Below are 144,179 nucleotides of genomic sequence, written 5' to 3'. Positions count from 1 at the left end.
GTGGATTAACCTCCCTTGTACTGGGTTGTTCTGGCAGTGTCTGGGTAGTAAGATTTAAAAAAAAAAGCTTCCAAAGAATGAAACTTTTGAGTTACTTGGAAACATCAAAGCTTTCATGCCTCTGTCATTCTTCAAAATCACTGAAGAATGATGAAGTCAAAAGCACTGACTTTCCTCTGATGTCCATAACCCCCATTTCTTATCTGTCATAAAACTGGGGAACTGTTACCGTGAGAAAAGAGATCCGTGGGGAAAAAGAAGAAAAGAAAGTGTTTAGAGAAAGATGTAGACAAATGTTCTTCAATGGCAGCCTTATTCGATAAAAAGGAGTACAAGAAAACACTTTGAAAAGATCTTTTGTGCATACATTTTGAACAATATGCAGAGCAAAAGCATGGAGCTCTACATCCAATTTACTCTTGGCATCTTCCCACACACAGAAATTCTGCTGTCATTTTTATTTTTTTGAAACGGCTTTCTCCTGGGGAAGTGCTGTACTGAGTATTTCCATTTCACCTCTGTTCTTAAAGGAATGAATTTGAGCTAATCATTACCCTAAATAGGGCAATTTAACATTTTTCAACAATGTTTTCAGCTGTTGATTATTTAAAAAGCCCTAGAAAACGTGTTGAATTCCAGCTCTGGAGCACTGGAAATTTCTAATTATTAATTTATTGGTTGATTTATTTATATGTTAATTGACTAGCTCATTGAACAATTGATTCAACTTGGAAATCTGCTGCGCTAGTGGGTAGTATTGTATTTTCATCCGTACTCATGATGATGCTGTGCATTCAGCTCAGGATAGCAATTGGCTAAATTATATGATCTTTTACTGTATTAAAAGATGGATATTTGTTATCCACTAAATGAAAAGCAATTGGTCAGAATAATATGGATCCTGTAAGAGAAGCAAAAAATGCTAATAGTGTGAGGGTTGTGATAGCACTTTTAATTGCTTGGTCACATCTATTGTTTCATATTCCCCATTAAATTCCTGTCACTTAAAATTTCATTTTTGAACATATCAATCCCAAAATGTTAAAATATTTTAAAAAGAATATACATTAAAAAATCTTAGAAACAAAAATGAACTCAGAATGCCCTTACTGGAAAGAAATGTTAAAATATCTGAGAATGTATGGCATTGTAGTGTTTTCATGGCATAGTACATAATTTAAAAATATGAATAAAATGTACAGAATTATTTCTGATTGTAATGATATTTAATTTTTTGTTGTGAAAATTAACTTAATGGAAGTAGTAATATACACTATATATATATAAAACTAACAAGCAGAGCAGTGGCACTGTGGCTGAGGATCTGCACCTGTGGCTGGAAGGTTACTGGTTCAAATCCCATGGTTGGCAAAGAAATCTGACTCCACTAGGCCCCTGAGCAAGGCCCTTAACCCCAACTGCTCCATGGGTGCTGCACAATGGCTGACCCTATGCTTTGATCCCAAGCTGCTCTCCCTGTCTGTGTGTCTCATGGAGAGCAAGTTGGGGTATGTGAAAAGATGAATTCCTAATGTAAGAAATTGTATATTGGTAATAAAGTGATCCTATCTTAATTCCACTCATTTTTGTTTCTTCTAAAATGATTTGAAATATCAAACTAATCCAAATCAGCTACCAAGATATGACAATACTCATAATATTGTAAACATGCCGTAGGAGTGAAACAAAAACAATATTTTCCTATGCAACTAAAACAATTTTAACTTCTTGAAAATACGTTTTTAGATTCCCTCTCTTATGGGTCAAAGTTATTATTTAACACGGTCCTTTTGTGCCACCTAGTGTCCTTTTCTTGTAAACAAACACATGTACATACAGTATGTCTTTTTATAGTGGATTGTCAGGTAAATAGATCAAGTTCAATGAAAAGCCTGATTTGTTAACTTTTAAAAATCTGCTTGAAAGGAAAACTAAAGCAGTTTTGGACAGGAACATAATGTTCAATATAGACACAGGATAATGTTGGCTTTGTTTCTGATTTTAGAAAAGCTGAGAGGGACCCAGACTCCTACCAAAAAATACAGTATTTGACTCATGGCTATTTAATACAGATTATAGGACAGAAAATGGAAAACAAGACTGACCACACAATAGGAAATATGCACAGAACATTAATTCAAGCACAATCCAAGCACAAAACCTTTCCCTATCCTCTCTGCAAATGTGATTATGAGAGCTCTTTCTATATTTTCTTCCAGCAACAGGCAATACTGGCAATACCTACAGTATATGTAGCCTAGGAAGAGAAATTAGTTTTACAGTCTTTGACTCATGCTATGTTACACAATTATTGGGCTCTACTGCTATGCCAGTATTGTAGTGGGTAAGAATATTGACTTATAACTGGTGAGGTTGCAGGTTCAAGTCTCCACTGCAGACATTCCTAAAGTATCTTGAGTGAGGTACTTTACTCCAGTTGCTCTGGCACTGGGGGACCAATATTGCTGGGGCCAGGCTCTGTGGTGGACTGGTGTCCTATCCAGTGAGGGGAGTCATCTGCTTTCTGTTCATTTAAAACCATTTCACTAGGAACTACAACATAATAATATTTTCAGTTAGTTACAGTTTTAAGCAATACTTTTCATCTCTATGTTATCTTTATACTGAATCATTAAATATATATCATAGTAGATAGAGAATCATAGTAGATGGAAGATGTACACTTTTATTTCTGCTCTTCAGAGCTTAATACTAGGCGATTTTTAATTTCTGGATTCTAGCAACAATTTCTGCGCGCCTTCGGAATCGAAAATTGGTCCTTAGAGAGCGAAGACCTGCTGAGCACGCGTTTGTGGCGAACTCCAACATAACTTTGGATAATCAGGCTGAATATGTTTCCATCTGTATTGCACTTCTGCCTTTGTATTTATTAAGTTATAAAATTAGTTATTTAACGGGATTACATCGTTAACGATTATGGATCAATGCTGCGATACTACAACGTTTTATGTACAGTACCAGCAATGATATGTACTGTACCTCAGAGCATATGCTGTATAATGTTGTCACAGAATATAAGTACAGAATTAAACATTGATTCAATCAGTTGTTACTATACAATACCCAGTATTGTGTGGGCAACATTCACTCCCCTCAACCTTCGATAACTACTGTTTGTATCTCTAAAATTAGTACAAATATCACTTTCTTTGTTCCATTGTGTGCTTCTTGTTAGGTGTAAAAAAATACCACTGGCCAGCCAACAGGAACTGTAGTGTGGGGTACATTTCACGTTGCAAATATAATTAAAACCACCAATCGCTGAAGAGAACCAAGAGTACATCAAACACAGGATCAGCTGCTAACGGTTTATTATGGACTTTGATGGCCACCGTCAATCTCTCAATACTGCTATTCTTAAAAATCACTTACGCAGTTTTGCTTTTTTATATCGACTTTCGAATCCGTTTAATTCATCAGTTTTTAATCTGCGTAAAAAAAAATATTCGTTGTTAGAGGATAAATGAAGTTTACAATGTAGCACTTTCCTCGGCAAAGAGGTGGAAAACTTGGAATCTTCTGTATTTTGTTTTAAATTGGAAGTACATTGTTTTATTTCCTACGTTTAATTTTGATTGATACGAAACGTGTTTTAAATCATTTGGCATTTTTACGTTAAAGACGTTCAGGTAGTGTTGGCGACCACGATTTCATTTGTGACTTCGTTATTAGGATCTTCTCTGCTTTGTTCTTCGGAATACAAAGGAGAGTCATTGACATCTTGAACACTGCGAATGATGCTTAATTTTATCCCGGGCTCGGTTTTCGATGCTGGGAAGGAGTTTTTTCAGGGGTCGGGGTTTTCGGACTTCAGTCAACAGCTCACCCGTTCCCATTTTTTAACGCTGGTGTCTTTGCTGCTGGGGGGTGTGGTTTTCTTTGTTATTGTTTTCCTGAGAAAAAGAGGCCAGCGTGGACCTTTGACCACCTCACCCGGAGACTACAGCACGGGCTTCTCTTTAGACCTGGTCTTGCACAGAAAACCTGTCTCTGGCCTGAACACCAAGAAGAACAGACCTCATGAGGACCTCGCAAAGAAAAAAAGAAGAGATAAAGATAAGGTATGTTGGAAGTTCCTATCCTTACATTTACTATTGTTATTGTTTTTATTATTAGTTGGGGTTTTTTAGGTTTATGGCGATATTCTTCATGCAATTGAATGCTTTTGCTTACTGATAAATAAGTGTTTAGAAGTCTGCTTCTTCGGATGTGAGCGGAGGTGAAAACGGAAAGTCCTGCAGGTTTGAAGAGCTTCATTGTCTGAACTGGCGTTGATGACTTAACGAGCTGTCTAGGAGGGGAATGCCGACAAATTAATGTGTTTTATGTCAGACGAACGCAGGGACATGTTTCGCAAATAAATTGATGGAGAGATTTGTTTTTTCGAATTTCGTTAAATGCACATGTTGGTGTGTGTTCAAGAGATATTAGAATGAGAGCTTAAACAAAGTGCACCCATTGTCACTCTTGTGCAAAAGTGTCTCACACATGCTACAGTACAACCAGACGGAAAGGGCCAGCTTGTAGTGATGAAAACGTCCACTGTGATCACCCACATACTTAAATTAGATATTTTATTTGGCCTATTTTTACAAAAGTGCATGTTTAGCGGTGAAAAATGACTTTCTCAGTGGATTGTAGTGTCATATAATTTGCTTTCAGAGTCGGTGTAGTTCCTTGAATTTATATAGTATTTTACATCCTAAAGGATCCAAAGTGCTTTAGATAATTGTGGGGTTCTATTTCATCTACTGTTGAAGTGCAGCACCCCATGTGGCAGCCATTGTGCATTCATATTCCCAGGTCACAGCAGATCAGATGGAGAAATTAAACTTCGCTTCACAAGTTTAATTGAGCGAGCTTCAGGGAAAGAATTTAGCCTGGACACTGGGGTTGACATCCATGCTTGATCTTAAGTGATCAGAACCCCAGTTTAGCACCTCTGACACCTCCTAGAGTAAGCCATGTCTGGTCACCATTTTGGGACTTTGGCATACTGTGAAACTTTGGTCCAGAGGCAAGAGCACCACCTACTGGTCTACAAACACCACTTACATCAGCAACATACTTTTTTCCTTGGAGGTCTCCTATCCCATATTAATTTTAATATGACAATAATACAGAGACACCTTTTCCCATATAGACACACACTTTATCCAATGCCTTTAGTAATTGGAAGAGCCATTCAGCCCAAACCTTTAATTTGTTGCTAGACTTTATGCAGTTATTTGTCAAGAATCACTGTGAATTAGTTTTCACAGTTTAGCTAAATAATTTGTATACACACTGAAAGCTGCTTCGAAAGGAAGACATTCTCATTCTCAGTGCTTCCCTTTCATTATATCCTTTTGTCTCTGGTCATGTGGTTTGGAGTGAACGTACAGTAACAATGCATAATAATGCATTAAATGAGTTACATATGAGAGGAGGCCTTTTGGCATGACGAGCCCGTTTGGTAGTTAATTGCTAATTGCTCCATTTCTTTAAAGAAACTAGAGGTTGGGTTCAACATGTTTGGGTACCTTGTTTCATGCTTCCACAATCCTTTGTGTAAAGGAGTGCATCCTGTTCTAAGATTTAAACACACTTCTGCGTTTTCCAATTCTGACTCCTCCCACATGTTACACTGATGATACTGAACCAGATTACTGGGTGGACACTGTCAGTGCTTTTGAGGATGGTAAATATTTAGATCAGTAGTCTTCTCTGTTTAACAAATAAAAATGTATCTGGCTGCTCATCTCTGCATTGATCTTTTTTTGTAATATGGTGGCAGAAACGGTTCATAGTATTTTTAATGAGGCTTTAATATTGTGTTATAAGCCTACAATGTTAACATAACTACATTATCCTAATGTTCTGTTTGCCTTTTTATTTCTGTCCCACATTGTCCAGAAGTAAAATGTTGACTAGGGATTTGATTTGAATAGTCAGTAGATCTCAATCAGTAGGTCAGCTGTAAGCTTTTAGAGTTATGCCCACCAGTGTAAAAAATCAACATCCTCACACAGTATATCTCTTCTGAAAAAGGATTACAGTGGATCTGCAATTAATCTCTAAACACATACATATAAACTCAGAATTACTGTCCATTTGACCTTCCACCACCCCACCAGTCATTACTGATGATACTCATCACTGATAAGGACAGAAGGGTGATTTTGATATTGTTTTAAAGTTTATGAAAAGTGCTGTCAAACTATTTTAGAGTTCCTTGGATGTTTATCATTTTCACGTATATTATGGATTAGACTTTCTTTGCATCCGTTGATGGTTTTATGTTGTCTGCCAACAGAAACTTGAATAAAAGGTGTTGGGTCAGGTGTATCTTTCTGTCGAGCAGTTCCTGTGAATGCGAGATGCACTTTTTAACCTGCTGCTTTTCTTTGTAGCCACTGTTTCAGACAGGGTTACAGTACATTGTAATTAACATGACTTTATTTTTTAAAGCTATTGTGTATGGGAACCATTGTATCGTACCTAAATGGCAGCATATTATATGGAAGATTTTAGTAATAGTAATGTCAGAATTGTGAAATGGATCTGAGACTCTGAATGCATCAGCCATGCCACCAAATGACATGTGAATTACACTGGATTTAAGTTTACAGGACACCTGGAGTGTAATGTACTGACTATTTCAATAAAATATGCAACTAAAACCCTTTTTCCCCCAATATAAATCTCCTGCTGTTGTCAAGGGACATTAAGGCTTAAGCCTTTTGCTCTAATAGTTCTCAGACGGCGCTCCAAGTAGTATGACATCACAATGTCAGATAATCTTGCTTTCACACTGGTAGTGTATAGCAAGAGTGTACATTCATTTTCAGAGGCAATTACTTTGTCATTATGAAAAGAAGACAAAATAATGGGATACTAACATTAGACGAATGAAGTTAAATGGTTCAAATTTAGGTGTATCTTTTATCATTTATTGTTGTATCTGTTATTAGTAATCTTGTGAGTTGGTGTATGAATGTGCAGGTTGGTGATTTTTTTTATTCTTCATTTTGTGACTATAGAGGTGTGACTCAAATAGACAACCTATGCAGGTTAGACCATATGCACATCCCAGCAGAGTGGAGACCAGATTGCTCCTCAGACTACCAGGCTGGAAATTTTACAATTTAGCTCCATTTCTAATTTCAGATGAAGACCAGCAGCTCATATAGTATACTAAAAATGTTTATCTAAATTAAAAAGAGAAAAAGAAACATACATTAGCAGAATAGTTAGATGGTGAGAGTGACGAGCATTTTTACAACCAACTGTGTTATCCATGCTTGATCTCAGCACATACACATCAGGGTTACAATGCAGTTTACCAAGTATGCATAGTTTTTACAGGTTTCTCAGAAGAAAAAGCTTAAGCCAGGTGATAACCTCCCACAGGTGACACAATGAGGGATGTTAAATTTAGCCTTCCACCTAGCTATCTAACAGCTAGATTACTGATTACTGTACTAGTGTATAAGATGACTTTGTTATCTTATTATTGTAATAAGATATTATCCTCAACAAGACATTATTTGACTACAACTAGTTTGATTATATAGGATTAATCAAAGCTGTAGGCTACCCATGGTGCTGCCTGAGGAAGAGCTTTGCTATTTGCTCTTTTCTGTCCGCATCAAGCCATCTTTGTGTTCTTTTTGCTATTGAGGTTCTGTTTGTTATTTTGTGCTCATTGAGGACATGTCTTTTTCTACTTTGAAAGTGAAGTGGCTTCCATTCCCCATATTTTTCTTTAGAAATGATGTTTCTCAGCAACTTTTGTAAACAATAAAGGGACAGAGGATTTGTCTGTGACCCAGTTAATCGGTAGCAAGGAAATACTGTGTTTTTTCTACGTGAATTTCTAACATACAGTAGCTCTCAAGGGTTCAAAACCCTAATATCTGAGCTTTTCTATCCAAAATTGCAAATGCATACAATTTGTATTGAAGGTTTCATTTATTCACATACAAAACACATTGGTTAATTAATGGAATCGTGAGTCTTTGCAACAATTTCAAAATTTTAGTTTGTTCATTAATTTTTCAATTCAACATCAGCTTGATGCCAATACCATTTACCTGAGACTTGAGACCTATGTGATTATACAGCAATGCAGCTGCTGGATGGCAATTGATCTGCGAAACAGTATTTCTGTCTGGGTTCCTGTGTACAGTTTGTCTGCATTCATGCATTTGTTTGGCCAGGGTGCTCCAATTTTTAGCCAAATGTGGGCCACCAGGCCTGTATACAACTTGATGAAACTGTGTGGTTTCCGCTACCTTATTTATAAGCCTGTTTGTTCTGAGGACGATCCACCGTGTGTTTTCTGTACTGTCTCTCTCTAACACATTAAAGAGTATCTTTTATAATGTCTAGGAACCAGCAAATGGACAGCCGCCAGTTTCCCCTGAAAGCAGAGCTTCTGGCAATGATGGCACACAGGCACCGACCACTTTAGACAAGAAGCAGCTGAAGGTACAGTAATTAAAGTCACAGAGAAAAAGGCTTCTGCTTTTGTCATTGATCACTTTCAGCCCTGCTGCATCGTGTGACAGATTCAAACCAGTGACAATAAAATTATAGATCTAAGAGATAAATTGACATTTGTTGAGTAAATTTCCTTGCTGTCTACGCATTAAATCACAAAACCTGTTACTAGCAAAAGAAGGTAACACTTAGTAAGGAGGCTAGAAATTTATTTATAAACCCCCTATAACTCACGTTCCATGAAAACGGAAACACGGTGTGAGTAACCTAGTAATAAGAAACATCTTAACTATAGTTTATGTAGGTAGCTGCGTCAGCATGCATAGACTGCAAAGGAACAGGTAAAAGTTTATTCCCTGATGAAAAGAAAAGTAACACAATGTTTTGGCTGTGGAGTCTTCATCAGGTGTGGCTCCTGATGTCAGTATAGTGCTCTATAAACATGTGATCTATGTTACAAAATTCTTGCAAGCTCATGTCTAACCTTGTTGGTTTACATTCCCTTCCTCATTGATGATATTGGCTAACACTTTTTTTTATACAGTAATGCTATTTATGAGGTAAGAAATCTAATCTAAAATTCAGTATATTGCTAAAAAGCAAGTTAGCAGTTTTCAGATCGTGCTAATATTTAAAACTTGAACACTAAATGTCTTAATTCGGTACATGTATGTCTTCCTTTTTTTAGTTTCCGGTAATTCTAATGCAAAACAATACGTTTTCTCACCTTGTAGCCTCATCTTCAGCAGTGAGATTTCACTAGTTTAACAAGGCTGGGTCTGGTTAGTACTGGAATGGCACACCTTTAAGGAATACTTGCAGCAGAAACATGGTTTTGTAGGTAGACTAGCAGTTGACACTCTTCCCACTGGACCAGAGTTTACAAGCTACTGCCCTAATGGGGAGACTGGGCATCTTGTGAATTCAGAATAAGATATTAAACTGAGGTCTTGACTACATGGTCTTGTTAACCTAGATTAATATAGTGTTAGGTATGCGTTTTCACTAAATTCATTGTGGACTCCCTAACGTTCCATCTTCCTTTCACTGCTGTAGCAGTGTCTCACTTCTCCACCTAATCTACTGTGTAGTGGGGCTGCTGGCACATAATAGCTGCTGCCCATCACCCAGATGGGTGCTGCCCTTGAGTGCTGAATGAGGTGGGTCTCCTCCTATATGTGAAGCTTTTTAAGAGTGAAAAGTTCTGGAACAAGTCAAGTACTGGAACTATTAAAAAAACATAATTTGGTGTCACGTAACTGGAACATGTCAGGCATGGTGGCACAGTGGTCAGCATTGCTGCGTTGTAGTGCTGGGGCCCTGGGCTCAGTTCTGGTCCTGGGGGTGCTATCTGCTTGGACTGTATGTTCTTCCTGTGTTCACAAGGGTTTCCTCCAGCTCTGGTTTCCTTCCAAACACATGCTAGTAGATAACCTGGCTTCTGGGAAAATTGACACTGTGTAAGTGTGTGTTCTGCGATGGACTGGCTTTCCATCCCGTTGCTTGCTGGGATAGGCTCCAGCTCTCCTCCAATCCTGAACTGGATGAAGCAGTTAGAAGATGGATGGATGGTTAACTGGAACATATGTGCATATGAAAATTTATTGCAGATTTTCCTAACTCTGCCACCTGAACATTGTGCTTTCATTGTGTTATCAACTCTTATCAACTTTCTAGTTGTTCTGTTGTATTTTCACACACCACTATGCTTTCACTAACTGTGCTCACTGGAATATCTGACTTTACTTCTAGCTTCTGTCGAATGCTTTTCATTTCAGTTGCTAGGTCGTGTCAAGTGTTTTTCTTTTCATTTTCTAGCTTTTGTTGATTCTTATCCATTTAATTTGCTAGCTCTTGCTGAGAGCTTCTCATTTCAGACAGCTAATCAACTACAGTATATGAGGGTACTCATCTCGCCCTGTCTTCCAGTCATCCCTGACACTTGTTGTACAGCTACAAGGGATTGCTTTACTTCTTGTAAGGATACTTTACTGACCTGATATTAATTTATTGCATCTGCCTCTTTGATCTCTTTACCTACATGGACCTCACAGGTGGCTGTCAGAGAAATCTGCTCTGACAACAGTTGTTGGAAAATAACATGGTCAGGAAATTAAAATTTGAACGCAAGTTCTTTTTGTTCTTTGGCATGATTTGTGTAAGAGAACAATAAATCAAAGCCAGATATGTACATGAAAAGCAAGTATTAATAATGAGCAACACCGAATTTTTCACATATACATGTACTGTATGTACAGATCTCTGCTTTCCGGAGGCCTGTGTCCTACAGACTTGGAAAATCCAGTATTCCAATACTGTAACTAAAAACATTATGCAATACTTAAATGGGTCTAAAAAAACTAACAACTGCGTCCTATGGAAAGGGCCCTAAACAAAACAAAATCTCTATTCTACAATATGGATGCCCAAAGGTAATGAGAATCAATCTCTATTCTGAAAATGCACGTTTTTAGTCTGAGGAATCCACAATAAGGGAAATCAGAATTTTTAAGCCCACATACTGTCAAACATGATGTTCAGATTACTTGTATCTGGTCTCCAGGACTGATCAGAACAAGAGCCTTTCACATGGCACAAGCTTTGAAGAAGAGGGGGACAATGGTGATGTTCCTTTTTCTCTTTAAAGCTTCTCTTTTTCTTTCTTCCTCTCTCCCCTTTTCTCCTCTTTATTCATTTGCTTCTGTGTTTATGCTGCTCTCTATAGCTGTTGAATACTTATCCTTTATTATGGGTTTAATGATTTGCCATCGTAAACCCTCTTTGATCATCTGTGTTTATCTACCGTACTTCTCAGCCCACCTGCACTAGGCAAATGCCTCATGCCGTTCCCATTGTTTCAGGCTTTCCAAGTAAGGCCTTGAAAAGTGCAATCAAGATTGGAGCTGCACACGACATCCACTCCTGGATCATAACACAAGATTTATTTTATTGTTCTAAAAACAATATATGTTATCTAGGTATATGTCCTTAACAGTCTTTCACATATTCATACTTTTGTGACAGTGTAAGGAAATGTTGAAGGTTAATGATAATCCAGGCAATAGTGACATGGACAGGTGTTTTTCTTAGTGAGCTTCTTTGTACTTTCAAGGATACCCCCTCCCCCAGCATAATAAAATATGAATTGCTATCTGTTTAATTTTTAATTATTCAGCTTTTAATGTACATAAATTAAACTTTTCTGAAGATCAGATTAAAATATTGAGTTTGCAAAAGCTTTTTTTTGCATTTATTCAAAATTGTGTGCTACATTATAGTTTCCACTCTGTCAACATAATCTTTTTTTTTGTGTTTTTTTATTCCAAGAATATAGCAATCATAGTACAGGTGACAAAGGCATAGCATCACTAAGTGTTAGCCAATATTGTGGAGTAGTGTTTTAGGCTCTGTACCTATAGCCATACAGTTCAGAATTCAAATCCTGAGTGGGGTACCATTGTTGCCAAAATGTGTTGCTGCTTTACCTGTTTTGTGGCAGGTTTCAAAGACGTGCGTGTCTTTGATGTGCAAAAGTCTTCACATTTGATTAACGCTTTATTTGAGGAGTCTTTCATGGGTAATGATTGGTATGGCAGTGCTATGGCTTGGGTAGCTTTAGATACTGCCCTGTGTTAGCTGCAGGAAGGAACTCTGCATGACCACAAGACTTTGCAAGTGCACAGCTCTTGGTTTTCTCTTTTGCACCTTTGGTTAATACACATTATATGTGCAGGTTACAAGTAGGGGTTTAGTTGTTATTCAAAACCATACACAAAAAAGGGACTAAGAAAATATTCATATTGCAACTCATTGTTTTCCAACATAAAAGTTTTAGCACTGTTGTTGCAGTTGCCATGTTGAAGATTGTCCAACTACTATAGTATCAGACTTCAAAGAGAAATTTCAGTTTTTTTCTCCTGTTAAAGGTGTCCTTTGAGATGTTTTCTATTTTCTGTGTTCTGGATTGTTTTGGTGCTGACATTATTTGCCAACTGATTGTTGTTTTGCCTAACTAGCTACATCAAAGGAAGGGGGAAAAGTATTTAAGGAAGACACTTCTGGTGAAATTTGATGTAGGCAATAAGTACTGTATCTTGCAGAGTACAAGATAAGGTACAGCATCATGTGCAATACTGTTATGCAATTCAGATGTAAAGGCATGAAACGCAGCAGAAATCAACCATGAAGGAAAAGCAGATTCTTGCTTTTTTTAACAAATAACTAAAATTCGGTAATAACAGATTAAATTCATTGTATAGCGAGTCCAGTGCATTAAGATTGATTAAAAAGTAACTTGAGCATGTAAAAGCTTCATTTTGATAAGAGAACTCACAGGATTTTGTTTCAGGGGAGTTCTACAGCTCAGTGTAAAATAGAACTTCAGTTCAATCTGCACAAATGATAATGTTGGTTTAAGAGGCAAGAAAACATTCACACCGAAGCCACATTCATAGCTACCACCACACAGTTCTCTCTCGCATAGCAACTGAAACTATTTTTTTGTCTAGTGTTATTTGAAAGGGTTATTTGGCAAGTGTTTGCCTGCTGGTTGAAGTTAGCATTTGTTGGGATTGAGGGTCCAGCTCCAACTGAACAATTTCTCACCAACCAGGGTGTTAAAATGAAATATTATTTTAGAAATAAAACCAGCTTTGTCCAAACGGATTCAACAGCTTTACATTGCATGCTAATTAGGGTGCCTGGTGGGTTCAGAGGGTATCCATCAACTTCAGTACTCTCTCACTTACTTGGAAGCTTTAGCAAATAGAACTTTCAAGTTAACTTTTAATAACTAAATACATGAGCTGCATGGACCAAAGATTCAGTTCTTTTGATTTCGCTGATCTTGTCAGTTGCTGGAAGTAATGACAACATGTCAGATAAAACGTATAATATAAAAAGTTTACAGGTATAAAACTGTATTAAAAAATTAAGTATGATAATGTTTTGTTTGTAATGCTAATTTGGTCTATGTCTCTTTTTAAAGCATCAGAATTTCTGTGATGATTTAGATATCTCTATGATGGTCAGTGTTTTTATATGGCCTGAAACACCCTTTCTAGGGTATTGTTGTTTGCTGATTTCTAACGATTTCCTCCAAAGATTTTCCTCAAAAATCAATGTCCTATAGATACACTGCCTTCTTCTCCTGATGCAGGAAAAAGTAGGAATGAGATCTGAGACTACACCTCAGTTAAAATGGCATTGATTTCAAATGTCTGTAATTAACTAATAGATTTTGGAAAACTTATAAAGATGAGGTCTCTAATCATCATCTTTTTTTAGCCTAAGAAGAAGAAGAGAAAGATTGACATTGTGGAAGAGAGGCTTTCAAAGGATATCTTTCCTGGCAAAGAGAAGAGTGAAGAAGAGGAAACGGGTGAGTGAATTGATTGGATAGCACCAACCACCACTGCGGGTAAAACCTGGAAATGGACATGTAAACAAACATACTGCTTATAATCGTAGTAAATTCACAGTATGTCTTAGAACACTGACCTTTTTTTTTGTAACAGGTGCAACTACATTTTATTGAACAGCATAAAGTTATGTTTCAAGAAGTGGATTATTTTTAATTGCTTTTAGTTGGCTGATACTGATATTCATCCGAAGTAACTTACATTTGCACTCATCTATTACATCTGGGTATTTTGCTGTAACAATTTGAATGAAAACGTGCCTTTGCTCAACAAGTGTACAACAGCAGGGTCTCACCTGGGATTTGAACCCGTATCTTTCAAAGTACAAATCTAGAACCTTGACCAAGACTCCACACTGCTGGCTGTTGTGAAAATCACAGGCACGTGTGGTTGCTGTTGGGAGCATTGCAAGTTGTACTAGACTCGTGCTTTGCACTCTTGTAAAGTCTGGACATGTCTGATTTGTTCACTAGTCTCTGAGCTCTTAATGCCACATGTCATCCCTGCTCATGCTGCAAATGTTCAAAAGGGCTCACGTTTGGGGATTTGGCAAACACTCAGAATTCATATACTTTATTTTTTTTATAAAAGCATGCATGCATGCATAAATACTGTAGTTTAATATGCTTCTTTTGATGCTCTGTAGATATCTATGACTTATTTTCCAAAACCCAGAACAGGTTAACCAGTGTAAAAATGCACAGAGCAGGTAAACCAGTGCTTAGTTGTCAAACTTTTATATTAACTTTAACCTTAAACCTGATCTTAACTAAACTTAACCCTGACCATTGGTCTGAAAATTATTAATCAAATAAGTATCAGGGTTAAGTATTAGTTTTAATGGTAAATATGGTTTCAAGGTTAATGATAAGGTTAAGAGACAGAAATAGGTTTAGGTTGAAGATTAAAGTTTGGGTTGGTGTTAGGATTACATTTAAGGAGAAGGAGGTAGGACTATGTTAAGGAGTAAGTAATTGCAAGCACTCCAGTAAAGAGGGCAGTTTTAGGTAACTTTTAACATCTTCACATGTACAAAGGATGTCTGCAGCTTACTGAATATTTAATGACCTGCTTCTCCTTTTCTTGAAGAAATAAGACATAAAGTATGCTTCTGCATTTTGAGTCATGACTAATACATTTTTGCTACAGGTACGCAGGTGTAATACGATGTGATTTGTCACTAATTAAGTGGGGAATGGAGTAGACGTGTTAGGGCTCTTGGCACATAATGGACATTGTGGCTTTATGCCTGAGTAAGATACTTTACTCCAGACCACCCAGCAGCACAAGAGGATACCAGTATCCCTGGGGGTCACTCTGGAAACAATTAGTGTGTTAGCCAGTAGGGAGTCATGGACAGTAAATGAACACTACTGTAAATAGAATAAGTTCTGACCAGAAGACCTCAAGTATTTACTTTACTACTAATTACATAGTGAAATGACTGAAATGTAATTGTATATTAACAACCCATCAAATCCATTGTTTTATCTTATAGCTCTGCTGTGTGTATAGTTTTAATTATAGCTGACTATGGTTATCTACAAGTGGAACAAAAAGAGGAAGTGTGGATATTGTGAAGATTCCACATGCAGTATATACTGTAGCTTCTTTCATCATATTGTCTTAAGCATACAGTGACCCTGCTATACAGTAATTCACATTTTGTTTATTTTTTAATTGCTTTAATTATTTCACCCCAAACTCATATCATGGTGGTGTGTTGCAAAGCAGGTTGGTCCCATTTATAATTTAAGTCGTTCCTTAAGAATGATAAATTAAACCATGTACCTACAGTATCACAAACCCTCAAAGGTGAAACAATTGATCTCTCTTGTCCACCTGCTCTGTGTATGGGGGCTGCTGATGCAGAATGGGTGCCACATCCCACCCAGGTGAAGTGGGTAGGCTCCTATTTATATATAAAAGCACTCTGGGAGTGGAAACTGTGATGTGAATGCATGCAGTTAATCAACAAATTTCGTTGTGTCCCAGGTATTTGGGTGACAAAAATCAGCAGTCGAGAGAAGAGACAGCTCAGGAGGGAGCGGATGAAACAGAAGGGTAAATAGCGCTTGATGCACTGTCAACCTTTCAGCTGCACTGGATATCTCCACTGGGCTGTTGACGAGTGTGTCTGCTTATCCTTAGGCTGCACTCCTGCACAAGTTCTAACATTACCAAGCACTGCATCAGCTCTGTCCGTATCTCCCATTGTCTTTGAGTGGCCTTTGCTCTAACCAGGCTTTGACGTTTGTGTCCATAATGACAAATTACATTTTATATGACCAGTGGGGCTTGACAAATGTTATTCATTGTGTTTGTCAATCTGAAACCCGCCCTGCATTTCTAATAGTCGACTGGTTCTCTTCCTCGGTAGAGACTGTGAGCAGGAGCTCTCCGCACCCCCCTGTTGATGAAGGATCCAGCCTCTGGAGTGAAAGAGCTGACAAGGAGACTGGTTGGCGAGCTCCTCTTCAGGGGGAAAGCCCTGCAGGATGGGGAGCTCCGGAGGCCAAACTGTCAGCTGGCCCGTGGCAGGAGTCTCTGCCACAGGCCGTGGGCAAGGCAAACCGGAGACCAGTGGAATGGGTGCCACCAGGGAAACTGGAAGAGGATATTTTCTCCCATGTAGGTGAGTTTTGCATGGCACTGCAGAGGAGCGATGGGTGGAGCTTGGGCTCATTGTTGTGTTCAAGTCACACAGCTCAGGAATCTGGAGCAAAACACAGCGCACGTGAAAATACTGTTGGAACACCCTGAGTGCTTGTTTAACTATCAGCGCTGAACAAAGAAGAGCGCATGCTCTCTGTGTTTAGCTCCATGTCAGTGTCTTCTGTTCTGTCAGGCTCTTGACCTTTTTTCCTACACAGTAAAAAAAATCAAACAAAGGAAATGCATTTTTACAAATACTTTTCATGCCTAGACCTGTGGGCTTCGTGTTTTGTTTAGGAACTTGGAGTATGAAGGCCATGAAAACAAAGCCTGTGACCTTTGGGACTGTTTCTGACTTCCCTTCAGAATTTGGTGAGAGATTGACTGCTTCTTGACTTGGATAAGAAAAGTTGTGAATGCAGTGAAAGTAAGAAGGAGGTTAAAATGGATGGCTGATTTCCTAATTATGGCTATTTGGCTGTTAATGCTATTTTATAGAAATTAATTTTTAGAAAAATAAAGTTATATAGTATACAAAATCATTCCCTTCTTTCTGTTTGTCTTTCTATTTATGCATTTCTCAAATTCCAGATAACCCAGATGGTACAACGCCACAGAGTAGCCCATCTCACAGCCAGCGCAAAGCTCACATGTCCTCTCTGGGAGTGGACGCAGCTTGGCTAGGACTAGGTAAGAGCTCTGCAGGAATGGAGTCGCTGTTCATTCCATGTGCTGTTTCAGACTAACATAGGCCTTTCCACTGAGGAGTTCATGCAACATTGATTTCATTTTTTTTTCAGCTTGTTGTGAATAAAAGAATCCTGCAAAAGAACAGGGTATGAATGTGTGTGTGAGCTCTGCCTTCTGAAGCTAAGCCATGAGCCTGACAAATATAGACCTAGGGCTTTTCAGTCTGTCCTCTCTTCTAAGACAGGGAGCTCAAACTGTGTTTTGGGACGGTAATCTGCTTTTCATGCCAGCTCATTTGTTGTGCTCCACTTGATCAATACACTAGTAAGTGAAGGCTTGGATGGAACAAGAGAACAAGAGGCTTTGTGGACATTCAGGGACTGCGTGGCTCGGGAGAGTGTGCACTACTTGTCAGCTACACCAGGTGTCAGCTAAGAGCAGAATGCTCACTTTGAATACAGAGGCCCCTGTCAAATGATATGTAGTGGACTAATATTATACATGTGCAATCATGTATCTGTCTGATATCTACAATATTTCCTATTTATATGTACAAAATATGTAAACTTCCCCATTTATACCCAAGTGTTAAATAATAGAAACATCAGAAAATATTACCATAGTTTGAACTAGCACTCTGTGTGAATTCTTGAGTTCACACAACTTGCTTTAAGAAATTCAGCAACTGTTATGACAGCAACTGTCACTAAATGCCACATGTAAATAGTATTATAATCAGTCTACTGCTTTTTTTAAACAGTCAATTAAAATGTCTTTCTTTTGAAGTTCCCGTTTATCAATTGACAAAGGTAGTCTGTTTTTTGCTAGTTTTCCTGCAGTATTGAGCTGTGTGTCAGTAAGCATTGAATTGTTATTGTATTCCCCTGAAGTGCTATATTGCCATCCGTGTGGAATCACCTAGAATTAAAATGTCTTTATATTGTGTTGGGGACTCAAAATGTGTGATGTGGTGTTCTCGAGAGACCTGAAGCCTGAGGATGTTTAGCAGTGCACCCTGTGTGTACCTTTTCCTGGCTGGAGTTGGGACAGGCTTGTCTCTTTATAGTTTTGTCCAGCGTTCACATGAGCTCCTAGTCACAAAGAGCATATAAGCATTATGGTTTGTATTGCAAATGCTTCTCTCTTTGGGTGTGACATTTTTAGTGAAAGAAAGCTGGAGGTGTCCCTTTTTTTCTTTTTCTGTGAGATTTCTGACCCCTGCTCTTCATTTACTAACTCTGCTCCCTGTCTCTCCCATGATTTGCGGATCTATAGGCTATATCTATAGCAAGAGGACAGAGCACCACAGCTTGCCACACACACTCATGCTGGGGACCTAAACAATGGGCATCAAGGCCTGAGAACAAGAATAATGTGCCTCTCAAATATGCAGTTAAAATTTGAAATTTGACTGCCTATTTCTTTTACAGTATTCTTCCTTAGTTAAGTGGCTTGTTTGCTCTTTTGACTGCACACATCTGCACATAATCTTGTTTTCAGAACATAAAGCTTACCAATGAGAAGGGACCATCTAACCCTTTTAATGGTTAGTAGCAAGTTGATCCAAGGACCTCATCCAGGCATTTCTTGAAAGAAGCCATAGTGTCACTGTGACAGACCTACCTCTTAGTCAGCAGGGGGCTCATGAGGCCTGAGCTCATGGAAAAATCACAATGCAAAGCAAAATACTGTACAAAGAGTATTTAGCCAAAAATTTGTGTTCACAAATATTGACTACCTCTAAACTAACCCAATACCAACTACCACCATGAGTCCCTATATCTACCTAATTATTCTACATTAAATCCATTTGAGAATATGACTCTCAGCCCTTCACCGGTTATCAAATTAATTAATAATGCACAACATCTGAGCCTGTTCACACACAATAGTGGCCCTGAATTACCTACCCTTATTAATGCTGGGCTGCTTCAACAACATGATTGGTAGCCCTGTTCCATACTCTCGCCAAACTCTGTGTAAAGAAGTGAATCCTGTTCTCAGTGTTAAATGCACTTCCAGTTAGTTTCCACTCTCATTCGTGTTTCGCTGTTCATTATATTCATTTTTCCCTACTTAAAGCAAAAGTTCTCAGAAATCTCAAAAATGTAATTTCATTACACCATGATACAAGTCTGTTGAGAAAGTCAGGCATTTTGCTTTCAGCATGAAATGCAAGTGTATCTAAGGCTTCAAAACTAGATTTTTTTTTTATAAACAGGATTTTGTTTTTTTAACCTTTTTTTATTACCAGATGTCCTTTAGGTGTGTAAACTTGCAAGGTATGGTATTTTAAACACTTATTGAGGTATATATTTAATTTTGTGTTTATCCACACTTGACCCAGTAATGATGTAAAGCTGTCAGGAGTGCCTCTTAGAATGTGCAATCTTTAGTATTCTTTGAAACGTGAGTTTTTATGTTTAACACAAAAGGAAAGCTGGTAATAAATGGGGCAGAACTGCTGGTTGTGGTTGTCTGAATAGATTGCTCTGAATTTTATCTGAGCTAAATAAATAGCTCAGCATGCACTTTGAAGTGCTTTTCCGGTATACTTCATTTAGACAAATGTCTCAGGAATAAATTAACAGAGCTAAGAAAGGCAATGCTACAAAGAGTTTTTTGTTTTCTTCATCTTTAGAGGTGTCCTTTTGAAACTTATTTTGAAAGGATTATTGCTCAGTAAGGTACAGTATCTCATCCAACACACACTCACCATGAAAGCTACACTATTTCACAAAAGTAATTGTTTTTTTTTTCCTTATCTTATCAGAAGATCCTTTTGATGCTGACCAGACTTCAGACTGGAATGCCCCCACTGAAGAGTGGGGCAACTGGTGTGGAGAGACCCCTCCACTGGTGCAGCCAGAGATACAGCCTATCATGAACAGACAGGTAGATGCTGAGCTGTGGTGAACCTCAAGAGAGTTTTTACATTGCCTCCGTTAAGACTGCACTGTACTATTGTACTCCATTTGGTACTAGCGTGCCAGTGCCTGGAGTGCAAGGAACTGAATTTTAAAAAAATAACATTAGCATGATAAATGACAATTTTACTATTTTATTTTCATTAAATTCATCCATATTTTCTTAAAAGAGCAACACTTGTAAAGGACTGCTGACAAAACGAATGGCAACAGTCTGTTCTGTTTTTCATTTTCTAGGTAAATTGGCTGAAGAACAGCTTTCAACATTTACGTACTGTAACATTTACTAGTTTTTGTGGTTTTAATAAAAAAGTAGTCTCTGCCTTCAGCGCATAAGGAATTGGAGTATAAGGTTCCTCAGGATTTGAAATATAAGGTTCTTGAATTTCAGGGCTTTCTCAGAATCCTTTGACGTCTGGTCTCCTTCTGAATTATTAAATAATTGAATGCTGTCCCTGCTTGATTTAAACTGCTCTGACTTGGACCTGTGGGTGTCTGCAGCCAGCGTGGAGATTATTCTGGGTGCTTATTTGAAATAAAGTAAAATAAATGACACTGAAACAACACGCACAAATATAAAATAAGTGACTCCTTTGGGAACAATTCAATTAGAGCAGAGGTTTTGTTTTTGCCCCATGTCCTTACTTTCAAAGGCTTATTTATTGAGGCTTTCTTTAAGTGCTTAGTGTTTTCAGTTTTTCTAGGCTCAGCTCCTTACAAGTGTTTCCTGTCAAAAATGGAAGTCGTCTTTCACATAGAGGTGATACACTGTGTATGAGAAGCTATTTCTGTATTACTATATTACGTGTGTGTGATGCCTGTTAGTATTTCCTGTCCAAAGCTGGTAGCTAACAGTAGTTAACAATAATGGGACCACTCATTTTGTTGGTGCTTTATTTCAGCAGGGCCAGGGACCGGGGAGGAGAGGGAAGGAGGAAGGAAGCACATCGGCACAGGGGCCCCAGCGGCCTGCGGATAGCATGGAGGTGAAGAGCCCGAGTGGCACGGCATCGGCCGACGGTGAGCAGCGGTCCTCTGCGTCTTCCAGCCGGGCGGAGGTCTAGAATATAGGGACAGTGACAAACGAGCGGAGGCCACCCCCCCCATCAGACCCCATTAATAGCTAGTTAATTGGTCCGAGGATCCTGAGAGAAGCTCTGGTTCTGCGGAGTCAGGGTGGGAAGGGATAGGGAAGTAAAGTGGCAGGGAGAGTGAGCTTCTGATGCTGCCATTTTTTATGGCCTGCTTTTTTACAATATAATAGGGCTGCTTCACCTCACCGGAGGTTTTGTTGCCTCGTTCTGCATCGCACAATATGGCGCTGCACATAGCTTGAAGTTTAATCTATTCTTATGTAAAATGGAGGTTTTTCAAGTTACTGTGCACATTTAACTTTTATTATGGTTCTAAATGCACTCATCAATGCTGATCCTAACTGTGAAATGTAAAAGTAGCATTGCGGTTCCCCTTTAAAAGTAAGTGCACTGAACATGTCTCGAGGCAATTAACTTGGACCTTATTTCCTGAATAAAAGTTATACAAAATATACACAGGAATATTATTTGCAGTTTTCCAAAAAGGGAAATCTGCATGATCTTTAACGCGTACACTCCTGTACATAGATTTCTTAAATATCGCTTGCGGATCATCCTTATATGAGATGAGATCACGAGATTTGTTGCAGCTTTCCAGAATGTGCAAACACGTATTCAGTGACTGCAATATATGAAATCACATCTGGAGTGCTGCCAATTAAAAACAGAAATCAGAAGGAGATGTTTCTCAACTTGGCCTGAAACATGCCAGCTTTATAATCCCTCCTTTGTAAGAAGCGTCTTTCAAAAGAACCATTTTACGGCATATTTAGAAATTTGGGATGTTTCTTTATTGTTTTGGAAAATAGAGTAAAGTTGCTTTTCTATATATTTATCCATATTTTCACAGTCTCTTTTCTTGATGAAAATACACAACCTAAACAGAGAATGAAAATCTGCTTCTGAATCTTACCAAAATGTCATTTTAAATGACTTTAATGATTTGCAGTATGTTAACAGTAGCATCTTAATATTGGCTTGGAGGAATTACCGTTTGCTGCATTATCATTGTCAAGTGTTGTTGTTGGTTATTTCTCATTTTGTTTTTACCTCTCTTACACCTCTTTCTTAAGAATCTCATTCAGTTTGGACCACACCTTGGTGTCCCAAGGCAAGGGTTGCTTAAAATGTTCTGGAGGTTTAAGAATGTCACACTGCTGTTTTTTCAAAGGCTATTTCCTTGGATAGAGAGAAGTACTCCCTTAGTACTACGAGATTTTTCCTTAGTTATGTGAGAGAGAATATTTTATTCACCCCAAACGCCACTTTTTAAACTTTATTTTTGTTCTCAATAATTCTTTTTTAATATGTTTTACTCAATTTGGATTCTCAAATAGTTTTATGAGGCTTGGCTTTTCTTTGATGCCTCCCCTACCACTCAGAAGTAATGGGGACTCCCCTCCACCACCACCAATGTGCAGCATCCACCTGGATGATGCGATGGCAGCCATAATGCGCCAGAACGCTCACCACACATCAGCTATCAGTAGGGTGGGGAGGAGAGCAGAGTAATGTAGCCAGTTCATAGAGGGAGATTATTAGGAGGCCATGATTGGTAAGGGCCAATGGGAAATTTGGCCAGGACGCCGGGGTTACACCCCTACTCTTTTTCAAGAAACGCCCTGGGATTTTTAATGACAACAGAGAGTCAGGACCTTGGTTTTACGTCTCATCCGAAGGACGGCGCCTGTTGTACAGTATAGTGTCCCCGTCACTATACTGGGGCATTAGGACCCACATGGACCGCAGGGTGAGCACCCCTTGCTGGCCCCACTAACACCTCTTCGAGCAGCAACCTTAGTTTTTCCCAGGAGGTCTCCCATCCAGGTACTGACCAGGCTCACACCTGCTTAGCTTCAGTGGGTTGCCAGTTGTGAGTTGCAGGGTGATATGGCTGCTGGCTATTGGCTGTTTGATGTATTTTTTATTAAAATTAATTAAAATGTAAGTGTATTAATTACATTTGACCATCATATCACAACACAATAGTACAGTACATAATTTACACTCTCCTGTTCATTTTGGTTCTTGAAATAGTTGTTTTCTCAGAGATGCTCCATAGTGTTTCTGCCTGTTCACGGGGAGGCACTAATATACCCAAGTGTTATGCCAACTCTAGCAAATGGGAAATGCATATCCCCATATGGGCCATCTTTTCCCCTTTATTCATCCAAGAATTAAAAATGCTCAAAGGTATTGACAAAAACAACACAGTGGCATTCTGCAAAATGAATAGTGAAACATGAACCAGAGGATAGAATTGATAACTACTGTATACGAAGGTATATTTAAAATTGAGAAAAGGAAAAACTTCTTCACCCAAAGCCTTGTGGGATTGTGAAACCAGCTATCCAGCCATGTTGTTGAAGTTCATAGCTGGGTTTGTATTAAAAAAAAGTCTGTAAATGATACTTGCATCAATTAACTATTAACTACAAAAGAGCTGATTGTCCTCTCATTTGTAAACTGTCTTATGTTATTTTTATTGTTCCAGTTATTGGAGGTGGCTCTAGAGATGTCTCAAGAATCTAGAGACAATGGTCAACATTACCAGTTTTCATTCTGGTCTTCCTGTAGTAGTTTTGTCAGAAATGCTCCATGGTGTTTCTGCCTGTTCAAGATGAAGCACTAATTTACCCAAAGACTTTCATTTGCAGTTCTCTGGGGCTTCAAAGCAAGAAAGGAACTGAGAGGAGATGAAGTTGTAGGGTGTCTGAGACACACTGATCAAATGAATCATCTGGTTTACCTTGGTTAATTAAGTTCTTGGAAAATCATTAAGGATCATCAACAGTCCAGGAAAAGGGAATAAAAGGATATAGAAAGAGCAAAAGTGAGAGAAGACGGAAGACAGAAAAGGGAAATACTAGAGGCAAGTGGCCTTTGTCAGATCAATCTTAAGGACCAGGTTCTAGTCAAGTATTTGAACTTTATTAAGAGAGCTTGCCATTGTCTTGTCTTAGGACAATCATTTCCTTTATAAATAATCACTAGGTTAACAACAGTCTCTCCTGGTTAGTGGATGCATTTTTTAGAATAGGGATTGGATCCCATTCACTTTGTAGCATTTGGATTGATAGAGAGGTTTAACTCTAGGTTGCATTCTGTTTAGTTTAGAAGGCAGGTTTATCTGTCTTGTTGGCCTGTGTAAGCATCATATTCATGAATACTTGGTAGCAGTCACGGGTCTTTTTCTGGTTGGTCCGGACTTAGGCCTCTAAGATAACTTGTTTGTAAATAGAGTAACTTGTTTTTTTTTGTTATTTATTTTGTGAAGTCATTATTAATAAACATTGGTTTAATCTAATGTAGTCTTTTCATCAAAGCTGTGCCAAAGATCAAAGGTCTGAAGTGTCTGTTATTATACCAACTGCTCTGGTATATTTTTGGCATATCTTTACAATTTGGGGGTATTTTAATATTTTAATTAATGGAACAAGTAATAGGTTTATTCCATGCTGAAAAGAGAAGAAAGAAAATACAACGTTTTGGCTGTGGAGCCTTTCTTTCTTCTCTTTTCAGCGTGCAATAAACTTATTACTTGTTCCTTTGCAGCTACACATGCTGACGCAGCTACTGTACCCACCTGAACTATTTTAATTAATGATTACCTTCTCAGTCTATTTTTGGTATTTCACTATTTTTGTAACCCCTTATTTGTTTCATTATTATGAAATAAAGTAATCTGCTGCTCTTCATAAGGTGTATGTAAGAGTGCAAAGGAACGGGTAACGGGTTTATTCCATGCTGAAAAGAGAAGAAAGGAAACAGAACGTTTAGGCTGTGGAGCCTTCTTCTGGTGTGAGCATAAACCTTTACTTGTTCCTTTGCAGCCTGCGCATGCTGACGCAGTTACTGTACCTACTTGAACTATATGCATGAGTGTTCGCATCCAATCTAAGCTGCTACATTCACGCCGAAAAATACTTTTCCAGTTAATTAAGTGTACCATGTTGCTGTGTTTTGTAGTACTTTATAATACAGACAAAATCACATGCAGGTGGGTCATTTCAGTCTTAATTAGTGGTGCAGGTTAGGATTACAGGGAGAAGCCACCTCTTGTCTCATGATCGACTGTCTCTTTCAGACCCTGATACGAAGAAGGACAGGAAGAAGAAGAAGAAAATGAGGAAAGAAACCTGACGGTTCAGTCCTTGCCAGCTGAGGGGAGCAAACCCAGAGTACGCGATCGCTACATTAGCTGCAAAGGCTCTGCTTTAGGAGGTGCTGAGCACAGCCCTGTCCCATGTGCAGATTGCCAGAGAGAGAAAGAGAGAGAGACTGGAGTGAGAGCGAGTGAGGTGATGAGGCTGACGATCTCAGGTGCACAGATAAAACTAGCTCTAAAGCTCCATTCATCTGGTGGGAGGTGGGTTTTATTTTTTAACCATCAGGTTCGATTAGAGCTGTCCTACTCTGCTACAGTATGTCCGGTGCTGTGCTGTGCTGTGCTGTGCTGCGCTGCGGATCACATCCTGTGTGCCACAAGCCTGAACTGTGTGTGTGAAAGTTAAAGCTGGACTGGAGACCAGTAACCAATGACAATTGGATTGGTCCTCAGATTGGGTGCTTCTGAATGTGGATGGGTGTGTGAAGTGACATGTGGGATCTAAAATTTGATCATAATCTCGCATTTTTTACATGTTCTTGCAATACCCCATACTGATTTAAATTGTTCCATTTTGAACTTATTTTTTCTTCATACACAGTTTAAAATGTTGTTATCAATATAACATAACAGAGCAAAACAAAAAGGAAGACCATGAAGCTAAATTATGTACATCACACAGGACTCAATCTTCATCATCTGATGAGAGTTAAAGAGCAGATCACAGTCTCCGGTATGTCAGATATTACATGGTGTAAAATGGTATTCAATTTCAATAAAAAGCTAAAAATATATTTTAATTTAAGCTATATGTACAGTATATTCAGTTTTTAAGTGAAGTTCTATCATTGGTAACATTAATAAGAGAATAAAGTTTGTGTTTGTAGGTAAATTTTATTTAAAAAGTGCTTATTTCCTGAACTATTTAATTTGATTTACATATGTTTATTTAAAATAATAATATCATTATAAATTAAGGCAAATGTAGGGGTAAAAAGTACCTGACTACCTCCCAAAACCCAGTTCTAGTTATGAACATTTTTGTATTGGATACACTTTTAAAATACATTTCTGCTGTTAAAAATCAATATGTAACCTCTAAGAACAGGGTTCCACAGCCCCATGTTGAGACTGGGGATGTCCAGACAGCAATGGTTCAGATAGCAATGGCTGCTCTTGCGTTGCATTCAGTATATATACCGCGTACCGCAGGGCCTAAGGTTGTTCCTTAATCAATGTGTAGACTTCACTGAATCATTCCTGGAACTGCGGTGGAGAAAACCAATATTATGCCTACTGGCATGTCTCAGATATCTTAGGCTAACGGAGGACTGAAGAGTGCATCGATTTCATGCTGGTTATGACCAATTTGGGTATTAATGGTTAAATAATTTCTAGATTTACACAACCCCAAAAAGCATAATTCAGACATTGAAAGCAATGCATCACAAGCTCAGAAACATGAATATGTTCTGTCTCAGTGCTCTTAGTTTGTGCTAGGTTTCAGACTATAATCTCTTGTAAGTCAAATCAAATCCATTTTGAGCAGCGCATGACGATGGCAGGCCACTGACAGGTCAGAGGGATTTCAGAATAGTTCACTTTCACAGATGTTTAAAACAGTCAGATATTCACTTCAAACAGGAGCAGAACCTGCTAAGAAAAACGTCTTAATGGCGACATGAGCTCCACCGTCTTTCTTTCATTTTGTTCTGCATCATAGGCTATATGTTGAAAAGTATCAACCCACATTGGGCATTTTCATTTTTAAATAAGGATGAGAGATGTAAAGTAATTCTTGGATGTGAATCAAGATTTCTGATTATAATGTGGGAGATTTAATCCTGATTGTGTTCTTCTTTTGTGATCCAATGAAATAGTCACTTTTTATGTAAAGTCATCTTGAATGGTGACTACACACATAATGGACTTTGAGACTCTGATGTTTGAAGTTAATCTCTTCTTAAAATATAATGCCTATGTACATAAAAGAGCCTGCTAGCACAATGTTGGGGGACCTTATTGCTGAAACGATTCAGTAAAGATATGCACCTTCAAAATCCACAGCAAAGCCTGATTGTTTCTGACTGTCAGTGGACTATTTTCTGACTATTGACATTTTATTTTGAAAAAGAAATGGCAGTTGTGTATAGATGGTGAATGTGAAGGCTGGTTGCTGGATCTTGCAATTAAGGAGCTTTTGACAGCTACCCCCTATCCTACAACATATCTTTTTTCAGTGATATCTAAATGTAAAAGAGGGGATGTTTTTAAACGCCAATTGATACACCACCCCTGTCTGTCTTCAACAGTATAATTTCAAGCCTGTTCATGAACTGAGGCTTCAATAAGATACAGTGTCCCTCCCTGATGTTTGAAACTTTTTTTGTATATTTTCCATAAATATTACCTCGTGTATTGTCTGCAAATACAGACGGTAGAACTTCAGATTTCTGTCTGCAGGTATTGCCAAGGAGTTGAACCAAACAATGCCGGTGGTTACGTCAGAGGTCAGCAATCAAATTACAATGTCATACATTACTACAGTATATCTGCATAAGTGATTTCAAAGTCCTATCATAAATAAATTACATTTTTAACATTTTATCCCATTTTACTACAGGGAAGGAGGTGTCTTCTCTGCACTTGAATTGTCATTAATCCCTAGTCAGATATTTTACCTGGGGTGACTAAATGAGATAATTTTGTAATTTGAAAAGAACACATTTGTAAATATAAATTCTGCATAGTTGGGTTAACCACAAAACGATGCAACCATTTCCAGTTTGTAAAAAAAAATACTTTAGTCTCTGTAACAAACTCTTTAAATTGGTGTAAAAACATATGTGAGCAAACTGCTATTAAGATATTTATTAATGTTATTTAAATATGTATTAATTTAATACAGTACTGGATCTGTAGCTGTTGTGTAAGAGTTCAGTTGTTCTGCATGTGTTGTTGGACGTAAACGTTTCTTAAAAGTGTGCCTTTACTTACTGTACAATTTGCAAGTGATCAACACTATAATGACAGGGTTGCATTTCAATAACTGCCTTTTAAATAAGGCAATCTTTCTTAATGTTCCCCTCCTGAAAGCTTGTGTGTCCATTTTCCTTTTCAATAGCCTGCCTTTTATATAAAAAGCAAAAAACAATTACAGAAATCTGAAAACTCCTTTTAATAATCTTTTTGTATGATGATTTGCAAATATTTTTAATAGTCAGAAATGAGATTTTTTTTTGTATTTACCTATGTAAATACTTTATTTTCCATTATTTAAAAGAACCTCATAAAATGGAATTGTATCATGTTTGTGAATGGAAAGAAACTGCAGGAAACATAATCCCATCTTGTAAAGTTTTGGAACTGGTTTAAAGCATATTTGTATTTAGAATGCTGAGGAGAAAGTACTGAGAAAATTGGCGATAATTTAAAGGCTTTCAGTTCTTGACCCCTGCTATTTTCTTAATGAAAAGAAGTAAATTGATAGTTTTTAGTGTTTCTTGTATCACCCGTTTGCCTGTGGCCAGTTCTGTTTCCTAGTTAAAACACTGAAAGTCTGCAAATTATGATTGAAAACATCTCACCAATGCTTGTTTTCCTGCAAGCAAAATTACAGGTGATGCTAATCTCTTATCCCACAATCCATTTAAACTAAATTTCAGTCCTACACTTGACCATCTGAGGTATGTGTTTATGCCAGTTTGCAATGATGTTGAGAGGCAGATCTGTCACTGTTCTTTTTAACAGAAGAGAGAGAAATGATACCTTTAAAAACTATTCAGATTCTTCCTGTGGTGCCCCTAATGTTTTTGTGAAATTACAAAGTGATGCATACACATTTTTAAATGTAATATTTTATTGAATGTGTATGTTGTGATGGACATGCTTCCCATCCAGCGTGTATCCCGCCTTGTGCTCATTGCCAAGTATCCCCCGCAACCCTGTGTTGGATGAAGTGGTTAGAAGATGGATGGATGTATATTTTATTCAAAACCTGGCTGCTCAGACTGAAGACTTTTAAGGGTAACCTAAGGTGTATTCATTATCAGCAAAACCGAAAGAGACAAGCATTACTGCTGCAAGTCATTTTGGGAAGGTCTCTCTTGACTTTGCATATTGCTTGATGCAAGTTATGCCCATTTTTCTTGGCAGATCTGCTGAATCTTTGTCAAGTTGTTTGGGGATCACTAATGGACAGCAGTTCTAAAGTCTTTTCACAGATTTACTCTCTTATTCTTGAGTCACTCTTGTGTAGCTGATACAAATGATAAATTAAGCATCTTGGTTGGTTTGCTAAACAAATCTTTTAAGTATATGATGTGACAGGCTCACCAACTGTTCTGTTTGAACATTTGGAAGGAAAAAAATGAGAGTGCATTACGACACTTCTCCTCTTATAATATTGAGATAGTGTTTTATATTATGCATCTACATACTTCCTTGGGATGCCTTAAAAAAACTTGCACAGTGTGTAAGTTGTCTAGATAATTATTTGCTGAAATATACATGTAATTGTAGAAGGGATTCAGAGTCTTAAAGCATGCAAGTGCAGTTTGACTTGGTTTGGTGTTGTTAGTGCTGGTGTGTTGATTGCTGCTTACAGGGGCTTAATTCTGACATGCAGTCATGTTTCATCAGTGCCAGGCTCTATCCTGTAATAAGGTCACATGCACAGGGAGTGGTAACTGTGTGGAAAGATATTGGGGATTACTATCACATTAAAGAAAGCAATTATGCTCCTGTTGAGCAAGACTCAAAAGTTGCCACAGTTAGTTTAGTGTGAGGAGCTGTGGCTACCAAGGAAGAAGTAAAAGTTAATACCACCCTATAATCTAGAAAGACAAAACAATGTTTTAGCTCTTGCTCCTTCTCCGGGTATATGGGAGAGAGAGGAGGGGAGCTGAGATATAAAGCACTGGAGAACAGAGGACAGAATGAGTAGGAATGGATTCACAGGTGAGAGAGTGTATCTGGGGGAAAGGTGGAAAAAGCTGAAATCTGTAAAAATTCTCAGTTAAGGCTTTATTTCCTCAGTGGAATTAAAGGTTCATGGGTTAGTTTTTTCTAATAACGTCTCTACTAAAGCACAACAGCATGGAACACTTTCTCTCACTTTGTAATGTTATATTGGAACCCCCAGGTCTCCTTGGTAACGGCACCTGACATTAATTTGTAGTACCAATGCATTATTTTACCCGCAAACATCCATTACTTTCTATGGTTCTACAAGTTACATTAGGTTAAAAAAAATCAGGTAAATGTGCTGGGAAACCCTCCAGCTGTAAATGTAGAAAAAAATAGCATTTTACAAGAACATGTATATATTTTCAGTTAGACTTGCCGTCACCCTGAGAAAATAGTCTAGTCAAAACATGTTGGTGTTTTCTTAATGATTCTCTATACATTCAAGTCTTCATTATAAATCAAAATGTTGTTTAATCCATGTAGAACAATGCGATTATCCAGTTGCTCAACACAAAGCATAATCAAAGGCTTTTTAACATATCTAAGATTTATAATGCTTATTAGCGTTATTACAGTACCTCTCTGTTTGAAGTAGTGCCATCCCTGTCAATCTAAACCCTTTCCTATTGCCTCAAGGGTTCAGTGAAATAGGTTTCTACTTGTGGGATCAAACATGGTGCTTGTGAGTCACTGTTGTCCAAGGTATAGTAATGTAAAGGGTTTAGTTCCTTCTTAAAAATCTTAGACAAGAATCTAGCATGAACAACAAAGAAAGAGGTGATATTTTCTTAAATATTTTATGTGCATGGTATCCAGTGCTGCATGTTTTCTTTTGTGTGTAATTTATAATCTAGTGTTGGCACTCTGTAAATACTGTATGTCAAGACTCATCATGTTCAAATAAAATTTGTACTGAAAGCAATTGTTTCCTTTTGTATATTTGAATGTGGTAACTTGGGAATCTGACATAGCTTGTTACCATAGTTCTCCTCTCTTAGAAGTATACTGTATTGTGCATTCATGGTAGAGGGGGAGCCGGAGCCTATCCTGGAGAGCAATGGTCGCAGGACAGGTAAACCAGTCCATCACAAGACCCAGACGGACACGAGCACACACTCGCACATGGGTCAGTTTTACAGAAGCCAATTAACCCACCAGTATGTCTTTAGACTGTGGAAGGAAAGTGGCACCTAGAGGAAATGTGAACACTGGGAGAACATACAGACTCCATGCCATGCAGGCAGCACCCCAGAAATTGAATCAGCACTAAACACATTGCTGGGTGCTTGATACAGTGCTATTCCCTTCTGTTTGCTCATCATCAATTGAATACAAGAGCTGTTGAGTTAGAAGTAAAGGGGCAAATTCAAACTGACAATTTGTAGAGATGGGTGGATGTTTGCCCGTTATGTCTTCGAGCATGTAGGGGCAGCAGCATCCTGTTGGTGTTACCGTGACAGTTTTTTTACAGGACGGGGTTGTTAGCCTTGTGCCCAACCTGCAACATGGAGGACCTGGCGCCCAACATGGGACACGAACCCACTACCCTGAGATTTTGAGTCTCACGCTCTACCAACAGAGCTAGTTGGGGCCTCAATTTGTAGAGAGACTGCATAATATTTGTCATTCTAATATTGTTGAAAGTTATGTAATTTAATTATTTTTCAAAACCATGGACTTGGAGCAGAAAAACGTATAAACCAGCAAGAAGACCAGTTAATGGTACAGTAGCAGTTGGCAAAGGCACTGCAGAACCATGACTGAGGACTAACTGATTTAGGCCAAATGCTGACAGTGCCTAGGATCACGTGTTTTCTAGTGACTACATGCTCCCTGCATTCAAAAACACACATATAAACCCCATTTCAAATAATGTAACTAATAATATAATTGCATACGTGTCGATAGTTCAAGGCTTATTTAATACAGAACAAGCCTACCCCACGTGACACTGAAAATCAAGCAAGGCAAAAGGCGTAAGAAAATGACGGGGATGATAAAGTGGTTTGTGGAAAAGGAAAACTGATGGCACGGTGACGAAGTAGTGGCGAGAAAGTTCCCGGTCGGTCCTGGCTAAGGGCTACGTCACACTACCGGCTGACAATCGGTGGCGCAAGACGCCGTCTCGCCGAAGTCCGGCCGAACAGACCAGCTCAGGCTCAGCCTTTGTCAGCCCACGCTCGTCTCCATGGCCGTCAGTCTCCAGTGAGCCAGCCTGGCCTGGCCTGGCCTGCTGGGGCACCCTTAGTAGCCATTGGCCACTCATGCTGGCTATCAAATCTAAGGACGTACCGGGGTTTGTTTTGGTTTTCATACGTCATCGCCTGCGTGCGGAGGCTTTTATTTCAGCCGCTGGGGTTGAGAGAGGCAGTGTGGATTTTGCCTCTTGCTAAAGGCTTTCCCCCGCAATGTTTCTCCCGAAAATGGAGGATAATGTGAATTTCAAACCGAGTCGGGACAGGTTTTACAGTACGCGGTGCTGCGGCTGCTGCCATGTCAGAACCGGAACCATTATCCTGGGGACGTGGTACATGGTAGGTGAAAGCTGATACTGGCTTTTCTGCTGCTGCCTCTGATGATCATCTGTGTGGCTTTTTCTTTGCCATTTTCCCTTCCCCGAGACAGCGCATGAGCAAAATACAGTGAATACCGATGATTACAGTATTGCAGGGCAGTGCGGGACGTGTGAATAATAACGTCTCTCCTGCGTGTTTTTTTTAAATAAACGAATTATATAAAACGCTTGTTTTTGCAGCCTGCTGTATCCATCTCGATTCGCAAGACCCGTGTTTTTGTTTAGTCTCTCCCCCCTGCGGTCTCTGTAAATTAAACTCTAAATGCTTTGCTACCGAACTAGATCAGGACCATTTTGGTTTCACCGATTTGTCCTTTTTCGAGGTTCTGTAATGGCAGTTCTTTCCCGGCTACGTTCAGTTTTAGAAAACGACGGTGAATTCATATATCGGTGGTGGGATGTTGTCATTTTACCTTCATCTGCATTTTTTTTTTACCCAAACCATGGTCTGCTCTTCGGCTACGTGACATTACTGTGCCCATACATTGTAAAAGTAAATGTTGGTTCACTTAAAAAATCCAAATGCGATTTTTTTACATGGCTTACATATATTTTAAAGACACTAAGATGGCGTGAATTTTCCACGCACAAAATATTTTTTGAGAAGATTCCGAGGTTTCTGTTGACGGATTTCATGACGATTAACCCGATTTTACCATTATCTTAGATTCAGCTCTGTATATTTTGGGAGAGTCAGAGATCGGTGAGGTTTTGCGTGGCGTTGCTAATATTAACAGGTCTGGTAAAACTGCCTCTTCCGTAACTTGGCGACTCAGACGCCTTTAACACTCGACTTCAAAGTTATTTTCATTTCCGTAATGGAAACTCTCTGTTCTTGAAAATTACTTAAAATTCAGCCTGCGTTTCGAATTCAGGTCCGCTATTTCCACGAATAACCTTTTTTTTTGTCAATACAGTATATTAGACGAAAGAGAATCAGAACTTCTAAAGTTTAGGGGGTCTCAACTCTGAACCTGGAGAGTTTTTTTTTAAGATTTAAAACCTACCGATGAATCAAGCAAGTGTATCTTGAGGGAGTATTGGCTATTTAAATGGTGAATTTGCAGGATCAGAGTTAAGAACCCGGGTTGAATTTCGCGTTGAATAATCGGCGGAACTGCTCTCAAAGTACAAGGAGTGTAAAGAAAACTTGCCTGTACACTACACTCTTAAACAGTGCTACTGCAGCATTAGAAGTGTTGGGCCTCTCCGGACCTCTGATGGGATAACCAGTGTGATTTGCAGTCCAATACAGTAGTAGAATACAAGGGTTGTTTGAGGGTTTTTTTTTGCAAGAGCATAATATTTGAGTCACGGCATAATTGAATTGTATTCTTCCAATACAAACATTTAAAAATACTTAATGTGTGATGTCATTGCTACTTCGATAGTTTGATATGTCAGTATCATAGGTATTGCTACATTTTGTATGACTACATTATCAAAATATTGATTCATTCCCCATTTCTTTTACGTTTTAAAGGACTGTTGCAGCCCCTGTCCTTTAATCAATATTGTTTTACCTATAATATTATGAACAGAAACTTTAAGTTTTAGAACAGTGTACTGTTGGTTTGTTGGATTTACATTTGAAATGAACTTTTTCTTAATTTCTTATAAATATGTAATGGAGACCTTATAAAAACACACTTCTGCATTTACAGGTGTGATCATCAGTTGCAAACAGTAATGTTTTAAGTATAAATCAACATTAATTCTTATTAAAGACTATTGCAAAGTTTTATTTTGTCAGTACATGAGACAAACATGTAGCATGACATTGGGAAAAGATATATATTTTTTTTAGAATTGCCCTTGTACGTCTGTATTTTTTGGGCTGGAGTTGCTTTGCCAGGAGTGTGGTCTTGTCTCTTCTAGCATGTCGTACTCTAAAGTTACACTATTTTACTGTCAAGGTCATTTGCATACTGTTCTGAGCCCAGTTATGCAACAGTTCCATGCTTTTTGTCAGCTTGGAAACAGATCTTTGTTTACTGCAGCTACAGTGGTTTTTCAGGCTGCATCCTCTTGTATAATGAATGTTTTGACTTATGCCACAGCCCTGAATGTACTACCTGTCTGACTCACACTTTGCCTGTTTCTTTGCCACAGAGTTTGGCCTTGTCTTTTCTTAATTCGGAATGTAAAGATATAGATCTCAATGTGATCATGGTCTACAGACTGGGGAGTCCAAATCTAATTGCAAGTGAGACAGTGCTGTTGTAGCTTGATCAAGGTACTTCATTCGGTGTGCTCCAGCATAATACCCAGCTGTATAAATGCATCTACAGGTCTTCATTGTAAGTGAGAATTTGTTCTCAACCAAAAACTAAATCAGATGTTATTATGAGCGAGGAAATCTTAATAGTTTGTTAAGGTATGCATTAAGAAAACCAGAATGTTAGGATAGTAGGTGTTTGTATGAAAAAAATCTTCTCTAGTAGAATACATATCTTTATAATTGTTACTCCATTTGAATTTTTAAAATTCCTTAATTTTACCAATCTGTAGAGAACAAACTCTCATTTGCAGTCGTGGGAGTTTAAGGCAGAGGCAGAGAGTCACTGAATGTTCTTCTAGGGAAAAGAATGGTCTGGTTACTGTGGGAATGAGTGGAAATGAACCGATCATATCAATCTGTACAGCACTAGACACCAAAGCAAACATCATTTATGGAATCGTGAATTATGAATCATGAGTTCCAATTGATTTTGTATTGGAATTACCATCTAACAAGCTTGTCATTCAGTCTTGATGATATCATTCATGTAAAGCTTATATGAAGCATTTAAACATTTGTCACAATCATGGGTACTTCATTCAGTAACTTCAAACTGGTGTACTCATTCAGTGGATGCTGTGAAATGTGTGAAAGGAACTTTAAAAAGCTTGTGCAAGACTAATTTGTACTGAATACAACTCTAGACTAAGTTGCCAAGTCAGCGCAGTATATGTGAAGTTAGATTGTGAACTACAGCTGATGCAGACACAGCTGTGCTCTATATTTGCTGATTCAGTATTTTCCTGAGTGTTTTGAACCAGAAATGATAATAGTGCTACAGCAGATAGTTGGATTACCTTGAACATTCACAGTGCAAGAAAGTCCCATGCCTCAGGAAGCTGAATTTTAACTTCAGTTGCAAAAGAACTAACACTCTTGAAATACACTTGAGCAGTTGTGATAGTGAAAAGGCTCCAGAGATCTGGCACAAAAGACAATAGAGAGGTCCATCTTTCAGTCTTCTATTAATAATGCTGTCTAAGATTATTTGTGGTGATTTTCACTTGACTGATAATAGTGTGTAGGCCCTCCTCCAACTATATTTTCTTACTTTTCTACCTATGCTTTTTTATGTTCAGTTAAGTCAGACTGCATTGTATAATGCTTGAAATTTCACACATGCTACTTCCTGTGTAGTTTTTGCCTCGACCCATACAACCAATCAAGAAATAGATTGTAAACTGTATGGATTCCTTGAAAAGAAATTTCAGTTTCATTCATTCTGAATGAAGAGTCTTAATTCATTAAAAATGACTAAATTCATATCTTATGCCTAACACACTGCCAAAAATGATGAGTTGTTAGTACTGTTTAATACACACAGTAGTTTGTATATAGTTTTACTGTTTCCATAAGAGATATGCATTAGGTAGCTGGTTGGAGGCTTAATTTGTTTTCAGACTAATCTTGTTTCAGTGTCAGACTGAAATGTATTTTTTAGCCTTATCTAGGATGCATGATCCAAGGATGCATATTAAAGATTTTTGTAGCTAAGGTTAGTCTTTTTTTAGTATTCACACGTGCCTGTGTGTTTTGAATTATGGAATTAGATATTTATTTAAAACCATTCTAGCCCCTTTACAGTATTTTCTATACTCACTGGAGAATGTAGCATTCAGCCTTGTCCAGTGAAATTCGAGAGGCTTTCAGAGCAATATTTCTCTGATGACGCAAGAAGTATTCAGTCAGGACTGAGTTGTTTCAGCGTCTCATTGTGTTGAGTATGTGTCTACTGTATGATTCACACTCTTCATGAATTTCTGTTTCTTTTCAGGTGGTAAACCTGTTGATGGGAATTTTACTGACGGTTGCTGTGACTCATCCTGACAACGTTCCCACTGTAGACCTGCAGTATGAAGTCATTGAGCATTACTTTGCCTCAGATAGGATGGCAGGTAAAGTATGGCTTCCAGCCCATGTGAAGATCTAAAATTGCAGAACTGCAAAGCACACAGCTGCGGTATGGACTTAGAATTTTCATTGGAGAAATCTTTCTGGGGGGAAAAGAGCTGCAGTTTAAGCAAATCTCTCTTTGCTTAGTAGAACCTTTTTTGTTTTGATTTCCCAGTTGACTAATTAGACATGATACTACTGCATGGAGAATGCTAAAAGAATAGAAATGTGTAGAATGTTTCGGGTTTTTTTGGTGGCAGTCACTCAGTGGCCTTTCTGAAATATTTTTAACCCTTGTTTTGGTATGATCAGTAGCAACATAATGATATCTAGAAGTAATTAAGGTAAGGAGGTGGGGGGGGGGGTTTATTTAGTTTGATGACTTAACATTTTGTGGTTAAACTGCATTTGGCAGTGGAGGCAATTTCTGTTGACTTCAGACTGCTGTCTGATGTTAACCAAGTCCTCCATTAAGTACATCAGTACTCTAAGCCTATGTTAAAGCATATTGTGCCACACAGTACTAAACTCATGACCTCTTACCTGTTTCCACACAAATCATATGAACATGAGAAATGCCACAGATGATCAGATGCTTGTTTTGTAGTTTGTAGCTGTTTGATATAACAAACTCATCCAGCTGTTTGTTGAATGAAGCCAGTTTCAACAACATGGCTGGGCAGCGTGTTCCATACTCGCAATAACATTTTGAATTTTATTGCGAGTATGAGAATTTTTTTGAATAAAACTGTCCGGATTGGAAAAGCTCATCCAGCTGTTTCTTGAAAGAGGCCAGGATATCAGTTTTAAGAACATGGCTGGGTGTCGTAGAAAATAAAGAACGCCGTATGCTTCCACTGAAATGTCAAAATATGAATTATGTGTGACCAGATCCAAAGTTCTCAAGAGATTGGCTTACTAACATAAAGGGGCATTTTTGGAACCATTTTGTTGTATAATCTGGATGATGCTAGAATAACTAATGCTACATGTCTGACCACTTTAGAAAAGCTTTCTCCGTGTTTGACGTGGTTTACATTTCACCTTGAATATCTCTCATATATTTCCTAGGCCCATGTTTGCTGATTTTGCTTCAATATCCTTATTTATAAATAACAGAAACATTGCACTGCTGTTTACCAGTAAGGATTGAGGCAACATTCATCTGAGTATTAGAAAACAAAAGTCTTTCTTTGCTGGTATTTGCCAGTTAAATCTGGCTCCTTGAGAGTTTCTTCTAATCCAGAGATGCAAATAAACCAAGTAGAAGGAGTCTGAAAGCACTTGGGGATTGTGTTTTTTAATTTCATGCTAGTGTACTTGTTATTAGGTTTAGGTGCATAATTGTGATCCAGTTTACAAGTGAAATTGAATATTCCAAAAAAAAATGCCTAAATATGTATTATTTGTATTCAAATAATTGAAGCCATTTTCCATTGATCTGATTGACATTTTTCATTTGACAGTTAAGTGAGTAAGCGGTGTGGCAAAGTACATTTGTTAAAAGGCAGAATGCTCTGTTTAAGATTTGATTGTTCAGTGATTACTCCAAATGTCCAATTGTGCTGATTGATTCAGTTTTTACAAAGGTGTAGGTATGGAAGATCCCTGCATTTGGTAGCGTGACACTCAGTTGTGTCTTCACAATTAAGACACTTAATTAAAGATGGCTGTTTTTAAAAGTTCAGGAGGCTTCCTGGCTTGATTTCTAAAAGGAATTCTTACGTGAAAGATTTCTTAATAAAGGAATAAGACTTCTCCAAACTAATAATAACTCCCCTCAGCTACTCTGACAGCTACTAATACAAAAATTAAACTTCTTTATTCTAGTGTACAAGCAAACCCACTAATTAAAAAGCTGCACATTTCAATTAGTTTTTAATTATCACAGTCAGTTAAAAATGCAGATTAGGTGAGGAAACTCCCTTCTAAGACCTGTCAGAAAATAGTTTTAAAAAAAAAAGTTTTTGTACGTGCGCTTAATGATCATTTCGTACTAGACTACAGTAAATGTTATTAGTACTCAAGAACATTCCCATAATATACTTTGACATAATTGATTCACCCTCAGGTTTTTCTAGACTCGCTGCTTGAGTTTTATTTATAATTCTATGCTTGTGTTACTGGATGGGAAGGGCTTAGAGTAGTGGCTAGGACTCGAAGGCTGTGGGTTCAAGTCCCCATTACACAAGTCCTATTGTTGTTCACTGGAGCACTTTCTCTGCTCCACTCTGGTGTATAAGTGGGTGCCAGCATTGCTGTGGGTAAGCCTGCAATAAACTAGTGTCCAATCTAGAGTGGGGAATCAAGTCTGCATAACGCTACACAGACTCTAGGGTGTAAATTCCTGTGTGATGAGCTTTTGGCTTAAGTGTGAACTTTCCTGTGTGTTACTCTGCCTAGAGCAATGTTGATAACCGTGTGTGATATGGAAGTATATGAGTGGTCACTCACAGTTGTGATCTAGACATTGGATGTGAACGCATGCATTCCATTTCACTCACTTACTGCTTTGGTTACTGTGAGAGGTTGCTTTGGAATGAGTGTGGTTCACCTCCGACTCTCCAGTGTGAAATAGGTGGGTTAATTGCGTGTGGTCGAGTGCAGCTCTAATGCATGTTTAATTTCAGCTTAGAAGTCTCGCGGTGAAGCGTCCCCTGATGCCGTTATCGAGCTGAGCAATAGTCTTTGTCTGACAAAGTAATTTACCTCAAATGAGGAGATTTTTTAAATTTGTGAATAGAAAATCATCAATATTCGTTTTTAAAAATGTTTGTCTTTTCTTTCCTGTTATAGCTTAAGTAAACAGAGCACAATGTAATGGTCTAAATCTGCATAGCACTGCAGAATGTCATTGTTTTATACAGTACATGACAAGTCTCGATTTTCTCTTCACCCAGAACATAAGAAAGCTATTTGGCCTATTTAGCCTTCCCTTTGTTTGTTACCTGTTTGGTGATAAGTAGTTGTTTGAGATCAGTTATCTCATTCAACGTTTTCTTGAAAGACAAGTTCCGGTCCTCAGTCTTGCAATACTTGCAGTTACGGTGTAGTGCACTGCACAGATGTCTGATAGATTGCTGCAGTTTCTGTGCATTTGCCTTACCAGGGACTGACACGCTTGATGCTATCTGAATGAAATTCTTTAAATCCTTGGCTTGCAAACTACCATTTGACAGTGCTTCCAGGTACTGTGCAGTGCCAGGAAGCTCGTGATCTAGTGGGTGAAGATGATTGGAGACAGGATTAACAACATAGCGTCAGTGGAGGGTGTTATTGTCATGACATAAGATTTGGGTTCCACACAAAACCTTTTTGACTTTGTGTTGTTCCATGTATAAGCATAGTAGCGAGACAGACGGGCAGACACCCCCAGAGATTCATATGGTCTGTTCTTGTCATATAATCCAGGGGGATGAAGGTCAGAATGGACAAAGCCTAAAAGTGCTCACTGCCCTGACACATGAGGATCATGGTGGACTGTGAAAGTGGACGAATGCCTGGATGTTATTAGAAGCCAGTAGCAAAGCCCTTGATAATTTTGCAGTAGACATCTCTTTTTTTTCCTTTCATTCAGGTTTTTCTTTTTATTTGTAATGGGGGAAAAAAAGAACTTTAAACCTATTACCTAATTTTGGGGAGAAAATAAGCAGGAGCAGAACTGGTGTGTTCTGTGTTTTTTGCTTTAAAAATAGTGATTCCAGTCCTGGACCTTTGTGGATTTTCTTTCCACCTCTACACTTAAGGATTTATTTGATCAAGTTGATCATATCTTTAAAAATGCTCAAAAGCTTTAAAAAACATTAAACCAGTCCAATTAAACTAGCAGTGGTTAAATGGTTCATACTGGACTGGTTTAATTATTTTCAAAGTTTTTTAGCATTTTTAAAGAGATCTAGAAAGACTGCAGCACTGGAGTTGTGCACTCACGCTTTGAAGCCCAACACCTGTAGACGTGGAAGGTGCTAAACTGATCCAAGTTGGCTCATTATGGACTTAATTGGCCCATTAAGGTCTGAACCGCAGTCGTCTCAGGCTAGACACGCCTGGCATATGCTAACTCACAAAGACTTTCCATCCAGAGTGCTTTTCTGCAGTCCTCAATAATGCAGTAGTGATTTTGGATTGAGATGCGTCTTGCTGATGTGAGCAGTGCCTCTCAGAGGTATTTCTAGGATTTCTAATCTAATTATTGTAGAATTCTTTCCATTTGCAATTTAATTAGACAAAGACCTTGTCACACTGGACATGACGGGGCCAACAGAACACAATTTATTAAAATCCAAATCGGCATTGGATAGAGATTTAAATAAGGTTTTATGCATCTGCCTTTTCCTTTCTGATGTTTACTGCTTTAGCAGGAAACTACAAGGTCCCCTGGGTGTTAAATTTGTGAAGATCATTCGAAACGGCTAGAGGTGGTGTAGAAAGCCTGATACAGCATGAACTAAAAGTAACAGGAAAGGTCTTTTGCCCAATTCCTAGCTTACATGTTAAGAAGATAAAAGTCCTGCACCTACAAACTTGAAAACGGAGTAATGGAGAAAAATGGGGATTACATGCGATTCCTCGTCAAATAATCTTCATTTGCAAGTAGTAACCTTTTACTACATTATGTAGCCTTTAGTGCCTATGGTAATTGTGTGTCACAAAAATATACTGTATATACATTATTTATACATAATGCAGATTAAATTGGGGATTAAACTGGTTGCGTTTTTCCTACTGAGCTCTTAATCAGTTCAACTTAATGAACCTTTAATCGAACCAACCGATTTGATTTTTAGCTTTTTTTGTAATTGGAGACTTATCACAAGCCGCCTGCTTTATCTGTTATTTCCTAGACATATTGTGAGCTAAACGCTGTTTTAGTGTGTTTTAAAATGTTGAAATGGAGTTCTTCACACACTTGAAAAAGGTTCAACAGCTGAAACATTGTTTCTCATTTCTATGTTCCATGTGGAGTTAACCTGTACATGTATTTTTACAGCTAAATCACATTGAGGCAGCTCCCCATTCAACATATTTTAAGATTGTTGTTCCCCACTTACAGTACTTTCTCACAATTCTCCTTCTGATTTATCCATTAACAATAAGGGAGACAGTGGTTAGAATGACCCTGTGAAACACTCACATAATAGACTTTCTGTGCGCTGCATGGGCCCATTGCTTCAATTCAGCCTTTCATGGAAACAATAAACCTACAGTAAGTGAGAGGAGAGCTGAAACCCGCTATGGTTTAGGACTTGAAGCGTTTTCAGGGTTTGATGAGCTGAACTAACAAAGTTCAGCTGTAATGAAAACCAGGAGAAACAGGAGTCATCCTGGACCAGGATTAGGAAACACTGCCTTAAGCACAAAAAAGGGAGGCAAGGAAGTTCAATTTCCAAAGCAGTGTTGCCTGACTTAGGGGCAACGTAGGAGACGACAACAATGGTAAACATTAAGTAAAAAGCCACGGACGTGCTCAAATCCATATCTGTGTTTAGAGATCCTTATAATTAAAAAATGCATAAGCATTTTGCACCATGAGTGTCTAGGTGGGTTCTCCCTCAATCAGTTTGACCTATTTTCATTATCCATTGTCCTAGTTTGCATTAGGACATTAATGTTGAGGCAGTGTTTGGATATCTGTTGTTCAGTCAATATTGACAGTCAAAATTGTATTGATTTTTTTTTTAGCTGTTGTGTGGAGAGTTTTGTTTGAACAAAGAGGTTCTGTATTGTCATGAGCAATAACTAGCTGTGATTTGAGAAAAAAGCTAAGTTTGCTATCTGCATAAGGCTTTAAGCTTTAAATTTACCATACGTGAATTCGGCTAGTAAAAAGGTAGGGGCTTTCTTCGAGAGTGGATAACTGCGTCTAGTATTCTGCATCTTCCCCTCTCCAAGTTTCAGGATGTAATATTTCCCCTCTGTGTGTTTAGAGAATGCCTGTGTGGGGTTTGCCATTTCCCTGCTGATGTTCACGATCAGTGCCATGATGGTCTACGGGGCCGTTACTGTAAGTACCAAGCATCCCGATACAGACATCTGTCTGCAAGCCACTTTCTGTCTAGCCTGAAAATTGTGTCATATCCTCAGTTCCTGTGTCTGCAGCTTGCCTTTCAACACAGATTTTACGTTTGTTTTGATTTCAGGTCGATTCATTATAGTGTAAAAAACTCCAACTCTATTTCTATTTGCATGGTTCTCAGTTTTGCATAAACAAATATTTTGTTGTGCCTGTTAATAGCTGTATATTAGTGACTTGGATATCGACATGCATTTGAAATGAACCTTATATTCAGCAAACAACAGGGCGAAAAGGAAGCCCTTAATTCTTTTGAAAGCATAATTAAAACGATATACTATGTGTAATGGATCATAATGTAATCAATGTCATATGTAATATAATTAGTCATATGATCAGATGTTTTAAACGTGCATCAATAGTTTGCTCTTAAACACATGGTAGTGTAATGAATTCCACACTCACTGGTGACAAATTCCTTATTACATGAATAGTTATTTGTATTTCATCTTCAGGGGACAGAAGATTTTCAGATTAAAGCCCAACATGTTGACCAGATCACCTCATTGCTGTAATGCTGTCTGACAGCCCTTCCTGCTTCTCTGCACTGCAGATGAGACTGCCTAGGCCTGATTAAATTCAGACTGCCCCTTTGTGTCCATGATAAGCAGTATGATTGACCCTACCTGTTCTAGGCTAAGTACACCAAATGCGTCACATTGCTTTGGACATTATACTTGAAAAAGGATTCATGCATATTAATCATTCAAACATAAGGCAAATGCTTTGCTGGCCTGATAATTATCTTTCCTTATTTGTTATCGCCATTGCTGCTTAATTATCATTATTAATTTAAGTGATGCATTTGTCAAAAGCTAAATATATTCAATACAAAATCCATTTTGCACAGCTGGGTTTGGAATAATCAGAGCAAAGTACCTTACTCCAGAATACCTGTTCCCAAACTCTAACCACTATTCTGTACTTCTGCCTTACTAACATGTCATCGTGTCATTACTCAAACATTTTTGGGTGGTCAAACTCCTGTCATGTTTTTAACAGTGCTAGTTATTATAGACTTTAAATGCAGCTGTGGTTATCTACAACTTCTGTACACTGAGGAAGCATTTGACCACATGACATGTCACTGGTGTGCTGTTATCTCCTATGCCATCATTTAAAGAGCTTATTTTTCTTGATTGAGATACTGTAAGGTTAAGTTTTTTTTACGTGTACTAAAAATATACTAATGAACTCTGTGTGTCTGTGGAGATTGGGCGTAATATTGCACATATGCTAAAATATCACAACATTAATTCCTAATGTGTAAATCGCTACTAAGGTGCTGATTGGTATTGTCAGCTGTGCAGTGGCCTAAGTCTGTGGCCCTGAATGTGTCAAACAGGTTGTGTAATACCCTGTGCTTTGGGTCTCAGTGTTGCGTTTATGTTCCTGAGCAGATATGGGGGTAGTCTGAACACTCTACATGCCTGGGTTTTAATTTAACATTACACTTACTGTGTGCCGACTGAAGAACTGTCCTACTGTTTAGTTTCTTCAAAGCCAGCTCAGTTTGGATGAAGAGAAACAGGCTCCTGCTGGTGAAGGCTGTTAAGGCATTTTGTGTAGCTGTACGCAACTTTGCAGATCTTAGCTGCCTTTTAACGATTTGGCCTACTGATGGAAGGATTTTTGATTGAACTGTGAAGGCTTTTTCTTTCTTGCGGCTGTATGCGATCAGACCCCACTGTATTCCAGACCTGGCTTTGTTCCCATGTGATGAATGCCTTCGGGTTGATGTGGTGCAACAGTTAGGATAATCTTTGAAATCCAAATTAAAAAGCGGTGCTGTCCCTAGTCTTTAACGTGCATTTTTCTTCTTTTGCACAGCATCGGGATGGATGGTTAATTCCTTTCTTCTGCTACCAGTTGTTTGACTTTGCCCTGAGCTGTCTTGTAGCCATCAGTTCCCTTACATACCTTCCCCGGATCAAAGACTACCTGGACCAGCTGGTAGGTTTTTGCCTTAGTTGTTGACGTGTAGGTCCAAAAAGGGCCTCAATCATTCTGTAAACTCCATCATTCTGTGTTATTCTTGTGCGATTATTTGTGGTTTCCAACCGAATTGTGATAAATACCTCTATGTCTGTGTTGACCCAATGCTCCCAGTGTTGTAGACTGTGTGGACATTGGTCTGCAACTGTAATGTCTTTGAGAAAAGTCACAAATGTCCCTTTGAAGTAAACTGCTTATTCTTGCTGTCTTTCATTCAGCCTGACTTCCCCTACAAAGACAACCTGCTGTCCCTGGACTCCAGCTGCCTTCTGCTCATCGTCCTGATCTTCTTCGCCTTTCTCATCATCTTAAAGGTAAATGACGGGTGACTGTCTCTTTAGTTTGGTTGGCATTCAAAATCAGTTTCGCTGACGTTATAGTAATTGGAGGCTTCCAGTTGAGTTGTTGTTTGGGTCTGTGGTACACTATCAATACGCATGTGCCTAGTGATGTCCTAGTCTTGATATCATAATGCTTTTTTTTCTTTTATCTTTATGCATTTACTGCCACTCCTGACTTAAGTGTCTTTATAAATACATTTTTTTGTTCTTTAAGTGTTGAAAGGAATGTTCTGTTGTAGCTATTAAATATTTTTATGCTGTTGAGTATGAAATTGGTAGAACTGTATGCTGCTCTTAGAATACCAAAAAGGCACCTTCAGCTGTTGTGTTAGGCTATAGCACCCCCTTACCCCCTTAAGTACTGGCTTAACTTCTGCCATCTTATTTGACAAAACAGTGGTTTGTCCAGTACCTCTAGTAATAGCAGCAGTAGGTTCTCCTTTCCCCAGAGGAAAGCATTGGTAGAATAAATGTATATTCTACAAAAAGTTAGATTAGGCTAGGTTATACATACTAGCATCAGATTAAAAGATGCTTCCATTCTAAAAATGTGACTCCCATAGGAGGTTAAAACACCTGATATCCTAAATAATGCTCCTACATTTTTATCCACAACTGAGAGTAAGTTGAGCTGTTCCTTAACACTTCTGCAGAATTTCAGAGACTGTTTTGTTATTTTCATCTACAGTACAGATCTACAGTACAAGCAGTCTATAGGTCCACTATAGACTGACAAAATAATGCTGTGACAACAGTATGACATAGGTCTACAATTTTTTTCCCAGCTTTCCCATGTTTATGAGCTATTAGGCTCAGTGAGTATCTAGATTTTAGGCATTTATAGCAAAACTGTGTTCTTGGCCTACGGTAGTACATTTTAGAGAAACATCTTTAGAATTCCCATGTGTAGTTCACTGTTCGACACTGCTAGACTGATATAGTTCTAGTTCACCGTGTAATGCTCTTGTCTTCCAGGCATACCTGATTAACTGCGTGTGGAACTGCTACAAGTACATCAACAACAGGAACTTGCCAGAGATTGCGGTTTACCCTGCATTTGAAGCTCCCCCTCAGGTACAGTGAAACCAGTTGCTGACACCCAACCTCCTGCTTTCAAAACATTTTTACAACTGACACCTAAGGCTATGTTTTCCAAAATACATTTAAACTGTGTAGGGTGTAGTATATCAGCAGATTGCCCTACAGAATAAATGCAGGTCCTATTTGACGGATTTGTTTTAAAAATTAACATTTAGCCTTAACTATCTTAGAAAGCTGAAAAGGACAGTGATCTACAATTGATTAAGTTAATGTATTGGAGAAACCAAATTCTCTGCAGTTCATGAATATTCATAGTAATCAAAGCACTTTAATGGAGATTAGTATTACATCTTGCTAGCCTATAACTAATCTGCAAGCTTTTTCCAATATGCATTTACCTATTTATTTCTTGCGAGTTCTCAACTAAATAATTGAGGTTTTCCCAGCAAAGGAAGGCAGATGGGTGCCTGAAACTAAACGAAATCCTGCTTACTCCTGTAAGCAGAGTGATATAATGACCAGTGGAAATTAGAAAAGTAGAGCAAAACTACAAATGAGCAACACAATATGACTGGTTTTAACACAATGCTTCTGTATTGTTTCAACATCGTGTGATGGATGGTTCTGCTTCTGGCTGTCTTTGCAGTACGTTCTGCCCACATATGAAATGGCAGTGAAGATGCCCGAGAAGGAGCCCCCACCTCCCTACATGCCAGCCTGAAATGCCAGCAGCGGAGCGTACACAGTCTGAACCAGCTTGTTGTTCTAACCTTGCAATACCTTTTTAGAGACTAGGGACATCCAGGGATATCCTCTAATCTTTAAACTCCAGCAGTGTAGGAACTGAGGGAGGAGGAGTTTGATTTAATAAAGCAGTGTGACAGGGAAGGAAAGCTGCGATAACGTTTAGGAACTTTTTATCTTCTTTTCCTATTTGTTCTTGATGTCTTAGTGTAAAGCTAACCGAACACTAATATTGCCTGAATTTTGATCATGAAGTATATTTTTAAAAATCCATCCTTAAATATTTATAGGTTTTGAAAATCTTCTTAGACAATCTTTTCAGCATTTTAGTAACGCCATATTTTCATTTTGTGGATCGATACAAGACTGGCTTTATTTAAGATTGTTGTATGGTAAGGGATCTTTTATTATTTTGCACTTTCTCCATGTGTATCCAGCCTTTGTGTGTGTTAATGTGCCATGTGGATTTTTTGATGCCTTTTGTTGTTTTCTGTTGTACGTTTCAAAGCAGAAAGGGGTAAGGAGATGTTGACGCAAAGCGGGAAAAGAACTTTTGGCAAAATTGGAGGAGAGATGATGGATGCATGCTTTTTCCTTTGTACATGTTTTGCTCCTTGTGGGGAAAAAATGGCTTCAATAAATGATTAGAAAAGTTTTTAATCATCCCCAATTCATCTGTTCAGTCTTTGTTTCTGTGTGTAAATATGCCAGGTATTTTTAATCAAATGTCTTCAAATAGTTATACAGTAATAATTTAGTTTGCTCATACTTTGCATACTTTGTTAATCGGTAGCCTTCCCAGTTAACTAACACCACCTCCTTCATTATTTTAGACTTGACTATTGTTCTCACTCTAGCATTGAAGATGGTGGATATATTGTGAGTTAATATGTACAAGCCACTTCTCTTGTTTTTAATAACAATAGCACCTTTTTTAATTTGTAAAGTACTTTTTATCCCAGATGATCCCAAAGTGGTATATATTTTGCAGCTTCTGTGTTGTTATGGTGGTACAGTACTCAGAACTACACCAATTGACACAAACTAGCCCTGGTCCTTCTATTTATCCCAATTAGTCAGTCTTATAGGGTACACTAAATTGCCTATTTAAGAGCTCCAGTTTCCTCCCACAGTCCAAAAACATACTGGTACATTTAGTTGTGTTTGTGTCTGTGTCTCTGCCCTGTGATGGACTGGCATCCCATCTGGAGTTGCTTGAAAGTGATCCCATTGCTTTCTGGGATGAACTCCAGTTACCCCGTGACCCCAGATCGGAAGATGTGGTTAGAAAATGGATAGGAACACCTATAACTTATTAGTCAATAAAACAGGTATTTTAACCAAAGAACCTGTGGTCCTTGAGAGTGAAAGGATGTTCAGATAACTACAGTATTTCAATTTTCTTCATGGAACAAACCACCTGCTTTAATAATTGAAACTGTTTCAGAACTTTAGAAAATTGATCCTGCTGGCTCCACAGGACCAGAATTGGGAAAAAAACTAAACCAGAGCATTATATAGTTTCAGAATCACCTCTCTTGAGGCTTGTGAAATATTCATACTCGCATCCTCTTAATTCGTTTTATTTCTTTTATTGCCTGACAAAGAATTGTCTGCTTCTTATATACGTTTCCCCGTCCTAAACGTTCTATTTTTGTCAACCATTGAATACACCTTTTAAACATATTGGTATAGCTTTTAATTTATATTGCTAGTTTGGTATAGTATACTGTAAACTCCATTTCTGAATGTAGATCACATCCTATTTTTTATATTGTTGGACGGTGTCCTTAACATCCCATAAATAGCAAATTGAAATAGTTTGCTATTCGTAGCCTGATCTTTGTCATTTGAATTGCGAGTCGGTTCACATAACTGGTCAGCTGGGGTTCTGGCAAACACTTACAGGACCTGCTGACTTCGATAATGACCAGAGGCAGCAGAACCTGGCAGTCTTGGAATGGTCCAGCAATGACTATCCAATCATAAGCGGTTTATTGTTTGAATAGTTTTCTGTCAAGTGAGTGTTTGTGTTCTCTTGAGCTGCTTTGATTATTAAATCATTATTATATCCCCATGGTATAGTTAATTATCCAATTGTTTTTGTTTACTGCGGGCAGTTTTTAATAATACTTTAAGGAAAAATGCCTTGTTTTTAAAATGGGAGTTGGTTAGGATGAAGAAAGAGCTTTGGCAGCTTCGAAGAGATTTGCAGCCCTTCCTGTACAATATTTTGAAAAGGAAAGTTCTTTGTTTTTGTTTGGAAGAGGGGAAATCTCGTTTTCTATGGGCATCTGTAGTTTTTACATATTTTTTGTCTTCAGGTTCTAGGCTTCACATCCTTCTGTTACTGTGAGCAACATGTTTTGTCTGGGGTTTTAGCCTTTCAGTATAATACTTAATATTCCATACGTCCTGAAGATCTCTGTCTACTATGGGTATTTGTTTTTCACATGAGCAAGTCAGTGTGAAACGGCAATGTTGGGGTTGTGCCTCTGGGTTCTGGTTCTTGCGTTTGATTCCAGACTGGGATGCCCTTTCTGTGTCCTCTGGTTTCCTCGTACTTCCCAGAGACATGCTGTCCAGCTTAACCTATACAGTATATCTAAATTATCCCTGTGTTCTTGAATGTGTGTCCAGTGGTGGACAAGTGTCCTGCCCAGGGTGTAGTCCTGCCTTGTGTCCTGTGCTTTCGGGATTGGCTCTGTTTTGCCAGGACTCTGATCAGGAATAAGAGGCTTTCTGAAAAAGGATGGGCGGGTGATCAAGTCAGTTGACCTAAATATACACAGTTGTTGCTCTCCACTACCTTGGTGCCATTTAATATTTTGCAAGCCATGTTCACTAAATAACACAAGCGGACTCCTCCCTCCGCAGTTACTGAAACCCTTTCTTTTTTAACTTTATTTTACAAAGAAAGGATGTACAGATAGAATTTATACCAATTTTCTTCTTTCATCTTTCAGTTTCCTACTGAAACCTTTTCACAGGGTGTATTCTTTTTCCATACAGCAAGACTGCACCGGTATTTGAATTCAAGCCAATTGCAAGAGATTTCTGAGGGTTGTAACCTTGTGCTTTTCACCTTGTTTCAGAAGTACATAAGAAAGGTTACAAATGAGAGGAGGCCAATCAGCCCATCTAGCCTGTTTGGTATAGTAGATGACAGTTAATTGAACCCAGCTGTCGGTGCTTTTTTGAGGATTTTAGATTTTCAGAGTTTTCAGAAATATATTCTGATTAGTGGCATTAAAATGTACTTTTCAGCACATGAAATCTGCCGAATAAAAAATCCCCTTTTTTTATAAGTACTATTGCATCTTTTAGCAATAAGTGTGTTACTGGTGTATATTTGTACATCCCTGTATTTTGGAAGATCTAAGCTATTTTTTATTGGAATTCATTACTGTCACTAATTTTCAGTATCATTGCATGATGTATTCTATCCTTAGACGACCAGTTACATTACCCCCTGTAAATGCATATATTTTGAGATCTTGGGCCTTTTTATAATGGAGGCTACACAATCTGATAACATCAATTTCATAGCAGATTAAACGTATGATTTTTTTTTTGTAAAGCGTATTGCACAATACATTAAATGCTATTTACTTGATTCAAGTATTCTGGAAGGTTAGTTTTATCTGCTTGGTGCTATCTAAAGACAATTCACAGACAAAGCAAGATACAGATACTGAACAGGGGATTACACTCAAAACAAAAGTGAGGATATACAGTGAAACACAGGTAATGCACATAAGAACAGGATCAGACATGAAGAGTACTTTTGAAATAATGGATACTGACAGTTCATGCACGCAGGTGCTGGTACCCTGAACCCCACCTCCATCGCCTTACGTGCTAATTGCATCTCCCCAGCATTTTGGGTGGCGCATAGTCACTGTCCTGCTGTCCGTTACCATTGCCCCAGGAGACAGCATTACATTATTCTGTGGGTGTACTGTATGTTTAAATGTGTTCCACAAAATCCTTGTTTTTAAAAATAAAAAACTAAAAGCCTTAAAATGTTATTTGAAATTTGAATTTAAAGTCAACAATTTTTTTCCTCACTCTCACAAATGTCATTGCCCTGCCCACGTTCTGCACATGGTACTGTACAGTACATGCGGCTCTTTCTGTGTCTACTGTCTGGCACTGGTGATCGTTCTGAAATCTGAGACAAAAGGGTCAAGTCTGAGACCTGTTTAGGAATACGTCCGTAACGGCCCGAAATCTGGGCGGAGGGGAGTGGGGTCGAGGAAACTGCAGGGAAATATTTCACACTTCTTTTAATCGGGCATGGTCCTTCACCCTCTTGTTTCTCTGGGTGGCCAGGGTGCCACAGCCAGTGGCAGATGGGAGGCAGGATAATCCTTGGCTCCCATAAAAGCTCCCACATTCAGGCAGGCAGGCAGCCACTGCCTGTCACATGAGCTTTTGGGTGGGATCTGCTCTCTCTCTCAGAACACACAGCACAGCAAATCAATCCCAAATCCTCACTGCTCATTTGAAAATCATTTTGCTGTGAAAGTTCAACCAGGGCAATCACTGTGTCACAGTCAAGGACAGCACATTAAATGGTGCTTCGATTGAATGAATCAAACTAAATCCTTCTATTTCTGAATTGTTTTTTGCCATCAACATACTGTGCATCTAAAGCCACAGCGCTTGGTAATGTTTATTTGAAAGACAAAAGCTAACAAATTGTTTTTGCAATCAACTGTTTATTTGAGGTATACAGATGGCAATGCCTATATTGCCTTTCATCCAGGCATGATCTTAAAATTGTATGGAAAACAACTGGGGAACAGAAGGCATTTCCTTGAACTGAAAATTGCAACTCTTCTGAAGCAGATAATGATCAAACCTTTCCTTTTTTTCTTTTTCTGTATTATACAGTAAATTGCAAGTACATACAGTACATATATTTCCAAGGTATCCCATTTTAAAAAATTATAAATGATGCACATACATTTTATTCAATTTAAATATTTTTCTCAAAACCAGAATGCTCAAATTGAAGATCTCCTAAGGTAAATTAAGGTAAATATAAGCAAAACGTGTAGGGAACACATTTGCATAAGTATTTAAGGCTGTGAACTCAATATTTGATGGATGTACCTTTGGCAGCATTTACAGCAGCAACAGTTTAGTTTTACAGTTTAGGTTTTCCTCTAAACTTTGCTAGTCTTTTGCTCCATCTATGTTCCTGTAGATGGGAAGCATAATTATAAAATAATAACATGATTGACAGAAGAATGGAGATGACTGGTTGATTCTAATTAATGAAGTTCTAATTCTATGGTGTCTGACCGCAACACCTTTTGCCACATGTTTGCAGTTTTACTTAGGTGCTTTGTTTTTTTCCCAGTTGCATACAATCCTCTTTGTGGAGTGACCAGGATATACTTGACCCATGGACTTTTTCTCCCATCTCAGCCACTGAACGCTGTAGCTCTTTCAAAGTCACTGTTGGCGTCACAGTGCCATCCCTGACCAGTTACGTCTTTGGCTGGTTAGGAGGCACACCCTGATCTATGCAGTTGTTAGGTGCCTTCCAGTTCTTGATGTTCGACTTTACTATGATCAAAGAGAAATTAAGGGTTCCTGAAATATGTCTATGCCTTTATCCAGATTGTTGCCTTTATACAACTTCACCCCTCATTTGTTTTGAAAGCTTTTTAGTCTTCATAGCTGAATCTCTGGTTGAAATTCACTACCTGCCTGAGGGACCTAACAGAGCCAGGTGTATTTATAATAATAATGAATAATAATTGCTTACACTTATATAGCGCTTTTCTGGACACTCCACTCAAAGCGGTTTACAGGTAATGGGGACTCCCCTCCACCACCAATGTGCAGAATCCACCTGGATGATGCGACGGCAGCCATAGTGCGCCAGAACGCTCACCACACACCAGCTATCAGTGGGGAGGAGAGCAGAATAATGAAGCCAATTCATAGATGGGGATTATTAGGAGGCCATGATTGGTAAGGGCCAATGGGAAATTTGGCCAGGACGCCGGGGTTACACCCCTACTCTTTTTGAGAAACGCCCTGGGATTTTTAATGACCACAGAGAGTCAGGACCTCGGTTTTACGTCTCATCCAAGGACGGAATTTATTCTGAAATCATGTGAACCACTATTATTTGCACACAGACTGAGGTCATTCAACTAAATAATAACTCGGAGGGTTTCAACACTAATGCAATCATGATTTTTTTTCTTTCATATTAATTGGCTACTTATTTTTGCTAATTGAATGTGTGGAATAGGTTGTATATATAACCAATTTTAATTGCAAGGCACTGTATAGGGAATAGAATCTCAAAACTAGGGTTATTAAAATTCAGTTTACTTCCAAGTATATTCCTGCATTATATCTTCAAATACTCCCACCAAAGCTCTAAAACTATTTTATCATAGAGGGTCATGCTTGGTATTTAATTTGTTCCAGTCATTTGCCCAAATCTGGAAAAGATTTTTCCTATCTTTAAACTTTTTTTTACTATTCGCTGTAAGCGAAACATTTTTACATTGCCTCGCGAGTCTACAATTCTTAAACCTAGTCATCTTTATCTGAACTAACTTAAGCTTTATTAAGCAAATATGTTGCTTTGTTATTAGGTACTGGTATCACAAAGAAAATGTTTCCAAAGAAAATGTTGTCCCCGAAAAAAGTATTTTACTGTCTTGTAAAGACCTCCGTTCCTAAAAAAACGAATTGTCATTTTCACTTCTACTGCGGTTCAAACCACACACCTTATTCCAAAATAAGGCAGGGAACAAATCTGTAGAGAAACTGAAAATATGACCGGAGGGATCCCTTGTTAAATTAATTAATGTTTTTTTAAATTGAGCTGAAATCCAAAAATGCAAAACTATTTTTTATTGTGTCCAAAGACATTTTTTTCCCATGACAATTCGTCCAGGGTTTTGTTGCTCATGGGAAACTATTCGGACAATGGAACACAACGACTTTCGAACAAGCTCAGATAATTGCGAAATATCAGGTTTTAAAAATTGTTGTTTGGAGTGCCATCTAGTGTACAAAGGTGGAAAACATTGCGTAAAAGTCATACAATAAAACTTGGATGTAAAGTAATGGAAGGCCATAATACCGACAGGTTCTTCAAAAATGGAGTACTGTACTTATTTGACGTATTCTTAATTGGTTTAAAATGTTCTATTTTTAGATTTTTTTTAATTGTTACAAATGACAGTTAAAATTCTTGTGAGTCAACATACAGTATCTACAGACCTATCTACAGTAAATTCACCAGGCACCCAGAAGACCTACAGGAACCGTTTCTTTACTTCAATATTTTCTTCAATGCAAAATAATAATTCAGTCGATAGACGATTCAGTCTGTAGAACCACTTTTGAGCTCCTCAATGATTAACAGAAAATGTATGAAAACGCTCAATTTAAACAGCCTTCTGAAGCGTGACCAGTCTGTATGTTGAATGGGAAATTGTAGTTATTGAAATCATTAACATTAAAATCAGAATCCCTGCAAGTTTATATACTGTATATTATCCTATAACCATTGATTTTCCTAGAAAACACATTAGAAATGCAGTGTAAATGCAAATGATAAATGTTTAAAAAGACTTTATTCTTATAAATTAAAAAAAAAACACTGAAATGTAAGCATCGTTTCCCTAGTACGCGTAGAGCTGATACTTGATTTTTAATTACTTCTGTCTTGGATTGGCTGGACACCTTACACGTGTTCGGGTCCGTGGTCTTTAAATGTGTCCTCTGGTTCCCACTCATTAGAAATCTTTCAGACAGTTGTGAAGAAGGCGCAAGAAGTTGTAAGAGGAGTGAGAAGAGGGGAGCCCGAACAATGAAACCTTTCTTCCGCGGGCTTGTCTGCTGCATCTCGGTGCTGGCGTTTCAGGTGCACGGGACCAATTACGGGTTTTACGGGTACGAACCGCAGAGGATTTCACCCTTGAGGTTTGCGGACAGACCTGGTTTTAGAAAACCTTTTCCCCACAACATCCAGGGAGCTCAGAATACAGTCAATATCGCAGGTAGGTTGATGATCTGCGTTTCGCGGCGACTTGTAGAGTTCTTTAACAGCCTTTTAATTTACCCATATTCTGAGTAAGAATCTTCTATGGTAAATTTCAGGAAACACTTTACTGTATTTTATAAACACATTTTTATAGCGCATTTGACAGCAGTTATTCTCACCCACCACTTCAAACTTTAGGAGTTAAACTAATCTGTAGACATTTTTCTATACACGTAGAAGCACAGATGGCCAGTATAACTAACATAAACCTAATGTACATACATTTAATACATTTATCTGTCCAAAATAAAGCAAAACGAGGATTAAACTATTGTATTCATTTCGATACCAGTGTCCCATTTGTTTGAGTTCAAAGTAAAACGCCAAAGGATTTTTTTAAGACCACCCGTTGCCCGTCTCTTTTGAAACCCATCAATTCACCATTCCACTTTTATTCCGTTTAGAAAATGCTGGGTTAAATCTAAACGCGTTCACAGCGCAAATCCGACACACACACCCCTGATTTACTTGGCTCCATTTAGTTACACAGTGTTGAAACGTATTATGCTCCCAGGTGTGGGTTTACGGTTTGTTTTATCAATAATTTTGAGCCCTTAGGAGGATGACCTAAAGGCTTCTATGAAATTCGGCTTTGTTCTAAAAATCTAGTTATTTTTGTAGGAGATGCTTAATCTCCTTTAAGCTTCCATCTGGATCATTTTAAACCAAACTAAACACTTACCTGAAGAAGGCTTCACAGCCGAAACGTTGTTTTCTTTATTTTCAGCATGGAATAAACACGTTACCTGTTCGTTTGCAGCCTACGCAAGCTGACGCAGCTACCTACTTGAACTACTAAATTATTGGCCTATTTGAAGTTTAAATCGTGATCGGAAAGTGCCGCCCTGCATTGCAGCCAAAGACGCTGTCCAACAAAGCAAACTGATTTTCTTTGACACGCTTACACAATTCACCTTTGCGAAGTACACTTGTCTTTTTGCAGCCCTCCACGTTTCCCTGTCAAGAAAAGCGCCCATGGTCTCACGGAGCGTACTCGCTGTGGGAGTGTGATAACTCGTATTGTAACGCTTGCAATTGTTGACAATGCGGCTACCATGTGCTTGGTCTGAAGCACCTCCACTAGTTTAAATATACCTAGGTGTAACCCCCAAACAAATTTCACCAGGAGCATGGGATGGCAACTGCTTCATGATACTCTGGAAGCATTGCATCACTGTCATAAAAACATTACTACAGGACGTTGCCTGGTGAGTCATGGGTTGGGAAATTTAAGGAGAATTGGTGTTGGTGGACCAGCCCCTCTGCCAGGATTTCCTATGCAATGCTCCGGTTAAAGTGACCCTGCACACTGTGCTGTAGGGGCTGCTGTCCTTCAGAGTAACATTAAATTGAGATCCTGACTGTTTGGTCATAAAGGATCCCATGTCTGTTTGTAAGAATAGGTGTTTTAACTTTTGAGTCCTGGCAAAATTAAGACCTAAGTTTGTGCAATCTGGCCTTTTGGAAACTCACTTCCTTGAGCTGAGAAAGCAATTTCTCACTGTCTATTTGATCTGCTGCTAGTGCATTATGGTAGCCAAATGTCTATCTACAGTACCTGCTGTGTGCAGTGAGCTTCTTTTTTTTACATGTTGTGAGCTCAAAAATTCCTGTACACTCTACAATCTGATATTTGGCCTTGTCCATCAGTTTAACAAAGTGGACCTACAGTATAAAATTTTCCTCAAATATGGAACATTCTCAGATTAGAACATGGAATTCACCAGAGTCTTTCAACAGTCAACCACATTTTCATTTGTTTTGTGTTCATGGGAAGGGTGAACAATTCCTGAAAGAAAAGTCTGCATTACCAAATAAAGCAAGTGTTGAATTTGAATATCTAAAAATGTGGTTGCATGAGAATTTATAGAAATGAAATGGGGAAATAAGGGCTTCCCAATTACTAATTGTGATTAAATTTAAGTGTTACTTGCTGTTTACTTGGCTCTTCTTGTTGCATAGAAGAAATATGTAGTTTTCAAAGAACAAATATTTACTTCCAGTTTGGCCTCAAATCTTGGTTACAAATATGGTGAGCTCCAAAGTTGTTGCTAATCTAGAGATTGACAAAGGTGCAGGTGTTCTTCTAATTTTTACTTGCTATATTTAAACAAAGGAAATATTTTTATATTGCTTTGCACTCTTCTTCGTACATAAACATTTCTTGTATTCTGAGTTAAACAAGCTAGGATAGGGTCAATTTCCAAAGAATGCAACACCCAGCCTTGATTCATTGTCTTCTAAATGTACTGTATTGAATTCAAAAGGGATGCAAGGAGGTAACTGTTTAGAAACTTGTTTAGCTAAGCAATTTGACAGGAAAATAAAACATTCAACATTTTCACCCTGGGTTAAAGCATCTAATAAAATTAAAGGTGTATATAGATACTGTAGTACTAAAGCTGCACTTGACTAGTGATAAACTGATATACTGTACAAAACAGGACATGTACAACATAAAAAAATTATGCTTAAGACAAATGTATCACGGTTTTCACAAAGTTAAGTGTATGTGGGCCACAGGATAAATCAGTCCCATACTGTGTATATGGAGAAAAGGGTTTCAGGTTTAAATGCTTTGACATTACCCGTGTTAATGCAGCAAAGCTCATTTATGCTTCTACTAATAAGGGAACAATTTCTCAAATGATCATTCCCATTCAGGTATCAGCCTACTAACCAATACTCTGCTTCTCCCCTCTGGTGGCCCAAGTACATGGCAGTAATTACAGGTTTCATGGCTATTGCTATCACCTGCCACCGAGGATAGCGCCACCGGTCACTTACCCCAGGCCCACCGCCCGACCAGAGCAGCCGGTCAGTACCCACAATGGCCACAGCTCCATCCGTGCTGACACAGGTAGAACACTCCCAAACAAAGCGCTTTATGAACCGCATGGGCTTTGCTTGCATGAGCCGCTGGCGTCCGGAGCCTCGGTCTACCCCCTGTGTTTTCACACCCTCTTTTCACTGCTGCTTTGTTTTCTGTACAAGTGGAAAAAGCAGAATAGGGTTAATACTAATCCCAGGCATCTGTGGAAAGGACTGAACTGCTAAATAAAGTCTGGAATATTTTTTTTTTCCTTCTACTGAATGAAGACTTTCCCTTCCTCACTTTTTAATTTTCCTTTTCCTAACTTGGCATTCGTCTGAACATTGCCATTTTTTCACAATTTATTACTGAAAGTCATATTAACAGTGTTATGATTTTAAGAATATTGTGATACATCCTTCCTCACTTTGAATGTGTGAAATGACAGTCCTTCTGCATAAGTTAAATCAAAGTAACAAATCTTGTTATAAACCTTTTTTTTCCAGCCTTGCCTCAATCTTTATTTTCTTGATTGATATACCAAATTTTGAACTGTGTAACACTACAGGTTTGCAAAATTATACTGCAATTTAACTTGTTTTTAAATTCAAGCTGAACACAAATGAAACCTAATTAATAACCGTTTCTAAAATGAAACGGTTCAGCCACGATATCAACATGGTACAAGGAAATGTGAGAAGCAGTCATATACAAGTATGGACATTCATCCTGACATGAAAGACCTGGTACCTAAACAAACTGTAAGTCCAAAAATAATATACAAACGGGAATAGATGAGTAGAAAAGAATTAAAATTTTGCCACTGAGGGAAAACCTGATTTTTCTCCCAAGGTGGAGAAAGTACATCAGGTGTGTGTGTGTGTGTGTGTGTCCCCGGATATTTTCAATGGAGCTGCTATCATCTTTCAAAATGGAGAGAGAGTCAAAAACCATGTGCGTTTGTGTGCCCTGAAGTGTTACAGTGTTCTGTATGCAAACTGCATGGTGTCTCTAATGTAGCCACAACCTCTCCCTTCAGTCCCTTTGTGTCTTCTCCGTTTTCCCCCGTGCCCACAGTTCATGGTGTGTGAAGATTACTAGCCCCATGTGTTTGCTATATCTGATGCATTCGGAGATTTCAAACAATTGGTGCCCATTCTTAAAGTTAAAGGGACTGATAATCATCAGCAAGACTGTTGAAGACTCCAGGAAAAAACAAAGGTGTGGCCAGAAAACCTGCTAGGCATCATAGAGGGTGACCATATAGTCCGTGTTCACCAGATCATTGTGAAACAGGACAGGATTTAAGATGCCATTAAGTTGAAAGACCTCTGTATGCTCAGCATTATGCCTACTGTATGTGGAGGTGAAAACTGGTGCTCAATGCCCATGCGCAGGAAATGAGCAGGTGTTCACTATAAAAGCTAACTTGAAATGATTCTTCTAAACAGGTCCGTAACATTGTTCAGCTGTTTACCTGAGGAAATTGAAGTAATATTGAATTCTCCCATGACAAGAGACCTGGCCTCCTGATATAGTGGAGTTCACTGTTGGGAAGTGGTGCTGTATAAGCCCTGACGCTAGAGGTGTCTGTGAACTGCCAAGTTAAATCCCAGCAAGAGCAGAACTACACGTCTGACAAGCTTTGGAACGACAAGGCACAAGAGTGGATAGGCAATGTCATTGTAATGCCATCCATTTGTTTAATACTGTGACTCTGGAACATACAGTAAGAGGCCAGGCTGTCACGTAAGGTGATGTTCACGGTGGTAGCGCTGGTCAAAAGCCTGAAAATCTGCACCTGTTTTTCAATCCGTAGAATGGGGTAATGCATATTTTAAAGTGAGAAGTGTTCTTTTCTTGATCTACTAATACAATAATGCACTATAATGACGGGTTGATTAATAACCCACGTGCATCATTACCTATCGACTGATTTTCAAAGTATTGCAAAGTACATACATGATGCATCTTGAGTTTGAAAGAAGGGCAATGTTACAGCTTTTGAATTGACTGTGTAAAGGGAGAAAGAGCATGTTGACTATTATATAGATGTAATAAATGCCCTTTTTTATTGATCAGTAACTCATCACAGTACATTTTTCTTAAGTAGCAATTTACTGACGAGTTAATGAATACGTTTCAGTTCATTTACTTGTGTAAAACAAGAGCTACAGCTGATGCAAGTAAAACGGGACACCAAGACACTGCGATGCTGGTATAATGTGGTATAAGCCCTGCTCAGATTGATAGTTGCCTTTCAAGTGCCATTTTCTTCATCTCATTTCCCTTTAAATTTCAGACATGATCATTTGTCAGATTTGAGACAGGAGTAGAGGTGGACCTGCAGTCTTATGTATTCTTTAAGTATTATTAACCTGTGTTATGCATATTGTTATATTAGCACATACTTCAGTAAACGTAAAACATGTCCTAGTTTATAATACAAGAATGAAATGATAAACTAGTTTTCAGAGTTGTAGAAATTTAAGCAAATCAAATAGCCAAAGACTAAATTCCAGACTTTCTGAAACAGTTGATGCTATCATCTTTGTCTAGATACTTCCCACCTTCTTGAAGGTGTCCATCTTCATCTTATGTGCATATCGTTATTAACAAATTAAACATTAAGGGGGAAAAAGGGTTTTACTAAACTCTTCCAGCCTCTTTCTACTTTTAGGAACAATGTTTTTCAAGGCAGCACAGTGTATTTTAACACTGTTAAACTGGATTTAGCAGGCTGTCCACAGGAGTATCAGGTAAAATGAAACCCTGAGGTCTGAATGCCAGCAAATGAAAACAAAAGGAAAATTCATGGAGCAATTAGTGAGTTCTTGGAACTATTTGCTAATTGAAAAGGTCCCTTTAAAAGCTGCAGCTCTGGGATTAGACACACTGAGCAGCTTTCCGAACCACACAGTGTGACTTTCTCTGTGAGAGTTGGTCATCATTATTAATAATTAAGCAGAGACCTCAAAAGAGAATTGCACAGATTTTTTTTTTTTTTAGGAAATTAACCAGGGGAAAAAATAAAAGGTACAGTAAATGCACATAAGCTGTTCTTTTTTTGTGTGTTATGTGAACACCAGGGACACAGTGCAAAAGCCGGCCTTTGGACCTGGTCTTCATAATAGACAGCTCCCGTAGTGTGCGCCCAGGGGAATTCGAGAAGGTCAAGATATTTTTGTCGGACATGGTCGACACGTTGGACATTGGCCAGGACGCCACCAGAGTGGCCGTCGTCAACTACGCCAGCACCGTGAACATCGAGTTCCTCCTCAAGACCCACTTCAACAAGGTGGACATGAAGCAGGCGGTGTCACGCATTGAGCCCCTGTCCACGGGCACCATGTCGGGCCTGGCTATCAAGATGGCCATGACCCAGGTGTTCACGGAGCCCGCGGGAGCTAGGATGCGTTCCCAGAACATCCCCAAGGTCGCCATCATCGTGACGGATGGGCGGCCCCAGGACAAGGTGGAGGAGGTGTCGGCCCAGGCCAGGGGCGCCGGGATCGAGATCTATGCTGTTGGGGTGGACAGGGCCGACATGCAGTCCCTCCAGCAGATGGCAAGCGCTCCCCTGGATGACCATGTTTTCTACGTGGAGACATATGGTGTGATAGAAAAACTCACATCGAAATTCCGGGAGACCCTGTGTGGTAAGACTACTGCAACTGCTTCTATCAGAACTACTTCATTAGTTTACTGTGATTATACCAGAGGAACAATTATTACTGGTCGGCATGGTTAGCATTCCTACCTTGCAGCACTGGGGCCTGGGTCCAGCTCCTGGGGTGCCATCTTTGTGGAGTTTGTTCTTCTCCCGTTTGTGTGGGTTTCCCCTCACAGTTCAAACGCATACTGGTAGGTTAATTGGCATCTGGGAAAATTAGCCCTAGGTGAGAGTGTCTGTGTGTGCCCTGTGATGGACTGGCGTTCTGTCCAGAGTGTATCCTGCCGTGCACCCATTGCTTGCCAGGATAGGCTCTGGCTCCCCTGCAACAGCGTATTGGACAAAGCAGTTAGAAAATGGATAGGATATTATTTATTATTATTGAAAAGGTTCAAATGAGTACACCTTTAAGATGGAACTGGTAAAATAGATACTACCTGTATTCTATTGCTATTCTTGGCCATCCTGGGCATAACACTGCTCGTAATGAAATATTTTTGTTTTTAGAGGACATATTGTGTCATTTTAACTTAAACAGATGTACAATACAAAGAATTTAAATGAAACAGTTTTGGAGGCAGCTTTCTCATGTCTGATACAATATGATGCTGTTGTGTTTTTTTTACATTCATAAAAATGTGGGGTTTTAAATGTAATTTTCAATGCATCTGATTTCTTTCACAGAATCCAATGTTACTTGCAGTACCAACACATACAGTACACATGTCTGCATGATGAGTTTATTAGCAATGGAAAATGTTATTTATTATTTCACACTAGAATATTACCCTTAATTATTTCATTCATTTTTCATCTCTCACCAATACTTCTGTATAAAAAAAAAATTGCTGGCAAAAAAGCCTTATTTATAATACTGTTTATTAACATGAATAGTGTATTACAATTACCCAGAGGTTTTATTTTTTATGGTAATGTGGCATAGCGGAGACAATAAATATGCATGCTTTCTGAATTTTCTCATTGAGAGTACTCTCAAAAAATAAACTATGATGCTGACTGACATATCTATAGTAGAAGCTATTTCCATGCCAAAATACCCCCTAACATGATACATTTATTTCCTTGTTGGTTTATAGATTTTGTTCCAAACATAAAAGTAAAATGTAAGGTCAGATTTATTATGCACATTCCCTTATCAAATAACTAAGAGCAGTGGTAACAGGACTCTGCATTTCATTGATCAATCATTTTAATACATGGATATACAGTATCTAAATGGGATTAGATTCTTAATTGACTGAGAAACATCTTCAGTCAATTAAAAATCAAGTTAAGCATATGAAATTAATTTAGCTTGCTTCAAAACGCTTTGCATTAACACATCAGTTGGGGGGGAAAAAAAACTTTCTAAAAATGCTCGTTACAGGTGTGGACCCATGTACCCTTGGAAACCATGGCTGTGAACATATATGTGTGACCACTGCAACGTCCTATTACTGCAAGTGTCATGATGGGTTCCTCTTGAAGGAGGACAAGAAGACTTGTGCAAGTAAGAGCTCACCTGGGAGAGGAGGGCCGAACTACAGGGAAGGGGAAATTAGGGGAAAGAAAACATGATTTAATGATAAAAATCAGAAAAATACAAATAGTCAGAACCTAAATATGTGAAGCAGGTTTTTCAGGAGAGTTTTATCAAAAAAGCATAGTCCTCTTACTATGCAATCCCATATAATTGATGCTCAAATCTGAGAAAGCTATTCAAGAACGTATTTTCACTTCATCTGTTTTTGAATGGCTTTTGAGGAAGGAATTAATGTATTTTGTATGTTGGGGAACCTCAGGAATATTATACAGATTGTATCATTACAATCCTGAGAATAGATGCCTTTAGGAAAGAATTGAATAAGGGTGTAAGAATCCATAAATATATAGAGCAGGTACTGTACATACAAATATAGTTTTAACTTGAAGGAATAGAAATTCTATAGGTGTTTAAAATATAATTATACATTCTGTATTGGGGGTGATTTTTCTTCCAACCTAGTATAATCCCTGGAACCAGATGGGCAATGAGATTCCTAAAGAAAAAAAGTAAATTGTGATTTGCTTCTTGCAGGAGCCTCCCAGACATTCACTCTGTTTGATTTTCACAGAGTCTGCTCTTTTACTCAGACTGTTCAGAGACTTTACTCATTTGCTCAGATCTTTTACTCGGCCTTCCTGTACGACTTGACCTCCTTTTGGTAGAATACAGTATTAAGGAAATATTTAACTTACAGTTTAACTATGGACATTATTTTACACTTAAATTATTTTATTGTTTAATTATTAAATCTATTTTAAAGATTAACCCCAAATTATATCAAAGACGATCCTGTGTTACCAATGCTGTGTACACATATGGGTTAGCAGACACATGCTTAAGTATTTCACATTGAGTTCCGACTGTTACATAAAAGGGAGAATTCATGATTGAGTTTTATTTCACAGGCAATCTTAAACTGTTCCTTAATGAGTTTAAACTCAACATGCTGTTCTGTGCTAGGTTTTCTACTGGACCCTCTGAGACAGGATGGGCAAATTAATTTGAATAAGCAGAATAACTTCCCGTCTTGGTCTAGGAAGGAAAACTATCCTTTCTTTGTGAATCAAAGCTTTCACTGATTTGATGGTCTAAATAGTTGATCAGCATCATTGACATTTTCCAGGAACAGTGGCTTGCAATGGCTTCCTCCTGGTGCTCTGATTTCCTCCCACAGTGCAAAGACATAGTGCTAGGTTAAATGGCTTCTGGGAAATTTGTCCCTGGTGTGTATCTGTCTGCCCTGTGATAAACTGGCATCCCATCCTGGGTGTGTCTTTCCTTTGAGCTTATTGATTTCTGTGATAACTTTTAGCATCTACTATGACCCTGTACTAGATAAAGCAGTTAGAAAATGAATGAATGGCTGGATCATTGCTTCCTACAGTATGTGTAATGTGTGTCACTGAAACCACAGTAAGGGAGAAAAGTGGAGTTTCTGTTGGGTTGCTTGATGTTGCACTCCAGCTGCAGTCATTACTGAATAAACTGGGAAGTTGTGGGCTTTTCAACTATTGCAGGTATGACAGCATGGAATCACCTTTTTCCTATGTCACAAAAGTAACATTTTTACTTAGTAACCCTGTGCCTAAATTTCAAGACCTTCATACTGAGCCTTTCTTACCCTCTGGAGAAGCGAACCATTAATAGTAACAGTGTTCTCTGTGTGAAGCCCTTCAGGAACAAGATAAGTCCATGACAACACAATGAAAAAGCATCTTCAATCTGAGTGGAGTATGTGAATTCCTCTAGGTGGAGAATGCTCTAGGTTGTGATAAGGACCATCTGAGTCACATTTTGTGTTCCTCCATAAGGAGTGGAAAAATACAGCATTGTGGATTCCCAGAGTAGTGTAGAACTGAAAAGAAAATGTAGGATCCCATTTGTGAGAGCATGGATGGCCTTTAAGAAGGCTTCATCTCATTGCATACCTATTCTGAAGACATCTTAAATAACTCCACCTGTCTGAACTGGCCTTGATCAGCATCTTTTGTAAGAAAAAAAAAGTTTAACTTCAGTTTAACAAAGCCATCAATGAATGGTGTGATTGCCAAAAAAATGCCATTTATCATAAGAAATTCAAATGTGAATCAAAATGCCTGTAATAGAGTAATTGCATCCTATAAAGCTCATCATTTACGATGGAGATTTTATGGAACACCAAAGAAAGCAGGATACAGCATAAACATAAAATGGAAATGTTGGAAAGCTTTAATATTTTGCATTATGGAACACCGATTCAGGCAATGTTTCTTGATTGTTACATCAAAGAGGTTCTGTACCAGAGCCTGCAAATCCATTGAGAGAGTTGTCAATGCATCCAGTTGTGCTTGACACTTAGCTGATCCTGGGAAATTTTAGCTCATGTACTGTAGCAGCTGGTTAACTGCATTGTGGACTCTCCTCACTCTGGCACAATACTCCACCACAATCAACATGGAGACCACCATGGGACATTAATAGAGTTAAAAAGCCATCAACAATGCAGTCAGCTGAGTACAGTGCATGGGCAAATGCTCTGTGAGAGGGCTCACTCTTCAGCATGTTTCAGAGAAGAGTTTCACCATGATGTAAGGAGGAAGAGAATATTCCAGAAACCCGGGATCACATCTGTGACTACACCAAGAAAGTCAAAGAGCAAGGTAATGGTTCTCAAATAATCAAGTGTTTTCCAAAAAACAAAAATCTTATATTTGGAGTTCCAGTGGCTCAGTCTGTTGATGTCTTCTAGTAATGTTTTTTTTTTATTTCAAACTTAAGCAAGTCTTGGATTTAAATAATGGTGTTAAGATTACAGAGACAATTCTTAATTTCTGTTTTCATAATAGTATAATAAAATCTTTGAGGACCAGTTTTCTTGCAATAATTTCATTTGAAAGTACATATCGCAATGAAAGTAGTGGGTTTTGAGATGTATTTTTTTCTGTTGCAGAAAAAACACTGCGAGGAGAACTATCATCCTGTGTCACTTATTCACAGACACTCTGAATCCCACAAGTAAACTTAACTTCTCAAAGTCTGACCTCCTTTACTTCCATAATGTCTCATTTCCCTCTGTGAACATCTCCATTTCTTTTATCTCAGCCAACAACCTATTCTGGCCACATACCAGTCCCTTCTTCACCAACATGAGCAAAATCCACCCTTCCTCAGCCCCTCTCATCCTCTCTGTTCTGTCGCTTCCATCAGGCATCCTGGGGCCTCTCTCCAGGGCCTCTCCTTTCTCCACCTTCCACGGTGGATTGAACGACTCTCAGAAAACAGGACTCAGCTCAAGACTCCTCTGTTTAGACACCTGTGATCTCTCGGCTCTCCACGACATCCTTCAACTCTTATTGATGTATTTTTACCTTGTTGTACCTTCGCCATTGTTATTTAAGTATGAATAATGTCAGTTTTCTTTATTTTATACTCTGCAATCCTGAACGTAGTCTTAAGTATGAAGATGGTGATGTCTAAAGGTTTTCCTAAGGGTTAATTGCACATGATGAGTATAGTTCAGACCTTAATATGCTAATTAAGGCCTTCTTACTCTATGAAATACCAAGCTCCACACTTCTTGTCTCCAGCACCTTATCCATAAAACTCATATTCCAGATTCAATTACAGGTTCTTTAAATGCTGATATTTAAAAAATTTGCATAAAGGCCACTCTTGTCACTATAGATTTAACACCATAGTGCAAAGCAATAGAGGGAGAGTTCTGCCACTGTGAGCGGGAGGGATACGGCTGGATAGCTGTGATTCTTTGGTGCAGAACTTCACTGACCTTAAAAATAAAGACTGGAAATGGAAAAACATTTGTTTTGTGGTCTTGCTTTGCTGATGTGATGGCATGAAGCACAAGAAGATATAAACACACAAGGATATACATTTGACTGCCTTACTGGAGCCCTTGTTCAATTCTGTACCTGGGGTGCTATCTGTGTGCAGTTTGTATGTTTTCCCCATGTTTGTTTGGGTTTCCTCCCACAGTCTAGACATGCTGGTACAGTCGGTTAATTGACTTTTGGGAAAATTGGTCCTGGTTCCGGCTCCCCATGACCCTAAATTGGATGAAGCAGAAAATGGATTGATAGATAATATATGAATACTTATACTATATGCAATGTACTCCAGTGAAATCTTTTTGTTGTATTATGCTTTTGAATGGTAAATCATAATGCCTATTAACCTTCTGGAAATACATAGAACTTATACAAGCTACAATCAAATGATGACCTTTATTCACCCTCATATAGTTCAGACAAATTAAGCTGATCACAACACTGTTTTCATTGCAATTTCATTTGCTTTTCTCTTTGCACTCAAGTTTATTTCTGCCATTGTTCTGTAATGTTTTAATGAGCCGAGTTAATGACACCATCCATGGACAGCAGTGCACTTGCAGCACTAATTGAGTTTCACATTACCAGATCAATGGAGAATGTTGGGAGGGGAGGGTAGTCAACTCTCTTTCAAAGTCTCTGCAACGTTAATGAGAATGTTTTGCCATTTCAGAGGAAGTAAAGGCAGCGGTGACAGCTGACCCATGCAAATGTGAGGCTCAGCTTGCATTCCAGAGCGCAGTGCAATCTTCCATTCAGACTCTGACCAGCAGATATATCCTTTGGTTTCTGTACTATGATGATCCAGGTAAAGAATCGGGTTTATATACTGTATTTAAATAACATCCTTTTTAAGTGTCGGCTCTGCACACACGGTAAGTTTCTTTTTGGTAGATCTTTAATGCAACAATGTTGTAACATCTCATTACCAATCTGGTGGAGTGATATCAAAGATAGATTAAGAAAGGTCAGAGAAAGGCATGTATTTCATACAGTATGTAGCAGCTCCTTAGATATCAACTGTATTATAACTATTTTGAGAATTGACAGTTTAATATCACTGTATCATAGGGCGGTGGATAAACATGCTGTTCTCAATACTCAATAAAATCTGCTACCAGTACAAAAAAAAAGAATTTAAGTTTTGCATGTAATTTCAATCAACTTTAAAAAATATAAAGCCAGCATTTAAAAACAGCCTGCCTGAAAAGAATGCATGTTTTAAAACTTGTTATATGAAACTTCCTTGACTGCTTTATACTAGATGAAGTCACAAAAAAGATGCAGCAATTTGAATACAAGCTGCGTGGCTACTAGGCTGTGAAGAGGAGTTACGTTTTTGAGGCTCTCCTGAGATCTCTGGGGAGATCGCTGACTCAACTCACCCCGTCTGCACCGTCAAGTTTAACCACCTCATATTTTAGTGGTCAGCCTATTGCTGTGTTGTGTTATGTTCTGTTAACTTTGTGAACGTGTTACAGTAAAGTATGTGCTACTCACTAAAATGTTTTTTTATAGTGTCATCCAATTTTATCAACTGAAATATTATTTTAATGTCTTCCATTGCATAGTGTCACAGTCTAGCCCCATGTTGATTCTCTGTGTACACTCAAGGTGTACAGAAGTCCCATCCCCTCAATTACACAGTTGTACCTGACATTTACTGACGGGTCTACTTTTTTTCAAGTCAGTGCATCACTAACAGGTACATTTCACCACCTGGATTTATGACACTGTAGTTTTTATTCATTTGTACAAAAGGATTAAAGTACCAGTGCTGTAATCTCCAAGTGGACTAGTCTTTATTTAAAATGAGTGTCAGCGGTGTACTTTTAAATAAAATGTATTCTGTTTTGGATATCAGTAAAATGTACAGTATATGGGACAATAAATGATTATAAGTAGAAAAAGTCATTTTGTATACTTTTATAGATTAAGAACAAAATTAATTAAACAAAATTCAGTCATGTATTACTTCACAGAATAGTTTTTTATCCTAGCACAGGTATTTCCTATGTTTTGTTTTGTGATATGGAAAATGGTAAAGTGGAATTAATCGTGATATCAAGCTCTCATGATACCTAATTATTTACGCAAACTTCAAAGAGACAGATTTGTAATTACAGCTTATAAATTGTATGATTTTAATTTAGAAAAATATTTTATTTTAGTTATTATTTTATTTAATATTTTTATTTAGATGATACTGCTGCTAATAATACCAAGCTCTAAAAGGACAAATATGCAATTACATTTTTTGAGTTTCTTGAAAAGAACTAATAAATTCTACCATTATTTAGAAAACTTAGTTTTAACATGTTGCAAATTTTCACTTACATTGTAATAGGTTCATTTCAATAGTCCAGTAAACTCTCCAGTGGATTAAGACGTTTCTATCACGAAATGGACACTATAGAGTATTATCACCTTAATGCCCTACTGTGAGGATGAAAGTTATCTCTGAGGAGTTCAGAATTAAAAACAACTTTAGGATAACATATCTTTCTGTTTAGTTCTATTTGTGTTATACTATGGAACCATATCTTCAGTGCTTGTTTATCCTCCATTTTTTCAAGTTTCCCAACACTCATTCACAATATTAAAACCTTAAAGGTAAAAAGAATATACAAATCTGCCTGGCTATGTGACCAATGTGTTCATGCTAGAGAAAGTCCTCACACCTCTGTGTTTAGTTCCTTAGAAGTTAAGAGGTTAGGTGAAGGAAACAGTTAAACGTGAAGACATTGCCCCAAGCACACTGTACACTTATAATCAATGATCAGACTGATATCAGTTATGGAAAAAACAAGAATGGAGACAGAAGATTGAAGACTAAAATCTGATTAAATTGATTCTTTGTCCATCATAAGAGAAGTAACTACGTGCAGTATTTATGTGCATATAAATACAAAAAGATAAGAGACAACAACCAAACTAGATTGTTTTTTTCTATTAGAGACCAATAGTGATATGTTAGGCAAGTGGTGTATTTCTGAAGATTAGGAAATCCTAGTGCACATTCCGGTTGGAAAAAAAGATGGTTTACATTCTGCAGATAATGATTAGACCAGTAGACATTTGTTGGTAAGCAGTTTAAACTAGTTCAGACCATTAGAAACCAGCTGTCAATTTCTACGGACACCAAGTGTGATTTCCACTAGGAAACTAGCCTGCCATGGGTCATAGAGTGAGGGAACAATGTAGAATATACGGATTTAATTCTCAATCGAAAATCGCAAATATACCCTTCCAGTAATTACAGTAATCAGCTTGGGATCTTGAGCGGCAGGAGAAGGAAAGCTGACAGGCTTCAATTTATCCAGGAAGTTGCCGTCACTGATTACTGGTTGCCTTCTTGCTTTAGGAAATAAATACAGCAATTTTTAAATGTGTGCGTGTGGTTAAGAGGTTTAAAATCACACAGTTTATGGTATATACTCTCAAAGGCTTCCTATTTTAGCCAAAATATTTCAGGATAACATTTAGTATAACAGATATAGGCAACATTCAAATCCATTACCCATTCACAACACAGTTAGGTAGCATCACTGAAAGCGCACCGGGTGGGAAATTGAATTCTGACTTAATGTAATTCGTTAAAAACATCATCTCGACTTTTTTTTTATTTACATAGCTTTAAAATTAATTTCTCATTGCCATCATCAGTGAAGTTCATCTTTGGCACGGCAATGAAACTGGAGGAATCTGGGATTTTATAAAAAAACAACAAAAGTCCAAATGCATTACTCTTATCGAACCATAAGGATGTAGGAACACTACAATACCCAACACCTACGCAGGAAGTGAGACTGGAAGCTGGATTGGTTGTGTTCCGGTTTGCGGTTACTAGGGAACCAGAAATCGGCTTCTGCTTTAAACAGATTCCTGTCAGATTTGCAATATTATGCGTTAACATCAATATCGACAATTGAAGCAACCTTCTTATAATGCGAATTATTTATCAGTACAACGGTTTATAATTTCACATAACCAAAACAACACAACTTCCTATCCTCCGCATCCACGATGTTTATTTATCTAAGTAAAAAGGTGAGTTTAAAAACAACGATTTTAAGACCAAGATAGATCATGCTTTTGTAATTGCATTTGAGAAAATTTGACTGATTTTTCTTTTTACCTAAGATTTTTAGGATTTTTATTTGAATGTTATATACATCTAAACAGTTACCAGTTTCTGTTAACATTCGCGATTCAGCGAAGATCAAAGGTGATTGTAAATGTAGTTGGTTTGCAATAAAATAAGTCCCCTTATTGAATTCTCGATTTTATTTGGAAACATATATGGATGATTGCAAACAACCACTGCGTAGAATTGTTCAAAAATTGCTGTGGCGTGGTAGGTTAATTTCGCCCCTGAAACACGTAGTGTACAAGCAGTGCTGAGTGTGTTTTCACAAAACTGAATGAAGAGAAACACATTACTTTCATATGAAGTTGTGCAGAAATTAGTTATTCCTATACTATGCTTTCACTTATTATCTAAAACACGAATATAATGTAAGCATTAAATTTTGACTGCAGAACTTTATTTTTAAGAAAAAAATGAGTTTTTATTAGTGTAAACACTACTTAGATTAACCTTCATTTACCTTTTGGAGATGAGTTACTAAGGAGATGAGTAACCTTTGTTGTATACCATGTCAGAAAAATAGCTGGACTGTTCTATGTATTATCATAGGTGATTGAGTTTCAGTGCACATAACATGGGATAACTGTTTCAGCCTTTCTAATCATAGGTTGTCACATATTGTAGCTAGGCCACTGGAACAGGCTGTGGCATTTCAACTTGGCCTGTTCTTTCATGAAAGTGCTGGAAAAGGTAGCAAGGAAGGACTGAGTGAGCCCTTCCATGATTGAGACTTCATGGCAGAACAAGAGATTGAAATTACAGACTCAAAAAGCATGACATCTACTAATACTTGCTGAACAATGTTTGTCTTATGATTGTTCCTTTTCCTAAAATTGATTTTTATGTTTTTAATTCATTAGACACATATATTGAAATATAATATTTTGCTTCCTGCTGTTTTCAGATTGCCATACCCAATAACATACGTCTGAAATGTGTTTCATGGAACAAAGACCAAGGTTTTATAGCCTGTGGAGGAGATGAAGGGCTTCTTAAAGTACTTAAATTGGAAACACAGACAGGTAGTAATTGCTTTTTTCTTTCTGTCTTGGTCATTTTATTATATAGTCACACTGTCTCATGTATGGATTTTCAATGTGTTGCAGTCAAGTCATAATTCACATTTTAATAAATTATCCAGAACTATAATATGTAAATGATAGGGATGAAACAAAGAATAACAAATAAAGTACATGAAATTTCAATAAACAGTATTGAGATGCTAACCCCACATTAGTTGCTGAGTTATGTCACTGAAACATCTGCCTTTTAATTTCCCTATTAGTTCATCTTTCATTGCAATTCATTATGCTTCCTGCTATCACTGTTACCCAAAGGTGCCTATACGTTTTGATGCATGCCAGCACACAGTGGAAAGTAGCAGTAATGTAAGTTGTTTAACTTGTCGTGGGTCAGCTGGGCTTTGCTCAGGAAAGCACTATTCTGTCTGATATTATTTGTCTGACAAATTAGACAGCTTGAATTTCTCGACATTCTAACACAGTGTTCTACACAAACCAACGACAATATATAAATATGGTTTTTCGAATGCATACATGTAAGAAGATCCAGATTACTGTTTACTATATTGAAACTGCACATTCTCAAACATTTGGAGTTTTGCACAGATTTATTTGAGATGGGAACAGATTTCCACGTGTTTCTGCTGGCAGGGCTCTGTTTCAGTCAGCTTTAAGGATTGAGATTATGTGTTATCCTGTTGCCTGTCACATTTCTGTTTGCAACACATTGATGTTGTTCTTAAGAAGAAATAAAAAAATAATAAAGCCGCGTTTCTGTGTATCGCTCATAAGCATATGGTATTACTTCCTTGCTGTCTTTGTGGGCTTATCTCCTGTTTTACTTGGGTCACATTGCTTCTTATGTCTTCTTGGTCATTTTGGGTTGACTGGAAACCTTAAGGCTTTTGCGTTACTGGGTGATGAATAATCCACTGACTCATCATGTTTAAATGAAACTGTATGATCTGTAGTTTACTAAACAAAATAAGACAATTAATTGAGTCTGTATCTCAAGGGTGTTCCCCCTACTCCCAGAAACTCAACCTCCCCCACACACACTAACAATAATTTTCCTGGCTTCTCAAGGTTTTAGGATATTCAATAATAAGGGGCTCCTCACCATCTCTTCATAATGCAGAAACCAAGATTTGACTATGTGCCTGGGCACAAATAACAAGGAAGGCGTGTAACAACAGAAATTAGAAGTATTTTAAAGTACAGAAGCACATGGGCTTCACAGTATTTGGAAATGTTCTGTGTATTCGTTTCCTTTAATTTCAAAAGTGATTAATAAGAGCACCATTTAATTTTTCCTGAGTAAACACTAGAAGTTGATCAGTAAGTTATAAGCTTGTAAAATATTACACCTTATATAGCTTTCTTTATTTACAAACTCCTACTATACTGTTTTTTTCTGAAACATTTAAGTCAAGTGCAAACCATATTAACTCTGTGCCACTACATTCAGGATTCTTTGATTGTACTACACTGTACAAAGGACATTCTTACCTGCTGTTGTTCACCTTATGCTGTTTTTGTTTTTTCTTATAAATTCTAGATGATGCCAAACTCAAAGGACTGGCAGCTCCCAGCAATCTTTCAATGAACCAGACACTTGAGGGTCACAGTGGTAAGTAATGTCTGCTCGGCAATGTGCACAATGTCGACAGTGAAGTGAAAAGTTAGATTTAACAAAATGGACATTACAATTTAAATAAATTAAGTCAAACCAACACAGGTTTGACTTAGAAAATGACACTCTTGTGTTTTATTCAGGTGCTGTGCAGGTAGTGACTTGGAATGAACAGTACCAGAAACTAACAACCAGTGACCAAAATGGTCTCATCATAGTGTGGATGCTCTATAAAGGTAAAGTACAAGAGTTTTGGATTAGCTTTGTAAACAGTAATTGTAATAATAACAACAATAATCATAATGATAAATAACACTGAGCATTTTTGTGCAAAGAGTGTAATTGAATAATTTTTAGTTACTTGTCTGCAAAGATACAATGATTTTTGCTGTAGCCTGGAATTTGTTGATTATTATAAAAAGAAAAACAGGATATTATGTATGGTTATTTACATATTCAATAATTAAGCAAAATTTTAAAACATTTTTATTGATTACGGAATAAGACGGAAAGCTGTCCTTATTGAACCTTCTGTGTAACATTCTAGGTTCCTGGTACGAGGAAATGATAAACAACAGGAATAAGTCAGTTGTCCGGAGCATGAGCTGGAATGCTGATGGGCAGAAGATCTGTATCGTGTATGAAGATGGGGCTGTCATTGTGGGTTCAGTTGATGGTAAATATGAGGACACTTAATTATTATCTAATTTTAAATATGAAGGTAAGCATGCATTATTAATGTTATGTGTGTGTTAAAAACAAATACATGGATACCATTAAGATACCTGTATGGTTATAAAGAAAAAAGTTATATTTCGTATATGAAAGTACTGTGGGTAGCAGTGTTACTTAAGTAAGACAACTAAACAACTAAACTGAATGTGGTCATTGGTTGTAAAGACAGTAAAATGCAGTTGTTGTCATGTGGTTTTTATTGACATTTTGTGCTAGTTTTAAATCTTAGTAAAGTATGATAAAAGCATTTGATGTCTTTAAAAAATGTTCATACCTGTATTAATGATGTGATCCATAGCATGTGATACAGTAGTTACTTTTTTAGAAAAAACTAAACCTAATAGAGTAACATTAAGTTTATTTTACTTCAAAGAAAGTGTAGAAGATTGCTTGTATGTTTTGGAAACCACATTATTGTACTTTCTTACTAGTCCTTTCAGGACTGACAGTAAGATCCTGGAACGCTCTTGGCTTTGAGATTTGTGTTGCATGTATTGCAGGTAACCGAATTTGGGGGAAAGACCTAAAGGGAATTCAGTTGGCACATGTTGCTTGGTCACCTGATAGCAAGATTCTCCTCTTTGGAATGGCCAATGGAGAAATTCATATATATGACAATCAAGGCAATTTTATTGTAAGTGTGAAATATCAACAATAAAATGTATGCACCCACTCCCCAAGCTACGCAAGACTTCTGTTCCACAAGTTGGTGCATTACCCAAGTTTTACTAAGTCAGAAGTGACTCCTGCTTTAGAAACAGTAGAGCAGAACTATAGGCTCACCAGGTTTGTTTTTAATGGTTAAATAGACAGTGCAGTGAATAATAAAAATAATGAGACACTTGTGTGCCTCCGTCTTTCAGATGAGACATTAAACCGAAGTCCTGACTCTCACTGGTAATGAAAGATCCACAGGTATTTCCCGATAAGAGTAGGGAGTTATCCCGGTGTCCGGGCCAAATTTCTACCCTCGGCCTTTACCATGGCCTCCAAATTGTCCCCATGTATGATTGGCTTGCACTTGCCCTGCGATGGACTGGTGCCCCACCCAGGGTGTACCCTGCCTTGTGCTCGTCGCTTGCCAGGTAGGCTCCGGCTTCCCATGACACCGTATGGTATAAAGTGGTTTGGCAAATGACATGACATGACACGACATGACAGGACTTGAGTGCCTCCCTGAGATGATTGCAATGTGGTTTGCTCCCAATTTTCAGTGAAAAAGCTTAAGGTGATACACAGAAGTATACAAAAACAAAGTGAGAGCACAATGGAGCCCTGGTGGTAACTACATTATGTGCTCATAAACCAACTCTATAGTAAAAATAATCTAGCTTTGTGCTAAATAACCATGAAAAAAAACACATTCACTGCTTTCTCTTTATGTATCTAATGTAACCTTTACCTAACTTAAAGATTTATTATGTGACCCATGGGATGGTTTTACATAAAGTCAAGTCTCAAGTAACCTGGGAAGAGGACATAGAATTTTATCTAAGAATATTCGGTATGTATTTCAAGTGAAACAATACTATATCTTAAGAAGTGTGAAGAGCCTTGCATTCTTCATGTCTTCAGACACTATCTTATATTAAGCATGGTTTTGTTGCGTTTAGTCTAAACTTGGTTCAGGATCCAAACATGAACTAAGCAGGGTAAAAATTTAAATCAGTCAATCAGTACTGTTAAAAATAACAGTGTTTTATGTATAATCTTTTATATTCATGTACTTTGTGCAGGTCAAAATGACTTTGAATTGCCTGGTCAATGTGACAGGAGCCATCAGCATTGCTGGAATACATTGGTATCATGGGACAGAAGGTTTTATTGAGCCAGACTGTCCGTGCTTGGCTATCTGCTTTGATAATGGAAGATGCCAAATAATGCGTCATGAGAGTGATGAAAGTAAGTAATGGAGGTGAATCTACATTTACATATATGAAAATAATTAAGGAATTTAATTGTGTTCATAACTGAATTATGTTCAGAAAGATGAGGCAAGTACTTTCAGACAATTAACTAAATTGTAAAACCATGAAAGGGGCTTACATTTTAACTTTAGCTTTTATAAACTTTATTATAACTGTATTGAAAGTAAAATTTACAAAGCGATAAAAACACAACAGTGTTTGTGCCCTGGTGAGCTTACACAGTTCCTTACTCTTGTGTAGTATTTGGGAAGTGACATCTTGGAGGATTACAAGTTAGAGCAGCAGGGATGAAGGTGAATTTTGATGCTATCATTCATCCCAAACTTTTGTAAAAATTCAATTTAAACCCTTCGAAGGATCTGTAATTTGTCTTGCATTTGTAATGTTTCTCAGACCCAGTGCTGATTGATACTGGAATGAATGTGGTGAGCATCCAGTGGAACCACTGCGGCAGTGTTCTTGCTGTGGCAGGCTCACAGAAAGCAATTGCTCAAGATAAGGATGTCAATGTTGTTCAGTTCTATACGCCTTTTGGAGAGGTAAGAGAATGGTGTTTGTAGATACTCTCCCACTTCTTACTGGATCCTTCAAGACAGTTTTATGAGCAAAAACAGATACTATGGCTTTATTAATTTCATCTGTTGTTGATAATTGTATTTGTCATTCAAAATTAAGAAGCTTTTTCTCAGATTACCAGATAAAATGAAACTGCATTTTTGGTTTTGAATCACCGGCATTAGAATATGCAGGGGATTTGGTGAACACAGAAAATGATTCTACATCTTAATTGATTGTGGACAGGTTCTTAGAAAGCATGTGGGAGAAATCTCACCAAAGCAGAAGCATGTGGAGGAAATTTTCACATTCATATGCAAAACACACATGTAGAGTTTGGACTGAGAAATTATGAAAAACACTTTAGCAGTTCTTTTCATCTTTAGAATTATTTGTATTTTTTTAAACAAGATTAAAACAAAGTTCAGTGGGCCTTCTGGAGTAATGAGTATCATCCATACCTTTAAGAGACTGCTTTTCATTATTTATTGAAGTTTAGTATGCCGTTTTCAGTGCATGTTCCAACTGCCAACAGCCTTTTAGGCTAAGTTACACAAAACATACCCTTACATAAAAGGAAAGTTCTTGTTCTATGCCCGTAAATTATCATTTATGTCTGTATTTTTAGAAAACATAAATCCTGGAGCACTGATTCTTGTCATGATTCTTTTCTCGTGTTAAATTAGAACAGAAGTGAAAGTCTCCAGTTTGTCTAGTATTTACTCAATGAACGTGCTATCCCACCTGTTTGGTGTGTGCAAATAGTTTTTTTGTTTAAATGTAATTTGAGTTTGCGAATTTGTTATGCATAGTTATGAGTGCTTATGAAGATATTCAATTCGAACTGAGTTGCATAAGATGTACCGGTGAGTATAGATTACTTCATTGTCATTTTAATGGTCCCGCATAAGGCTATAATCCGTGTTATTATTACATTTATTTTAACCACATTATAGCTTCCAGTGCCACTGGTATTTAAATAAAAGTGTAAAAAAGAATTTGCAGAGTCACTCCACATTTTGTTTTGTAGCATTTACGGACCCTGAAGGTTCCTGGTAAGCAGATGATGGCAGTGTCTTGGGAAGGAGGGGGCCTAAGGATTGGCCTTGCAGTAGATTCCTTCATATACTTTGCCAACATCAGGCCGGATTATAAGGTAATAAGACAGTGTTCTTAACTTCCTAGCCCTTTGTGTTGCAGGTGGGATTGCAGCTACTGGCCTTTGTTTCTGTACTAGTATCAAGCTCAGATAAAACCAGGTAAATATTTAGATGAACTTACACAATGAGTTGCTGGTTCCTAATTGGAAAAATGTATATGTAAAAAGAAAATGTACTGTATGTGCCTCTTTACCAATATATATACCTTTTATACCCTTGTAAAGTTCTACCAAAGAAATATACATCATTTTGTGTGCTGCAGTGAAAACAATTTTTAGTATGTTGGACTCCATGCACTCAAAAACAAATTTCTACTTGTAACCTCTAGTTATCACTTCAAATAAAACCAACAGCCAAATACATTCTGGCAATAGTAATTGAAGCTTAATGATCTGGTGTTCTTGTCCTTATATAAATTATGTCCTTTAAGACTTTTTCTTTTAAATATTTGTAATTGTTTACAAGATGTTCGACAATGAAAATAATAAAACATTTGCTCAGAAATAGGGCATTAAAACACATTAATGAGACTGAAGCCTGCATTACTTCTCATCCTCTGCAAATGTGTTTTTTTATAAGATTTCAAGATGTCTTATAACTGAGAATGTTTGCAGGACTCAAACATCTTTTGCTCATAATAGTCTGAGTAAGAATATTTTGTGCAGAAAGTTGTAAAGTTCAGACTATGTGCCATGACTATTTGCTGCATTTTCCAATGATTAATGTGCTCCTCTTTGTAACACTTCAAGAACATTTGTGTAGATACATATTAAATTAAAGAATGTGTTTGTGTGAAGAGTCCAACTGGGTACCTAGGGTGCATGCCACAAAATTATATTTACATTTCAGTAAAGTAATAAGAATGTGTTTTTTAAAGTTTGCATGGGGATAACACCTAAGCTAAAGAACTCAATAAAATGCTTAATAACGTTTTAATGTTTAAAGATATGAAGGGAGATTTTAAATATAAACAGTAACTAAACAGTTTTATTTTTGTGATAAAACGCAGGAAGGTTTATTAAAGAGAGAATTATGATACTGTAGATATCAAAGATTTCGCTTTACAGACATGGTGCAGTATTAGTACACATCTGTTACAAAGATCATTAAAAAATTGATCTTGTTTAATCATTCTGCATAGTGAAGAACCCAGGCATTTCACCTTATGTATGTAATATTTATTAATAAGTTGTTAATGAGTAGCTACATTTGTATTATTTTTTTTTTACCCAAATTACTGTATACACATGAGTTTGATATTGATCTCTTACTTTAACAGTGGGGCTATTGTTCCAACACTGTTGTGTATGCCTACACCAGACCAGACCGCCTCGAGTACTGTGTTGTCTTTTGGGATACCAAGAACAATGAAAAATATGTGAAATATGTCAAGAGTCTCATGTCTATAACCACCTGTGGGGACTTTTGTATTCTTGCAACAAAAGCAGATGACACCCACCCTCAGGTAAGTTGCTTCCAAATCAGTTGGAAATGTCATGGGTAGTGTGGTGTGTGTCGCTCAGACTCAGACTCAGTCATTGAAAAAACAGTTGCAGTCATAACAAAGCTATTGAAAATAAAGAAACACTTAAAAGCAAGGTAAAGTTATTTTGTGGCTTGAGTTACATAAAGATGTCTTTAAGCTTGGTGGTGGTGGAGGGGAGTCCCCAATACCTGTAAAGCGCTTTGAGTGGAGTGTCCAGAAAAGCGCTATATAAGTGTAAACAATTATTATTATTATTATTAAGAAAAAAAACAACAGAAATCATTTTAAAAGAAAATAAGGAGGGCTTAATTGTGCACAACAGTGCAGACTAGCCAGTGAGCACTTTTTCAAGCAGCCAAAGGCAAAGGTTGTTACCAGTTCATGTTTTGGTTGAAACGTCACGCATCTGACACACATCTGTTGAACTCTGACTGATTAGAACAACTAGAAAAAAGATTCATAGGGTGTTTTTCAAATGTTTTTGGCATTTGGCCTTGTGCAGGAAAGACAAAATAACAAAATACTAGTCCTCAAATAATAGTGGTCAGGATTGAAATAATATACTGATATTCTCTTATTAATTTTACTATAATTGTGTTAAACAGCAGTATATAATGTCTTTTTTAATTTCCTTGTTCAATGTATTGCTAACAAAGGAAGATACAGAGGCGGAGTCAGTGAGTGCAATGGTAAGGTACATTTTACAGGAGAGTCTTGAATATAGTTACGTTTCTTTTCATTTTGGTTAGCTGGAGTCAAATAACACATATGCTAAGTTACTACAATTTACAAATTGCAATTTACTGTTACATTATTTAAGCATTCTATAGCAAAAATATCCAGGCCTGGTCATGGAGATCCCCAATCCAGCCAGTTTTGTAGGACATTCTAAATCATCTGTTGGGACATGGGGAGCTCCTGGAAATCCCCGATCAATTAAACAAGTAATGTATTCAGTTGAGGGAAATGGGACTGTTAACTTAATTATATTCTTGGGAACTGTAAATTCACACGTTAACTGAAATTTAAATTAATTAACAATTCCCCTGCAGTTGATCACAATTAGAATGTAAGAAAGGTTACAAAGTCTTTATACATTTCATAGTGATTTCATAGTTTACCTACAGTACATAACCTGCTGGACTGGGCATATCCAATAATGGCTTGTCTATTGTCTATGTCTTCTGTTGTTTTGGTTTTTGTGTTTCTTGGATATGTTTATTTGTTTGTTTTTAATCTGTACTCTTCCTGTGTTTTGTTATCCTAGTCCAGTCATTATTTATATTATGTTAAATGTTAACTAAGCAGAACTATTAAAACCACATTCTTAAGATATTTTTTCATTAAAAACTTTAAAGAGATGTTCATAAAACTAGTTCATACCACCTCATTATGTTACCCCCTATTTAATGAATGAATATAAAGTAATAAAAACCAAGTTTTATTTTTATTGGATGATCTTAGTGCTTCCTAAGGGGAATCAAAACCTGTGATTTTATCAGTGTGAATAAGATTTTTTTGAGAAGTTTAAGGCCCTTTTTTGTAGAAATTTAGTCAAGTCTATGCAGTGCTTTAATAAGTAATTTCATGTGAATTCTAGAAATATATAACTTACATATTTAGCTTTACTGTATTTCTGAATCCTACAACTTAAATGTTTAAGTTTGTGTATGATTCATCTCTTTTCATCTAATGGCTGCTGAAAGGTCGCATCAGAAAACATCAGAAAGGTACTAACTGTGAACTGTCTTTTAACCATGGGCCCACGTCAGATAAAGCTCTTCCAGTTAAACAATGATGTATAACTACATACAATTATACATCATATATACTATTATATCATAAATTATTATATATTTTTGATAAATTATGAGTAATTTTACTGAATTTCTACTTTTTGTTCTGAATTCTAAAATCACATTAGTAAATCATTATATTGTTATAGATTTATATTTTAGTTCAACTGCCTTGAAAGAACACAGCTTATTGTCTTTAATGTGGAGCATTTAAAATCCACCTGAAATAAATTTACTGGCAATGCTGAAGTAAGTAATAGCCATTGGTTCACTTAACAGTTAACGTGCCCTCTTTCTGCCTTTTCTTTCTATTGTAGTATGTGCTTGTCCTCTGTAACTCTATAGGGACTCCCCTGGACTCCAAGTACATTGACATAGGTAAGTGTAACTAGTCTGGGTGAACATTGCACACATTTTGTAAATTTTCCTGATTTTACACTTCTTTATACACACAAAGACCTTAAGTAAAATCTTTCAATGCCAAAAAATCATCCTCTGCCTCTGGAAAGCTAAACATACAGTAAAACATTTCTGTCATCAAAGAAAAGCAAACATTCAGTACTAGAGCTGTTTGTACTACTGGTTTTCAAAGGACCGTTGTAGTCTCGTTGGGTAACACAGCAACAGTCAGACCATTCATCAACCTACTGCAAATACGGCCAAAGACTGCACCTCTTTCCGTTTCATAGATATTGTGCAAAATTCCTTCAATATGCAGTAAGCCAGACTGTGATTCGGGAGAGATGTGTCCTGGGTGGCACATACTGTAGCTGGAAACAGGCATATTTGATTTGAACCACAGGACTGGTAAAACTGTCTTTCTCCTTCTAGAAAGTCCGAGTTTAAAACCAGATGTCTTAGAGGAATTAAATAAATTAAAGTTTCCTTATATACAAACATATATATATATTAACTATTTAATATACAGTTGTAACAGACTCTACTCTCTGTGAGAATATTTCTGTGAGATTGAGACTGTTTAGAGGCCTCTAGTGGCAGATCAGCTGTGATTATAGCTTTGTCTAGCTGGCTTGCCATAATAATGTATAATTATTTACCTTATTTTGAATTAAATCTTCCATCTATTATCAGAAAGGTTATCTGTAATGTTTCAGTGTTTTGTTATCCTATTCCAGTCATTTTTATTTTATGTTAAATGTTTACTAAGCAGAACTGTTAAAATCACATTCTCAAGATATTTTTCCACTAAAAACATATTTTAAGAGATGTTCATAAAACTAGTTCATACCACCTCATGGTAAGAGTCTTAGCTAAACAGAGCCAATCCTGAAAGCACAGGGCACAAGGTGGGATTACACCCTGGACAAGACTTGTCCTCCATGTAGACACACAAGTTAGCCAGCTTGTCCCTGGATGCTGGGAGATAACCAAATGTAATTTGAATTTGAAATGGATACAAAAATATTTTTTATTTTTATGATTTTCCATAATGGGCTGTAGAGGGTGTGGAAGCTAGACCTGTGTCCTCATAGCGCTCGTGTTTTATTCCATCCTGTGGTGCCTTCTATGTGGAGTTTCCCCATGGTTGTGTGGGTTTTGTCTTGATGCCCCGGCTTCCCCTCTGCAGTTCAAAGACATGTATTAAAGACTAATCAGTGGGAACATGTGTGTGCCCTGTAATGGACTAGCATCCTGCCCAATGTATATCCCTCCTTACACCCATCGACTGCTGGAATAAGCTGTAGCTCGCTGTGATCTTGTTTTGGACCAAACAGTTATTAAAAAATGGATGGATAGATTTTCCCTAATCCACAATTTGAATTAAAGAATAAATGTACATTCTATTATCATAGTACAGGCTGCTGTTACAGTATGTTATTTTTTAATTACCAATATGTAATTATCCACTAAACACAGGTGAAAGGAAAAAATTTAAAGGAATAAGTATTCATAACTGTATCAACATGTTTTTGAGTGCATGATATGAAATATGTATGATAAAAAAGTTGATCATTTTACCAAAACCAATTTAAAAAGTGTTCTTTTAGCAGTGAGCATTTTCTGTCCACCGTATTTGCATAGATAAATACCACTAGTATCCATTACATTTGCTGGGGATTTCTTTGAATGGCAGTCTATCGGTTAAAGCTGAGCGTTTCTTTTGTAGATCCACTATTTGTCACAATGACCAAGACACATGTGATCGCTGCCTCCAAAGAAGCGTTTTACACCTGGCAATATCGGGTAGCGAAAAAACTGACAGCCATGGAGATCAACCAGGTTGCAAGAACAAGAAAGGAAGGAAGGGAGAGGTTAGCTCGATTGTTTCTTCTTTCTTGAGTGATCAGTATTTTAATAGTAATATTCACTTGAAAAGACATTTTTCATCTGAAACATCTTAGTCATTATTCTAAAACAGTCAGTTCATTCTTTCCTCTTGGTTTTGGATGAAGAAAGAATACCAAATGTCATTATTAAGTATTATAGTGTTTTGCCAAGGTTTTCTTGTTTTCTGCCATTTGAAAGATTTGCAGTTCTGAAAGTGAAACAGACATAACCCTAATCTCTCTTCAGGGTCTATCATATTGATGACACCCCATCTGGAACAGCAGAAGGAGCACTTGACTTCTCAAAAGCATTCACGGTAAGTACCATCCTACAGACTAAACCCTTGCTCATTTGGATGCTAGATGCTAGTCATGTGTACAAGTAGTACATGTGATCCTCTACATGTGAAAGAAGCCAGGGTGTCAGCTTTGCAACATGGCTGGGTAGCTTATTACAGGTTCCTGCAACTGTTTCTGTGAAGATGTACCTTCTGATATCAGTGCACTTCTCCATACTTTTCCACATTTCCTCTGGTTAATGTTTCACTCCTGGTTCTTGAGAAATCCAGTGAGTGTATTTTGTCATTGCCCTTGGAAGCCTAAGTCAGTATAGGATATTATTCCTTTGAGTCCAGAAATGTGTCTTACTCCTTTTCTCCGAAAGTGTTCCAGAGCAGCAAAATCTTTTTTACAAAATGGAGACCAGTGTAATAAACAAAAGGTGGTGCTTCCCAATCTCACTGTTTGATTCTACTTCTTCTTAATTTTTTACAATACAGGAATCATTTTTATGGTTTAGTGCAATTTCCTATCAGTGTTTTGTGCTTTTAAAAGAGTCTTATTGGGCTTTTAGTCTGTTTTACATACCTACCACTGAACGTGGTTTGCTATGGATACGAGGTGTCACATCATGATCTTTCACCCTGGTCTAATCACTGTTAATTTTGCATTTATTACCACACACCTTGTTTTTGATTTTGATACATCAAAATTCATACATGTATTTACATAATGTAGATGTCATCCAATATTTGGATCATTGTGATGTAATCTGGCTTAAATCATCCCCTGATTTTGGACATCACAAGACAACATTTATTATACAATGTTATTTTCTTGGACTACAATTAATTAGTAACAAATATATTGAGCATCAAAAGAAACTTATAACTCTTTGCAAGCATATTTTTAGAAAAAATAAATTATACAAATATTGGATATTGATTAAATGTCTTTGGCATGCTTTAGTTTAATTGATGATTAAAGATGACCACAATACACTCCTGTGACTGACTATTATATAGCAGTAAGCAGTAAAAAGTTTGTCAGTTGATTAGGCACAGGTGCTAAGACACAGCATATTCAAACGGTTGAATTTTATGCCTGATGAAAATCGCGAAAGAAATATTTTGTCTGGAATGTTTACAGTTCTAACTTACTGTAGCAAGACATTTTCTTCCTTGCTGTTACCAAGACTGATACTCTAGGTTGGTACTGTACTGTATGTCCAGTTGCTACAGAGCTGCACATGTAGTGACCAATGGTAACTTGGCTCTATGGCCTACATCAATACTCTTGAGATTGCACATGCTGCCCTTCTATTGGCTCATCGTGACATGACAAGGATTCAGCAGGGCAACAAAGGTCTTCATTCTGTGCGTGTAACATTGATATTCTTCGGAGATGATGTGTCCATTATGTCAGAAATACTAGACAATGTGTCCCATTGAAAGTTTGTGCAGTAAATTGTTATAACATCTGTAGCTAACATCTAGGGTTCAGAGACCAGTGAACAGACACATGTTTGTCTAGGATCTATGAGTATCCACCTAGACTGCATCTGCAAACTGGTGCAAACCATGTTTAGTAGATGTGCATCTAGTCAAATGACCCCGTCATTAATTGAAAACAAAGACTCACCATTTTCATTATTTTGTCCCACAAGAATTGACACAACACAGAAATACCTTTTTTAGCTAGATTATTCTGTCAAAGAACACTTTTTTTCATGTGAACTTTATACTAGAATGAGTGGACTATGTCTAGAACTCATGTTTTTGGTAGGAAGTTCAGTACTTTATTTTGTGATACAAGTTAACATTTTTTACAAAGGATTTGGCATAAAGGTAAAGCATGAAATTACACAGTTATTGAATGAAACTGGTAAAGTCCAGTATTTTTATTAAAAAAACAAAAGAAATCGTTAACTTTAACAGGGATTTAACCCTTTCTGTCCAGGTTTCAGTGATCTTGATGTTCCAAATCTTGGAAGCCTTATAGGTTTAACAACAAATGTGGCAACAACTCAATGTGGCATTTTTCCTCATAAACTGTCATTTCCAATGGTCCAGGATTTCAGCTACATACTGTATGAATGGTGGATGTTTCTGTATACATGTGTCTGACTTTTCATTATTTTTAATGTATTTCATTTTATCTTAGACTACGAGAGATCCTATTTGTTGCATTACAGCAACAGACAAGACATTGATTGTGGTATGTAATTTGTAAATATTTATTGAAATTGATTTTTCTTGTCCATTGTTATTTTACCAAATCAAGACAATCATATTTTTTAGTTTAATCATATTATATGATGTGTTTTCTGCGATACAATGGTGGGACCTTATTTTTCTGCACTCTAGAAAATGTTTTTAATAAACTATATGGAACAAGAATAAGTAAATCAGCAGGTTTTTATTTTTCTGGGTTAATTGTTTGATTAGAAAAGCAATTTGAAATATGTTTGAATAGCTGATGACTGCAGTGAGTACCTATCACGTGATATAAACAATTCTTAATTTACTGCCTTTCAGGGACGCGAATCTGGCACAATTCAGAGATATAGTCTGCCCAATGTTGGTTTGGTCCAGAAATATGTCTTGAACTACAGAGCCTACCAGCTTTCATTAAACTGCAACTCCAGGTCAGTCCCAGCCACTACTTATATTTTGTTGACTATCTGAAGCACTTATGGCTTCTCATGTCCTGAAAGCAGAAATTCAGAAGGAAACTCATTTCTCTCATTTCAGAATTCCTTTCAGAAGGAACCTCACCTTCTGAAAACACACAAACCACTAATAATACATACAAAATCAACTAATTTTGTGGCTTGTTAATTTGTATAACAAAAAATCAATTTAGGTTTGCCTCTGTAAAAGAGTTTGAATACTTATGCAATCATGACTTTTCCCTTTTTCTTTCATATTATTTACTTCTTTCTTTTTTTTGGAATAAGTTGTATAAATAGCAATGGTTACTACAAAGTCTCATGACTGTAAGTTTGAAAGCAACAATGGGGTGCAAAGGTCTGAATATGTTTGCAAGTCACTGTATATATACAGTCTGGATGTATAATGTTATTTATTCCTATTTTTCCACACATTTTATAGACCATAAACATAGATAAGAAGTCAGACATGACTTATATTAACGGAGTAACATTGTTTCAAACACTTTTATCTCTGTTCTTATTGCCAGTCGGCTTGCCATAATAGATATCACTGGGGTGCTGACGTTTTTCGATATCGAAGTACGAACATCAGAAAGCTCAGGGCATCAAAGTGCAGGGGACCCTCTGAAGTTTGAGCGCAAAGATGTGTGGGACATGAAGTGGGCCACTGACAATCCCGATCTTTTTTCCATGATGGAGAAGACGAGAATGTATGTCTTCAGAAACCTGGACCCAGAGGTAAGATATTTAAGATAGTCTGTCAGGATGTTTATTTGAAAGAAGAGTACTCTCACACATTGATGCACAAGAACCACCAACTGTTTTTGCAAAAATATCCAAAATTCTAGTTCCTTAAATGGAGAGAAGCATGTGGACCTCCAAATACATATTTTGTGGATCTTTTTTTTTACTTTGTCTTGGGATTCATTAAAAAACATAAGAACTCACTCAATCATGTCATACAAATGTGTCTGCAAAATTAAGGAACTGTAGATTATACTGATACTACTGATATAGATTATACAGTGACTTGGAGAAAGTATTTGTTTTGAAATAAAACAGAAAGGGATTCACAATAATGTTACAATTAGAGGGTTAACAAATGGAGAATAACTGAAAATACTGGGCAGGATAATCAAGAACTAAAATACATAATCATAGCCTCCAAATTGTAAAGATATTCTTAGCATAAACCGGAGAGTTTGGTGACTGATGAGCTCTTTGTTTTCTGGCACAGCCTTTTTGAAAAGAGTAATAAATCAGGCAAACTGGGTTAAACAGTTTCTTTTATTAACGATGACAATGACACACACTAAACAACGCACAACATACTGTATAACACACAAGTTATCTTATTTACAGTGCGTCTCAAAAGGCCTCCATCCTGACCAACCAAAAAAAACCCAGACTGCTTCCAAATACACAAATCCTGTATAATACCTAACAGACCGAAAAGAGAGATTGACCTGTCTCTTAAGTCTAACAGAATACAACCTATAGTAAATCTCTCTGTCTGTAAATCTGGATGCTACAAAGTGACTGGGAAACCTATCAGCCTGTTCTGAAAATGTACTTAGAGAAGAGGCTGTTTTTAACCCTGGTATTCTCAATACAGGAAATCAGGGTTTTCTAAAAACAATAAAAATGGCAAGCTCTCTTAACACGGTTTAGATTCTTAAATCTGGTCTTAAAGGCTGATTGGAACAATGACCTCCCTCCTGGCACTGTCTCTTCTGTCTTCTTGTATCTTTCTCTCAGTCCTCTCTCATCTGTCTTCCTCTCTTTGCATCTCCCTTTTTTATACCCTGTTCCTGGACTGTTGATGACTCTTAATTATTTACCAAGAACTTAATTAACCAAGGGAAACCAGATAATTCCTTTGAGCAATGTGTCTCCATAACAACTTAGTAAACACCTCAGTTCTTTTCTGGTGTTGAAGCTGCAAATTAACTGCAAATGTTGATACAAGCTAGATGTTGACCACTCCCATCTCGCTCTAAGAATAGTGATGACAGTGATTAGATTTGACATTTTGTAGTTTTAAATATTTCAGAGTGGTTAATATATTGCAGATTTGTACATATTTTGAAAATTGTTATCACTAATTTCTTACAGTAATTAGTTACTGTAAGAAATTCTGCTTTACAGTAATTCCATTATGAGGCATGTCTAAAAATTTTCTCTTTCTCTTTCCAAGAAAATTTGTTGAGTGTGGTGTAAGACTAGCCTTATGCATATGAACATAAGGGTAAAGAGGACAGAAGTCTGTTGAGTCCATCTGGCTTGTTTGATTGATAGTAGTTAATTGATCTGCGAATCTTATTCAGCTGTTTTTTTAAAGAAATTGGCTTGGACAACATGGGGATTAGATTGTTACACACTCCCACAACCATTTGCGTTTTTGGTTTGAAATCCATTTCCATCTATTATGTCCATAGTGTTGATTTTGTCATTGCCTTTGAGGATATTGAATACTTTGATCAGTTCTCATCATGGATGCCTTTATATATTACTCAATACGTTCAATTCTTTTAGCCTGTCAGTGTAGGGCATATTTAATACTCACCTGTCCTGTGATATTTGGTTTACTACAGGTGTCATGTCTGTTTTCTAACTTCTCTGTTGCAATTTTCTAGGAGCCAATCCAGACATCAGGTTACATATGCAACTTTGAAGACCTGGAAATCAAGTCAGTTCTTTTGGATGAAATATTAAAGGTATCAGAAACACAACATCATTTAGTATTTTCCAGACTGAAAAATAAAAAGCAATATTATTGAGAATCGGGACTATCATGATAAAATTAATTCAAGAGGGATCATTTTCTTTAGTCTGGTGCAAGTGTAGAGTAACATCTACTTAGAATGGTAGCAATTTGTATCTGTTTCATTATACTAAGCGAAGTATATTATCTTTTTTTTAATAAACCTGGTAGTGTTATACTTTTACCCAGATGACAAAAACCTGATTATTATAACCAGGAGTGAGTTGCTTGACAAAAAAGTGCAGGTACTCAGCCAAATGGACTAGACCTGTAGGTCCTTTTTAATGTTTTGTCAATATACCGTTTCATGTAAATGAATAAACATTTAATCTGAAATGCCTTTAAAATGTTTTCAGGACCCAGAACACCCTAATAAAGATTATCTGATCAATTTTGAAATCCGTTCCCTGCGAGACAGCCGGGCCTTGATTGAAAAAGTAGGAATTGAAGATGCATCCCAGTTCATTGAAGACAACCCTCATCCCAGACTGTGGTAAATGTCTTTTATTTGTCTGTAATGATGCCTGTAAGAAAAGCATATCTAACTGAAATCAGAGAATATCCCTCCACACCAGTTTGGGTGGCATTGAATACACAAATGAAAATACTCAAGGGAGTGTGACCATGTAAAGACTACATACAGTACTGTAGTTGTGACTCAGACTTAAAAGCAAAAAGCAACTGAAACATTTAAAAAAGCCACAATGACCTTAAGGAACAAATACTCTTTAACTAAGGATCTTTACTAGTGGTACAAGGACCTAATTTTCTGTTTGATATTTTTACAGCTGCTTATTGTTGATAATTGATGCATCAACATTTGTTAGAAAACGAAAAAATAATTTGCAGATGATCCTGCTACTGAAGACACTGTTGTGTATGACAAAAAGATACAGTATAACCTTCTGTTTGTTGTCTTACATAAAGGAATCAACTAAATAATTTACATTCAAATAACATTCTGATTACAAAATATAAGTAAAGATTAATCATCTACATCACACACCCCACTAACATCGCAGATCTGTAGAAATGTCTTTCATCAGTTACTCACTACTTTTAACATTTTTACGTCAAAATCAAGCAAACATGTGATTATAGACTGCGAAGCAAACAATTAATCTTCCTTTTATGTAATATTTCCATATCATCCAAGCACAACAAAGGTAGATTTAATACTGGCATCAATTTAAACTATAATCTGTAATTTAAGCGTATGCTTCTTGTCACATTTCAGTAGTCATAAATTCATACTGTAGATGTACCGGCAAGCACTCATCTCATTTTATATAAAACATATTCAATACAAAAAAGACTATTTTAATTTAAGCCACAGCATTTCCATTTTGTTTTACCTGTCATGTATTTATTCTTGATCAAAGCCTAGACCATTTTATTGTTATCTTATTAATGGCAGCACAATTGTGTCTTGGCAGATTTGTTACATGCTCCTGGATTACCGATGGGGAGAGTTGTAGTGTAGTCTGCCCACCACTTCTTCTGTATTTCGGGACAAGCAACAAAACAAAAAACATTTTAATTCAGAAACATCAATGCAACAGGTCTGCTTTTGATCTGGCTTATCTAACATGAGAAAAAGGCTGAAACTATTTAATCGATGCACTCACACATTTTCTACTGTGACAAAATCTACTACCTCCAAAAGAAAATACATTCTCACATTGACTCTCAAGTTTTTAATTCCAGTTGGCAGCAGGAGACTTCAAACTGGGTTCTGATATGATGCACCAATTCATCAAAAAATAATCATACTCTGGCAAAGTATCAATTATTAAAACATTTATTATTACTGTACCACCATTATTTACTGTTTCCTGAGAAGAATTAGTTTCATGTAGTTTGGATGCATGATGGAAAAACAACAATTTGCTTTATGTCTGTGCTAAACAATGAAGGAACAAAGTAATAGGACATTCTGTAAAATCATTGGAAATAATAAAAAATAAAATAGGAAATTGTCAGTTATCATTGAAATACATAATCTCTTAGGATATTTATACAGTATACTGTATATATTACACCATGAGTCACTAAAAATAGACATTTCCTCGTACCTTTTCAAGAGAGTTGTAAGTAACCAATCATCTGTATATACAGTATCTTAGCACACGGTGTTAACCTGACTAGCTTTGATTGATTTTACTTTTTTACATGGTTAGAACTCTTCAGACATTTTTCGTGTCTTTTGGCAAGACTTGAAATTTATTGCTTTGTTTTGGAACTGCAAAAATGATTGATGCTTGCATGATCTCTTCACTAACCTGCAGTGGAGTTGAGCTCCCTGTGTTAATTCTCACAGCAGAGGGGGGAATTTGAGACTCCTGAGAGCTCTGGCTGCAGTTTTGATTCAATGTGAGCTTGTCAGAGAAGCATTTCACTGCTCCAGTAAGGGCAAAGTGAACACATTACACATCATTTCATTTTCTAACTACTAAACTAGATGACGTTGATTACACTTTTGTCTGTTTTTCTAAAAACACTAATTGAAAAATACAACATGTGGGAGAGATGGTATAGAGAATGGACAGGGAATTCGAATTGGAGATTATTATTTACTGGTTATTGAGACATCTGTCTTACAAGTCAGATTTAAACACAGAAACCTGTAAAAAAAATTATATTTTTTGTATTTTACTTTACATATTTTATATCTGACTCCTTGGTCTCAACATACTGTAGTAGAAACATATGAAGGAGTCAATAAACACATGTAGTTTTTGTGTTTTTTGATTAATCAATTTTTACAAAATGTGGTCCAGATGTTCTATGCAAATGAATCTTAGATTCCAATAATCTTCCCAACTCCAACAATACAATATCATTGTGTAAAATTAACAGCTCACTGGTCTTGAAAGTAATTAGCATTTTTCCATGAGTATAAGTCCAGTAAAAAGTACAAAACCTTTTCTGTAACTTGATGAAACTGGTAGATTTTAAATTCCATTGCTACTGACTGAATTATAAAATAATAATTTGTATATAGATATCCATTGATTGTTGGAACCTTGCTGTATGTTTATTTTTCAGTGTTATTTTTACATAAATACACATTAAATTCAAATATGTGAAGCACAAGTAAAACTACAAAATTATTTAAATATGACATGCAATGTCAAAAGAAAAGACTTGTTACCCACAGAACTGCAGAAAATCATATCGAAAGTGAATCTAACGTTATAGTGTTCTGGCCAGTAAAAGGAAGAAAATATTTTTAAAAACTTCATCTAATCCTCAACTTTACACAGAAAAATGTTTCTAATCCTCAAATTCACACAGATAGATGTTCCTAAACTGACAAATTATTTTGGAAATCCAAAATTTCTTTTTTAGGCGGTTACTGGCAGAAGCAGCTCTTCAGAAGCTAGACCTGAAGACTGCAGAGCAAGCGTTTGTGCGTTGTAAGGACTACCAGGGCATTGAGTTTGTCAAGCGTCTCGGTAATCTGCAGAGCGAGTCAATGAAACAAGCTGAAGTTGCAGCTTACTTTGGGAGGTTTGAGGAAGCAGAAAGAATGTACTTGGATATGGACAGAAGGTATTTTTTTATTTCTGTAATTTTGAATATTAAGATAGTGAAAATGAGTCTATTTCCTAGCAGATCTATCTCTTTCTATGTCTGTCTGGTTTGATATTTCAATGCAACTGTTCATACCTGCTGATTGAATTTGAAAAATCTGAAGGACCTTTGTACAAAACATCCAATCAGATATTTTCATCTATCTGCCTGGGGTAGTGTTATTAGCGGAGTGGCAAATCATAAATGCACTGAAAATTTAAGTTCTCATTAAGTAATCATTAACAAGGGAAAGGCTTTCTTATATGTATGCTAAAAACACACAAATTGAACACATTTCCACTGTTTTTATAATGATACATATTTTAGAACTTGGGTAAACCTTTACTTCTCACCTTTCAATGAACTACTAACACCCTGAAAAAGGAACTGCTATGACAAGATATTTGTAAAACCTTTCAATTGTTAATAATTACCAGAAATTTTCTGTTTTTTTCAGTGAATTTATGATTTGCCTTTACAAGGCTCTTTACAAGGCTCTTGGAGCAGAAGGAAATACACAACTAATTAAATAATGAAATTAAAATTTAAAACATTGTGTAATTAATCTAGCACAGCCATTAACCTAAATTAAACAAAAACAAAGTACAAAAATATGAATAAGCCACAGGATATTACAGTATTACAGTTGTGTAAATGACAGAAAGGATGAAGGAGGTGCCTTTCCTGTCATTTGTCATTGGTCAATGTATTTTTCATTGCAGAAAAAACTAAATTATATCAAATGTGTTCTAATTCCAAAACTGCCAAATCAATGTAATATGTACAATGATCAATATGGAATTCATTTTTATTTGTTGTTCACCTGGATTGGACCAAGTGTTCAAAGGTCTTGTCTCTTGCTATACAAAAAAGTGGCATATTTTTCAACAAAGTTGCAAGAATGATCCAGTATAATAAGCATGCTGTCTAGAAGAAATACTGTACATAGCTTTTGGTTTTACTGTTGGCACCACATAGGCTTGTCCAGGGTGAAGCCTTTAAGGCATCCTGGCTTCAGGCAGAGAAAAACATGTCTAAAGATATCATGCAGTGGGTAGACATTCTGTGCGTGTGACCATCCATAGCCTAAAAAATTAAAATAATTTAAATAAATTATTTAAATAATTGTTTAACAATTTTTGTCTCTTTTTCTTTCCAGAGATCTTGCTATCAGTCTGCGGATAAAACTGGGGGATTGGTTCAGGGTGCTGCAGTTACTGAAATCCGGTTCAGGTGATGCTGATGATGCTCTTCTTGAGCAGGCATACAATGCTATTGGGGATTACTTTGCAGACAGGCAAAAATGGCAAGTCACTGTAATCATCTGAGATTACTGATTTTATTTTTGTATTTTTCATTAAGATATGATTAGCTTTTTAGTTTAATGTTACAGTGCTTTTTATGAGAATTTTATGTAATTTTATGAGAATTTTTTAAACCATTAGTTTCAATGCTGTCAAATTGCAAAGTCAAATTGCTTTTTGAAAAAATCCACAGGAAAAAAGGTGAAAAGGATTACAACAACAATTTATTTCATTATAATATATATGTTGTCAGCATTAAATGAAAGTGGACACTCTTTTTGCCAATAAGACTGCCTAAGGGGTGTAAATAGTTTAAAAACAGAATAGGTCCTAGGATACAGCCTTGGGGGACACCTGAAGAGAGTGTGACAGTTTTGGATTAATGACAACAAGTTGGTTCTCATTTGGAAAATAAGACTCTGGGGGAAACGAGGGATCTGGAGCACCCTATGAAAACAGGGGAAATCTTACCAGCTCCTCACAGGAGCTCCACATTTTCACACACACATTCCACATATAATTTTATGATATTTTAATTTTTATGAAAAAGCATTGAAGTAATTAAATACTGTACATTTAGTTTGAAGGTCAGTTAACAGAATTAATCTGTAATGTGTAGGGATGCTTAAAGCCAGCAGCTATATCACTTTGCAACTCACTGAAGCTGTGCAGGTGTGACCCTGGCCAGTACCTGGATGGGACACCTCCTGGGAAAGTTAAGGTTGCTGCTGGAAGCAGTGTTAGTGGGAGCGATAGGGACTGCTCACCCTGTGGTCCATGAGGGTCCTAATGTCCCAGAATAGTGATGGGGACACCATCCGATGAGATGTAAAACCGAGGTCCTGACTGTCTGTGGTCATTGAAAATCCCAGTGCATTTGATGAAAAGAGTAAGGGTGTTACCCCAGTCATGTCCAAATTTCCCCCTGGCCTTTACTAATCATGGCCTCCTAATAATCACTGTCTTTAAATTGGCTTCATCACTCTGCTCTCCTCCCCACTGATAGCTGATGTGTGGTGAGTGTACTGGTGCACTTTGGCTGCCGTTGCATCATCCAGCTGGATGCTGCACATTGATGGTGCAGGAGGCGAGTCCCCATTACCTGTAAAACGCTTTGAATGGTGTGTCCATATGTTTTAACAAGCCATTTGTTTCATTTAATTTCTCCTTCATCTTATGTCCAGGGTCAATGCTGTTCAGTATTACCTACAAGGCCGAAACCAGGAACGATTAGCAGAATGTTACTATATGCTGGAGGATTATGATGGGTTGGAAAGACTTGCAAATTCTCTTCCAGAAAATCACAAACTTCTCCCAGTAAGGCATTTCACCTAAAATTAGTGTAGAGCAAAATAATATTTAAAGTGGCCCATTGCAGATGTGTACTTCTCATTACAGCTGATGAAGTTTAAATGGTGTCCTCTGTAAATAAATCAGGATTGTCCATTCACAAGACAAGCAAAGAGGAGCAGATATCTTTTATGACTTTCAGTGCCTTAAAATTTTTACTTGGCCCTCACTGGTGGAACTATATATATAATAAATACATAATTTTAATAAAGTGATTTTGTTTGCAGTACAGAATATGTTTGTCATCCTGAGAGTTGTAAAGTTTGCATCTGTTTTCACCTTTTTTCAATAATGTGTGTTACAGGATATCGGTCAAATGTTTGTGACAGTTGGCATGTGTGAACAGGCTGTGAGTGCATATCTGAAATGCAACCAACCTAAAGCCGCAGTCGATGCCTGTGTGCATCTAAATCAGGTGAGATATTTTTAAGCACTTTTAAGTGTTAGGGATTTGCACACTTTGCTTAAGTGAACAGTGCAGTTCAGTTATGAATGGATATCAACTTTGACAGCTAATTTCAAAATATTTTCTTTAGTCCTGATTTTTTAGATTATGAAAAAAAACAAGACTTGGTAAAAAAAATCAGTTATCACCATTTCTAAATAGTTGTTCTCACCAGTTGTTACCATCATTCAGAAGCCTGCTGGGTGGTTAATGCTAGTTTAAAATTTTGTTTTTACTCTTTAGAATAATAAATCAGTGCATCTAGAACAATATTTACTTTTTTTCCAGAAAAGCTTTCATCATCTGGGTATTTCTAATAAATGCTGGAAAAGCTGATAGATTTCTCTCCTTGTCTGTGATGTGGCTGGCTCCAGCTGATGAGATTTTTAACCTCTCAGATAATTTTAGGTTTTTGATGTCCTGCATAATTAAGTGGAATATGAAAAATAAGCCTTGATTTGACACTCTGATCTATTCCACATGCCAATTTTATCTTTATTTCTTTTCCCTAGCTTTTTCGAGTTTTGCTTGACTCAAAGCATATATCCTGGGTTCTTTCAAGAAATGGTTGATTGAGATCCTTGGATCACTTGGCTACTCATAACCAAACAGACTAAATGGGCCAATTGATCTTATCTAGTCTTCCTTATGTTATTTTGACTTACATACATCTTGCCTTGACAGACACAAGGTTAGAGATGGAATGTTTTTATCCAACTTTGATGACACCTTGCTTTTTTAATTTGTTCTACAGTGGAATAAAGCAGTTGAACTTGCTAAGAATCACAACATGAAAGAGATTGGATCATTGTTGTCCAAGTATGCATCCCATCTGTTAGACAAGAATAAAATCCTGGATGCAATAGAACTGTATAGGAAAGCACATCATTTCCTGGATGCTGCCACACTTATGTATAAGGTATTGTCTTTTTTATGTTGGGGATATGGCTTAAATGGCCTTGTGGTGAATTCATAAGGATATTCTACAGCTAATACTAATGATGCAGTGTATCATTGCTTTTTAACTAAGTGATGGTAGCACATCTACCTAACTGTATAGGATTGCCATGGCATCAGATTTGACCTGACTTTGTAGCTAACCTATTCTCTTTCTATAGTGTTTTATTTGCATTAGTTCCAATTCACAGTCTGCATTTCAAATATTCATTTCTAAAACTTTGCCTTTCCTGAACTATCTTTGAAAGAGCTGCAGGAGTTTTTTGCTTTAAAATTTTACATTTAAAGTTGTAATTCCTCAATTGTTTGTCATCTCTTGTACTTATAAATAATCTAAATTGTATATATATTGTAAAGTGCCCTGGATGAGGATGTCTCAAAATGAAACAAATGCAAATGAATAACTTTTTGCCCATTTGAAGATCTCCAGCTGCAGTGTACTTTCCATGTTCTTTTTGTGGTGTAAAAATCAGAATGTAAGAGTTCAAAGAGTGAAATCCTATAGTGTTCAACTTACCTCCTTATGATGGTCAAATTTCATTTAGACTCATTGCCTTTACAAGGAGTTGGGCATACTGTTGACCTAAACCTATTTTGGTACTGTATATGCACTGGTAATGAAGAATAAGGAAAAACTACTAAAGAAATAGGTTTTGACATGATTACAGATGGGTAGATAGAGAGTAGATACATCTGCAAGGCTGTTATGGTACACCCTGGATGTTCAATTACAGTAAACACAACAAAAAGAAAACTCTGGTGGGAGAAAGCTGAGGATGTATTGAATGCATTGATTTTTTTTTCTACAGTACCTGTATGTGAATTTAAAGAATGCCCTGTGTATGATTTTAGATTGCTGATGAAGAAGCAAAAAAGAGAACCAAGCCATTGCGTGTTAAGAAGCTCTATGTTCTAGCAGCACTCCTTGTGGAAAATTATCATGGACAGATGAAGTCCACGCAGAAGGGAAAAGCTAAAGGGAAGAAATCTGAGGTATTTTTAGCTATTCTGAGACAACAGAAATTGTATGTTAAATATTAAAAAGTAATGCAAATCATGAGAGAACAAATGCCCTCCTATATTATTTTATTATCAACCTGACCCTCATCAGGACAAGGAGATTAGGTTTTAGACTATATACATAAAGTTATTTGCACATACAGTACTGAACATTTTTCAGATGCAAGGCGTTTCTCCAGAAGGATCCTATATGGTATTAACCTTGAGATCCCTGATTTTTTTCTTGGTGAGTGATAAATTAAAACCAATCAGCAGACCTGAAGTTCATTTAAGATGTCCTTACAACAAGAACTGCAATTAAAAAATTTACACTGGCTCCTACTAATTGGGAATTCCTGTGACACTGCCTTTCTGAGACATTTTATTAACAAAATGTAACACAATATTGTATGCATGGTTACGTTTCACTATATTTTTCCAACCCAAAATTTCTTGAAACATAATTTATTTTTCTAGTAATGTTTTTTTTCCAGATTTGATATAAAAAAACAAAATAATTTTTGAAAATCTGTTTATATCATGTTATTTTTTGTTTTGGTTAAATGCATGTCAATTTCATATATGGTTTTAATTTTTAAACAGGCAACATCTGCACTAGCAGGTTTACTGGAGGAAGATGCTACCTCATCAGATAATCGCATTATTGACAGTGCTTGGCGTGGCGCTGAAGCATATCACTTTTTCCTTCTTGCTCAAAGGCAACTTTACGAAGGATATGTTGATGCAGCAATGAGGACAGGTACATCTTTTTCCTTTCTACTAGAGCTTTAGGGGTAGCACAGTGGTTAGCATTGCTGCCTCATAGCGCCAGGCCTCTAGGTTCGATTCCTGGGGTGCTATCCACGTGGAGTTTGTATGTTCTCCCCGTGTTCATGTGAGTTTCCTCCCAAAGTCCAAAGACATACTGGTAGGTTAATTAGCTTCTGGGAAAATTGGTTCTGCTGTGAGCATGTGTGTTTCTATGTATGTGCGCACCCTGCAATGGACTGGTGTCCCATCCAGGGTGTATCCCACCTTGCACCCCTTGCTTACCAGGACAGGTTCTGACCCCCCATGACCCTGTATAAAGCAGTTAAAAGTGGATGGATGGAGCTTTGCCAGAGTTAGCCATATCAGAATCATACTGAAGTGTACATCAATTCTGGTGTCTGGTTAGTATCAGTGGATCAATTGCCTATATCAGGACATTTGTGTAATACCTCAGCAGAAGACGTAATGGTTTATATCATTCCTGCAGAATTTTCAGAATTGATTCTTGTCAGCTTGTCCCATCACACAAAAGACATCTCTGATGAGCATGAGGCCAGGCTTAGATACAATATGTACAATAATCATAAGAACATAAGTAAGGTTACCAACGAAAAGAGGCTGTTCAGACCATCTAGCCTGTTTGGTAGTTAGTAGTTAATTGATCCAAGAATCTCATCCAGTCATTTCTTGAAAGGAACTAGTGTATCAGTTTCAGCAACATGTCTGGGTAGCTACCATACTCCCACATCCCTTTGGGTAAAGGAGTGCCTGTGGTGTGTTTCACTGTGCATTATGAAGATGTCTGCTGGGTTCACCTTGCCAATGCCCTTGGATACACAGATTTTGAATACTTGGATCAGTCCCGGCCACTTGGCTAAGGAACCTAAAAGGAAAAAGTCTTTACCATCTCAAGTCTGAACAGTCAGTGATCTGACCAGACTCTAAACTTTAAAGTGGCCGAAAGTGAAAGTAAACAGGTTTTGAGATAGAAGTTTTGACGTTAACATTGTACTAATTCCTCCTGTCTATTACTTTTTTATATGTTTATGGTACGTTCTTTTTATGCAAGTCCGCTTGCAGAAATTCCAGTCTACAGCCATGGTATTCCTTCCATAAACTGAGGCAGTTCCTGCGGTTGTCTCACTTGTTTTCTACATTCTGTATGCTGAAATGTCGATAAAAGTTAAGTTAAATAAACTTCACACAAATTCATGTGTGTTATTAGCAGTATTACAAAACACTGACACTAAGCTTATTTATTTAAGAGCCTCATTTGTACAGAGTGGATTTACTGCTTTTTTGGCCCAAGACATGTGGGTTTTGTTTATGCATTCCCTGCCTTAAATCACCTTTATGGACCTAAAGTGTCAATGTAAGTCTTGAAACTACTCATGCGAGCATTCATCCTTTGTACTATGAGTTGTTGATGTAGTTGATGTAGAAATGCACATTTGAAATTTTGGTTATATAGAGACTAAACATAAGCAAATATGTCTGTGTATGGAAAGAGCTCCATTATACTGAGTGCTGTCAAACAGCGAATATTTTGTGAGGTCAGCCTTTGCTTTATACAAAACCCCACTGTACTCACATCATATTTACTCCAAATATAGGGATCTAGTCCTTTCCTGACAGGAAGATGATTTAGTAGATGTTTTTATCAGAGATCAGGTAAGAATAAAATTGTACAATTCAGTGTAATCCTGGAAGTAATCACCGTTTTTGGTGACTGATTACTTGGTGAAAAAGTACTGTAAACTTGTGTATTTCATAGCAACCAAGTCATTTTAGCTTACTGGAAGTAACAATGGGAATATACCAACAAGAGCGAAGACTTCTACAGTTTAGATTGTACTGTCTTGATTGGATTGATCAGCAGTGGTTTTCTATTGGTGGATATTTTAATGAGCTTTCTTTCTCTTGCAGCCCTTCACCTGCGAGATTATGAAGATATCATCCCTGCAGTGGAGATCTACTCCCTCCTTGCAATCTGTGCCTCTGCTAACCGTGCATTTGGTACTTGTTCCAAGGCTTTCATTAAACTGGAGTCCCTGGAGTCCTTATCTGCTGAGCACAGGCAGCACTATGAGGATCTAGCGTTGGAGATCTTTACAAAATACAGTCCCAAAGATAACAGAAAGTCTGAACTAGACAGCATTCCTGAAGGGTATGTTAAAAAAGAAATCATTTTTAATGATAATGGTGCATTTATATGTGTTACTGTTCACTGGTTAGCTTCTGTCCATCTGGGCCTGGGAATGATGCAGTAACTCAGCAGTATTAAACTGTGCCTTTCTTAAAGGAGAATTGGATGATTTATTCTCCTGTCTTGTTAAAGTCCATTTGGTTCATGTTAAACATAGTATCATTTAATATATACCTATTGTAACAAAATAACAGTATTAAAATGTAAGATTCTAACATCATCTTGCTGTGCAAGCAAATAATAAAGATTAATGCTTCATCCCCCTAAAGTCAGGGATTACTGAGCATTAGACAGCACGTCTCCTTTCATTCTGCAACACAGCTCCGATGATAATGTAACAATCAGGCTTAAATTTAGACAAGACAAAGACGTATATACAATACACCCATACAACACACTATAGACATATATGTACAATCACTGGGTTTCAAAGTCCTATTTACTGTACTTCAGACTTAGAAAATTCCATAATTCTACCCCTGTAATCTAAATACACCAGAAAACACTTAAGAGAAAACAAATGCATCCTAATAAAAATCTAACTTAACCAGGACTAAATTCCCCTCTTTAAAACATGGATGCCCACCAGTGAACGGTAACTAATTTCCCTTTTCTAACAATAAATAACTAAAATAGGAGAGGTGTTTTTAGTCTGAGAAAAAAACAGAACTTCCTAATAGAAAACAGATAATCTTTCTTGTAATAATGCTCACATCATCATGGCCGTTTGGATCTCAATCAGGTTAGAAAATAGTATCACTCCTTTGGAGATGATGATGATGATGATGAGTGATGAAGTCAGTTTTCCCTTCCTCTTCTTTCCTGTCTTCCTTCTGCTTGACTGTTCCTGTATTTATGCTGGAAGACTAAGGTTTTAGGATAAGGCCTTAGGATAAGGGTTAAGGTTAAAGCTATGAACAAGGTCATTGGTGGAGCTAGGGCTATGATCTGGGTTACATTTGGAACCTATGGTTAAGGTTAGAACTAATGGTTAAGGTTAGGTTAGAACAGGACATGAGGTTAAGGTTCATGTTAGGTTTAGAGGTAGATTTAGGGTTAAGGTTATAATTCAGGCTAAGGTAAGAATATTGAGGGTGATGGTTTGGCTGGTTGTGTGCTTGAGATGGGAATTAGGGTGAAGGTTATGAGTGAGAGTTAGGTGTGGAGCTCAAGTGAGGCTAATGTAAGCAGTCTTTTAAGAAAGATGAAATGTTTAGCTTTTACTTGCCTTGTATTTTCAAGTTGGATGGCATTCTGTTGAGATAGAAAGTAAACTGGTTTATATATCATTGCTTGTTATAGTGCAGTCCACTGCAAGTATTTCAAAAGGTTTTTACTGTAAAATAAACTTAATAGAGCTGCAGTACTAGTTATAAATATATTCTTATTTTGTTTTTTTCAGAGGAGAGGGGAAGTTGCCGACGTGTATAGTAACTGGGCGTCCAATTTCAGAGTACCAGTTCTGGATGTGCAGTGTGTGCAAGCACTGTGCCCTGGAACAAGAAATAACCAATCACAGCTTCTGCCCACTGTGCCACAGCTCACTGGCGTAGACCACAGAACTGCATGAATGTTTCTACGTATAAACTCTTTGAGAATTATTCTCTATCTTTCAATATATTTTTCTTATGTACTTACATTTTGACTGATTGCTAAATCAAAAAAAGAAATAATACATATACTTAGACTTTTTACAAAGTTTTTTACATTTTTTTCTCTGGTGTCTTGAAGCTAGTGTGGCATTTATGCAGTTTTAAAAATGCACTTCTGATAAAAATACATAATTGATTAAATATCAATGGGACACAATGTTTTGATAAAACATTCACAATTAGATGCTGCCTTTAAATATGCTCAGATATTTTGTAATGGTCACTTTGTATTGTATATTGCACTCATGTTAACCTGGTACAACTCTATAAAACTCCTCATTAAAATTATTTTCATCTCATTTAACTCATATTTTCTTTATTAAATAAAAATACTTTTGTGTCCAAGCTGAGATAATTTATTTCTGCTACTAAATGGGGAAGACCATTTTAACAGAAAAAAATAATGATTTTGAAATGATCTTTAGGAAAGAGCATTAATGAAAAAACTGGTAGCCAAGATTGGCAGTTGCAGGAGAGGGGGCTTGAGGAAAGATGTTTTAGAAGAGCTGCCAGGAAGGATACATTGAAATGAATAGATGCTGCTGGATATAAGAAAGAAACATAGAGGGTGAAGAGAAATGCTTTAGGCAGGAAAAGATGGAGAACAAGGAAGTGGTAGTAACACCCTGGTCAATATTCTAGATCTGCCTGTGTTTGAATATCAACCATGATGAGTTTGATGTTGAAAGTGATTTGGGACACTGAAGATATCTACTTTACTTTTTTAGTACAGAGTTTCACAAGCCTAGTCCTGGAGTTCTCTTTTGTGTTCTGATGATTGTTCAAATCAAGATAAGTTACATTTAGTGAAAACTCAGTTTAACCGAGTGCTTGATTTTTAACTATTTTCTGCTCTCAAGGCCTTTTTTCAGAAACTATACTATCCATCTACGAAATGTGGCAAACAGATCTCCATTTCAACATGTAAATAATTGTATTCCCTCATAGTTACGTTTTTAGTTATAGTCATAATCTAAAAAGTGCTATTGGTTATTAATGATGTACAGAAATAGGAGGGAATGATGCTGTATTAAACACTTCCATAAAAAAACCTTTGTGATGGACAGACATCTAGGTTACATTTCACCTGGTAATTTAAAAAGCTTCTCTAAATTCTGAAACACACCGTGGCACAAGGCTCATGTAAATTTCTAAGAAAAAAATATTTTTCCCTTAATGAGAGTTGAAACTGTTAAAAATGTAAATGTTAAATAAAAAATAATTAAGAAAGAGCTTGGCTGGAATGAAAACCAAAAGAAACAGGGTACTCCAGGACTGGGAAAGACTGCTCTAGTGTGTCATTAACAAAGGCTGGGTTGTGCATGGTGGTACATTGTGCAGTATGGATGAAAAATGCTAAAATACCGTAAGAGCTATTTGAATTCTCAGGATTTTCTGAAAGTTATTGAAACATTAAATTAGAAAACTAGAAATACTACAATAGGGCATTAGTAGTTCTCACGACAGGTTACTGTATACAATAATCCAGTTATTGTAGTACATTGCCACCTTCTGGCTACACAGTAAATTATCTGCATTGTAGAAATGGGACCAAGTGCTTTTGATAAAAAGGAAAAACGCTTTTTATCTTTACTGCAGTTGTCTGTACCGTACTATGGGTTGAAATGTAGGATACATGCAGTGCGCTGCAACTGTCCATCCTATCTGACAGTTTTGTCAGTCGTCAGATTATAAATATTTTCTGACGCTTGTACTTGTTAACTCCGTTAAGTACCCTTACTCATCTGTTTAAACGAAGAATTAATTAATATAAAACTGGTTTTAATGGTGTTTTTGAAGCCTTACATATATAAACGTACCATAATTGTTTGGGCGTTAACCATTTTCACATCTTTAATTTGTAGTGACAAATTAGTTGCAACAAAAATAAGGTAAAAAAATGCTTTTGTATGTTCTTAAAAGAGCCTGCTTAGGGTCCATGCATTTTCTAAGCGCTTTATCCAGTACAGGGTCGCGGGGGAGAAGGAGTCCATACCGGCAAACAAAAGGCGCCAGTGCACCCATCGCAGAGCACTCACAGACACGAAAACACGCACTCATTCCAGGGCCTGTTTTCCCAGAAGTCAGTCAATTTACTATCATGTCTTTACTATATGAGCAAAACCAAAGTCCACAACGGTAGTACGAGGCAGTAATGCTAATCACTGCACCACCGTGCAGCCTTTGCTTAGGGACTTTATAGCCTTAGCTGAAAGTTAATAACTTCGCAGAATGGAAATCCACACACGACCAATGAAATCACAAATCAAACCCTAAAGTAATATTTGCCTACCGGGATAACAGCACGGAGACCCACCCCTTGACTCGGAGTGACGAATTGGATAGGTCGCTCTTCTTCTAGTACTACGTCATATCCGCAAGCCCTTGATAAGGAGGAAGAAGGGTCGAGTGTGTGATATTATCTGGCTGGCTGATACATGGAGGTGGATCAGTCAAACCTTTTCAAACAAGCTAATGCCGAGTTTCATAAGCAACATTTTAAAGACGCAGAGCGACTGTACACGCAATTCATCAAGTCTTGTGAGCACAGCAGGTATATTACGGCAGTTTAAGAATAAGACTATATTAGATAGCAAATATTTTTTTTCCGCAGGCCTAGTTTAGCAACAGTAATAGTCTTGATCAGGTGATTACATTGACCTTAGGGTGAGCCAGAACTAGTTATAAGTAGTCTTAAAGCCGTGTTTTGTCTGTAGATACTATGTCTCATTGTCTCTCCCTCAAACGTCCGTCATGACTTAGATTTTCGTTCGGGCTCTTGCTGGATGATTTTCTTTTTTAGGAACCGTTGTGCGGAAGATCTCGCAGTGGCTTTTAACAACCGCGGACAGATAAAATACCTCAAAGTGGATTTCTACGACGCCATGGAAGATTATTCTGCAGCTATTCAAACGAAAAACAGTTTCGAAGTGCCATATTACAACAGGGGATTGATACGGTACAGGCTAGGTACTGTTATGTCGTACGTTAGTTTTAAAATACAAATTTACTAAATTTACAAATTTAGTATAAAGACATTTTTTCCACGTAAGAAACCTAAGTTGGTAAAGCGAGCTGAGGTCATTCGGACATGAGATTTTATTTCCTTGTTCTGTACAGAATGTAGGATATTTCGCTGGAGAAATAGAAGAATGCCTCCTACAAGAATTGTTCTTTCCTATTTTCCCAGAGATGGTTATGTAAAAGAGCTATTTACGTTTAAAAACGAGATGTATAGTTGACGAGAACTGGAACAAAATTTGACAGCCTTATTTGCCCAATTTTTCTTCCGGAAAATGTGACGGGGAAGAAAATGGATTCTGGCTACATGTGAGATGAGTGGGAAGAGCCCGATTCTAAAACTAACATACTGTACTTGGACACTGCACATACAGTAGTCCTTTCATCCATGAGAAATTATTAGAATTCATAGTATAAATCCCAGGTTCGATTTTAGACACCATCCCAATACTTTTGAATCATTTTCAGTTCACTTTGATGTCACGCTCTGTCAAGATTTAAGTACTGATTGTAATATGTTGTATTTTAAAATAGAACATTTTAAAAATGTTTCTTACAGGAAAGACCTACTGAGTTTAGAATTCATACAATGGTATGATTATGCATTTCATTTAGGAAAATCAAAATGATTTCCTGTTACCAATGTGGTAGACAATTTTCTTGGATGAGTCTTCTTCCGATTGTTGAAAACGTGAAAACAGTTCTTGAAAACTGAAGATAATAGAAGGGCTTTATTGTTTTTACTTTCACAGGGTTTTTTGAAGATGCAGAGACAGACTTCAAGAAAGCACTGGAGCTGAATCCTAGTTTCAAAGATGCTGAACTCAGCTTGAAACAGACTTTAATAGACAAAGAACAAAAGTTAAAAAGAGGATATTAAAGGGTGTATTATAAAACACTTGATTTTACCAATTTATCATTGATGTCCCTTGATCGCATCTGGGAGAGGAGAGACAGACGCTCAGTATTGCAGTTTCTAGATGTACAAAACATGATAATACAATACACCATTCCCATAATCCAAAAGAGAACAATTTCATTTAATCCCTTTAAAGAAAAAAAACAATGTGTGTTATGATGTTGCAAAATACAACTTTGTTAAATAGATCATAGAGGTGGCCCACTATGTGAAGCAAGTTTATATTGCAATTATTTCTTTAGGGAAAAAGAGAATGCACCAAAACATTTGATCTGTGCTTTTCCTCAATTTAGTCCCAGAGTTATTTGAAAAAAATCCTTGGTGCTCATGGTTAGTCTTTGAAGTATACCACTAAAGAGAGGGAACCTACAAGAAATGCTGAATGAATCCTAAAATCATATAATTGGTAGAACGTAACACAGGTGGAGGCCAATTATGATTTCGAAGGCCATGGGTTGAGCTGACTGCCGATTGCTATTACAAGGGGATTATTACAATAGTCCAACCAGGATTATTTCAGTTTTATTTTTAATTTTCTAAATATTTCTAGAATATTATTTTCACTCGGAAGCTGTAGAGTGGTATGTGTAGATAAAAAAACGTTTAATGCATTAATTCCAGGTTATTAGGCAACAAAAGTTGAAAAATTGGGAAGGGGTGTAAACTTGATTTAAGAAATGCAAGCATGCTACAACACTAGAGATAAGGGCATGTAACTACCTATGCAGTACTCTTATTAACTGCAATGAGCTGCAAAAGAACCAAGTACTGCAGCTGCAGATTGGAATTTCATCATGTGGTGGATCACATTGGCTATAAATTTCATTGCTAAATGATACACACATAAACACAAGTGAACCCATTTGTAAATTGTATTTGATGATAGGCTACATTTAAGAGTATGAAATACTTTAAATGTAAAACTTATGCACTTTCATGTGCTGCATTTGTTGCACTTCATCTGAGAGTGTTTTCTAATGTAGGGCTGTGGATCATCACTATGTGAGGTCGTTAGGCCTCTACAGTTTTGTTGTAATGGAATGTGTACAAAAATGTGTATTATATATAGATAAAGAATTGTGCATATTATATTACTACTGCAATGTAGAAATCAGTGTTAATAAATTTCTTAATTACCACCTAGCGACTTTAAAGGTTTTTGAACCCTTCTCCCTGCACAGGTCCATTGCATCCCCCAGAACCACCAGCACACCCACAGACTAGGATAAAAGGCAAACTCATAATTGCAGTTTTTAATTCCTCCAGCAATTACAACAAGGTATTCAGTCTACTCACAAAAAAAGAGAACTCAAGAAAAAAAAAAATTCAAATTCACACCATACCTCCAATTGCTTTCTCTTGCCATGCCCCACCCACCCAAAAATAATCCAACACACTCCACTGAATCAGCTCATTCCAATCATCCAGGCACATTTCCTTCTGCCAAGCCGAAGAAAAACTCACTACAGCCCTTTAGTTATCTAAAAGTAATCTTTTGAGAAAAGTCACCAACAACATGTTCCACTTGACCTTTCTCTCTGCAACAAACACAGGTTAGGAGAGGAAAGCCCAGGCCAACTAGGCCTCCACTGTGAGGCCTACAGGTATGTATCCTCTTTCTGGCCAGGACTCTCGAATATGAAGAAGGGGTGGGAATGTGTTGGTGATCACGGTGGGGGTTAGGAACTAACTGAATGCAGATGACTGGGTATCACTGTACATTGTTCTCTTTTGTCCTTTGTCTTTCCTGTCTGTTCCAGGTGTACTCCCAAGCTGTTCAGCATCATTGAACATCTAATGTGTCACCCTTAACTTTGTGGTAATTGATGGATGTCTAAGCAAACTGTGAAACTCAATTTGTGATCATCACCTGCTATGTGGTCTATAGAGTGGGAAAATCACAAAGAGAAAGAAAAAATATCATACCAGACAAACATACTGGCCATTGCGTGCAAAAGTTAAATATAGCCCCAAATACTCTGCCTTACAGCTTTGTCATGACATGACAAATATTCACATCTACAATAATTACTGTATTCATTCTAACTACAGATAGCATTACTATAAAGTGCTGGTTCATGGAACTAGATCTCATTTAAGTAAATAAAGTATATGCATATACATTTTTTGGAGCTGTAAATATACTGTAGCTCCAAAAAGGTAAATAATAGGAGTGTTCCATCACAGATCTTTATTTCTGGTCATTTTAATTCAGCACTTTTCCTCTGACCTTGTAAGCATTAGCTATTTTTGTGGTAATACAATTCTTTAGTCCTCAATGCTTTTTGTTTACTTTAAATTTTTTTTGCAATCAATGTTTCTCTCTTCTGTTAGTATTCATTTTCAAATAAACAATTCTCTGAGAGTTCCAACATCTTCCTCTTACAATGAAAAGCTCATTGTTCTGCTGCTTTACCCAGTCATGCTGGCTGTGTTGCTGTCCCTGTATCTCTGCACCCTTAGTCTACCTCTAACAACTGTCCACTCCACTGCCTCAGTTCAGCTGAGTCCAGGCCTGAAGGACCCTCAGTGTCAGGCCCTGAAGTGCCTTGGCATTCATTTATGCAGTCACAACACTATTTCTGTATTGTGTTTCTGTAACCTTGTGTTATCAGAAATGTATTGTGTGAAAGTGTATGATGTTACAATATGTTGGGTGGTGTGAGCATGTAAGATAAGATCACTCTATTAGCCATATACAAATTTCTCGTATTAGGAATTTGTCTTTTTACATACCCCAGCTTGCTATTCATGAGAGACACACGGGGAGAGAAGCACAGGGTCAGAGCGTAGGGTCAGCCCCCCTCTAAGTAGCTGGGGTTAAGGGCCTTGCTCAGGGGCCCACCGGACTAGGATTTCTCTGCTGGCCACAGGATCTGAACTGGCAACCTTCCAGCCACAGGCACAGATCCTTAGCCACAGAGCCACCACTCTGCCCCCTATGTGGTATAGATATGAGATTGTAGTGTAATCACTACACCTCTTGAGTTGTCTTGACAGTCACTTTGTGAGGTGAAGGACTGGTGCCATCATAGCACAGATGACTGTTTAGAAATGTGGGGCATCATCAGTAGATTCACCTCTCCTTTCTGTCACTTAAAGGAATGCTGAACATGAAAAGAAGGGGATGATATTGAAAATATCCACATGAATTTTAAAAATGTGGTCTGCTGCAGCACTCCCTTGACATACCAGTAAACAAGTTAGATCATCAGCCATAGACCTAATAGAGTGGCCAATGTGAACCTGTAGAGATGGAACCATGCAGGTTTTCTGGGTCCTCAATCGGCCACCATTCAGCACATGAGCCTCATTTAAGTCATTGATACTTCTAATAAAAGCAAAATCATAATACAGCATGCCACTCCACCAATCGCAGCCACTCTTGCATTTAGCAAAGCATAATTCAGTTATAACGTGTGTATTCACTCCAGCCCTGTAACTTGATAGCACCTTCCACTCTTACAATGAGATTTTGTACCATCAACTGGACTTGTACATAAAGCTGGGACAGAGATGGTTCTAGCCAGCCCCTTGATAGCAGGGCATGTTGCCATTACAATATTGCAAGTCTACTTCCAGCATCTTCCATGTGTAAGTTGGCACCAGTAGATGGCTGTGTGCAGGGATGCTGGCATTGAAACTGCTCAAATGCAGCTCCCAGGCAGTGGTGCACCTCTGTCATCTCTGCCACCAACCTCATTTCATATTGAATGCACTCTAGAACTTAAGGCGAAGTAGAGCTCCTGTGCAGTTTTGAATATGAAGTCATGATTGTTATTTCTCAGTATGATGCATAATGGCACTTTCATAGTAATATCAGCTGTGATTAGTTTGCCATGGTTTTGTACCATAAAGTACAAATAACTAGTCTTGAAAAAAAAATTTGAAACCACAAATAAATTCAGAACAATGCAATTTCCAGAAATAAGTTTAAAAATGAGGTACAGCCATTTAAGTCACATTTAGATACTGGAACCTTACCTACAATCCAAAGCAATAGGAGGGGAACGGGCTTTTAGGCCCCCACACTCAGTTAGCCCACAACAGAACTTAGTGATGGTGTATTTTTTTGCCACTTGTTCTCATTGTGCCAATTAAAAACAGCTTGTCTGTTCACTAATCATTGCATTCTCCCACATGTACTGCTGTACCTAATTGAGTACCTAGACTTACACCAAAGCTGGAATCCCAGGTGTTGCTGAAACCACTGGCTATACTCGCATTTGCCATTTAAAATCCATAGGACCCTACCACCTGCAGTTTTATATTATACAAAGATCCTGCACTACAGTTTTGAAGACCAATTTTGATTTGGTGTCCAATTATGGTTCTTTACAATGTTAAAAGAACTTGCACACAACCCCATAGCACCAGAAGTACAATATAGGAGACATCCAAAAGCAAATTTTGGAATTCCCTCAAATTCTAGAGGCTCTTCTCTGCTTGCATACCCAGTACAGTATGGGCCAAAGACTGGAGTGTAATCAAGTCCTCCAGGAATGTCTCAATGGAATGAACAAAGCCATCCAAAAACCAGTTGTTTCAACATAGGAGCATAACCATGGTATGGAAGAAATTCAAATTAGGACTACTTTGACAAGAACAATCTATTCTTCCATTTGAGCAGGACATTTACCCACTGTATTCTATTCCATTCCTTAGAATAGAAACTTCCTCCAAAATAAGAAGCTCAAAATACTTGAGCACTAAACTTGGGTCACAGCCCCATTACTTAATGCTATCATCTCCACTGTCTCCCCCCTAGAATTTCTCTTACATACTGCAGGTATTAGCAGCAATATCAAACACTACCCTCAAATAGTGCATTTTAATGCACAACTAAAATCAGTTGAGTAACAGGTGCTTAAAAATGGTCCGAGTAGTAAGTTACCTTAGGGTACTACAATATCTTTCCTTAACACAGGAAATCCTAGTCCTGTATATTAGGGCAGTAGCTTAACTTTGGGTTCATTACAATAGAGGTTTTATTACAGAAATAAGGACTGTAATTTTCATTGCAGTTGACATACTGCTTTAGTATGCATTAGCCCTAGCTAAAAAGGGCATCTCAGGTTAGAGATAAATTGTACCCAATAAAAAGCAGTGCTGTACAACACCATCACATACACTATTGAATAGATAGTGACAAGACTGAATGTTGCAAACCCCAAAATACTTTGAGCTATAGGAGATGCTGTAAATCCCCTAGACTAAAATGGAATTTGTGCCCATGGGTGCAGTTGAGCAATTGAGACCCAAGTTCTAAAAGGGCAAGGACATTAGTGGCATGAAGTAGATTAATCCTTAAGGAAAAGGAAACTCTTCAAATGGGGAGAAACCACTCTTTCATGAGAACAGGATCACCCAAGTACAATGATTCCTTAAATTAGTATGCAACCTCAGTTCCATGACCTTTAGCTACTGTATAAAAGCCAATCCCAACAGGAGAACCCCCTGACCCTTTAAGGCATTATATAGGCTGTAGGGTTAGTTTCCAATAAACACCAATGAATTAGATTTGACTTTATTTAGGTTCAACACATTTTGGAACATCAAAACAGTAGAATGCATTTATAGCATGCCAGCATTAGCCCAGACCTGCAGACAGAGAAAAAGATAAGTAGAATGGAGCTAAATGATGCAGAAATCAATCATTTTAAAAGAAAATGTCTTACCAGTTAAGGTATTGTGATGTTAAGGTTCCAGAAATATTAAGCCAGATGATACATAAGCCCTCCTGTGGTCATAGTCAGCACTGCGCACTGTTGAAAAGACCAAGTCAGTCATTTTCTTTACTAGGCCATTTGGAATAATCCCTCACTATCTGGGTTGAGTCTTACCTTGCCTCTGTTTACTTGGAATGCACTGGCCACTGCAGAGCTTGTCTGAGGGGCTGTTAGCATCACAAATTACAACATCACAGTGGAAGTAGATCTAATGGGAGGGAGAAGAAAAAAAAAACCTTTAAAGACCCATCACTACTTGTTTGTTCAAGCCAAGACCTTTTCCCACTCTTTACCTCGCCTTTTAGTGCAGCATCATCTTTAGTAAAAGAGAACATTTTCACTTCAAATCTCTTCAGGTGAGTTGGAAACGGCACTCTTGTAGTCTTGGAAACTGGATGGAAGACAGTCTTGTACAGGTCAAGGGAGTTCTCACAGCTGAGAGAGGAAAGAAAAAGTCAAACCAGTTCACAAATGTGCATTCAGTTCCAGTTACCAGACACTGGAAGTTACCTGTCCACAATGACATCCCACTTAGGGAAGCTGTTTCTGTCAGCACTACCAGTTGCCCAGCAGTCTTCCAGGAACAGTTCCACTTGTGGATCACTGCTGTAAAGGAGTGCTACCTCAAAATAGAGAGGGGCTCTCAAGTACTTCACAACAGGGTAGTCTGAAGTCGTATAGAATTCATTGTAGGATTCATCTGTAACAACATGGGAGGTTATTCAGGAGGTGTAGGATAACTACTCTAAAACTAAGGTGGAAAGGTAAGAAACTAAACCCTCACCTACTGAGAGGGTCATCACAACAACCAGCTGACCTAGAGCAGGTTCTGGGACAAAGGGAAGGTTGTTCTTGGTGTTGAATCTTACCACCTTTGTGTCATTGATCTTATAGTAACAGGTAACCAAAAGCCTACAAAAGGAGAGGCAAGCTATTAGTACAACAAAAGCTCCAGCTGGATTCTTAAGTGCTCACATAGTACTCACCTATATTGTGGGTCGGAGGTTGTCATCAGGACTTCATTTTCATAAATCATTGTGTTCTGAGAAAACTAGAAAGAAGTTAAGGGAGTTAGAAAGTATACAAGACCTCCACCAGATTGGGAAAAGCCTGGAATTCGTGTTACCTTCCTAGTTGTACCACAGGTGTTGACATTGAACCTGAACACTGCCGTGACCGAATCATACTGAAGAGGTGTACATCTTGGATCCCTCAAGGTTAGGGACCCTGGGTTAAGATCAGGTACCGATTCTACTTTCACAGCAATAGTTGGCATAGTTCCATTGGAAAGGCACTCTAGGAGAGGACAGGAAAGGTGTGATTGAGCAAGACTCCCTATTCGGATATACCCACCAAGTTAAGCAACTTACCTATCAGTTTCACTGGAAAGCTGCAGGAGAGAGAGAAATTTGCAGAGACCCAATGCCTCTCTTCATCTACCAGTGTAAGATCCAGTCTGCTTCTCAACTCTGAAGACTTGATCACCTTGGAAATAAAGCAATGTAGTGTTATACTGTAGGCATTGGACCATCACTCCCATTTAGATTAGAACCCATCCTAAACAACTGGGACATTGAAAACCACACCTGATAGAAAGTCAGATAAAGAGACTTACCTCAAAAACAGCATCAGCACAGTTGTATGGCAAAGTCATCCAGATGTATGTGGAGTTCTCAGTATAGCCATAGTCTGCAGCCATTGAGGAAGTAAGCTGCCTTTTGCCCACAAAGATAACAAAATTATGGCCTAGGTTTCCAAGTTTGATCATCACATAGAATTGGGTCAGGCTGCAGTAACCAGTTACAGATGGGGGAACTGGCAAGAAAAAAAAAAAGTCATTTACCCCGTGTGGAAGTCATGGATGCCAGCAATAAAAGCTATTACTTACCAATGTCTTTCAGGCTGGCAATAATCACAGCTGGATAAGTAAAAGGGGTATTCTGAGGCACGATCTTCAAACCATACACCAAGGGCAGAATGTAAGTTGTAGTGTCTGGAGAGGTTGGCTGCAACAAAAGTTAATCATTAGAGAACTCCATTTCACTTGCAACCCTCCCACCAAACAAGAAATCAAGATTACCTCTTTTGAGACATGTGGGCTTTCAAAAGGCACCTGAAGAGTAAACTGCTTTGAGCCATTAGGAAACCTGTGCTCCTGGACATTATAGCCCAGCTGGTTAGCCTCTGGTATAGTAAGGGTCTCATTCCCAAAGGTGATATTCACAAGTTCCACATCAGGTAGGAATGAGCCCAGGGTGACATTGAACAGTCTATTGGCTGGCACAGTGTCTAGAAGGCAGGGAAGGTTTTCATGAGTCACTTGTAAAGCCTTCATTGCCCATGAGCAAAGACTATACTTACCATTTGTTACAGTAGGGGACCTTGGCATGAATGGTGTGGTAATTGGATGAAGGACCTTGTATTTGGTTTCATCATACACATCATCCTTCCACTGGTGTTCCAGCATTGGCTCAATTCTGTAAACTATTCCATAGTTGTTGTTCCTCACACGGCTCTGCAACAAGACATTCATGAGAACTGGACCGCTGGTGCAATTAAAAAAAACCTTGCTTTGACTGGGAGATTAAGAATCCTTCTTTATAGTCAGCTGCCTTTATTGGCTTACATTAGTTGTCAATAGGCTAATGCTAACCTTGTAGTAACCACCCAATGCCCCGACTGGAAACTGGGCAGTTATAACTTCAGGGCCAACATCCAGGCTATAGTTGCGGTTTTGGATAGTTGTAGGGTCCAGCTTTTGACCATTTATTCCCAAACTAACGTTAGCAGGCTCAAAAGCCTGTGGTGTCACAAGAGGAGAGATGATGTATGGGATCCTCCAGGTTATCATATCTTCTGTGAAGGTGACACCATCTTGGAGTTTTGGGAGACAGGAAGAAAGCAACTGGTCAGTGGTCATGTGGGATTAGAAACACCCAATACTGTTAATTGGTTAAAAGCTCACCAGCAGGGCAGGCGACAGCTGAATCCACCAGCATAACCATCCATTTCTGCTTATAAAATGTTGTTGCTCGGACAACTGCCATTGGCACAGAATCCAGCTAAAGCAGGAAAGAAAATGGCATCAGATTAAGGCAAGATACAGCCTGACAAAACAAGTGGGCCTTGTCATTACCAACCATCTGCAATTGACTCTCTGATGTATTGTAAGCAGATCTAAGGACAAGTCTGGATGGAGTAGTCAGAAGCCCATAACCGCTTTCCTTAGCTTCTGCCGCAGTCATGGTCTTCTGAACAGGCAGGTAGAAGACCACCTTCCAGATTCTGTAAGCAGCCTTAGTAGCCTGTTGGGATGGGAAGGAAGAGCAAGTTAGTGTACATCAACTTCCATCACTCAAGAGATGAAGGCATTAGTCTTGCCTCTGTAAATGCTGCAGGCCAGTCATCATCTTGAAGACCTTGCTTTAAAGTAGGTACTCTTCTTCTCACTGACACCTGGGGGCAGGGGGCAAGAATCAGGTAGTGCCTAAAGTACCTACAATTGTGCACACTTCACTGGCAAAGGACAACATGTAGTCAATTGCTATTAAGACTTAAGTATCTCACCTCCATGTAGTTTCTTTCACAGAGGATTTCCCTGGCTGCCCAAGTGGAGTAGTTGCAGCTGATAGAATAATTATACATGGAGGCTGTAGACATGTCCACATTTGGTGAAATTCTAATTCTTACAGAGAGATTGAAGGTTGCATCCTCCTATGAGGAACAGAAGTATTGTTACCATTCTATAGTTACTAGAATAAGGCCATTCTAGTAGGTAGAAATTAGCTCCATTACCACATTTTTAGAAAAGCAGTTCAGAACGGAGGCAAGAAACGTGGCGTTTCCCCAGTCATCCACCGTCAAACTGAAGCCACACTGTGCTGCGATCTCCGGTGTGATCGTAATGAACTCGGTATCATCTGGACAACGAGAATGTTTTTATGGAAATATACTTTGACACTAACGCCATAACTTTAGAGAATTTGAGGATACTCACTGAGGGCATCAATCTGGAGATAATTCCCCCAAACAACGGAACTATCTAGGGTCATCATCATAACGTTGTCCAAGCATTGCGATTTTAAGGCATCTATACAAGAAGTAGAGTGTTAAATTCATACAACTACGCAGAACAAATAGGGATTTACAGAAAATAAGCCGAAAAGTTACCTGCTATAGTACTTTGCGTCTGGACTTCAGTTGCCATTAGTAAGAGCAACACTACCGCTCTGCGTTTAACGAAAAAAAAAGTTAAAACGGGGGGTAAAAAAACCCCCAAAAACAATAGAACTGAAGCACGCACGAAAGACTCACCCGAAATGAAGAAAACGTTCCATCATGAGATTAAAGGGAGCCAGAGCAGCGCAGTCCTGGCTTCGTCCCCCAAAATAGAAGCGAAGCAGCCACAAAAGAACGCGAGGATAAACAAAACCCAAAGAAGAGGGGAAAACCAATGCAATGGCTGTGCTTGCTAACAAAACCCCTGAGCCTGGTTTATAAAGAAGACAACCAAGTTGCGCGCAGGTGATTACAGATCGGTCAATTATTAGTGCGCACCTGTCTCCCATTTGCAGGTCTGTTGTCAAGTAGGACTTCACCTGTTGTTGGAAAATAGAGAAATAGATTTAGTGTTCATGCAAATGTCCGTGAAGAGATACCGATCCATTTTCAATAACAGCTTAATCCGAAACGGGGTCGGGGATATATCGACCATTTAAATTGCAATTAAGAAGATTGAAGATTAGGGAATTGAAATCTAACATTTTAATATAGTGTGCCTACCCGTTTTGACATTGAATAGCTTATAGTAACATTAACAGGAACCAACAACAACAACAACAAAAAAACTACGTTCAGCTTCATTTAAACATTTTAAAGTGACATTTCAAGATGTTTTTTTTTCGACTGAAATTCTAATTGTTTAAAAAGCACCAAAAAAATGGCTTGCGCAACAGGAAAATTAGGACCACAATGAATCAAATCGTTAAAAGTATATGAAAACAGGCATATACTGTACAAAATACGGATTTAGAAAACTGTACCCTAGCAGGCTACATTGTGTAGAATGTGAACAATTGTGAAATAAAGTCAGACATGACGTTGTTTTTAGACATCCTCAAAACCTTAATGACATGATTCAAAATGAACTAATACACAAAAACTACACAGTCTAATTCAGAGTGTTGCCTTCATTTCCACCAAGCGGCTGAGAGGAAAGCAACAGATAATTAATATGATAGAAAATGGAAAAGTATTTTAAAAACTTTTCTCTCATAAATTTAACTTATTTTAGGCACACACAATGAGCTACAGTACATAGTTGAGGGGCTTCTGTGTGTAATAATAATGGTTCAAGTCAATAGATACGCCTGTCGGTCTGTCACTTGAGTAAGATTTCTCAGTCAGGTAGTGATATTTCAAACAAAGATTCAACCATGAAAACTAAGGTGCTTCCAAAACAACTCAGGGATAAGATTGCAGAAAGCACAGACCGAAATAAAGGGCTTAAACAAATTTCTAAGGCACTGACTACCCTTTGAATACAGAAGTTGTGTCAAACTACCAAGACACAACCTAGACACAACCTCAGACTGTCCTTCAAAATAGAGCAGGATGGCTAAGAAGAAACTGGTGAGGCATGACAATATGAGGCCAAGAATCACTTTGAAAGAGCTACAAAGTTCATTGACTTACTGTAGTTGGGAGAAACAGTCCGTGAGTCACAGCTGGCCTGTACGGTGGAGTGGCAAAAAGGAAGCCAGTACTAAAAAACTTCTCAAATCCTGCACAGAGTTTACAGCATAGCATTTAAATAATACATGTGCAAACATGTGGAAAAATCTGTTTTGTGGTCTCAAAACTGGAACACCTGGCTCTTAATGCAAAATGTTACATCTAGTGCAAACAACACAGTGCATCCTTCAGTCACGGTATCCTGAATGTCAAGCATGGTGATGGCAGCATTATATTATGGCTCTGCTTCCAATAGTAGGGACTGTGAAGCTTGTCAAGACTTGCGGGGGAAATGAATTGGACAAAAAGGACAGACGGATCTTGGTGGAAAATCTCACTTTTATTCATCGATCAGAAAGCCACCTACTGTAGTTCCTGGTAAGGAAAGCAACAACCCAGAACCTTTTGCCAAAGCACAGGATACAAGGCAGGGCCACTCTCCTGGCTTTTAGTGATATTTTGATATTAACAGCAGGGTGGCTGAGGTGGCTGAGGCCATGCATTACAGAGGTTATTGTGCTCTCCTTGGCACTCTGCCCTGCAGGGACATTGCTTTTGCCTTCCTTCACAAGGGTGGTTGCAGTTAAACAAGAATTCACAATATTCTCGGGCATTAGTAGGTTGGCCTTGTTTTGCATTGACAAGGTATGTGTCACACAACTGCAGTACGGCAGGGGCATGACTGTGTGAGGCTGTACTGGCTTTTAGAGGAGCCTTCAGTATTCAAGCTTGCCCTGAACTGTTGTGTTCTACAGTCATCTAGCTTTTCTGCTATTTTAGTAAGGAAGGTGGTCACAAAGGGTGGCCATTTGCTGGATAAAATCAAGAACGGGAAGAGTGCCACTTCTCTGGCCTCTGAAATGGCAGCCGGATCAGTGCAGTTCAGCAGTCTGTTTTTAACATGGTGTCAGGATGCAACGGGAAGCCCTTGTTTGGGAGTGGTACTGTAAGTCACATTTTTTTTTTACAGGGAATGCTGCTTTAGTAGCTGAGCCTTCTTTGATAAAGTCAATCTGTTGCATACATGCCTCTGGAAAATACCCAAAGAGAACCCACATGAACCTGGGGTTACACAGTGAAAACAGCCGTGCCGCCTCAATAGCAATCAGAATATAGAAAGACAAACGAACCGGTGTTAATTACAGAAATATTTAGTCTGTTTCCCAAAGTAAATCTGTACATTCGTTTTCCACAATTGACATCAGTGCAAATACAAATCGAAGGCATGTACATTTTTAAGCTATAATCATTTTTTTAATATCCAAGGGTGTAAAATGTAAATAGGGTGTACAGGTAATTGAATGTATAGGTATTCTCATATAGGATCATCTTTTTCATTTTAACAGATTTCTTTTTTGAGAGAGAAAATGAGAACAAAATCTTCAAAATTGCACATCTTTGATTCCAGTGTGTCTCACTTTCGTTTTTCAAGATTTCCGCCTTAATGAAAACAGCTCTTCAATTTTCTTCCTGTACAATCACATGACAAGAAATGAACTCTAGAGGGAGCTAAAACAGTTTCTTAAACAGTGCTTTTAGGCTTTACTTCACATAATCGATGTTGCCAACAGTATCCCCTACTTTCAAAGCCTAAGGCTTATTCTAACTTTTGTGATTTCTGCGATTACGTTTTAATCAGTGTATCAAACGTGCCACATCGAAAGACAATTCTAGTTTTATTTTAAAAAGACCTATATGCAATACTCGGCAATTAAAAAATCTTTAACACACAACAATTTCAATAAATCAGTAAAACATGAAGATAAATGTTTTACTGCATTATTTTATGAGGTCACTTTTCATCTCTCCGTATAAAAACACTACGCTCTGAAATTTGACGCATATGTTGATAAAGATAAAGTACTTTGTATTTACATACAGTACAGTGAAATTTTTCCTGTGTGGTACTTTTAAGAAATTTGAACATTTGTTAAAGTTCTACTCATGTGTATCCCTGTGTTTTTTTTTCTCGTTTCCGTCCAATGAGACCAGAATGTCCTATGCAAAAAAATTAGAGGGCATGCAATCATAGCGACCACGAAGTGCTGACGCCAGGATGTGTTGCCGCTCCGGGCATCTGGTCAAGCTACTACAGATTGCCGTATTCACAGCATGCTGAGCCAGAGAGAAGCTCTGCGCTGCACGGGACCGCAAGGGTACAGCGAATACAGAGGTAGACTAATCGACTTGATCCCGTTTAGGAAGTCAGTAATAATGAGACGTCAGCGACAGAGGTATTTATGGAAGCAAGGAATCACAAATCAGGTACAAAATGCATGAGGTTTTTTTATATGATTTGTTACGCTTTTGAATAAAATCCGCGAATAACATTGTATGACGTTTTACACATTTCTGAAAGTTTTTTTTTTCTAGGACACAATTGAGACACAAGTGTTGGATGGGTCAGATGAAGATAACATTTTTATTTATTTTTTCATGTTTTATTTCAGTTGCGCTGAAAGTTTATCGGAAAAGGTCAGGTTAACCACTTATTATTTTTCGAGCAAGTGTTAGCGATTTGAGCCAAACGGTAATGTATGTTGGTTACAAGAAGATGTTTATTCATCTTGTTTCTCACATATTACTAATATATTATTGGGTATTGAATAAGTATTTCGGAACATAAAGGAACTCAAAACGGAGAAATGGTAAAACTAGGTGAAGTGTGCAATGAGAGAAATACCACGAACACTTTATTTTTCAGTAGTCGACGATTGTTGGGTAATTGCGTTGGCTTCATTTAACTTTTTAGGCAACTATTCTTCTGTCAATGAACAGAGGCAAATGCAAATTTCATTTAATTTCGTGAGCACATACAGTATAAATCTGTGCACATACTGTAACACATTTACATTCATCTCCTGCTCCTCATTATAATCACGGCATATTGCCCGTGAAATGAAGTAATAAATGTGTCAAGTATAAACTCAAACTTGTTCACGTTTATCTTGCATTATTCCTGTGATACTCTCATTCCATATGTGAAAATGAATTCGTCTTGATGATTTTTAACGTGCAAAAAGGTTCCTGTGGTAATTCATCGTCATTTTCTACATAGAAAAACCACGAACACTTGATGTAAAGACGTTTAAATAAATATACTATGCACGTATACAGCAATTCTAGCTTACATATGACTTTGCAGTAAGTTTTGCATTACCCATTAGAAAAGCTGTCGCTGTTTGTAGAACTCAAAATTTAATTTAGAAAAGTCTAGTATCGATCAACTCGTTTAATTTTTACTCTGGTTCTTCATTATTCGGTAACATTATTAGATTATTTCAACGTACCGTAAATGTGTGCCATTCTCAATGAAAGAATTATAGTAGGTCTGCTTCACTTTTGCTAGTTGATATATGTTAATCTTATTAATATGTTAATATCGATTATTCAAATAATTGATCGACTGTACGTATAGAAAATGTAGACTATGTGTGTAAGTGGCATTTTAAAATAAAACTATATTGCATGTTATTAGATATTAATGTTTTTATATTTTTCACGTAGAGACATATTTACAAGAGAACTCGTCACAATGACATGATATATACAATATTAATTCACCGCACCGTGGGTGATTTAACGGGGGGAAAAAAGTGTTATTTAAGTATGAGTCTGTGTGACAATGCTGTACTGTAAAATAATGACCAGATAAAAAGTACAATTATGTTTTGATTAAAGCAATATGAATCTCATAGGTGCCGGAGTCCTAACAAGCCGAGAACGGTGAACCGTATGTGTCGGTTTCAAAATGGTTTATGGACAGATTCTCCACAGGAGTGGGACAGAGGAGGACCTTGTTAACCTGAATATTGGTGGATTTAAACAGAAGGTAAACCAAAGCACTCTTCTGAGGTTTCCTCACAGCAGGCTTGGGAAACTGCTGAACTGTAAATCGGAGGACGCTATTCTGGAGCTTTGCGATGATTACAGCGTTGCTGAGAAAGAGTATTACTTCGACAGAAACCCTTGCTTTTTCCGGTACGTTTTAAACTTTTACTACACCGGGAAACTTCATCTGATGGAGGAACTTTGTGTATTTTCCTTCTGTCAGGAGATTGAATACTGGGGGATAACCGATTTATCATTGGATTCTTGCTGTAGCAACAAATACCAGGAGCAAAAGGAATATGCAGGCGATAAAGACTGGGACCAAAAGAGCGATGAGCAGCAGAGTTTTGATTCGTCTTTTGAAGAGCTTTCTGTCCTGGAGAAAGACCTTGAGAAATTTGAAGGCACGTGGTGTTCAGAGATTAGGAAAAACGTGTGGCTCCGGCTTGAAAACCCAGGATATTCTTTTTCTGCCAAGTTGATTGCGATTGCTTCTTTGGGTGTTGTCCTAACATCGATTGTGGCCATGTGTATTCATAGCATGCCTGAATTCCAAGTATTTGATGCTAATGACAAAGAAATTGAAGACCCTGTTCTAGCCGTTTTTGAGATAGTGTGTATTATCTGTTTTTCCATAGAATTCATAGTCAGGCTCACTGTGACCCCTTGCCCAAAGAAGTTTATAAGCAATCCCTTGAACATTATTGACTTTGTGTCTATTATTCCCTTCTATGCTACCTTAGCCATTGATAATGTGGATGAGGAGAATGAGAATCTGGAGAACGTGGGGAAAGTGGTCCAGATTCTGCGTCTAATGAGGATATTCCGTATCCTCAAACTCGCCAGACATTCTGTTGGACTCCGTTCTTTAGGTGCTACCTTGAGACACAGCTACCACGAGGTAGGACTGCTCCTTTTGTTCCTGTCCGTTGGGATATCCATATTCTCAGTTCTTGTGTATTCTGTGGAGAGGGATGATGAAGAATCGGAGATACAGACCATCCCTGTTGGCTGGTGGTGGGCTACTATCAGCATGACCACTGTGGGTTATGGTGACACGTATCCTGTAACTTTGCTGGGCAAGCTAATTGGCACTTTATGCATTATCTGTGGATTACTGGTAGTTGCCCTGCCAATCACCATTATTTTTAATAAGTTTTCTAAATATTATCAAAGGCAAAAAGTTATGGATGTGGAAAACTGCAATACAGAAGTAAAGACTCAAGATCCCGATCTTCCATACTTCAATGTAAGAGACTTGTATGCCCAAAAAATGCATTCTTTTATTGCTAGCACTTCTTCTGGAAGCAGCATAACCAGTGATTACGATGAGACAGATGCTTCCAGTATTCAAGGCATTGAAAATGTTTGTAATGCTGACACTCTGGAAAACAGTTCAGCAAAGCATCCAGTTTGAGCTTCTACAATAACTTTTAAGTAAAGCACTTTACAGGTCTCAGGGCTATTTATCAATAGATCTTAATATTGCTTCCTGACATTATCAATAACACTGCACATGACTAAGGGGTCTATCTGTTATGCATTAGGTAATGACTGAAATCTAAAAGAAAAAATAAATTCAGCTTCGTAGTTTCATCAAAGTCTCTTTTGACAGTGTGTACTGAATATCCAGAGTTTTGAACAAAGAATTGACAGAGAATGGATTATTTATTTAATGAAATATATTGTTGAATATTTATATACTGCCTGGTGAACAAATAAAGTATTTTATCATACAGAGAACACAAGAATAAAAACACAGATGACAAAATGGGATGATAGTGCTTTGTGTCACACACTGGTTTTGGAAGAGACAAATACATGCATGATCTGACCGAGACAGCATGGTATGGAAATGCTGATTGAATAAAGTATGATATACAACAGCAATAAATTGTGCCTCCTTATTATTAAATCAATACCCTGAATCAAGAAGTACAGTGATATCTCTTATATATTGCAGTAAGACCTTGGATCGACAAACTTCATTAATGATTGTGAGACAGAATAAACTAGAAATGCATTGAATAACATTTATATTCTGTTAAAGTGTTATTGCAAGCACGTCAAAACACACATGTAGGATTTCGTACGGAAAGATGCAAATACATTTAAGCCTTGACTGCATCTCCAGATGGCCCGGAAACCACAAACAGTACAGTATGTACTGTATATTGTTTTTGCATACAGTAAACACACACAGGGAACAGCCAGAGTTGGGACTGTAATATTTAATATTACACTTTTGTACTTACAAATAAAGAGTAAAACAAGAAAGCTGTAAAACAAGGAAATATCACCCACTGAAATAAATTAGGTGGAAAAAAACACACAAGATTTACACTTTTTTTGTACTCGGTGGTCTTTGTTGGGTTTTCACTGATATACTGTACTGTACATAGGCATGAGAGGTTGGAAAAGACAATGAACACAAATTTCTCCTACACATTTGGCTTGAGCCTATGACCTGTCATGTTTACATATGGATCTAATAATATATTACCTGTTTCGCAGTATTATGTGATCATAGACTTCAAACCACAAAGCTGATATATAAACACTAATACAATGTCAGCTTTGAAATGGAATTGTCACTCATTCTTGTGTAAAGTTACAACTTTTTAAAAAATATACAGCATATGTACTGTTTAAGTGTAATTTTGTACTTCTGTGGAAGGAATTTAATCTAATACAAAGTCATGTGAAATTGCAAAATGAAGGTGGATATTTAGATTTTCTTCAATGAGTTCTAATGAAAATGTACAGATATACAATGTACATAAATGTACAATACCTGTAGAGATATAGAAAAGAAAGGTGTTCTGTTTTCAATACTGTTGCATCAAATATCCAATTTGTATTGTAATGGATAGATTATTGTCAAGAGCCCATGCTTTTCACATGTGACTCCTTTAATGTAGAATAAGAGGTAGACATACTGCTGCAATACAAAGAAAATAATAATCAAACCAGAAAATACAGACATTTCTTTTAGCTCTTTCTATTTGTTCTATCTCCATTTTCTATTTCTATGAACCTGCCAGTATGTCTTTGGACTGTGGAAGGAAACTGAAACATGCAGAAGAAACCCACACAAACAGAGCAAACATACAAACTCCACAGGGATAGCACCTGAGGAACTAGAAATCAATCAATCAACCAGCCAATCAACCAACCAGCCAATCAATCAATCAGTCAATCAACCAATCAATCAATCAACCAACCAACCAGTCAATCAATCGATCGATCGATCGATCAATCAATCAATCAATCAATCAACCAATCAATCAACAAATCAATCAATCAAAGTTTATTTACAGCGTGCAGCAGTAGTTGCTGGCAATGAAATGTCTTTTCTACGAGCTCACCGGGGGGGGGATAAAAATCACAAAATTAACGTTACATAATAATGTAATAGAAATTGAATAAAATAAACTCAGACAAAACTCAATATAAGTAGAGCTGCTATGTGTCCAGGGTGTATGCAATATATTATGTCCTAGTAGTACAGTATGCCAAATAAAATGAAAACTGTGTGTCCATGTAGCCATTACAGGTGATTTGCTAAAGGAGCTGCAGGTTGGCTATTTAGCAGTCTTATTGCCTGGAGGTAGAAGCTGCTCCGTAGTCTGTTGGACTTGGACCGAATGCTTCAGTACCGTATACCGGATGGTAGGAGGGAAAACAGTTTGTGACTGGGATGACTGGGGTCCTTGAGAATGGACCTGGCCTTCTTAAGACATGTAGCTGAGTGGATATCCTGGATGTTTGGTAGCTCACAGCCGGTAGTGAGCTGTGCTGACTTCACCACCCTCTGCAGTACTTTGTGAATTTGTAAATTTTTGCTATTATTATTACCATTGAAATGTTTGCTATTATGGTTTAAGATAAGATTTATATGACTAGATATGACTAAAGTGTGCTAAAAGACAGGCTTAAAAATGTAAAAAATATATAAAGGTTACAGAACTGAGGAGGTTATTTGGCTCATCTAGCTCAATTGATTGCAATTAGCTAAGTGAAAAACATTATCTGTATTAATGATGTTCAAAGTTGTTATAATACTAGAAAATGCTAGTGGAGTCTCAGAGTTAATTATTAAAATTCATAATATACATGCAATATATTATAACTCAAGACTGTCTTAAATTTATACAGTAGCGTATGTATAAATATGTGTAATGGTACAGTATATTTGTGTATTATTCAGATATGAACTCTGAACCTACAGCATATTATTACATAATGTTAATGGCAGGAATACAAAGGACAAAATCGTTCTAGCTGTTTCACGACACTCTTGGATGATTTCCTACTGAAGACAATTTTGTCATATAATTTACCGCATCCATAAAATGGTTCTTTCTTCTTTTTACTTGCTATCCAGATGAATATTTTATCAGCAAATGTCAGATCAATACAAAATACAGGAAGAAAGCTGGAGACTGCCATTCCAGAAACAACAGAACTTAATCATGCGATATAGGGTTTCCTTAAATGGCCTATTAATAGTCTGATTTGTTTTTAAGAGTCCATCCATCATGTGAAGTTTGGGGAGGGGATGCTGAAAAAGAAGTGCTTAATCAGGTAATAAACCAAAATGCCATTCAAACACTGAGTAATTTATCCAGTGGGTAATCTGTTGTTTTACAGGATGTTTAATCACAGCTCTGTATGACAGGTATCTCTGTTGTGTTATCACAGTATATTATACAAAAACCACAATGTGCAGATCGGTTACAAGTTTGGCATGTTCTTCCTCCTGTACAGTACAGTATGTTTCTGTTAAAGTCACTATCACCAGCATGAAGTGATCAGTCTTAGCTTCATTGTCTCTGCTGTGACAATCACATACTGTAAGTACAGCGTTTTTGTTGTGTTCAATGTGAATGTTCACTGGGAATACCACTAGAACTCTAAGACACCTGTTTCAGGAATAGCCACACCTTCAGGGTCTCATGCCAAGCACATTTCTTGATCACCTTTGGAATAGGATACATTGATTTAATAAAGATTTAAGAACATGAGAACTGTTGCATGTACTAGGAAGCCATCTAAGTCGGTTTAAGTTAGTAGCTAATTGGTCTAAGGATCTCATCCAGCTGTTTCTTGAAAGAAGCAATGATATAATCTTCAACAACATAGCTTGTTACACACTTCTGCCTCCATTTGTGCAAAGAACTGCCTCTTTTTCTCAGTTTTAAATGCCCTTCAGTATCCTTTGGTTTGGGGTTCACTGTTCATTCTGAAGAGAATTGGCCCTCGTTTGAGTGTGCTTGTCTGTATTTGTCTGTGATGCAGTGGTATCCTGTCCAGGCTGTATCCTGCCTTGCACTTTTTGCTTGCTGGGGTGGGCTCCTGCTCCCACTGTGTAGGATAAAGCAGTTAGAAAATGGATGGGTGGAGGTAAAAGTCATTGAAGCCCTTTCCAGGTTGTTCTCTCTGAAATGTAATGCATCTATAGCGTTACCATGTACTTACTGTATGGCTTGGACAGATTCCAAGTGCTTGTACAAATGTGCTAAAGAAATTATACTTTGAGTATACAGCTTGTCCAAAGTCATTCATTATTAATACTATTAGTAATATCTTCGGTAAAGGCTTTGATGCATAAATATTTCTGATAAAGGTAGGTTGTGTACTTTTGTCCAACTGACCAATCTTGCTTTCATAAAATATACCAACATTTTAATGACTGATGATTAACATGCTGTAATACACAGTTCAAAATTAAAAGCTCAAATGCTGTACATGAGAGGTTAAGCTCCCCCTGGTGGTTTTACAAGGTGACGCCGGATAGTTTCCGGCATGACGTCAAATGACGCGATTAACCGCGTGATACTGCGTGATACCACGTGATACCGCGACACGCCCACCGGGGTATGCCGCGAAATACCCCACCCATTTTGAATGGCTGCATCTGTACAAGGATGGTTGCATGGTCAAGCTTATGAATGCCCTCTTAAGGATTCTAAGACGTTTGAATTTGAATGAACATTTCATACAACATAAAAGAAACACCAATGCATTTTAACTACAGTGGACAGACACTGTTTGTTTTTATCTAACAAATGCCCAGACTATAAGTATACCATACAGTATACAATATGTTAATATATACTTTATATAGGTGTTCATATTGAAACATCTGATTAAATATATTTTTATACTAATAACAAATTGAGTAATACATACTTTTTTACATGTTTGACATGTATTATAAAATCCTATAAAATTCATAAGCATACTGTAGCTTGGTTTAGGGAATCAACTCTCAGCATGATTTATGCTTCACCTAAGGTGTTTGACATTTTGCATCGGGCCTTACATTTGAGCATTATGATCATGAATAACAAATAAATAATTTAATTATATAAGGATTTAATAAGTTCACTTATTAAGATTCTTCCAATGACATAGTTCTATATGATAAAGATAAGTTAAGGGCGGGCTATAAGATAATAAGATAAGGGGATATAAATCAAAATAATTTTAAATAATAAATAAGCATTAGTGTATTTTCTGAACCAATTACCCCATGTTGTTTTAAAGCGCATTAGGTAGTGCGCTATTTTCTGGACCATTGATATTTTATTAATAAAATCCTGTGAGTCTTGTCAACATTCTGAATGCTAGTAAGCAAAAAGAAAATACATTAATGAATGTCTGTTTAGAAAGCTTTCATACTAATGAAGCCTTCCCTGAATTCATCAATATTTAGTTACATGTTTATTGCCAGCAGAAATATATTCCACTAGTGACTTTTTGTCAGTACTCACTTCTAATTGATATCGAACTATCATTTTCAGAGTCTGCAGTTTTCTTCTTGTGGATGTTGGTAATGAAACATTCAAAGACAAACTTCAAAAGAACTAAGAGTAATCACTCACATTATAAATAGTTCATGTTATGCAGAGATTGATATTTATTTAACATTTGATTCAGAGATTCATTTTTAAAATATTGGTTGCTCGAGGATGCATTGCATAATGCATTTCAGGATACTGTTAGAAGCAAAATAAAATTGATCAGTAACAAATGCAAAATAAATTTATCAGTAGAGGATTAATGGAAGGATTATACCTTTCAGGAAAGGCATAGGATATGAAATATGGTGATACACTTCTTATTTGTACTGAGATAATTTACTAAAGCTCCTTATCAACTGGATGCTTAGATGAGTGAGTATTCAACAAAACTGGATGAAGTGTAATTAGAAAAAAAGTGCAGTTGAAGAAACAATAATTATTACACTACACAAAGTAGTGCTTAACCTTCTTTCAGATATAGGACACTACTTTAAATAATAAGTTAGGCATTACTTCAAAATAGTTAATGGAAATGAAAGCATGAAGTATCACATAGTTTTGTGAGCTGTCTCATAATACCTATATACTGTATTACTTGGATACTGCCTTTCTTTTTTATCCTCGGATGTGTAATTCTGAGGTAGAGATATCTAGACAAAGGTGCCGGTCGGAGATAAAATCTTCCTGTTGCATCCTCTCTTTACAGATGGGTGTTTAGTATCATACAGTACCTGTAAGTAGCCCCTGGCATGGAAATATATCAGATGAGATGATGTATTTTCTCTATTGCGCTTCTCGTCATCTCAAACTCCAATCCATGAGCTACAGCAGAATGTTGAAAAAGTTAATCAATTCTAGGTGGCACTGAACATCTTTAATCCATCTAAATTCTTAACAGGAATTAACAATTACTACTAAATTAGATTAAAATTACTTGCAGTAAATTTCTAAATGTTTCCCATCAAATAGTTTCTTTCTGCTTTGCACAGAAAGCAGGTGTCAAATGTAAAATTCCAGCTGGATGGAATAGCTTTCTAGATAATATGTTAAGAGTGTTCTGCTACCAACTGATTGTAGTTCCTAAATAAATTACTGTTATACCATCAGAATACAGAATTTGTATGTCCAATACTGTGGCTTAAGGGTATAGGAAATTGAATAAAATTGTTGAGGAATGTAAATTCTGATATCAGTACAGCAGTTGGTATTTATGAGACAATTAAGGCAGCAAATGCAATTCTTATATAAAATCCTTAGAGCAAACTATTTGAGAACTCATTGTTTTGTTCAAGCTTGAAATAACCCGGAGCTGAAAATTGTGCTGGTTTTCAAATTATTGAATGTCACACCTTAGTGAGTAGTGACAGACTATAATCAGATGTAGCTTCCCCAGTTTCACTTTATTCTGCCAAGGGAAATGCAGTGTGTAAATTAATTTGTAATTTTGTGACTCCAAGCAACATGTTCATTTTAAAGGTATGACAGTCAACTGCGATCTACAGTAGTGTTTGTTGGAAGAGAACTTTAGAATTACTACAGCATGTGATTATGATCCTAGGACACCTAGTTTATGGTAAGTATTGAAAACAATGTGTCACGATCGCTAACCCCTCCTCTTAAGGGAGCTCCAGCCCTTCCTCGTTCCCTCCCATTGTCTGCACCTGTTCCCTATTCCCGTTCCCCCTTAAAAGCCAGACGCGGACCTCACTCCTGGTTCCTCATTGATTTCCACATCATGAGAGCTCGGGGTCTTGCTGCGTCTGGCTCCGTTATGCTTTTAACTTTCTGTTCCTAGTTCCTGGTTCCCCTCGCCGGTTCCGACCCGGTTCCTGTTCCCCCCCCCCCTCAGGATGGATCGCCTGGCTATGGACTTCAGCCCTTGTTTCTGATTTTCCGTTTGGATTTCCTACATGGATTGTTCGCCTGGATTCACTTCCCCTGGACACCTGCACTGCATGGACACGCCCCCCGTCTCCAGACCCTTTTCCTGCATGACCATTTTTCCCCTTGTGTCTTCACTATTCTGGATCGTGTCGTCCACATAGGGCCTGGAAAGAACTGTTCGTGACACAATGTTTCTTAGATTGTTAGCAGTATTACCGTAGGATGTACAATGACAAATAGCAAACTTTTACACATACCTATTGCATCCATCAATTTTCGCATTGCTTTTTCCGATTCGGATCGGCAAGCACTGGGTGCAAGATAAGGTATGCCCTGGATGGGACTCCAGTCCATTGCAGGGCAGATACACAGTAAACTAGTGCATACTGTATGCTGTATATGTTTCCCCAAGTGTGCTAATTTTCAAATGAAATAAATATGCAATATTTAGATTCCCTTTAAATGTGCTTCAATTGCTTAGATTGTTCTCATTCAGCTGTCTCCACATCGATAAAAATTGGAATAGCTCCAGAACTGACATTTAGTATTCACAGCACAAAGTGCTCGACATTTGAGAGATGGCACTCAGAAATGGATCATAAAGTACAAGGAAAGCTTCCTAAATTGCTTTTTTATAAATTAAGCTGAAACAATTAGTTTTTATGTCTTGGAACAATGCAATACCAGATCAAACAATGAAGCAGGGGACTCTCAAATATTCCAGTCTGGAAGGTTTTACGAAACAACTAATTTAAATAATTTCAACATCTATTTAGATGTCTTAAGAATCAAGTTTTGGGGTTTAGGGGCATTAGCATACAAGTCTGAACATAAGCATAGAAGTAAAGAAAAGCAAAGTTTCTCGGCTAGAGCTCGGAATTTTATTTAATTGGTGCAATTAATTCTTGCACTAAGTAAGGACAGGAGGCACTTCTTTACAGTAAAGGTTGCATGAGTCCAGAATAAAATACTGTATCATGTTGTTAAAGCCAATACCCTGGCTTCTTCTAGAAACGGCTGGAAAAAAGTTACTGTATTTTTTGATAAATGACAAAAATAATTAATTTAATATGTGCGTGTAAATGTTTTTTTTTTATTTTGAGCATTAATGGGTGGACAGTTTGGGATCAGGAACACATTATACTTTTCCCCATAAAAATTAATGGTAATTTAGTCTTCAGTTTACGAGTTTTCTTTATATGAGGGATTTTCAGGAACATATTATGCTCATAAATCTAGGGATAGTTGTACAGGTAATTAACAACCTTTTTCTAGTGTTCATTCTTTTCCACTTTTTTAATAACCCTTTATAGATTTATAACGCTATTAATCACCCTTGTAGCAGCTCCTTGTCTCATTATTCCATTTTGGTATGAAGTGATGGGAATGGGGGATGGGGGAGGGAGTGAAGTTGTTCCTACAGCTAAGTAGATTAAACCCAAAGTGAATCTCAAATTGATTTTGCGCTAAACCACCAACTAAAGGCTTGTGGTATTCTGAAATAAGCTACCCAGTCATGTTGGTGAAGCCAGTGTCAGGAAACCAACTGGTAGAATAGGAGGATCCTTATGCTTAACCGTGAATCCCACAGAATGCAGAGTAACACAGGCACAATCCAAAAGACAAAATCCAGGGGCTTGGTCAAATAGGGAGGTTAAGAGTCCGGTAACGAGGGAAATCCAAAAGACAATCCAAAGACAAAATCCAAAAGGCATGGTAAAAAGGCAGGAGCAAAGATTTGGTATCAGGTGATCAATCAAAAAGGCTCAGAAACACACACAAGAGAATACTACTGGAGGCTTCTCAATAGTGAGCAAGTGTTGGTGTGTGAGGGAACTTTAAATACTGAAAGGAAAGGGATGTGGTTGGATAATTGGTTCAGGAGTGAGAATTTGTGGAATCTAGTGCATGTGTGAATGTGATGGGTTCAATTAGGAATTAGATTGTGAAACAGTGGGTTTGGGAATGCAACGCCGTTTGCGTGGGAGAGTGTGGGGCGTGACAGGAATGGAACGGCGTTTGCGAGGGAGAGTGTGGGGCGTGACAGGAATGGAACGGCGTTTGCGAGGGAGAGTGTGGGGCGTGACAGCCAGTACCTTGGCTTCTTTCAAGAAATGACTGGATGAGATTGTTGGATCAATGAGCAAATATCTACCAACAAGCTACATGGGCCGAATGGCCTTCTTTCGTTTCGTACAGTTACTGTTCATATGATCTTACAGGGTTCAGTCCAAAGCTATTAAAACAAGTTTGGCTGTTCTCTCACATCCTCATTCCTTGGTCTTTCTTGGGAAGTAAGAATCATGGTCCTTCTCCCTGGTGTTCAGTTCATGGACTCGTGAAGAACCACATGTCTGTAGCATATTATTGATTGTGACAATTCCCTCCATTTATATAGTGCTTTTCATCTTAATGGACCTTGTGTAGGAGGGGACCTACTTCATTCACCACTGAAGGGCAGCTTCACCAGTTAAGAGAAAATTTTAGGGGGGGTGTCACCGGCCAAGTGACCAGGTTTGGATAAAAAAAAAGAAACTCCCACAAAGCAGTCTTCAAATGCAAACAAAACCGGATTTATTGCCATCAAAATAGGGATATTTCTCCCAGTCCCTTTTTATAGCCCCTCCTCTTCTAAGGACCATCCTCTTAAAGGGACTCACTCACATTTTCTTAACAGAGATGGGCAGTTTAATCAAAATAAAGTATTTAATCATCCCAAAAAAACTTATAAATTTTAACAGAGTCATGCAACCGTGATATATTCACTTAAAGAAAACAACTAACCTTACATCGGTTATTTATAGATGGCTCACCAGTAACCTTTCCCTTCAAGATCATTTGTGTGATACTACAAACAGGAAAGTTTACCGGTGGCCATCTTGATCAACACAATACAATACTCCAAATGGGGAAAACACTGCAGTGATCTTAGGGAAACAACAAAAAGGGAAAGTATCATTCACACTTCATTTGTATCACATACACACTCTCAAACATACCAGAAGGGTAGAGGGAGGTATTGGAGTATTTCACATTCTGAAAGAAAAAATAACAAACACTCTGTCACAGGGGGCAAATTGCTCAAGTCAAGAATAGGAGGTAGCCAGGATACCAGGGGTAATGCTTGGTGAGTTACTACCCTTTTTTCCAATCAAAATGTCCCAGGGACACCTCAGCTGCACAGCCCCCTCGGGATCTTAGAATTCGCTCACACACCCCTCCTCTTAGTGTCTTTAATGATCATGTACTCACATGTACTCACGACCTTAGTTAAATGCCCAATCAGAAGAATATCATACCGCACAGAGGCCCCAATAAGCCCCCAGTCAACCTACTGGGGTACTAGATTTTAGATTATGTTCCAAGGGAAAGTGTTTTTGGTGGCATGGTGGTACAGTAGTTAACCTTGCAGTGCTGGGACAAAGGGTTCAATTCTGCACTTGGGCTTCTATCTGTGTGGAGTTTGTATGTTCTCCCAGAGTTTGTGTAGGTCTCCTCCAGTTGCTTTGCTTTCCTCCCATAGTCCAAAGAAATATTGGTAGGTTCATTGGCTTCTGAAACGTGGCCCTTTTATGAATGAGTGCATGTCTCTGTCTATGTGTGTCCTGTGATGGACTGGCGTCCTGTCCAGCGTGTATGCTGCCTTTGACCCCCTTTCCTTGCTGGGATAGGCTCCTGCTCCCCTGTTAACTGTATTGGATAAAGTGGATAGAAAATGGCTGGCTAGGAAAGAAGTCTTTTATTTTGATGCCAAGCTTATTTAATTTTTGATGCAAAATTTAATCCCTGAAGGAAAAAGTTACCTTCATGGTACATTATATTTATAACTGATAGAAAGATAAACTTAATATTCATTCTGTTTGTAGTTGACATTTGGGAAAATAATGAAAAATACTAAATTGACTAAAAATATTAAAAATTCATGAATAGAGTTGCTAAAATGGGCCTGTTCATCCATATACTTTGTGTTGTTTGAAGAACCTTGCCCTTAACTTGGAATATACTGTATTGTGAAAAATTGCATAATTTGTACAAACTTGTAATGTTGTACGATAAACTTAAATCAAATTAGAACACGAAAATCAAATGATCATTATTCTCTTTTCTGATAACATTCACAGTACTGTACTACAATTCTAAGCCTTTAAGTCATCAACCTATCTCACTATCATTAATATAACAGAATGTGGAAGTGGGCCACTTCTGCTTTAATATTGATTTTGTCAATAGTCTGTGGCAGGGACACATTGGAAATGTGTCATGTTAAATAAAACAAAATCTTCTGAGGCAGAAACTGGGGGAATGCAGGAGAAATGAATGACACACGCCTCTTTTCTCATTGTACGTTATACAGTGTTTTTCCAATATGGTAATCTGTAACTCCGTTTATACACAAGAAAAAGTAATCAGAACATTAAAATTAGTGCATTTCCTTGAGTACTATCTTACAGAACTGTCAGTGTGGGAGGTTGCTCCTCCATACTTAATTTGTGGAAGATGTGAAATTTGTGATACTTGTGTTACTTCATTCTCTTCTCTTCCATATGTGAAAAAAAGACCAATTAAACTAAAGGAAGACACAACAACTAATAAGTAAGCATTTCTTGCCTAGAAATTTAATGACATAATTTTATTTTAATTTTGTTGCGCTCACCTCGCCTGGCTTGCCCGCCTCACTGTTCAATACTGGGGCCTGTCGCAGTTGCAGTGGCTGTCAGCCACATCTCTGGTCTGCCTGATCGCCATGGAGACAGCTGATGTCTGGCTCTGAGGGCATTTAGTCCTTGCGCTATCTTTTCTCGTCAAACCAGCATTGACCACTCTCCAATCCTTAGCCACCATCCAGCATCCCAGCAGAGCCCTTCTTGTTCCTAGTTTCTAATTTCCTCGGGCTTGTCCTGGGAGCTCTGCCCACAGCTGTGCTGTCTAGAGGATTCCAGTAGGCGACATGAGACCGGAGGTTGGGTCTGAAGCAGGAACCTGACCTCAACAGGGGTCTTCATAGGCTTTGTCCAGATGGTGCCTGGGAAACTGGTTTCCTGGAGGACTGCCTTACAGGAGATAGAGCTGACAGCATGTGCCTTGAATTGGCCAGCTCCTGGTGCAGTTCAGCTGGACTGTCCCAGACCGGAGTTTCCTGCATGGCCTGTGAGGTCATACCACCCTGCGCTGAAATGCCAAACGGAGTAAGCACAGGTTTGGAGTTTGGTGGCTCATCCCCATCCTGCATCAGTTTTCCTGCTTCTCCAGTCATGTGCTCCAGTCTGACTGCCCGCCTTCCTTCACCCCGGGAGACTGAAGTGGGCTGTCTACCACCCCCCCTGGACTTTCGGTCCTGGGTCTGTAACACCTACAGCGCTGGGTGGGCTGCACTGGTCACAGCACATTTAGGTTGCAAACGACCAGAAGAGATGCAGCTGATATTTTTTAGGTATTAAGCTTTATAAATGTTTTTTTGGAAAAAAAAACCCCGTGAAGTACAACCATATTACTTATGGAAAACTATATTATGAAAGAATTATTTAGAAAAGTCTCAATTTAAAAAATTTCAGACATCAGCAAATAAATTCTACTGAACAACCAAAAGCATATACATTGACAGTGATGAATGTGATCTTGGTACTGTTGCTCGTAGAGAACTGCCACATTGACATTGTGGACAATGTACCTAGTAGGTTTTGGCAATTGTTTGCCACCTGTTTCCCAACTGCTACTGTTTCACAAGTCTCACAGTAGGCTCTTCTTTACACAAAGGATTGTAGTCACACGGAACAGGTTACTCAGGCACATTTTTGAAGCTGATACCCTGGTTTCTATCAATGAGATGCACAAGTTCCTCCAATCTGGACAGAAAGCACTTCTTTATACAAAGGTTTATTGGAGTATGGAACAAGCCACCCAGTCCTATTGTTGAAACCGATATCCTCGCTTATTTCAATAAATGGCTGGAGGAGATCCTTGGATCAGTTAGCTACAGTACCAACTACCAAATGGGCAAGATGGGCGGAATGGCTTCCTCTCTTTCATAACGTTTCCCTTTTTCAGCTCGATCTTTGTGGACAGAATTAATTGAAAAGAGCCAGATATTAAAAGTGACAAGTTAGGGTTTATTCCGTGCTGAAAAGAGAAGAAAAGAAACACAACATTTGGGCTGTGGAGCCTTCTTCGGGTGTCAAGGCTCCACAGCCGAAACGTTGTGCTTCTTTTCTTCTCTTTTCAGCATGGAATAAACTTATTACTTGTTACTTTGCAGCCTGCGCATGCTGACGCAACTACCAAATTGATATTAAAAGTATCTTGATCAAATGAAGTATGATAGGGGACCCATTCTTTATGGAATGCCATCATTACTGTCTACCAAATTAGTGACCCAGCCATATCATCCCAAGGGGTCAGGCTTGTCTACCGAAACTGGGGTGGTGAAGCCAGCAAGGATGCAAAAAACTCACTATCATTATTCTGTGGTGCCTCTTCTCTTTACATGGTACGAAGAGGTCTCTTGGACAAGTGTGGAAATCCCAAGTAGGTTTTCAAGGTTTTGCTCTTTAAAAATAACTAATCTAAATATAAAACAATAGATGAGAGGGTAGTTTTTCCTCATGGAATTAATCCAAAGTTTGTTTGTTTAGAAGTTTGCATCTGTCTGTACAAACAAAGGAAATTCATTTCAAAACTTTATTAGGATAGTTTTTACAAAATTTTACGAAAAAGTTTGTTTTTTTTGTTATAGGGCTAGATGAATACTCAGTTACCACAATGCTGGTGCAAAACTGCTGCTTTTTATTTCTAATTCTTTTCAGTTTCTATGTAGACCACAAAGTAAATACAATTGTGCAACCTGTACAATACTCAAAACAAGAAACAATAGCCGCAGCCCCTAAATTACTTTAAGAATTTTGCAAAGAGAGTTAACACCATCTTCAGTGTCACTAGGGCACAGGTATTCTATTAAAGCATGCGATTACTTAAATATCATTATTCCAATTGCTTTGCAGCACTGTCAAATGCCTTCCAGCATTTAGAGCAGTGCAATATAAGAAATAATGAATGGTGGAAAATGTAATGGGATTTTGAGGAATGACTTTCACCTGAATAGGATAAATGGCATTGTGACACCAATCATTCTACTTGAAAACTTAGGATCGCGTTTCATGAGAGGACAGTCAAGTCTTATTTCTGTTTTGCCTGCATGTGTACTTCACTGCTTGCCAAGTCTATTTGAAATGTTGGCAGCTCAGACATTTCGATCTGACTAAATGGTGCATCCTTCTGGCTGCCTGCTTTCGATAGGGGTAAAATACATTAACCAGTCCCTTATATGTTGCCTTTTCGGTAATGGCTTATGTTAAATTCTCAGTCATTACTTTAGAGAAACTACCCGTGTCCCCTTTCTCTGCAGTGAGACTGAGTACCTAAGTTGAAGATGAGAATGTTTCTTAACTGTCTGATATGCAATGACCATTAATGCTGCCTTTCCTGTAAGTAGAAGGGCATTTTACCAAGGACAGGAGGCACTTCTTTACGCAAAAGGTTGTGGGAGTGTGGAACAAGCTACACAGCCATGTGCTTGAAGCCAGAACTTTAGCTTCCTTCAAGAAACAGCTGGATGAGATCCTTGGATCAATCAATTACCAGGTGACTAACCAATGAGCTGGATGGACCAAAAGGCCTCCTCTTATTTGTAACATTTACAGTACGTTTCTCCACCTCAGGAAGTATTGTGAAGCGCTGTAACTTCATACTTGCCATTTCTTAGATCACCAGCCCTCAAAATAATTTGAACACGGCCACAAATGTGTGTTCTTGGCCGTTGGCTCTTCTGTGTGGCCTCTTTTTTATGAAATTTTACCGCTCTGCCAAACAAAAAGTATATATGGAGCTCCTAATGTCAATGCTGTACCAATATGCAACAGTAAAAAGAGTAAGGATTAATACAGATTTGCTTGAGGGATGACAGTGTAATAGTTTATGTAGTAAAAATTAATTGTGTGTGTTTTATGTTTTCCACTTTTGTTCTTTAAATTTTCTATTGCCTCAGAGTTTGAGAGAGAGGAAATGTCCGAGTCATTTCCTTCCCTTGGTTGGGAAAAGGCTTTCTCCTTTTTATTTGAAGTGAATTTAACACTTGATAATGCTAGTTAATAGGAAGCTAGTTATTTATTTAGTGGATTGTGAAGCTCAGCACTGAAATCTGCCAATAAATTAATTTGCGTAGGATTTATTTTCAATATAATATCCTGTGTGTCTTTCTTGACCAGGTACCGACGAGCCAGACGACCTCACTGCAAGTTGTGACGATCCATGACTCTGGTCTAAATTCATTAATTTATAAATTATAGACTGTTTGCTTGAAGAAAAGGAACATTTCAGTGTTACGTTTAGTGATTGACCCAGTTAATACAAATACTAGTTTTATTTATTTTTATACTCAGATAATACATGAAAGAGTATATCTTGTTTTAAATAGATGAATGCAAGTGCAAAAAATGTTTTTATGAAAATAAAAGAAATGTTTATGACATTGTAGAACTTATACATTTTATTAAATGTATATATTTGGCACCGATAGCATCTTGTCTGATTAATTTGTTTGGGAGAAGAAGTAGGAAAGGTAAGGTGACCGTTTCTGTGTCACAGTTTTATTTCAGTTTATGTGAGTGATTTTAAATGTGCTGTTTAAAACCGTTTACTTGGTCTAGAGGAACCCTGGTTATTCTAGTGTTCTGGAGAGCTATAGGCTGGAGAGAAACTATCTTTCTAAATTACTCGTAATTTAATACTGGTACCAAACATACACATTATCTCAGAGTCCATTTACTTTATTTTCTGGCACTGGGACCTAGCTGCATCAAACCAGCAGTATTGGCTCATAACAAGATTTTTCTGGTTAGGCAAAGATTTGTTCATCAGAGCTATTCTAACCCTATGTCATTGGCCTAATGCTGGCATCCATTTTGTTCAGTACTCATGTTGATTTCAGTTCAACGTTATGTGCTTTAGACAGAAATAACTCTAAATCACTAATTTGCCATGCCACTCGATTGCACATAATCACCTAAAAAACAATATAGTCGTAGAAATAAATATATAGTGTCTACAGCCAAGTTTAGATTAAATTGTATATTTATATCAAGTGGTGGCATAGTTGGTGCACTGGTTAGTATTATTGTTGGGGTCCTGGGGTCAATTCTACATTCCCGGTATGCTATCCGCTTGGAGTTTGTATCCCGTGTTCATGTGGATTTCCTCTGGGTGTGCTGGTTTCCTCCCACAGTCCAAAGACATATTGGTAGGTTAATTGGCTTCTGTAAATTGGCCCTGGTGTGAATGTGTGTGACTGTGTCTGTGTGTGTCCTGCGATGGACTAGCATCCTGTCCAGGATGTATCCCACCTTGACCTGCTCTGCTTACCTTGGCTCCCCTGCAATCCTGAATTGGTTGATGCGGTTAGAAATGGAGGGATTTGTGTCAAGAAGAATTTCAAACTCTTACAAAAACAGGGAACTAATTACCATGAAATCAATTGTGCCTTACAGTGTCAACGGAGACAACATCATAGCTTTCTTTTTGAACGTACCCAACATTGTTAACTATTTTCCTGATCTGTAGCTGCTTGTGTTTTTCTATCAGCAGACATGAACATGATCAAAGCAAAATAACAATTTGGGTTGAGTGATCTGCATAATTATTGACTGGAAGACAAAATGTCAAGACAGTACAAGTTTCTCCTGCTGACAGAGCAATCTCCACAGCCTGTGCAGTAACCACCTGGAGAGTTGTTGGATAAACAAAGGTGCTAAGAATGTTTTTGTGTAAAAAATATTTGATCTGAGTTATTGAAAGGAACAAATTTGGTACAATTAAAAACGGTAAGGCAAAAAGTATTATGTAAATGAAGTAAGTGATTCTTTCAGTTTTTCATTAAATCAGTGCACCTGAATGGAGTTTAGTATTCCAGTTTCTTTATTTTGGAGATGCCAGTACAATAGAGAGACTTTGATTTCATATTATGCACTTGAACCACCAGCCTCTCCTTTTGTTTGCCATTTTTAATTAATCTAACAAAATGAGAGGAGGGTAAGGGCTGTTACTTCTTTTCAATCTAGCTGGGACACAACCCAAATAAGAGGGAGGTAACTATTCATCTCATGTATCCTATTCTTTAGTGATATACTGTACCTTAGTTTAGAGTGCAACAGCAGGGCCTCATCCAGTAATTGAACCTACAACTATACAGTGATGAGTCCAGAGCCTTAACTATTGTACCACACCAGTGTTTTTATTTACATGGTTGTCCTGATGCCCTGACATCAGTAGGGGTGACATTCTTTTCAGACAAACGCTTGAAGTGATTTGCTTCAGACTGTTGTTGGACATCTTGTTCTTACACATTGTTTAACTCTTTAACTGTTCATGGTAACTCAAAACTCTAATACACTGTAATACACTGAGGGCCCAAAGCCAAATTTAGGTGAATATTTTTTATATCTTAACTCTTTAGTCACTTGTAAATTCATTTTTAAATTTTCTTAATCTGCTGTTGGAGAGCTACTGATTTATTTGATGTACAGTAGCTGACAAGTCTTAATCTTTGCTTCAGTCACCACTGCAGCATGTAGATCAAAACCTTTGATGACCTTGGTCAGAAGTCATCACCCAGGTTTCAGATTCAGTAGTTTAAAGTGTATTCTGCTGTTTTGATGTTAAAGTTCTTTTCCCAACAGAAAAGCTAACCAGTATAATCTGATTTTATGGTTTTGTGAACAGAAGGATCCCTGGACATTGAGCACCATTTCCTCAAATAAAGCATATTTATTGATCCTTGTGTAATATTTCTGTCGCAATTGTCTTCCCTCCTCTAGAGGGCGCTCCTATCCTTTTGTATTCCCGTTAGTTTTAGTTCCTACACCCGTGTCTTTTGACCTTTTTTACAATTTAAGCGGACGTCTGAAGGCCCGCCTATCCACTGGGCTCAGGAGAAGCCCGAGGACAAGGTCTTTTCCCCAGGCATCCTGACCATCTGAGTCCGGGGCTCAGAGCACCTTGCTCCATTATGGTTCTACCTTCCATGTTCCTGGATCCCTTTTCCCTGTGTTCGTCTGGATGGATCTCCCAGTACCTGGACCTTGGACTGCGCCCTGATTTCTCTTTTTGGACATCCCTCTGGACTAGATCGCTACGCCCCCCAAGCACCGGATCACTCCCGTCACCGCCCCCCTGTCTGTCATCCCGTCCTGATCCTCACCATGTCTTCCCTATGGTCCTTCTCCAGCCACTTCCAGATTATACCGTCCGCATAGGGTCTTTACTACACATTTCACAGGAGTCAGGACCGGCTCCCGTGACAATTTCAAATGCGCATAATCGGCAGTTTGGTTATAAGGCAGTGGATATGCTTAAGTCTTAAAATGAAATGAGTAGATCTGTCTTTCCCATTAACTCAGCAAGAATGTATGTAAAGTAGTACATTCTAATGTATTTTATATACTGTACATTACATCAAATAGCCATAAAGTCACTGAAGATGGTACAAGACAATAAACTGATTTTTAGTGTGTGTTTTCAAGCAGATGTCTTATTGTAAAAGCCACATCTTCCAAATAGTTATCCAGCATGTCTAAAAAATCTCACTTTTTGATACTTAAAATTTATGAATGCCATAAATTTACACGGAGAGTCTTCCAAGAACTTAACAAAGCAAGTTGAACATTGCTGCTACTGTATGTAGTGATTGCAACAACTTACAGTAAAATGTTCTTTTAAAGTGAAACATCAGAAAAACTTTCAGATAATCAATATTGTATTTTAGAGCAATGCACAAATCATGCCAAGTATTAGTCACTGCTGCCTGCTTTCAGACCCAAATAAGTCTTAAAATTAGTTTGAGTAAAACTCAAAGTCACATATTTCAGACCCCAATCACTTTCTCCCCACTATGACCAGTGAACAAGAGTTTATATTATATTTTATATTTAATATAAATGTATATACTGTTATAAATGTTATATTTCTATAATTTATATATACTATATATTTATATACTTCTGTTTAGTGCTTAAAGCAAGTAACATTCTTCCAAAATATTAGGAGTTATTTTTTATATTCATTGGTGCTGTCAGAAAATCTTCAAAGGCATTGTTTAAAGAAAAGACAGGATTATTTGAAATAGCAGAATTAATGCATGACACACCAATCCACCCCAGGGCCTCTGACGATAAGAAGGTTAGTGTTATTACTTTTCAATTTCACGGTTCTAGCCTGGGATATACAGTACAGTATCATTCGCCAGCTGTGACCAGGATTCTCCCAGGCTGTGGTTCATTGTTGGTCTGATTGTTCCAGGGTAGGACAGGCTTGAAACAGCTGGTGAAAAGAGCAGCAGATCCATTGGGGTTTGCCAGACACCTGCAACTATCACTAGTAACTCTATAACAAGGTACTGCAGCACAGAGTGCATCAAACAACAAGTACAGTACCCCTGCCAGTGAGCTCTGTCAGCTGAGATCTTTATTCTCATAGTGTTGCACAGCATACTAAGCAGTACGCCGAGCTGATTCAGTATGAGTGAAGTGTTTAAAGTGGAAAATAACTGGTGATTCTGAGCTTAAAGAATGGACAAGTAAGACTACAAATGGGTCACAGCTTAGAAACTTTAAAGGAGACTTTAAAAAGTTATTTTCTTTATTTTCCTGAAAAAGTTGAAAACATTGGACGCATTGGAAACATTCATGTAAACGTCATGTAACCTGATTTTATACAGATGCCAAGAAAATCTTTAAAAATAAATTAAATTAAACAAGTAGTTTGACTTCATAATGGTGAAAATGATTTCTCTGGCATTTGCAAATGAAAAGTAAAGTTAGCAGTGCAAAGGAAGATGAAAGCCAGAGCAAAGTAAAAAAACAGGAGGAGAGGAGGGGTGGCAAGGCAGAGTTCCAGGCTAAACAGGGAGAATGGATGAGGTGGGAGATACAGTATGTTGGATCTCTATTCCATGGAACAAAGCAGGATGAGCTTGCTTTGGGCCCACATTAGATCTTGTGTAATTACAACATAATCTGAACACACAGGTAGGAGAGTCAGGCCCTGCATATGTCTGTCATGTTCATCTCCAGCCTCCCTGAGACTCATTCACGCAGGACACAAGATAGAAGTGACACTGGGACAGCTCAGAGGGTGTTATGATAAGGCTATGCAATGTCAGGCCATACTGTAACACTGAAAGATAAGTGTCATAGAGTCAATAACATCGTGATCACCATGACCAGT

At 37.7% G+C, this 144,179-nt stretch overlaps 7 protein-coding genes and 1 non-coding gene across 9 annotated transcripts; 6 read left to right on the top strand and 2 right to left on the bottom strand.

Moving 5' to 3' along the window:
• Window positions 1-3,349: 3,349 nt before the first annotated feature.
• LOC148839868 (uncharacterized) lies at window positions 3,350-25,703 on the top strand. The gene is made up of 10 exons (XM_088939193.1): window positions 3,350-4,082; window positions 8,395-8,493; window positions 13,792-13,885; window positions 15,921-15,989; window positions 16,306-16,560; window positions 16,878-16,952; window positions 17,172-17,270; window positions 20,044-20,165; window positions 21,100-21,217; window positions 25,379-25,703. The coding sequence occupies exons 1-10, from the start codon at window positions 3,756-3,758 to the stop codon at window positions 25,432-25,434; spliced, it is 1,314 nt and encodes a 437-aa protein (XP_088795319.1). The 5' UTR covers window positions 3,350-3,755; the 3' UTR covers window positions 25,435-25,703.
• Window positions 25,704-31,885: 6,182 nt separating this feature from the next.
• trnal-caa (transfer RNA leucine (anticodon CAA)) lies at window positions 31,886-31,959 on the bottom strand. Its single transcript has one exon. It is a non-coding gene; the product is annotated as a tRNA-Leu (tRNA).
• Window positions 31,960-32,310: 351 nt separating this feature from the next.
• laptm4a (lysosomal protein transmembrane 4 alpha) lies at window positions 32,311-47,975 on the top strand. The gene is made up of 7 exons (XM_088909208.1): window positions 32,311-32,901; window positions 36,998-37,118; window positions 43,044-43,120; window positions 45,020-45,142; window positions 45,403-45,498; window positions 46,501-46,599; window positions 47,213-47,975. The coding sequence occupies exons 1-7, from the start codon at window positions 32,776-32,778 to the stop codon at window positions 47,285-47,287; spliced, it is 717 nt and encodes a 238-aa protein (XP_088765334.1). The 5' UTR covers window positions 32,311-32,775; the 3' UTR covers window positions 47,288-47,975.
• A 7,190-nt stretch (window positions 47,976-55,165) lies between these two features.
• LOC148839865 (matrilin-3-like) lies at window positions 55,166-68,571 on the top strand. Its single transcript, XM_088906493.1, has 6 exons — window positions 55,166-55,355; window positions 58,113-58,259; window positions 61,301-61,870; window positions 63,272-63,394; window positions 67,928-68,029; window positions 68,516-68,571. The coding sequence occupies exons 1-6, from the start codon at window positions 55,166-55,168 to the stop codon at window positions 68,569-68,571; spliced, it is 1,188 nt and encodes a 395-aa protein (XP_088762619.1).
• Window positions 68,572-71,071: 2,500 nt separating this feature from the next.
• wdr35 (WD repeat domain 35) lies at window positions 71,072-103,329 on the top strand. Of its 2 annotated transcripts, XM_088937162.1 has the most exons (28): window positions 71,072-71,304; window positions 72,309-72,426; window positions 73,985-74,056; window positions 74,203-74,295; window positions 74,607-74,735; window positions 75,295-75,428; window positions 76,531-76,696; window positions 77,116-77,261; window positions 78,308-78,433; window positions 79,717-79,902; window positions 81,630-81,653; window positions 82,037-82,097; window positions 83,848-83,992; window positions 84,255-84,324; window positions 86,450-86,503; window positions 86,824-86,933; window positions 87,488-87,698; window positions 89,597-89,677; window positions 90,081-90,217; window positions 93,076-93,279; window positions 94,460-94,606; window positions 95,789-95,921; window positions 96,259-96,369; window positions 97,154-97,318; window positions 98,209-98,349; window positions 98,959-99,115; window positions 101,053-101,293; window positions 102,735-103,329. In XM_088937162.1, the coding sequence occupies exons 1-28, from the start codon at window positions 71,281-71,283 to the stop codon at window positions 102,883-102,885; spliced, it is 3,537 nt and encodes a 1,178-aa protein (XP_088793288.1). In that variant the 5' UTR covers window positions 71,072-71,280; the 3' UTR covers window positions 102,886-103,329. The 2 variants fall into 2 exon arrangements, with proteins under 2 accessions (XP_088793288.1, XP_088793297.1); XM_088937171.1 differs by lacking the exon at window positions 81,630-81,653.
• A 2,063-nt stretch (window positions 103,330-105,392) lies between these two features.
• On the top strand, window positions 105,393-108,067 carry ttc32 (tetratricopeptide repeat domain 32). The gene is made up of 3 exons (XM_088909445.1): window positions 105,393-105,538; window positions 105,788-105,954; window positions 106,758-108,067. Exons 1-3 carry the CDS (start codon window positions 105,423-105,425, stop codon window positions 106,883-106,885), a joined length of 411 nt encoding a protein of 136 aa, XP_088765571.1. The 5' UTR covers window positions 105,393-105,422; the 3' UTR covers window positions 106,886-108,067.
• A 4,554-nt stretch (window positions 108,068-112,621) lies between these two features.
• LOC148839862 (zona pellucida sperm-binding protein 2-like) lies at window positions 112,622-116,993 on the bottom strand. Its single transcript, XM_088906470.1, has 21 exons — window positions 116,968-116,993; window positions 116,824-116,882; window positions 116,651-116,743; window positions 116,449-116,573; window positions 116,221-116,367; window positions 116,035-116,109; window positions 115,794-115,958; window positions 115,619-115,715; window positions 115,307-115,527; window positions 115,015-115,168; window positions 114,734-114,942; window positions 114,542-114,659; window positions 114,269-114,468; window positions 114,024-114,138; window positions 113,780-113,949; window positions 113,640-113,704; window positions 113,438-113,565; window positions 113,164-113,353; window positions 112,947-113,088; window positions 112,768-112,861; window positions 112,622-112,689 (listed from the first exon to the last, which is right to left on the bottom strand). The coding sequence occupies exons 1-21, from the start codon at window positions 116,991-116,993 to the stop codon at window positions 112,622-112,624; spliced, it is 2,661 nt and encodes an 886-aa protein (XP_088762596.1).
• A 5,144-nt stretch (window positions 116,994-122,137) lies between these two features.
• Window positions 122,138-123,634, top strand: kcns3a (potassium voltage-gated channel, delayed-rectifier, subfamily S, member 3a). The gene has a single exon (XM_088908492.1). The coding sequence runs from the start codon at window positions 122,138-122,140 to the stop codon at window positions 123,632-123,634; it is 1,497 nt and encodes a 498-aa protein (XP_088764618.1).
• The last annotated feature ends 20,545 nt before the right edge of the window (window positions 123,635-144,179 follow it).

This window comes from Atractosteus spatula, chromosome 2 (genome assembly GCF_055471065.1).
Source record: "Atractosteus spatula isolate fAtrSpa1 chromosome 2, fAtrSpa1.hap1, whole genome shotgun sequence".
Lineage (NCBI taxonomy): Eukaryota > Metazoa > Chordata > Actinopteri > Semionotiformes > Lepisosteidae > Atractosteus > Atractosteus spatula.
The sequence above is the reverse complement of the archived record's forward strand: the minus strand, read 5'-3'. Positions and strand labels throughout refer to the sequence as shown.

What these genes read in the sequence shown, in the direction of transcription:
- wdr35 (XM_088937162.1), top strand. Translation starts at nt 71,281, where the DNA reads ATGTTTATTTATCTAAGTAAAAAG. An exon ending in CATTGTGGGTTCAGTTGATG is followed by an intron (nt 74,736 to 75,294) that starts GTAAATATGAGG and finishes CATGTATTGCAG; the next exon opens with GTAACCGAATTTGGGGGAAA. An exon ending in TGATGCAGCAATGAGGACAG is followed by an intron (nt 99,116 to 101,052) that starts GTACATCTTTTT and finishes TTTCTCTTGCAG; the next exon opens with CCCTTCACCTGCGAGATTAT.
- LOC148839865 (XM_088906493.1), top strand. Translation starts at nt 55,166, where the DNA reads ATGAAACCTTTCTTCCGCGGGCTTGTCTGCTGCATCTCGGTGCTGGCG. An exon ending in GAATACAGTCAATATCGCAG is followed by an intron (nt 55,356 to 58,112) that starts GTAGGTTGATGA and finishes TGGTGGCCCAAG; the next exon opens with TACATGGCAGTAATTACAGG. An exon ending in GGACAAGAAGACTTGTGCAA is followed by an intron (nt 63,395 to 67,927) that starts GTAAGAGCTCAC and finishes TTGCCATTTCAG; the next exon opens with AGGAAGTAAAGGCAGCGGTG.
- laptm4a (XM_088909208.1), top strand. Translation starts at nt 32,776, where the DNA reads ATGTTTCTCCCGAAAATGGAGGATAATGTGAATTTCAAACCGAGTCGG. An exon ending in AAGACTACCTGGACCAGCTG is followed by an intron (nt 45,143 to 45,402) that starts GTAGGTTTTTGC and finishes TCTTTCATTCAG; the next exon opens with CCTGACTTCCCCTACAAAGA. An exon ending in CATTTGAAGCTCCCCCTCAG is followed by an intron (nt 46,600 to 47,212) that starts GTACAGTGAAAC and finishes CTGTCTTTGCAG; the next exon opens with TACGTTCTGCCCACATATGA.
- ttc32 (XM_088909445.1), top strand. Translation starts at nt 105,423, where the DNA reads ATGGAGGTGGATCAGTCAAACCTTTTCAAACAAGCTAATGCCGAGTTT. An exon ending in AAGTCTTGTGAGCACAGCAG is followed by an intron (nt 105,539 to 105,787) that starts GTATATTACGGC and finishes TTTCTTTTTTAG; the next exon opens with GAACCGTTGTGCGGAAGATC. An exon ending in ATTGATACGGTACAGGCTAG is followed by an intron (nt 105,955 to 106,757) that starts GTACTGTTATGT and finishes TTACTTTCACAG; the next exon opens with GGTTTTTTGAAGATGCAGAG.
- LOC148839862 (XM_088906470.1), bottom strand. Translation starts at nt 116,993, where the DNA reads ATGATGGAACGTTTTCTTCATTTCGG. An exon ending in AGCTGTCGCCTGCCCTGCTG is followed by an intron (nt 115,528 to 115,618) that starts GTGAGCTTTTAA and finishes CAAAACTCCAAG; the next exon opens with ATGGTGTCACCTTCACAGAA. An exon ending in CTTTCCAGTGAAACTGATAG is followed by an intron (nt 113,950 to 114,023) that starts GTAAGTTGCTTA and finishes GTCCTCTCCTAG; the next exon opens with AGTGCCTTTCCAATGGAACT.
- kcns3a (XM_088908492.1), top strand. Translation starts at nt 122,138, where the DNA reads ATGGTTTATGGACAGATTCTCCACAGGAGTGGGACAGAGGAGGACCTT.
- LOC148839868 (XM_088939193.1), top strand. Translation starts at nt 3,756, where the DNA reads ATGATGCTTAATTTTATCCCGGGCTCGGTTTTCGATGCTGGGAAGGAG. An exon ending in AGCCTATCATGAACAGACAG is followed by an intron (nt 20,166 to 21,099) that starts GTAGATGCTGAG and finishes GCTTTATTTCAG; the next exon opens with CAGGGCCAGGGACCGGGGAG. An exon ending in TGGCACGGCATCGGCCGACG is followed by an intron (nt 21,218 to 25,378) that starts GTGAGCAGCGGT and finishes TGTCTCTTTCAG; the next exon opens with ACCCTGATACGAAGAAGGAC.